The sequence below is a fragment of the Cyprinodon tularosa genome, unplaced genomic scaffold (assembly GCF_016077235.1).
Source record: "Cyprinodon tularosa strain WSP-4 unplaced genomic scaffold, ASM1607723v1 ctg291, whole genome shotgun sequence".
Classification (NCBI taxonomy): domain Eukaryota; kingdom Metazoa; phylum Chordata; class Actinopteri; order Cyprinodontiformes; family Cyprinodontidae; genus Cyprinodon; species Cyprinodon tularosa.
The window spans coordinates 1-132,500 of NW_024038998.1; the positions used below are offsets into that span (position 1 = coordinate 1).

Sequence of the window (132,500 nt, forward strand, 5' to 3'; positions counted from 1 at the left end):
AGAAAGGCCAAGCTTAGCTCCGGTGAAGCATCCAAATATCTTTCAGATCTGACCCTCCTGATGGCAGTTGTGATCACTTCCTGTTCTGTCTAGGAATGGCTAAGGTCATGTCTTTAAATAAGCATGCCCATGTGTTAAAATGCGGTACTATAGGAAGCACACAGCATTTGCAGTAATGTAGATGAGACATTAGGGACATATGTCTGCTTATACATTCTAGTGGTGCAGGTAAGTCTTTACACAATGTTATCAGTGTACAGTTTTGTTGCTTACAAAGATCATTGGTATCAGTTTAAAGCAAATCTAATCATGCATTCTTGATTTGGAGCAAACTGTGTGCAAAAAGCATGACAATGAAATATGTTGCTATGGAACTACTATGGACTTTGACTGAGCAAAAATATTTTACATTTCTTGGTGTTCCATCACTACATAAAAGCAGTCATTTTGAAGTTTGCAAGTCAAAAGCTCTAAGTAGAATTTTCTCAGACAAAAGACAAAATGGGGATGCACAATAGAGCAGTGGGTAGCGGCCTGGGGTATTGCTGTATGGGGTTTGTATGTTCTCCCTATGCATGCATGGGTTCTCTCTGGGTACTTTGGCTTAGTTTTACAGTCCAAAAAGAGGACTATTAGGTTAACTGGCTTCTTTAAATTCTCCTTAGGTGTGTGTGTGCATGGTTGTATGTCTTTGTGTATCTTTGTGTTTCCCTGCGACCTGTCCAGGGTATACCCAGCCCCTCGCCCACAGACTGCCGCAGATAGGCACTGGCATCACTGCGACCCTGATAAGTAGGATGGATGGATCCAAAATGGCTTCCTGTTGGGTTTGGACCCTTGTTCAAAGAGACTTTTTTGTACAACCTTCGAAATTACTTATATGCCCTGCTTGGGACAGATTGTTTTAATGTGAATCCATCATGTTAATTTTGATCAGATCTGATCAGATATGTAGAAATGCAAGCCAAACACATGTCCAAAAGCATTAGTATTGGTATTAAAATGACAGCAACTTCTGTGAGGTCAGTGATTGATTCTCTCTCTCTTCTCTGCAGGGTGTGACAGGCAGGTACGGTTAATCTTGATTAATTAGGAGCCTACTTAAGGAGCTGGGACCAGGGGGAGGGCGTCAGTTCTTTCTCGCTACCAGCGTGGTATATGACCAACCAACTTTGCTCCTAGATATTTCTGAGCCAGCTCTAATTCCGTGTCTCTGTCTTTTCCCTCCTAGTTCACCATCCAAGCCAACAGAACATTCAAGCCTGGACCTTCCTCATCATTTGGATCTCTCAGGTCACAATCAGCCTCAGCCCTCCTCCAGCAGCCCGCCTGTTCACCCTCCTACACACCATCACCAGAGAGAGAGAGACTCAATTTGCCCCTGGACCCAGGACACCATCCTTCCAAGCCTAAGACAAACCGTCACATTCTCCTCCTTCCCTCCTCCTCTTACCAGTTATTCACCATTACCCTAATCTTTTCCCCAAGCAGAACCCAAGAAGATCCTGCCAGACACTATTTCCTGCTCTCTACTAAATAAATCTCTTCTTCAATCTCACTGACTGTCTCCGTAGTTTCCCTGATTCAGAGTCGTTCTTCTCTAAATATTACAGATTGACCATGGTGTACTGTATTGTCTGGGACCGGCTGGGAGAAATCACTGAAGGGTTTTTGTTGTATCTGCAACTTTCTGTGTAGAAGCCATATCAATTTGAATTTGAAGTCCGACTCCCCCTCCCTTTGTTCTTGGTTAGGGTGCAAGAGACTTTAAGTTTAGGAAATTCTTTAAATTTATTAACATTCATACACCTACAACAAAGTAAGTGAAATGAGGATGTTCTTTTATTTTTTTTTAAGGGGATGCTGTAGAACCATTTCTCATGCGTCTTTTTTGAAACACTTAAATTATGTAATTTTCCACCAGGCCAGATGTAGGGGCTAAATTTGTTGAGTTTTTATATATTTTAGGTATAGTGGGTGAGGGGTGCACAAGCTGTGCACATACATGAATTCATAGCAAATTTTAAAAAGTACTGAAAACACAAAAAATGAGTAAAATGGCCAACCAGAGTGATATTTTTGTAACACTCAGATTTAGTTTGACACGTTATTAATATGGGTCTGTCCCCACAAAATATTCTTCGAAAGAAGGAACTTTCAGTTCAGTTTTATCCAATTACAGGAGTGAGTGAAATGACAAAAGGCATGAGAAACCACGGCAACCTATGTTCTTTCAAAGTCAAGAATTCTGACAAAACATGTAATAGCAGTGAATATGCATGTCTTCCTGCGCATCCATGTATATTTTGGTTTGGCTGTGGGTCCAGCTTGTTTTTGTTAATTCAGCCTACAGGAAAAGAAAAAAAAAAATGACTAGCAAATTCAAAAATTAGAGTAATGCACAAACAGACAAAACAAATCCAAAGAGGGCATGCTACAAAGGAGAAATGTTGTCAGCACAGAAAATGAAGATGCAAAGTGGAAACATGCAACAAACCCAAAAACTATAATGCCACCACAATGCGACAAATGCGAGGCTTATTTGTAAAATTCACAATTCAGTATATGCAAATTTCAAGGTGCTTGTACATGAATTAGACAATAAAACTGATAAAAATTAAAAGCACAGAAAAAGCTAATCAAGATAAGTACATGATAAAAACAGGAAGTAAAACAAAAAAACACTTGGACCACATCCCTAAACTAATATTACATCAGTTAGCAGTTTAACATCCACAGTCAAAGGCAGTTCTAAACAAACATGTTGTTTTAACTTTGACTTAAATTAACTCAGGCTTTCAGCAGTTGCACAGTCTTTTGGAAGTTTGCTCCCTATCAGTGGATCATAGGAACTGGATGCTGCTGCTCTGTGTTTGGCTCTAGTTCTGGGTTTACAGAGTAGGTTGAATATTGCTAACACTCTGATGGGTTCATAGTCACCTGGTGACATTGTGATGTAAAGCTGTGTTATGTTTGCATAGTTATGGTAACGGATTTTGTTGTTTGCTATAACCTGAGCTAGGGGGAGCGTGTAGAGATTGAATAGCAGGGGCCCCAGAATGGAGCCTTGAGGAACCCCACATGTGATTTTTCTGGTCTCTGATTTTAAAGTTCTGGTCCCTGATTTAAAATCCCTGTCCTTCAGGTAAGATTTAAACGAGTCATGTGCTGTACCAAAATGGCCGACCCAGTTTTACAGATGCTCTAATAAGATCATGTGATCAACATTATCAAACACTGCCCTCAGGTCCAATAATAACAGCACCATGGTTCTTCCAGAGTCTGAATTTATACAGATGTCATTGAAAACCTTAATCAAGGCAGTCTCTGTATTGTGGTTGGCCCAGAAATCTGACTGGGAGACATCAAAGCAGCTGATTACTGTTAAGAAGGCATTTAACTGTTGAAATACAACTTTTTAAAATAATCTTACTGATGAAGGGGAGGTTTGAAATGGGCCTGTGGTTCTGTGGGACCAATTTGTCCAAGTTTTTCTTTTTTAACAATGGTTTGATAATTGTTGTTTTTAAGGCCTGGAGGAAAACACCAGACATTATGTTTCAAATCAAATCAAACTCTACAACAGGTAAAACCCTATTAATAAAAAATGTCAAAAATGTAACATTTTTGACATTTTAAACTGAAAAAGGTTCCTGGATGGGAAGCGAAAACGTCTTCAAACTTGGAAACAAATTCCAGTGGATTGTTTTTTTAATTTTTCTGGAATATTTTATGTGGTGTGTGTTAAAAACTATCAATACCATTTGTATGAATTTATTACAAATTGGTTTGATTATATCAGTAATTAGTTAACTTCAAAGTTACAGGGTTTACTTATGCTAAAATCTGTGTGTCAAGCTAAATACTCAACGATCTAAAGAGCTACTCAAAATCCAGGAGAGTGTGGCTACAGAGCTGGATGCGAATAGTGGTCATTACCACTATTTAGGTGTTTATTTAAAATATATATATAATTCTAGTTGAATGAATATTTAAGATCTCTGTGCTTTTGAAAATCAACAATAGTTTTTTTTTTTTGTTTCAAAACTGGATTCATAGATTTCATGAATTTCTCCTTGAGCTGCTTTTGCCATGTTAGCCATGTTATGTTGAGATTTTCTAAAATTGTGTTTTAAAACATTTCATCATCTTATCATGTCATCATTTTTAAGGCCTGCGTACGTGTACTTTTCAGAGAGTCAAGGCTTGCTTTTTAATTCAATTTAAAAACACTTCATTATTCCAAAAGGGAAATTAAATAAATTTCAGAGAAGTTTTATAAATCATTAAAAAATCTCAGGATAATATAGACATGAACCTTAATAGAGCAAACTTTGATTTGTTAAACTGAATTGATTTATGGAATGTTGCAACCTTTGGCCCCATTGGCTTCAAAGAGCCTTGCCTCATCCCATCATGGTCGCTAGACAACATACGTAAGTTACGCTGCGGTTGGAGGAGGTTGCAGCTAGAGAAAGCCCAGATTGTATGAATTCACGTAATAAACACAATGCTTGCTGTTTTACCTGTTTTGGTTTAATTGCATAATGAATTGCTTCCCAATTGATGCAGCATTAATCTGAGTCAGCTTGTGCAGACTTTTTTTCTTCCACCGATACAAATTTCTCACTCTCCATATATATTTAAATGCACAAATACTCTCTGTGCCTTGTCCTTCATGGCACCAATGTCTCCTTTGACCTTTGGGGAAATATAGCCCACAGAATTTATTTGATTTGCACCAGACTTTCACAGATAGTCTGATTAACAAAGACACAAAACCTGGGGCCACAGCTGCATATTCTACACCCATAGATCTGTGCAGTTTGGACATTATGTTTGCATACTACTAGCTGACCTCCACACCCTACCTGCTTTGCACCTTCTTTAAAGATCTTCAGTGAGGTTTATCCTTTTTTTTTATTGCTAATTGCAAATTATTGCCATCCTCAATGATGAAATTGGAGACATCTAATTCCTGACTATATGTTAAAGTTAATCTAAATATCAGATAACTTTAATTAGAAATCTATGGCTTTCTATGGTTTCCCTGGAGAATAAACATGAGATTAGGACTAAAATATCTCCACATTCTGTTCTTTAAAATGGGAGAAATAGGAGAACATACCATTAAATGCTACCATCAGATGTTGCATTAGGATACGCTGGGGGAGTGAACGCTGGCACGACTTGCTGCCGCTGCTCGCCGGTATTTTTGTATTCGTTGCTCACTGCCTTCGCTCACCGGTAACTTTTAAACTTTTTTACTTTCTAACGGACAGTCTAATTGTTTTTACTGGGATTGTTTTTACTGGGAATACGACCACGATTCGTCAGCACTACAGGACTGTGTGAGTCCCAACTAGGCTACTACCAGTAGCTCACCTGTCCTGCCTCGTTTTCAGCCTCACCTGGCGTTTTTAATAATGTGGACCGGCAGGACATACACCCTGCTTGTCTGTATCTGGATATTCCTACTGCCCGCTCACCTGCAAGTGGCGGGTTTGCTGCAGTATTCACCCGCTGACCTGCTCCGGCTCCGCTGTCACTCCCTTGGACCTGCGCCCGAGGCTCTCCACCTTCACCCGGACATCACCTTCCAGCCACGTCGGAGATACATCCACCGAGGTTCCCGTCGGATTGTCCACCGCAACGGTTCAACAGCAATAAAATCCATCTGGTCCAGCTCCCGACGGTGGATTCGTCGCCCTCCATGCTCCACCAGCCGGGCTGTCGACCACAGCGTGTTAGCCCGCCTAGCTCGGTCGGCTAGCACCACCACCAGCTGCGACAACAACGCACTCAACTTTGCTCTGCTCAACATCCGTTCACTGACAAGCAAGGGACATCTCATTCAGGATCTCATCACTGACCGTAAACTGGACTTTCTCTGCTTAACCGAGACCTGGCAACAGCCCCAAGATTACTCTCAGCTCAACGATTCCACTCCTAGTGGGTTTGTTTACATCTCTCAACCCCGTGGTTCCGGTCGCGGAGGAGGTCTCGCGATAATTCATCGCGAGAATTGGAAAGTCTCGCCGGTATCAGCTCCAGTTTCAAGCACGTTTGAATCCACAGTCTGCAAGCTATCTGGTCCAACTCCAACCATCATTGCTGCTGTCTACCGCCCCCCAAAACCGAATAGTGCCTTTTTAACTGAGTTTGCTGATTTTCTCACCCACCTATCCTCTCTCTCACCAAACTTAATTCTGCTGGGTGATTTCAATATCCACATGGACAACACCAATTCGCCTCTTACCAAAGACTTTACTTCCTGCCTAGAGAGTTTTGGATGTCAGCAATACACCACTACCCCCACACACACCAAAGGACATATTCTGGATTTAATCTGTTGCTCTGGTGTCATCCCCCACAACATAACATCTGATGAACTCCCCATAAGTGACCATTTTCTCCTCTCATTTGCAGTTAATCTTACTCTCTCAGTCTCTAAAACATCCCGCCTCATATCCTTCCGGAACATAAAGAAAATTGATCCCTCCACCCTTATTTCAAGTATCCACTCATCCTGCCTCCTTGACTTCAATAATCTACTAACCCCTGATGATCTGGTTTTTCATTACAACACTGGTCTCCATAATATTCTTGACTCACTTGCTCCTCTAAAAAATAGATTTGTTTCTTTCTCTGTCTCCTCCCCCTGGTACACCCCAAATCTCAGAAACATGAAAACCAAAGGACGGCAACTTGAAAGACTTTACAGAAAAACTGGTCTTACTATACACAAAGAAATGTACAATAATCACATTATGCACTATAAGGACTCCATTGCCAGCACCAAATCACAGTACTACTCCAACTTAATCACTGCCAATCAACAGAGCTCTAAGTCACTTTTCTCTATACTTAACAATACCATCAAACCCCAGGACCCTTTCCCCCTGCACCTTTACACAACCTCCTTCTGCAATGACATCATGTCATACTTCACAGAAAAAATCAAGAACATTCACCAGAACCTTGGATCAACGGCTCATCTCAACAACTCAGCAGATCTCCCCCCGCCTACACATTTATTCTCCTCCTTCCATCCTCCCACTGTCTCGGAAATCACAGAGCTCATCCGGAAATCCAAATCATCCACCTGTCAATTGGACCCCCTCCCAACACAACTTGTCAAAACCTGCCTTCCCTCTCTGGCTCCCCTCATCTCCGCTATCATCCACTCCTCCCTCACCACTGGAACTGTCCCTACACCTCTCAAAACTGCTGCCATCACCCCGATTGTAAAAAAAACCTGGTGCCGACCCCACCAACTTCAACAACCTCCGTCCTATCTCCAATTTACCCTTCATCTCCAAAATTCTTGAAAAAACAGTTGCCTCCCAACTCCATTCTCACCTATGTGCCAACAGCCTGTATGAAGAATTTCAGTCTGGTTTCCGGCCACTCCATAGCACTGAAACAGCACTCATCAAAATCACCAATGACCTCCTCATGGCATCTGATTCTGGACTACTCACCATCCTCATCCTCCTCGACCTGAGTGCAGCCTTCGACACCATCTGTCACACCACCCTCCTCAGTAGGCTTTCTTCCATTGGCATCACGAGCACTCCGTTGGACTGGTTTATTTCTTATTTTTCTGATCGCACTCAGTTCATTCAACTGAAGACCCTCAAATCCACCCCCTCCCCCGTCACCTCAGGTGTGCCCCAGGGCTCTGTTCTGGGGCCTCTGCTCTTCATCATCTACCTCCTTCCCCTTGGCAATATCTTCCGTAAATTCAACATCCACTTCCATTGCTATGCTGATGACACCCAGCTCTACCTCACCACGCAGCCATCGTCCTCTCTTCCGCCCACCTCCCTCAGAAATTGCATCTGTGAATTAAAGGCCTGGTTCACCAACAACTTCCTTCAATTAAACAGTAGTAAAACCGAGGTTCTCCTCATTGGTACCAAATCAACTCTTTCCAAAACCGACAGTTTCCAGGTCACTATTGATAGCTCCTCCATCTCCCCCTCCCCCCAGGTTAAGAGTCTGGGTGTCATCCTCGATAGCACACTATCTTTCCAATCCCATATAAATAACATTACCCGGTCTGCCTACTTCCACTTAAGAAACATCAACCGCCTCCGTCCCTCCCTTACCCCACACACTACTGCCATACTTGTGCACAGCCTTGTCACCTCCCGACTAGATTACTGCAACTCCCTCCTCTTTGGACTTCCTCAGAAATCACTCCACAAACTACAACTGGTCCAGAACTCAGCTGCTCGCATCATAACAAGAACTCCCTCTATCCACCACATCACTCCGGTCCTCCGACAGCTCCACTGGCTCCCCATACAGTTCCGCATTCAATATAAAATTATCATGATGACTTTCAAGGCACTTCACCATCTTGCCCCCCCATATCTGTCAGACCTCCTGCATGTTCCCACCCCCTCCCGTGCTCTTAGATCCTCATCTGCTTTGCACCTGTCTGTCCCCTCCGCCCGTCTCACCACCATGGGGAGCAGAGCATTCAGCCGCTCTGCCCCCCGCCTCTGGAACTCTCTACCACCCCAACTTCGAAATACGGACTCAATTCTCCATTTTAAAATACAACTCAAAACCCATCTGTTCAAGATTGCTTATTCTCTTTAAAAATATCAATTTCACTGTCACAGCCTCTGTATTTTTAAATGTTTTTAAATGTTTTTATAATTATAATTTTTATTTTTTCTGACACTTTTTATGTTTTGTACGGTGACCTTGAGTGTCCAGAAAGGCGCCTTTTTAAATAAAATGTATTATTATTATTATTATTAAAGGAAGGCAGATGTGTGTTGATCTTTTTGTAATATGGATAAAAAGAAAATATGTATTTATGAAACAGGGAACATGTGATTAAAATAATTTTAATTATTGTGACACCCATATTTTCCATCATTGCCATAGTGTTCATAAACCCTTTTCTGCAAGCCCCTTTATTTCAATCTTTGAAATGTAATAGGTTTTCTGCATGACGGTTGGTTCCCATCAGGATGGTTATAGATCATCCAATGGTCTAAACGAGAAGTGTTTAACGTGGGGGTCTGGAACCCCATAGTGGTCTGAACGGATTCTGCAGGAGTGTCAGTGATGTTTTTTTCTTTTAGAAAAACGTATTTTTCTTACCTTTGCAAAGCTATGAAAAGTTTGCATTAATCTCTCTTAATGGTTCTGGTTTTGCTTTTTTGTTGTGAAGTATTTTCAAGCAGAAATTAGATGTAAAACGCTGCCTGAAGTTACATTTTTCATCATCAGCACCTCAGCCTCCTGTCTGATGTTAATGCCTTTGTCATCAGTCTCTTCATCATGGTTAGGGTGAGGGTTATGGTCCTGCACAGGGGTAATTCATCCATGCAGCTCATTGCAGTGGTCACTGTTTGGTAGGTTGGAGTTTGTCCTGTACCCGATGGGTTACTAGTTCAAACCCCAGCTCTGTCCAGTCTCAGTTGTAACCTTTGGCAAGATGCCTTATCTATCTTGCCTGCTGCTGGTGGTCAGAGGTGGTGCTGATTGTTTATGATATTATATTGTCTGTCAGCCTGCCCCATTGAAGCCGTGGTTTACAATGTAGCTTGCCACCATCAGTATGTGTATGAGGATAAAAAATTAATACAAAAGCAGCCCCTTTTGTATGCTAAATTCTGGCCAGTCCTAGTACTTAGGATTAAAATTTCCATTCATTTCAAAAATGCCTTATCTCAAAGGGAAATTAAATTTATTGAATTAAAATATAGAAACATGAAATTTATTAAGCGACCATATATGTTGTCTGAGCAATACTTGTTAGTTAGTAACCAGACTGGATGAGAAGTTGCTCTTTTGTTGCTACCACTGAGTTATTGTAGGATATAAAAAAAAAAATAAATAAAACTCCCAAAACTGTTAAACCATTGCAGTAAAAAGTGACATCCCAAGTTTACAAAGTGTCCATAAAGACCATGTGTTACTCTCTCACCATAAAAAAGCATTTCTGCTCTACCACTGAACATGTAAACATATCATTTAGGAAACTGACTGAAGCACAAAGTTCTACACTCAGAGGGATAATGTGTTTTGGCCAAGCGAGATAAGGCTGAGTTTTTTTTTTTTAGAAAAGATTGTTTTAACTTGACACAAATACTGAATATGTAGAAAAGCACCAAACGGCTGCTGGTGCAGCAGACTAAGTAGAGACTCCCAGACTTCCCTCTCCGCAGACACCTCCTCCAGCTCCGTTGGGGGAAGCCCTAGGCGCTCCCAGACCAGCCGAGACCATTCTTACCACGGCTGCTGGTAAGCATGGTAAAGGATCTGTGAAGCTGTGGGCCGGTTTCTCTTCCAAAGGTGACCAAGACCTCATTTGACTGCAAGAGCCTTAAGCTCTGAAATACAACTCTCATTGCCTCTATTAGATGATTGAAACAGGACTACGAACCCTAACCACTGGCCTAGTCAATACAGAAGAGACACCAATCAACCTTCCTCCATGTCTATCCCAGTCTTGCCTTACATCCTGTAAAAGAACAAGGGTGAGCTGATGAGATGAGAGCAGAAATGACCCAGGATGAACCACTTTGGTACCAGAGTCAACACATAACCGAAATGTTAATTGGTTAAAACCATTTCTACAAAATTAAATAACCATTATCAAAAGCATCAACAACTAAAGTTGGCTTTGCCCATTTTAAACTGATGCATTTATATCTATAACCAGTTTAACATAAAAGTGTTATCGTTTGGTTTATTTTCTGGAGTGATCTAAATACTCCATAATGGTTGATCAAGGACCTTAAGATGGGTCATGAACTCAACTTTAAGTTCTTTAGACGTTCTTTTTTAAGGTCTAAAAAAGTAAAGATCTTCTTGCAACTATCTTGTAAAATATAAACTATAGGTTTAGACGTTTGGAGGGCATAGGGACCCCCATTTCATCATTCTGCTTCATTCTCTCTCTATTCTCCTATTCTGTAGAATCTGTTAGTTCAATCTCTAACGTTATGCTCTCTCTGCTTTTCCTCAGAGTAGCTTTGCCTCGTCTGTTCCTGTTTAGCTGTGACGCCATCCTGGAGAGAAACATCAGCTGTGCTGCTTCCATCAACACCCTTGTTTATAGATGCTGGAGATCGGCCTGTTTTCCAGTGTGGTCCTGTGTCTCTGACCGTGACTGGCTGGATGTGCTCTCTTCGTCCTGTAACATGGGAGCTGGCTCGGAGCTCGTCTGCCTGGCTGTGTGTTTCCTGGACGGGGCCGCATTTTACAGCTGCTTTTTGTATCTCTGCTTCTGTCTCCTTAAACCCCAGTCGGCCTCGGCAGATGGCCGCTCACACTGAGCCTGGTTCTGCTGGAGGAATCTTCCTGTTAAAAGGGAGTTTTTCCTCTTCACTGTCGCTACAAGCATGCTTAGTGTGAGGGATTGTATTTGAGTCAAGGAGTCGATGCAATCAACTGGTTTTCCTTAGAACACTTTGAATCAATTTGACTGTATGATCTGGTTGAACTGTAAAGTGCCTTGAGATGACATGTGTTGTGAATTTGGCGCTATATAAATAAACTGAATTGAAAATGTTATAGGTGGCTATGAGTTGGTTAGACACATGATTAAGACAATTATAAGTTCCTATGTGGCTTGTTTTTTTAGCCAGCATATAAATAAATAAATATGTTGAGACTAAAAAAAGAAGAACAAAAACAGATAATCCTGCTTCACTAAAAGGTTGGGCTTCTTAATCACTAGGTGTTGCTTCAGATTTACCCAAACACACACACACACACAAAAATAGAAATACTGGATGATTTTTAGACTTCTGCTGGACTCAAAGGATCTGTCAAATGCAATTTGACAGAGCATTAAGAACCAGTGGGTTGGTGTGCCACAGATGGCAAATAGACCTGGAGCAACGCTTCGAATGATCTGTGGGTTTATGGCTTGGCTGGGGTGGAATAAGGACAGCAAAAAGTGTGCATTTCATTTATTGTCTCCCGTTCACACGTTCCATTAGAGGAGGCAGAGCAGCGTACCGTTGTTCTATAATTTACAAAACATAAATAAAAGCTGTTTGCATATCAACAGTAACTGATGTAAACATCCAACTCGCTGTGGTAAACGCATATTTACAAACACTCCAACAAAGGCTCTCCCCTTATCATTAAAATATTTTGTTTTTAATCAGTTCACTGCTTTCATGTCTTCTTTGCCCAAACACTCAGATTATTAGTCTTTGCATAATGAAGCAGGACTAAACCAAGGCAGGGAGAGAGATAGGTTTCTTATTTTAGTTGTATTTACATTTAAAGTTAGAGCTTATTTGAACAACAGAATAAGATGGATACCAAAACAACTTGGAGTTGTTTAACATTCATATTCATGTGTTGCTACAAGAACAAACCAAAAGCAGCTGGTTCAGCATCCGTTTCATCTCTAGAGGCAGGAGGGTTCCTTGATTTAGCGAGTCCACCCTTGCTGTTCGCTCCAAAAACAATCCGTCGACCAGAAACACATCCTACACAGGATGGTCGGAAACTGCGTCTCCATTCCTCAAACATACTTAATCATATCTACAGACAAACAAAGACTTGGTTTTAAGGATCTCCTGCTCTGGATTAACCAAACACTTTGCTCTTTGAGCCTACCAAGCAGTCATCCCTTTCCAATTTATTGGAGAAAAACTTAGGTGCCTCTCTGCCACAAGGTTTCACATTTTAAAATCTCCCCCATATTTTTATGATTGTATTTTGCAGCTTTAAAAAAAACACAAAAAAAACTCACAAACAAACCAGCAAAAACAAACAAAACAAACTAGTTTTGCCGGCCAGAACATCCTTTCTTCACAAACAAGTAATCCAACAACTGGGACAATAAATCCAATCTGTAAACTGTACAATATTAAGAAGCCTTAAAGGCTCCTGCTTTTTTTTAAGATTCTGTAAACAAACACAAATCAGGTTAGTAAATCCTTATGGTGTCTTAAAATACTCTCTAAAGCTGGCTGTTGTAGAGAAAAAGAGGGGAGAGAATGGAAACCTTCCAGTCAAAGGCTTTCTCTTTCTCCTTTCCTCTCTGGTAGTTCCACCATTGCACAACAAAGCGAACTGGCCTTGTTCTGGTTGAATTCTCTTTTGTTAATCGAAGGTCCGATGTTGAGCCACGGCTGAGTGGATCGACTGGAGGACCAGGATGGGGGAAGAGATCCACCCCCTTAGGTCAGGTCTCACTCTTCGTCTGCATTCTTCAGCATGAGGATGGAGTTGTAGATCTTTAAAGCGGGTCCGAGCTTGATGGACAGAATCTTAACGATGTCTGCTTGGGTGAGAAGCAGGAAGGCCTCGCCATCAATTTGCTAAATAGACACAGAGAAAAAGAATTATTTTCTTAATTTTTTTATATTAAAGCAGTTAAATAAATTCAGATGTACAAATGTATAAACCTACAAACTAAATGCATGAGTTTTGAAGGAAAACGTTTCTTTAGACCTGGTATACAGTCTTTTGGAAAAGTGTTCCTACCAAAGGTCAGATGAAAAACTTTAGATTAATGATTAGATTAACTGAGCAGAATACTCAGGGAGGGGGATTCGAAGAGGTTTGAAGCAAAAATGGATTTTAAACTATCACAGCTGATGTAGAGGATAAAGCCAAACGTTTGGAGGAAGCAACTCTTATCAGATTAGACCGAAACTGATATTTATGGCCAACATCCAATTGGCCAAAGTAATTATCGTTAGCTGAAACTAAAGAAATGACGAAAACTAGAATAAAAAACTGAAGTAAAGATAAAAACCAGACCTTGCAAAAAAAAAAAAAAAAAAAAAAAAACATTCAAGAATGTGCTTAGTTTTATTTGCATCTTTATCACAATGCACTAATATAAGGCCTAGTTTCCAGTTGCAGGTTATTTGTGTTTCTGCAGATGTATATAGCCTTATCTTGGATTTTATTTTTATTTTTTTTGTCTAGCCCTCATTATACAAGTTGGATTATATAAAATACTAAACCTATAAGTGAAACCCCCCAAAAAACAAACAAAACTAACAAATACTAAAAATGAATTAAAACTAAAATAGAATTGAAAATCAGAAGTTAATAGTAAAAACCAATGAAAATTTCAAAACTATTTCAACCTTGCAAATTGCTATAGGGAAAGGGAAACACGGCGGGGGCTGCATCAGGCTTGGGGGAGGTTGTTCTTTGATGAAGATAGAATTTTGGTAGAAAGGTGGTATGAAGCTTCAGAGAGAACAGAATGGCAGATCTACTATAGACTTCCACCAAGATGGAAGCATGTTAACAATGGACCAGTGGAAGGTCAGAGCTAACTTCTATCAGAGAATGCTCACAGACACTCTCTGATCAGCTGCTTTTAGGTAAAAACAGAAAATCTGAGTGTCTGTACGAGCTGCAAAGCTGGTAAAGACGTAGATTTGAGATTTGATATTGATTAATTACTGACCCAGGGTAGCTGGCGATAAACACCAGCCACAACTTTGTAAAAAGTTTCACTTTACAACTATTGAAAACTTAAAACAAACCAAACAACACCAAAAGGTCTGCGGCTTTAATGTGACAATTTATTTTCAAATTTCTTCGATTAAATTAATCAAGTATTTTATAAGCAAGAAACATTTCATTAGAAATCTTGCATGTTTTCCCTGAAAAGGCTCAAACCTGCATAAATTAGGAAACGCGTGCAAACTAAGGCCCCCAAAACACCAGACAACACACCACTGCCAGCGATAATTAAATATTAAACACACCCGGTCACAACAATAAATTATTGCTGCAGAGTCTCTTTATTAGAGCTCCTGTCCCAAACTGCTTCATGAAAACTAAAGTGGAAACCACTCAGGTTGGAGGAGAACCTCCTCTATAGGAGCAGAAAAACATTTGGAACAATCAAGGCACTTTAAAATGCCAGACCTCTAACTTATGGAACTGTGTTGTTCCTCTAGAGAAAAAGGAAGCGCTCACCTCTGTTTTAAAAGTAGCAGCGTGTTCTTTACATCCTGGAAGTCCTTTAACAAAACCGGCCACCTACATGACAATAAAACCAAGAGAAAAGTGAGCTTGTTCAGGACAACATGTCATTCCTTTACTGTTCATCTGTGAAGATGCATGTATCATAGTGTTGTCCCTAATTTCCAAACTCAACATTCCTATACTTATTTAATCTGATTCATGCTGCGATAAGACCTATAATAGAAAAAGACAGGCACACAGCATTGAAAATATTTCCTGTAGTGTGGCGATGAACTGTCAGGACTTATTTAGTCCAGGAGAAAAGGCAGCATCACGCAGCCTGAGTGAGAGAGAGCCGCTGCTGTGAATCAGGGTTTTAGTAAAAAAGATAAAAAAATAGATTTTAACTTTATTTTCTTAGTGTTTAGCCTAGTTGGTTAGACTAGGGTCTGAAAACAAGCATCTAGTCCCTAAAAGCAGGGGGGTGTTAGATATCAGAGCCTTTTCTGCATGCAAAGGGAAGGAGTCATTCTAATGACGTTATCTTTTCATTTTCCTTCACTGAATCACAGACATCTACAAGTTGCAGGATGCCCTCTAGGATCGGCTTTTGAGACTTTTCCCCTGAAGGATTTAGAACCTAATCTTAACTTCAAACGTCCAAAAAGCTTTCAACAGTTTTCTAAAGCAAAAAAAGTGGAAAGGTAAATAAAAAAAAAGGGTCAAATAAAGAAACATGGCAGCATTCCAGCCATCCTGATGTCTGGCTCTATCTTGGCCTGTATAAGGGCAGACAGATCTCAGGATGCCTTCAAATGCAGTTTCTTTTCCAAATGCTTCTACAGTTCTGCACTTTTCTTGACTTTTCCCAATGATCACAAAAGTAGTTAGCTTTGTCTTTTTTGGCTTGGCAACAGCATCCTCACAGAAGAGCGTTGTCAGAGTTGGCTAACTGAAATAAAAATGTCAATCCAAGTAAGTCAATTCTTCTCAAAGTGCTTTTTTTCTTGACTTAAACAGGTGAGACTCCTTGACAATGTAACAAGACAATTTATATTTCTAATAAGAAAAAACAATTACATTGTCTTATTTCAAGTTCATATTGTCTAATTATCTTATTTTAAGAGAAAAAATACTCATTCCATTGGCAGATCATCTTATTTATGTACTCCCATTAGGTGCAAATACACTTATTTTAAGAAATTTGTACCTATTTTTAGTTTTTGTAAAGCCAACGCTACAACTATGCTAAGAGAGAAAAGATATGTCTGAGTATCAAATTTGACTGTCAGCAGCCAGTTCAATTCAAACTGAAAATCTTCAAACTTAGGTTAATATTCAATCTTTTTGTATATTTCTAGTTATTTTCTGATGTTAACCTTTTGGTGCGTTTGTTAAACCTAAATTATGATCATTGAATCCAAGAGACCAGAAAAGCTCTTGTGGAAGATTCATCAGCAGCTGGCGTTCTTCTGAACCTCTAGTTGTCTTCCTGTTGGATTAGTGAATGAGAAGCATGTCTGATCTTAGTTTGTAAACATGTCTGACCTCCTCTGCGCTCCAAGCAGCCACTCTCTTGGCGGTCAGACCCAGGACCTCAGGCAGTAGCTGGCAGTGTTTGTCCCAGCACAGAGCCACTCTGTGCGGGGGAGAGGCGGCGATGCCGGGGGAGAACACAGACTCGTGGAGCGCTTGCTGCAGGGATATGGTTTCTGGAGAAGCTGCAGACAGAGAACAGAACAGCAGTCAGTGGGATGCAGCATTGATGTGCTGGCTTCCGTTTGCCACTTTCTAAGCCCCCCCACTTACATTTTCCATCACTAATCTCATCCTTGACATAGTGCATTGTTAGGTACTTGGGAAGTGGAGCCATCCTGAAGCCAAACAAGAAAACACAAGACAAAAGTTCAGAAGATACTTCTGGCTCAGCGGAGAGGAATTAATGCCAGGCAGCTACCGTTTAGGCCGTGTTCCATTGGTGCTTTGCTCGTTGGCTCCACTCAGTGGCTCGGATTTGTTGTTGCACTCTGGAAGCTCAGCTTCTCCAGTCATTGGTTTCCTAGCAACAGAGATACTAGTTTCAGATACAAATCCTTTCAAATATCTGTATAAACATATGGTAGTTTATGAAAGCACTATATTAGTGCCAATCTAAATCAGTTGCAGAACCAAGGTGAGGTTAAATCTATTGAAGCCTCCAGCCTTTTACCACCACTGTCATGTTGGTGAGCTTTTTAACTGGGCTGCTTGTTTTTTGTTAAAAACTTCCCACATTTGTTTAGAAACAAACCTGCTTGGAGATTCCACAGGTGGATCAGTCTGTACTGGTGCTGATGGATTTTGAGGCGGATTGTTTGGATGAGGTTCGGGGCGCCGCCCCCGTGGTGGAGGTACATTGAGGACAGGAGGCCGCTCTCCGCCGAGACGATCGGGCAACAAACCCTCCTTGTTCAGGTTTATCTCAGAGTAAGGGCAGCTCACCTGGCTGCACACAAGAAGAAGATCCACATTTCTCTACCCGTTATACAAAAAACAGCACTTTACATTTATTTAGCATTTTAGCATCGAACATACTGCAACAAATAGGAGGTGGAGGCTGCCATTATCACTTTGATTCTCACAAACACAGAGAGCAGCAACACATTTAGACTGCTACCCACCCACACAAATATTATTGACATCTGAGAACACAGAGGCTCCTGTCCTCTTTTTCTGCCATTGCTAAATAAAAATAGGAAAGGATTTTACTTTATGGACATGGACAAAACTGTACCCCTTATTTAATGAAATTAAAACCCACAATGGTTACACAAATAAAACTTGAATATGACAAATGAAACAGTGGGTAATTCTATGAAAATTACAAAAATGAAAGTAAGGCATTGCTTTTAATCATGGTAGTCCGAGGAAAAACTGAAAATAATAAAACCAAAGAAACATATTAAATCAAGTTGTGTGCACCAATTACAATCAAAGGTGTCTACAGCCTTGTAATCAGTCAGCAGGTTTATATGTAGGGCAGATAGCCACTGTGCTGTGACCACATTCAACATGGACCAGAGGAAGTAAAGAAAACAGTTGAGATTAGAGAGAAAATTACAGACTATCATGTCAAAGGTAAAGGCTATAATACCATCTCCATGCAGCTTGATGTTCCTGTGACTATAGCTGCACATATTATCAAGAAATTTAAGATTTATGGGACTGTAGCCAACAGCTCCGGCAGCAGTAAGAAAACTAAAGACAGATCATTTTAATTATAATAAAAGGTATCAGGAAAAACTTCTAAAGAGATTAAAGGTGAACTTCAAGCTCAAGGAACATCATTGTCACATTGCGCCATCCAATATTGTTTGACTTAAAGACGTCCAAGGAGGAAACCATTGTTGAAAACCCTATAAAAATCCAGACTGGAATTTATCAAAGTTCGTAAGATACCACAAAACCTCTGAGAGAATTTCCCATGGACAGATGAGACAAGAAGTGAACTTTTTGTCAAGAAATATCAGTACTATGTTCACTGATTGAGAGATTATGCATATCTAGAGAAGAACAGTGTCCCTACTGAGAAACATAGAGGAGGATCTGTTATGCTCTGGGGCTGCTTTGCTTCATCTGGCACAGGATGTCTAGAATCTCTGCTTGGTGCAATGAAATCCCGAAACTATCAAGGGATTCTAGAGAGAAAAGTGCTGCTCAGTGTCAGAGTGTTTTTAACAGGATAATGACCCAAAATAAACAGCTAAAAACACCCAAGAACGGCCAAGAGGAAAACATAACTATTCTGAAGTGGCCTCCTATGAGCCCTGATCTAAATCCTATTGAGCATCTTTGGAAGAAGCTGAAACGTCCCGTCTGGGAAAGGCTCCGTCAAACCAGAGACAACTGGAGCAGTTTGTTCATGAGGAGTGGAAACAAAATGCCTGCTGAGAGGAGCAGCAGTCTCATTAACAGTAACAGGAGTTGTTTGATTTCAGCAATTGCCTCAGAAGGTTGTGCAAAAAAAAATATAAATTAAAGGATTTTGTCAAGCCTGTTTGTTGAGTTCAATTTTTTAAAATTCTGTTGAAGCAAGGTTGAAAAGAAGTGTCTGATTTTCCTTTTTTTTCATTTTCATTGATTTTTTATTTATTATTACTTTAATCATATTCAACTTATTTATGTGACCAACGTGGGATTTTCTTTTATAAAATGAGGGGCAATAACAATTTTTTCCGTATATATATATATATATATATATATATATATATATATACACACACCACAAACATGCAAGTGTGAGATGCTATGATAATAAAAGAAATCTTTGAATATACAAGGGAGGAACGCTTACTAGGGTTTAAAGACCATTAACAGGTCTTTTTAGTAAGGAAAGATTTTAAAAGAGTAAATTAAAGAGCAATTGAAATAAAGAAGTTTCCTTCAGTTAGACAGACGAGTATTACCAACACATTAAAGACAAAAACATCTAAATGACTATAAACAGTGTCCCTAAATGTCCTTCCATTGAAATTGTGCCACATTGACAGAATAAAGTAGTTAAATTTGATAGGAGGAAGGAAGGAAGGATGCGCCAATACTTGTCCATCTGTTATTTTCTTTTTCCATACTATCCAAACTTCATTAACCCAAATATATCCCAAACTTTTGCAGATGGTATATTATCCCTTAATACAACACAGCACTGACTAAGGAAAAGGCAACTTACGTGTAGTGTGTCCCATAGCGAGGTCCCCTTATGTGTCCCACGCCGTTGCATCCTGGGGTGGGACAACCTTGTCCTGGGGCAGGCAATACATCACTTGTGCCTGAAACATGAAAACACAAGGCGGCAATAGTTCAATGCTTTCTGCGAAACCCGTGCATCGAAAGCTAAGATGGAAATCAGAAAGCGAGGTCAAGTGAGCAAATAGCATGGCTCACTGTTGGGGTGCTGTAACGGGTGTCCAGTTTTCTGACACCATCCTACAGGGTGCAGATTGGGGCAGTCTGTCTCAATCCAGTAGTCATAATCACTATTCCATCCATCAAAGTGAATCTAGGAGAGAGTGGCGAGAAAAATAAAAAAATTAATCACACAAGCAAAGCATGGAGGGACTTTGTAATGTAAAACATCTCTGGAGACTTATTGCACCTTCAGTCTGTGGTCTTCTGTGTCTACAATAGTAGCTACACGAATTAGCATAGGGTTCCTTTTATCTACTGCTTCCACCTTCATCCCCACCTGGAAGCCATGAGGAGGCCGCTGCAAAGAGGCAATAGTTTGAAAACATATGAGAATTATAAATAAATAGGTTCCCAGTCAAGCAGACAGCTCAGCTTTTCATCAAAAGTAAATTAATACCAAAGAATGGCTGAAACAATAAGACTGCAGTGCTGCTGAGTGTTAAAAAATGCAACACTGATAATTAGTTATATAATTATTGGTGTATTTTTAAGTTCATAAAAACAATGTAGGTTTTATTTTTTTAAATGTTAAGGATAATATTAACCTCTAATAGTAAGTTAGCAGGGTAACAATGCCTCTTTGGTCTATGAGACAAAACTAAATAGAATAAAAATATTTGTTTGTTTGTTAGAACCGTACCGGTTTGAAAGCTCTTGCAGGAGCAGCCTGTGTTCCCGTTTCCTCCATGTATTTTTCCCATGAGAAATTTGTGGAATCTTTATATTCTAAGAAGAAACAAGAAAGTATTAGTGGAACCTTTGAAAACACTCCTAAAGGATGCCGAAAGTTAAGACACCTCTAATTATTAATACAGTGACAACATGCACAATTGAATTCCCGATCTGCTCATAGTCAGTATCTTTTGGTGCTTTTATTTAAGCAATTCTGTCACAGACCTTTATAGTTTTATTGCCATTCATCTGTGAAAACAGTAAGCTATTAGTAATGATTATATGATTCAGTAACTGTTCAAAAACACACTTATTGTCTTACCGGGTGGAGTTGTTAGAGTCAGCTGAGCTTCTGCACAGAAACCAACCGGATGGATGTATGGACTGCTGGCATCACACCTTCCATAACAACATATAAACAAGTTAAATCTATGGAATAAATTCATCTATTACTAAACGTAAAACAATTGAAAACATCAGAGAGATGCATTTTTCCAAACAGGATTCACAATTCAACTTTTGGCATGCAGATGGAAAAAAAACACCTGGGTAACAAACCTACCAGTAATCATGTGTGTCATCCAGGCTGTCAAAATGAATAAGAAGGCGGTTGTCAACAACAGCAGCTATTGTTGCTACACAGATCTGCGAAGGGTTCTTCCTGTCGGCTGCTTCCAGTTTCATCCCCGCTCTGAATCCAGAAGGAGTCACAGACTACAACAACAAGAGTGACATGGGTTAGATAAATGACAACACAGTCAGATATAAATGAATCAGATCATGTAGTCATTTATTGTTTGGTTAAAACTCACAGTGTTGAGGCTCTTGAAAAGGTGCTTTGGAGCCAGTTGGCCTCTGCAGTTTTTCACATACATGCTCCAGTTAAACTCCCCTTCTTTACAGCCTACAGGTCAGTTTAAACATCAGATCCAGTTATTTTATTTTCAGAACAAAATATGTTACAATTTAAGCTGAGTAAACAAACAATTTGGTGACCACCTTTAGGAAGTAACAATTTGTGTCCGTTCTTCTCACACCAGCCAGCTGGTTTCAGGTCCCACGAGTCAGCATTAGCCCAGAAGTCGTAGCATTCAGGATAACCGTCGAAGTGGAGTCTAACTCTGTAACCCTGGATCTGCAAGACAAGATGAAAACCCATCTATCTGGATGAGAAAATATAATAATGACAGAAAAAAAAACAGACATAAGCATCATTCCCACCTCTGCAACACTGAGCACACAGAAGAGAGACGGGTGAGATGGGTCAAGTCCTTCAAGCTTCATTCCAACCTTAAAACTGTTCCTGCTTTGAGGAAATGACTGATGCTGCAACGTAAATGCACAACAAAGTTATACCAGACAAAATAAACACGAGAATAAACTAAGTAGATTCAAAATAATGGATTGTACTTCTTTGAAAAGTTTCACAGGTGCAGCAATAGTTCGCCCCTCGTCCAGGTAGGCAGGCCAGCTCCATGCCCGCTTCTTATTGGCCATGGTAGTCACTGACAAACAAAATATTCATTTCCATTACAGATTTACACAAAACTATGCAGATTTTCTGCTAATTTAGAAAAAGGAAGAATTTTCGCAATTCCGGTATTTCCATGAAAAACGAACAAGAATACATTTGTTCAGGTGATAACTCAACAAAACAACATCGCAAAATGTAAACACATGAGATATACCCATATTACCTTATAAATCTAAATATGCCGTGCCATCATCCTTTGTCTTTTTAAAAGGAAGTAAGATTCAGTTTCAGATCACAATGCTTCCATTGAAGGTTTGTGAAATATAATTTTGATGCATCCTGAAAATGACCCTAGAAACCTGAGTTTTTTCAAAATAGCAGTGCTTCCATTTAGCACATTTATTTTTGGAATGACAATTTTAGTAATTTGAATTTTCGCCACGTATAACTTCACTTGGATTTATCACTTTACTTGGATTTAGTTTTACATATGCATACATATACATACATATATATAGATATACAGAAGAGCTATATGTGTATATGTTTTTATCTTCATTATCTTGTGTAGTTGTGTATATATATATATATATATATATATATATATAAAAAACTGTAACTGGAGCGTGTAACAAAAGTAATTTCCCTCTGGGATTATTAAAGTATTTCTGATTCTGATTAATGGAAACGCAGTTATAGACAGACAGATTACCTGATGTATTACATCCTACAAATCCGCCAAAACAAGATTTCTCTCTTTTCCAAACTAAACATTTCCAGAGTTATGGGTGGTTGGATGGAGAATATAGAATGAAGTCTGTAAAAAAATGTATTTTTTCAGACCTACTTTGATTTAATTTTTTTTAATTGTAGAACACAGGAAATGTCCATCTCCCTTTCTATCCATGAACAGGCTTCATTGGTCCTTTAAATCTAGAGCAACTAAGATGACGCATTATGTTACATCCCTGCCCTAAACCAAACCTCCATTGGCTTATAGTTCTATTTAAAGTTTCATTTATTTGTTTTTAATATTTTCTGTTTTATTTACAAGCAACAACCAAACCTACCAAGTTTGGCCATTTTGGTTCCCCTCCTGCTTTTGGTAGCCTTGGCCTTTTCCTATAAGAACAAAAAAGTAAAACAACATATTTAACTATTTCTTTCAAAACATAACTAAAATTAACTAAATAAAACATTAATACACATAAAGAAACATGAAGCAACCATTGCAGACAGCTGTGTCTGTGCTGTTGTGTTGTGTTCACCTCTGGTTCTTCTTGATTGTCCTCCTCTTCATCACCAGATTCCATGTAGATCTTCCTCTTTTTGCGGACGCGTTTCCCCAGCCGCTCGCCTTCCACTGCTTGACTGTCGCGCACTTCTGCTGGAGAGGATCTGTGACAATGGAAATAGCAAATAAAACAATTTCAGATGGCAGCGGTGACAGGAGATCAGAGTGGTTTTTATTCTTTTTTGTTGTTGTTTTACCTGCCACTGCAGTGATGAACACAAGAACCACAGTATTTTCCTTCGATAAGAGCGTGCCTGGAAACATGGCCATCACAGCCCCGACACCTTAACAGCTCCCCATTTGGACCTGTGTCTGTCCCAGAACTAGCTTTGACCCTGGGGCCAACCTCCATACCGCGGTCCTCCTCTGAAAACACCAGCAAAGCACCAGCAGCTCAAACATACAATATAAGAGGATTGACTGAATTGGTAATTCTATAAAATTTGAACTTTTGTTCCTCACAGTAACAGTGGTTAACAGAGACCATCATACCTTTAGCTTGGGATGAGCCTGGCTTGCCCAGAGGGACCAGTGCTGCGGCCATGCTGGCCTGTTTTTGGACTTCTGGTGGAGGGGTGGGAGTGTGAGACCGCACTGGGTTCAAGGTCTCACGATGAGGCTCAGCCTCCTGCCCTTTGACCTCAACATCTGTGACAATTTCTAGGGTCCCAAACTCTGTCATGCGGAACTGAAACAATGAGAGAAACCAGCATATATACTCATGAGAACTTCAGATTCTTTGGTTCCAGGTCAGCTTAGTTAAAGCCTTACAAGACAAAGTCTTTATGAAGTAATTAATGAAGTTAATTATCTGTCTTTGAACAAACTTTTAAAAATGACAGTATTCACATGCCCTTAGCTTTTTCCCCTACCTTTTGAAATAACCTTCCAGGTATTTAATCTGGATATTATGTAATTAACAAACGATTTAAAAAAAACATTCAAAAGGAGCATAAGAGCAGAAATATACTTTATGCATCAACTCCTCATTTCTCTAAAACTCAAACATGATTCAAAGCAACCAACGCCCTTCAGAATTATTGGTCAATAATGTCATCCTGTTCGTATTTAATCCCAGTATTAATCCAGCTGTGTTGTAGAGCCCTTCAGAAATTTGCTTAAAAAAACATTGAGCTCTTGAACAAAGAACACCATAAAGACCAAGGCCGGCTGCAGAAAGGTTAGAGAAAAAGATGTCGAGAGGTTTAAAGCATGGCTAGGTTATAAAGCAATATCTAAAGCTTTGAACATTCCAGAAAGAGATAGGCCAAGGCATCAGACAGTGTATTGGTCGATACATGCGTGCATTTGGCAATTCATTACATTCAGCAGCCAAGACATGAGGCCATGTAAAGGACATGCATTGCTGCTCCCTGCATTTGCTATCCATCATTACGGTTTCGTTCTATTTGTTCAAAAGATTTCTTCTTTTTTAAACTGAGACTTCATTATCATTATCATTATCATTGTCATTGTGCCATTTTTATTATATAAGTGGAGGAAGGTAAAGCAATATGTGCTCTAAAAATTAGCCAAAAAAATAATGGCTGAAGATATGTGGGATTGTTTAGACCGGGACTTTGCAACCTTTAAAATTCAAAGCGCCAATTTACCCTGAGACCAGCTCAATAAAGTTGTTTATAGCCACAAATAATACATGACCTTTTGATAAAAACAACCTCTTCTTGTAAAATATCTGCTATAGGAAATCTGTTGCCTTTTTGATTTTTATACTTATAGGTAAGGGAAAAACAAAAAGGTTTCATAAAGAGAAAGTATTATTCTGCATTATTCTAATTTTCAGAATATTTGTGGGAAAACGCTGGGGGGAAAAAAGCAAAAGGAAAAACTTTAAGAGTAAATTATAAGAAAAAAGATGGAAAATGTATTTGTTTCTTTTATAATTCTGTTGTGAACATTTTAAATATTTAGAATAAAACCTGAAATCTCTAGTAGTAGTATTTATCAAACTGTGTTCAAAACCAATTAGCCACTATTAAGAGTCATTGTAGAGGGTCTTTAAAGCCACAGGATGCAGACCATTGACGTCAAAATAATCTGGACTGGCCAACCGCATTACTGGTGATCCCTCCTTTTGCTATCCATTATTGTTTGGTTTTATTTGTTCATAAACATTTCTTTTTGTTTAAAACAAAACTTGTTCAATATTTTTTCATCATTGTGTCACATTTATTAGGCAAACGAAGGAAGAAAAAGCAACATCGGCTGAAGGAATCTGCCGCACATATCAGGGAACTGTTAGTTCCAACATAATCGGTATCAGCCTTAAAAAGAACTATCAGTCGTTCTCTAATTAAAATTTAAATCTGTCATTTAAAAAAAAAAGGGAATCAGTTTGTTAAACAGCAAATCTACCTAGAGAACAGATTTTACCTGACAGTTTGGTAAAGAAAGGTGTTATTTAAAAGAAGCAACATTTCTATGGTAACTCAGGAGCAGCAGCAGAGATCCATTACTCATCTGTTGATGAGCTCAACAAATGTGGCATTTATAGAAGGGTGGCAAAAAGGACATTTCCCTCACAGGGAATCCACAGACTATATAGACTATATGAATTAAGATTTCCGGCCTTCATGCAAAACCCTGTCTGGAGGAAAACTAATACTGTAAGTTAAACCAATCATCCCAGCAGTATACGCTGGTGACAGCATCATGTTGTAGGGGGGATTAATCAGTCGACCAGAACTGATTAAAGATGGAGCTAAAAATACAAAAAACAGCATATAACAAAAATGCTGTTATAGACTGCAAAAGACTCACTGTCAGAGTGGCCAAAACCATAAAACCTGAGCTACACTGTACTAGTTTAGATGAAAGCATATACACGTTAGAATGACCTAGTCAAAGTCCAGACCTAAATGCATTAGAACGATTTGCAAAGGTATATTCACTGCTGCTCTCCATCCAGTGAATTAATCAATATAGCTTTACATATTTTTCTAGGAAAAATAAGCAAAGATTCCAGTCTTCAGATGTACAAAGCTAGTAGGAAAAATCCCAAAGTACTTGTTACTGCAGCAAAGAACCCAACACATTGTGTATTAATACAAAAGTAAGCCACTTCATTTTTAAAATAACATCATATCATTACTCCTTCTCTCTCATTAATTTTTCAGTATTGGTCTTCAGAATTACATGACAACAAAATGAATATCCATTTGTGGTGGTAAGGTAAAAAAAGAGGTTTTATTAGGTTTCTAAAACACTATAAATATATGTTAGTAAAAATGTGTACCCTGATATCACTGCCTGGCAGTGTGGCAATACCATCCTTCCAGTCCAGAGCACCCATCATGTCAAATTCAGCTCCCTGGGAGGGTCCATCACTGGGCGGAGTGTCAGTCATTCCCACTCCTCTGATATCACCTACCTGAAAAATGATGGTTTCCACATAAATGAATTACTTCAATAATCTGACTATTAGAAGACTTCATGTTTAATTGGAATATCGATGTGTTTTTGGTTGTGGGGCAGACAGTGTCAGCTTTTGGTCTCTCCAAAGAACAAAACGCAGATTTAACCTGCATTTGTAAACAGCGATACTCAACATCACCGCTAGATGGCGAGCGTGCGCAGGTTTGCAATGGTACACCATGCACTTCTGTTTCAGACAAAACACTCAATAATAACATTGTTTTGCTGGTCAACTAAGGGGCAAATACGCAAACAAATGACCTCGTCGGGACAAACACTTGTCAAGATTGCTGATAAATATGAGAAAATGCATATCAAGTTTGAGTTAATCACAAAAGTTCGTCTTTTCCACGTTTTAACGGTATTTCTTAAAGACGGCAGTTTGTCTGATGGCGAGCTGGTAACATGGCAAAATGTCCATTGATTTCACACAGAACACTTTTTTATGCACTGACTGTCCAAACTTAAAAGCGTTTAAAAACGTATCTTATTACGATTAAACCTTTTTGACTTGACGCACGTTCAACACTGAATTAAGGTCATATTTTCTGTTTGCAACGCTGACATAACCATTTGCAAAGTAAACAACAGTGAGGGAATGTGTGTCCTGGTTGGGTTTCCCATTGCAGCTGAAGCCTCAATTTTATTCTAGCTATAAATAAAGTGTATGTAAGAGCGCCCATGATTAGCATTCGCCCTATACAAAATGGCGGAGCATAGGAAGAGGCCACCAACATGTTTAAACTATGTTAATTACTTAAGTTGGCCATTTAAACTAATCGTTCAAGGTTTCTACGCGTCAAACAAAAGGAAAGGCTTCCTCTGTAATTTCCTGACTGAGTGTTTTCATTGACTCTGTCCGTTTTTCTTCACTTTCTCCTTGTCACGGAATGTCAGCCCAGGTTGCTACGGTAGCTAGCCAAAGCTAACAGTCGGCTAGCGCCGGTGTTGTGTCGTAAAATGCACCCCAACCGTCAAAACAAATCCCGGTTTCAAAGCACTGATTCGGGCCGATGAATTGGGTGGAACTGACTGAGAAATGTTTTTTAACTTTGTCATCACCGAGTTTTACGGAATGCATGTATGAAAACAAATGCGCAACAAAGCGGTTCTAAATCGGGAGTGCGTCAAACGGCTGGGGTACTTTTCTGAGCACAACACCGCTCCGTAGAAATGAACGGACGACAGCTAAACAGCTAGCCGTAGCATTGTGACTGGATGCAGCCAGCTAAGGACAATCTGTAATAAATAAGTTTACCTGTTAATAACTATATAAAAAAGCCAATATTTCAAAGACTATCACAAAAGCACAATCGATAAAACTACGTCGCTGTTATTAGATTAAACAATTTTGCATGCTTAATTTCTTCAATAGAAACTTAAAAAACGATTTATTCATGCCGTTTTAAATCAAAGTGGAAATCACGTAAAAAAACACACCAACTAGTCAATCTAAAATCGGGTTTTTATATTTTTGCCTACGTTAGTCAGAATGAAGAAGAACTAACGGCCGTTTTGATAAGGAAAAATTGTGGAACTCACCTCGTTTCTGTTTTAACTCTTATTTAGAGCTGGATAAGAACAGTGCGCATGCGCGCAAGATGCGGCTGCCTGACAAGTTTGGGTCTCGGGAAAAGTTCAGATCGCTTTGGGAGAGCCTAAGTTCGCTCGCAACACGCCCAGAGTTCTAATCGGGGCTGACTTGATGAATACTGCCAGCTTCACGGAGGTTCGATCTCCCCCGTTTCCCTGAAAAGGGCGTTTAAAGTATGCTCCCCTCTCCTCCTGCTACACCAAGCAGGAGTGTGTGTATCAATGGAGCGCAGACAGGAATCGCAGCGGCTCCCATTGAGGAGCGTTTGGTTCCTCTATGCTTAAAGCGACCTTGTATCCTTGTTTTTACCACCAATTCCCCGTTCAACAGCTCATTTTGATGCCCCCGGCAGAAGGAAAAACGGATCTCAGCAGTTTAAGTAATACTTCTTACCAAAACCGAGCGAATATTTGGTATCATCCTTTTTTAATACATTTACCATGCGCATGACATAACTGCGCTTAATGGATACACTAAATCAAAGATGAAAAAAAAAAAAAAACATCGAGTTCCTAATAAGAAATCGCAATGGCTTCGATTCATGTCTAATTCATAATGTCACACTGACGCTTACGTCCTTTCCTGCTTCCATTTCGTGCCAAAGAACAACCAACGTCTGGAATCAATCTCTCCAACTTGTTTTTAGGTTTCTCCCTCAGCGGCGGACCATGCAATTCGTAACTGCTGATAAAACCGAGTAGTAAAATGAAAATGTTCTATTAAACTCCAATAAAAAATGAAAATAAAATAAAAATAAAAGCGTCTAACAACATTAGGTAGCTTTTCAGAAGGGGGTGTTCCCAGGCAACAGCCCCTACCAACAGCAAAATAAGTTGCAGAGTAAAAAGCAATTAAGTTATTCTCTTAAACATTTTTCTCGACCGCTCATCTGTTTGCATTTATTAAGGGGGAAAAACACGCTACTTTTTTTTGTTTTTATGTATAGGCTAGTTGGGTGCCGAACTCAATCCTACGGAGCCCCCTAGGGGACATGGGGAATTTTTTTTCTTTTGCGTTCCCTCGCAATACTTTTGCGTTCCCTCGCAATACTTTTGCGTTCCCTCGCAATACTTTTGCGTTACCTCGCAATACTTTTGCGTTCCCTCGCAAAAACTTTTGCGTTCCCTCGCAAAACCTTTTGCGTTACCTCGCAATAGGGCTTGGTCGTCGTGACCATGTTGACGGCGCACTTTACGGCTTCCTTAGACTATTGCCTGTGTTCTCCCTCTCAGCCGTGTTTTATTTCGTTTAATTTCACCGTAACTTGATTTCAACCATGGTAAACCGTTGCTGTATTGTGGGCTGTAACAGCGCATCACATGATCGCCGAGGGAAAAACCTACAAAATGGGATAACTTTCCACCGCTGTCCTGCCTGGAGGCGCAAACACGGAGACCAAGTTTCACAGATAACAAAGAGTCGTCGGCTAGCTTGGATCGCGGCTGTAAGACGACAGAACAGAACTTTCCACAGTATCCTGATGTCAATGCGAGTGTGTTCCCTGCATTTTCATTCTGGTAAGTTAAAGATGCACGGTTTTATTTTATAGCCTACAGTGTTTCCTTCCTTCATCCGTGGCACCACATACAAGCATGAACGCGCGCCCAGAGACTGTTGATATAGCATTTTCATCCTCGTTGGTTGATATAGCATTTTATCCTCTTTGGTAGAACACACTGCCAGTTCCTACAAGGACAGGGACATCCCTCTCCATTTTAAAAAAAAACCCTGAGGTTGACAGCTGTCATAGCACCACTTATAAATTTTGCTGATCCTAGCGCTTACCAGCCGTCTTGTAATGTAATGTAATCATATAATACAATTTAATAATGTGTATATTGAGGATCATTGATAACATTATGGTTCTATATGTGTTCAACACTGCTGCTGTGGATAATAATTTTAAATTGTGTCACCAGGAAAACCAGCAAATGAAATGTACACCTCGCATCCGGATTGGGCACCATCACTACACTTGGGCCACACTGAGATAAAGGCCACACAGACTGCACGCTATGAGAGACAGGAAAAGAGAAAACGGCAAAGGACTGACAGTACACCTGCGAGGATGAGACAGCTATTGATGACCTTGTTCCACCCGGTAAGCCTTACAGAGCCAGCAGATTCAACACCGTATGTTGCTTTTGTGGCTTTTTCAGCTGCATGATGCACATTTAGCTAAAAGATGTCCTTATTTTATCCATAGTGGAGACACCAGCACCAGCTGAGGATGGAGCTGAGCAGACACCGCTGACAGAATGTGACTTCTGTCAGCGCCGGCGTGCTGAAATCAACCGGCTGCTGGAGGAGAACAGGACCCTGAAACGTGAGCTTGGCCAGAGACTTCAAGCTTAACACTAGCTTTGTGACCATTCATTCAGTGAAAGGAATCTCAAATCTTCATCAAAACATTATTCAAAATATTAAAAAAAAATTAAGAATAATTTGCTGAAATAGAAATCAGCATTTGTTTGATACTTAGTGTTAGAAAAAAAATGTGTCCTAACAGGTTTTCTGAACCATCTTCTAATCTAGTCTCCCCCAGCTGCTGGTAGAAACAAGATTTTTTTACCATCATTCAGAAACTGGATAGGTGTTACATCTGTATTTTGTTGAAAATCATTTATTGAACACTGTTATTAATAAAATTTTAAGGAATAGATTAAATAGTCAAAGATCCGCAAAATATAAAAAAATAAACAATAGTGCAGTGTTGTGGCCATTCAAGTTAACTCCTAGTTTGAATCAGAGTCTTTCAAAGTGAACTATTTAGAAAAATGAGTGCAGTATTGACTGCGGGTTATTAAATCTGACCTCATAAAACACTGTAACGGGTAACTTTGAGCTTAAATCATTCAGTCAGAGGTATTATGCAGGTTTAAATGTCCTGTGCTCATTTCATTTCTTTTTCTTTTAAGTGATATAACAATATAACAGCGTGGTTGTTATACTTTACTGTTGTATAACTGTGATTTATATGATATGTATACACATGCATGAGGGGTTGAGGTTAACGTTTGCTTTCCAGCATAGAATGAAATATAACGGTGTCCTTACCTGCATAATTTATGTCTATTTTTTTTCTCCTCAGGTCTTGCACTCTCAGCGCATTAATGAGACTCCCCTGAAGCCATGGGTCATCATTGCTGACGATGGGCAGGTTTGCTGTGCACACTGTACATGCATGGCTGGAATTGCAGAGGCATGTACACATGTTGGGGCTCTGCTGTTTAAGATTGAGGCAGCAGTCCGCATCCGTGGGAAAAAGACTGTGACAGATGTGCCAGCTTATTGGAAAATACCAGCAGGTATCAACAAAGTCAGCGGTGAAGTCGCCCACAAGATGGACTTCACTTCATCCAAAGTGCAGAGGATTGCTCTGGACAGAGTCATCGATGACAACATTCCCATGCCTGGCCTACGGACACGGGCCAGCAGACGCACTGCCCAAGCCACATTGGACGACTTATCGTCAATGTTCCCTGTTCTTCAGAACCATAGGTCAGTTTGTATGTCCACAGTGAAGCCCTACTTTCACAACTATGCTGCTCCTGTCCAGCCAGCTGTGATCCCAAAACCCCTGCAAGACCGTCTGCGCGACCCAAAGTTTGAAAATGCTCCACCAGCTGTCCTTCTCCAGCACTGTGAGACAGTGAAAGACATTGCAGCTGCATATTATTGCACGTCGTTATATTACAATACAATTATAGATTATATTATTGTATATCATGACATATTGCATCGCAGCCTTTATTTATACAATTTAAGAAATGCATATTGTTAAAAGTAATTATATAAGACATTGCACTAACATTGTTTTTTAATGTGTACTATAGTACCGGTAATAATTTGCACTACTTCAAATGTTATTGATATCTGTTATTACTTAATTTGATCTACCTCCAATTTTTATGTTTGTAATTGATGTTTCATAAATACGTATTTTTTATTACTTTGGAATTTTTTTTATACATAGACATTTTTTATAAAAAGCATAGTATTTTGTATTATTACATTGTATTGTTATATTTGCATATTATTGCACGTTGTTATATTATACAATTATAGATTATATTATTGTATATCATGACATATTGCATCGCAGCCTTTATTTATACAATTTAAGTAATGCATATTATTATAAATACTTATATAAGAATTTGCACTAACAGTGTTTAACTGTTAATGTTTACTATAACTACAATTTGTATAATAATAATTTGCAATATCTCCACTTTCCATTTCTCCATTGATGTTTCATTAAGACCGACTTATTAATAGGATTGAACATTTTGTATAAATACACACTATGTTATTGTAAGTAATTGCACTGCATTTTCATCGCGTCCATTTTTTATTTGTAACCATTTACCTACAAGCATTCAAACTGCACTGCTCTGTTCTGCGCTGCACTGTGTTCTCAAGTTTCACTACTTGCAAATAAACACTGAAAAGGATCTGATCGTTTGAGACCTCTTGCTTTTGGGTATGGATGCAAAACACACCTATGGCTAAAAAACAACCCACTTGTTAAATGTTTGCTTAGAGTGTATTGTTGATACAAAGAAATTGTCAATTCCATATTGAGCATCAATCTTTTCTTTAATACAGTAATTCATAAACACCAGAATAAAGTGGTTGACTTTAAGGTGTGGAAGTCCAGTGTAGTATTTCACTTTGACGGTGTCTTCCTTCAGGAAATCTTCATCCATTTTTCTCTGGCCAAGCTCACGTTTCAGGGTCCTGTTCTCCTCCAGCAGCCGGTTGATTTCAGCACGCCGGCGGTGTCTGCTCAGCTCCATCCTCAGCTGGTGCTGGTGTCTCCACTATGGATAAAATAAGGACATCTTTTAGCTAAATGTGCATCATGCAGCTGAAAAAGCCACAAAAGCAACATACGGTGTTGAATCTTCTGGCTCTGTAAGGCTTACCGGGTGGAACAAGGTCATCAATAGCTGTCTCATCCTCGCAGGTGTACTGTCAGTCCTTTGCCGTTTTCTCTTTTCCTGTCTCTCATAGCGTGCAGTCTGTGTGGCCTTTATCTCAGTGTGGCCCAAGTGTAGTGATGGTGCCCAATCCGGATGCGAGGTGTACATTTCATTTGCTGGTTTTCCTGGTGACACAATTTAAAATTATTATCCACAGCAGCAGTGTTGAACACATATAGAACCATAATGTTATCAATGATCCTCAATATACACATTATTAAATTGTATTATATGATTACATTACATTACAAGACGGCTGGTAAGCGCTAGGATCAGCAAAATTTATAAGTGGTGCTATGACAGCTGTCAACCTCAGGGTTTTTTTTTGAAAATGGAGAGGGATGTCCCTGTCCTTGTAGGAACTGGCAGTGTGTTCTACCAAAGAGGATAAAATGCTATATCAACCAACGAGGATGAAAATGCTATATCAACAGTCTCTGGGCGCGCGTTCATGCATGTATGTGGTGCCACGGATGAAGGAAGGAAACACTGTAGGCTATAAAATAAAACCGTGCATCTTTAACTTACCAGAATGAAAATGCAGGGAACACACTCGCATTGACATCAGGATACTGTGGAAAGTTCTGTTCTGTCGTCTTACAGCCGCGATCCAAGCTAGCCGACGACTCTTTGTTATCTGTGAAACTTGGTCTCCGTGTTTGCGCCTCCAGGCAGAACAGCGGTGGAAAGTTATCCCATTTTGTAGGTTTTTCCCTCGGCGATCATGTGATGCGCTGTTACAGCCCACAATACAGCAACGGTTTACCATGGTTGAAATCAAGTTACGGTGAAATTAAACGAAATAAAACACGGCTGAGAGGGAGAATACAGGCAATAGTCTAAGGAAGCCGTAAAGTGCGCCGTCAACATGGTCACGACGACCAAGCCCTATTGCGAGGTAACGCAAAAGGTTTTGCGAGGGAACGCAAAAGTTTTTGCGAGGGAACGCAAAAGTATTGCGAGGTAACGCAAAAGTATTGCGAGGTAACGCAAAAGAAAAAAAAATTCCCCATGTCCCCTAGGGGGCTCCGTACAATCCAACCTCTACTTCAGAAACGACCGACTTTCCAATGGTTTTTCATCGGTCACGCATACACTATGAATTACGGTACCAACCCTGACTTGGAATTTTCAAAACAAAACCGACAATTTTAACGTTTATCAACTGGAATAAGTTATGATTCACACTTCTCTAGTCTAAATTTGAATATGGATATATGAATATGGTTTTAATATACTTTTTTTCAGTAAGTGTTTTACATGGTAATTTGTGCACTTTATTTTTGAGTGCCCTTTTATTTTATCTAAGTTTCAATTCAGGGAGTACAGTAGGCACCCCTGCATCCTTCTTACCAGAGGTAATCAAGGTCTGATGAAGAATTTAAAAATGAAAGCCCCTCAAAATCTGTACAATTGGAGATTTTGTATCTATTTTCCATGACTATTGCTAAGAAATCTCCTGTTTCCAGTTATTAATTCCACTTCAGGATGAAAGTAGGACACCCCTAGATACTTTTCACCAAAGCTAATCAAGGTCTAAATGGTAAAATAGGTCACTTTTATCTAGTGATGATAGAACACCCCTACATGCTATATGATTAAGATCTGTTGTCAAATTTCAAAATTAAAGCCTCTCAAAAATAAAATTAGCATTTTTTACAATGTTTCTGTGACCATTGCCCCCCCAGTTAATGATTTCACTTAAGAGTGAGATTATCTCATCCAATATCATGGTCTCCTGTGGTATTTCAAACTTTAGTTTCTCAGAGCTTGTAAAGGTGTTCACTTTTATCTATGTTTCTGTAAGTACTGCTAAGAAACTCCCTATTTCCAGTTACAGAATTCATTTCAGGGAGAGAGTATGGCACCCCTACATGCTTCTCACCAAGGTTAAGGTCATAGTTTAGTTTCAAAATTAAAGCCCCTCAAAATATGTGATATTAGTCACTTTTCTCTGTGTTGCTGTCAATATTTCTAAGAAACTCTCTTTTATTTAGTTATTGATTTCATTTTAGAGTGGCAGTAACAAACTCCTAGATGCTTCTCACCAAATATCATGAAGGTATAATGTGGGATTTCAAAATTAAACCCCTTTAAAATCTCTAAAATTTGGATATTTTTTGTGTTTGTGACTATTGTGAAGAAACTCCCTGTTTACTGATTTCCATTCATAGTGACAGTAGGGCACCCCTAGATACTTTTCATCAAAGTTCATCAAGGTCTGTGGGATCTTGTGGGATTTCAGAATTAAAACCTCTTAAAATCTGTATTGTGTTTCCATGAGCATGGTAAAGTAAAACTTCCACTTCCAAAAGGGGTAGCTGAAAGTTGGTGGTTAAAGTTCTGGGTTCACTAATTTAGTTTCATTTTGTTTAGCTGTATTGATGTCCAGGTCCTTTTTTAGCTTCTGGTTATTGGTCCAGTTAGTCCTTTTGCAGGAGGACCGTAGCTTTAATACTTCTGGGCTAAATCTAAAACAGAATTTCAGGATTAATCATCAGTGGTGTCCATTGTGTCAACAGGCATTCTAGCCATTTATCCTTCATACATTTTCAAATTAAACATAATATCTCAAAGCTTTAGATGTATTCTGTAAAATAAATAAATGAAAAATTAACTTCGCAAATCACTTCTGAATAAAATAATAACTGTAGGGGATCAGAAAGCCTTTTTTTTTTCTTTTTCAGTAACTGGACCCGTGTCAAAACTACCCTCTCCAGGACATTAGAAAATATCAAACCTTTTCTTGCTCTGTTTTTAATCACTTAACCTGGGCCATTCATGATATACAAATTAACAACTTAGATAAAAGTGACCATATTTAGAGTTGTTTTTTTTAGATGCTATTGTGAAATTTCACATTAGATCTTAATGACATTTGTAGATATCATAAGCAGCTAGGAGGACATAACTGCTTACCAGTTACTAGGGCTGTCCTACTGTCATCCTGAGCTAAAATCAGTGATTGTGAACAAAGGATTGCTCACAAATATTTATAGAAACAGATAAAACTGATCTATTTTACAAAATCTGAGAGGCTTTAATTTTGAAACTCAGCATCAGATATGGATGACCATTGATGATAAGCATCCAGAGGTGCCCTATTTTCACCCTGAAGTCAAATGGGTGACTTGAAACATTGGGCTTATCAGCAATATTCACACTAACAGGGGGCTTCTCAGCAACATTGACAGCAATTTAAATAAAATAGACATGTTTTACAGAGTTCGAAAGGCTTTAGTTTTGAAATTCCACATTAAACTTTCATAACCTCTGGTCAGAAGTGTCTAGGGGTGCCCCACTGCCACCCTGAAGTGAATTCAGTAATTTGAAACATGGAGATTCTTGGTGATATTCACAGAAACTTTTTTTTTTTTTTTTTAAATCCCCAATTTTACAGATTTTGAAATGCTTTAATTTTCCCACATCAACCCTTTATCACCTTTGGAAAAAGCTGCTAAAGGTGTCCTACTGTCACCCTTAATTGAAATCAGTAACTGGAAACAAAGTTTTGGTTTAATAACAACTGAAACTTAGGTAAAATGCATCAGCATTCTAAAAGAAAGTGCACAAATTAACCATGTAGAACACTAACTAAAATCTTTATCACATATCCATATTCACAGAAACACATAACAAATAATTTTTAGACCAGAATATGTGTGTATGTACTAGTTCTAGTTAATAAACGTTAAAATGATCGGTTTTACTTTGAAAGGTCCATGCCAGGGTTGGTACCGTATTTCATAGCGTATGCGTGACCAATAAAAGGCTGGCTTGACTTTCGTTTCCGATGCGGAGGCTGGCTTGACTTCAGTATTTCACCGAGGAAAGGACACAGTGTCAACAAGTAGGAGCAGCATGTGCAACGTGTGATGTGGACGGAGGTTCAGTCAATGGCTTCTGCAGTTTTATTTATGGAGTAAGCGCGAACGTTACGAAATGGAGCCCTCAAAGATGAAGCCAGATGAATTAAGGGATAGATAGGTAGATAGATAGATTATTTATTTAGGGCATTCAGAACTAGGTATCTATAAAACCTCATATTTCATACCCTATTGGGTAGATACTCATGACGCGGTGATTATGAGCACATCTTGGGAGTAAAAGCGGCGGAGCGGCGGTCCTTATAATATTTGCTCGCTAGATGGCGCAAGTGATCCAGTTTCCATAGGATTAACGGCACATTGCAGATTGCATCGTCCTGTATTACAGTAAGCAACAACAAATCAACAAGATGTGAAATGGCATTCAAAGGCACAGCGGTCGATTCAAAGGTAGGAAGCAATAGATTGTGATGTGCTGCTGTTTGCGTACAATCCTTGTGCTGAAGTGTAGGGCTGGTTGTATGGACAGAGGGAATAATACGCAGTAATAGCAACCCGTCCTGGTTTAGGATCATGCGACATATTTGAATGTTTTGATTCGTTCATCGGTTCAGCAGCTGGCCAGCTGCTGCCAATGGGTTAGGATCCCTCTCTGCACAGCAACCTTCTAAAATGTGCATGCTCAGCTTCAGGTCAGATTGGCAGGAGGCATTGCTGACTGGGATTGGGATTGGGATCTTGTTAATAAATAAGCCTTGTTTTTTCTGTCTTTCTCCACCACAGACCGTGCTGATCAATCTGCTGCTGTGTCTGCTCATATTTTATTCCCTTTTCTACATGATCGGGAGTGTTTGCTTCGGAGCTTTCAGGTAGTAGAAGCGTCACACGCATGCGTAAAACCACAAGCCCAACCTACTTAATATAGGCAGCTAAGCAGCAGTGAGGCTCCTGCATGCTCCCCTTTTTGCAAAAAAGACACATTTAATTAATCAGTTATTAAACAGGAAAAAAAGGAAATTAATCAATGTTAAAACAGGTTAGTAAAAAAACAACAACAACAGCAACAACAGCGTTTTAGTTAATTTAATATATAAGGTCTTTTTATGGATCTTTGCCTCACTTAACTCACGTTTTGCACAGCAGCATCTAAATGCCCTATTAGATTATTAATTTGTTGTTACATATATATTACCAGTAGAAACCCCAATAAAGGTATGCCATTAACTAAAATAATCTAGTTACCTAATATCACCCCTAAAATAAGAAATAAAAATAATAATAAAACATAAAACTTTTCATTTGAATAATATTATTTTCAGTAGGAAAAAAACAGTTTAGGGCCTTTGTTTTAATATTGTACCATATACTTCCGATAAAGACTTAGACAGATTTTATTTGTCATTTTGTTTACACCAGTTTAAAACAAAAAGAAATTTCGTTTGGAACAGCTCTCTGGAAATTTTCATCTTTTTTTTAAAGTGCAGCCTTGAAAAAAATATATTGGAAAAGACATCACATTACCTTTTTGTGTGATATCTCACAAGGCTCAGGCATAAAGACAGTGGCGTTAACTAGCTATACATTTTAAGTTCAAATTAATTGTTCACTCGTCAATTCCACCTATTTTTATTCAGAATCCTCTACAGTTTCAAAATATTGACAAATCCATATTTTATCAAGTTTCGGAGGGTTTTTAGAGAAACAGACCCTCATCATCATAGATCCTCCACCTTACAGTAAGTGTGAGGTGATTTTTATTTTATTTTTTTCATTTTGAACCTTTTTTTCAGATCGGACCCATGTTGACTGTTGCTGAAAAGTTAAGCATAAGCTGAAATAGATAAGATAAAAAAAAAAAAGTAAATACACAGCATTAACATTTAACGTAAAGGGAAAGTTAGATGTATTTTCGCCCCAGATATGTGTTTCTTTTAACAATTATTTCTTAAGATATCTCTTAACAAAAAGAAAACAATTTTCCCCACCTGATAAATTTTCTATAATATGATTTCATTTCGTATTTTTTCCACCTTAGATTATGACAAAGTAATAAAAGCTTAATAATATAGGGTAGGACTAAATGCGGCTTTCCTTTTATCTCATTAAAGATGGATTTTTATGTTAAGGTAGTCATAATACTATGGGATATTATGTTTAATTTAATTTCATTCCAGTTTCTAAATATTGTAATTTATTTTATTAAGTTCTCCACAAAATTAAAGAAAAATTGACTTTGTCAACACGGACAAGAAAGAAAGAAAAAAAATCTGTTTGAACAGAAAATTCTTTTTTTTTTTTTTTAAGATATAGTTTCCTTTTAAATTTGAATTATTTTTTGTGGCAAACATAAGCATCATATTTTTAAAATTATTTTTCCTATTTTTGTTATTGGTCTACCCTTATTACATATTGCAATTTAACAAAAGTCAGTATGGATTAAAAACAATAATCTCAAAAATAGTAAACAAATAACAGGGTATAATAAATAAAAATAATGTGAAATTGAAAACAAGCAAATAAGATCCTTCTGGAATCACTCATACATTGTCCATATTTCCCAGTCTTTTGCAAGTTTTTATTCTTTTGTGTTAATCGTGTGAGTCTTTCCATTATTTATAAATATATATATTTAAGAGTTATCAAAAGCCATTTATAAAGTAGAGTGTTTATTGTAAAATACTCTACATACTGAGATCTATTTTGAGTTTACTGTAGATGATAAAAACAGAAGACTTTCACTCTTAATGTTTCCTCATAGATTGGATCAATTTGACGGGCTGATTCCTTTTGATTTCAAAACTGAACCTGCTGAGTCCAACTCCAAATACCTGGGTGGGCACATGACATGAGGCCAGTATGATCATCTACGGCCCTGAGGGTCCGATTTGTATACATGATGGATTTCATCACTTTTCTTCTCTCCTCCAGTCAACCTTCTCTCCTTGGAGCTCACATACTTCTGTAGTGGTATTCTGTTTGCTGCGGTGGTGAGGAGGAGGGTTTGGGACTATGCCCTCACCGTCACATTTCTCCATGTAATAATCACCAGCCTGGGTGAGCAAGAACCCTAAACTACATCTACCTGTTTGCACACCTGAATCCCAAAACCTGTAGTGTGATGGCATGTTTTGCTTCTACTTTGCAGTGATGTTAGAGTTTCCTACAGTATGGCAGTGGTGGCTGGCTTTAGGTGAGAGCAACAAATTAATCAAATGATAAAAACCTCCCGCCTCAGTGTTCTTTATTCATTTTCTGTCTTACTTTCTCCACAGGAAGCGGCTTGTTTCTGATGATTTGTAACGGTCAACTGATAGCTTACTTTACATGCCAAAGCGAGCAGAGCTATGCCACCTTCAGCTACTACTGACAGGCCAGAAAAGCAGCTAATTAGTTTACAATCAAAAAAGTTAATCTATCATTTGTATTTATCCTGTTGACTTTGGGACACCAGTTGATTTAACTGAAATAGAAAACCTAAGGATTTTTTTTTTTTTTTTTTTTTTTTTTTTTACAAATTACTACTTTTATAAACTTTCTGTTTCCACACGACGACATTCCAGACATTTACGCAACCATAAGTGTTTGTAATCAACCCGTTTTTCTTGTTAGAGACAAAAATACTTTTTTTTTTCCCTAAGCAACTCACTAAAGGTCTGCAGCAATATGTGGGGAGAAAGGCAGCTCTGTATTGTGTTCTTATAATTCAGTCATTGTATCTTTTTCTCAAGTATCTAAATATACATTTCAACAATTTACAATATTGCATAAGAGTGCAATATTTTCTGCCTCTCATAAAAAAAAAATGATACACAGATTCAAAAATGGCAAACCATTATTTCTTGCAATTTAGATTATTGTAGCTACAGGTAAACAAATCCCCAAATTGCTTATTTTCAATAACAACCCACAGGTGATCTACAGGGCTCACATCAAGGTAGTTCACTGACCAGAGAGGAACAACATGGTCATCAAACCAGCTTTTGGTTCTCTAGGTAGTGAGAGCAGACGTTTATCAGAAAAGAAAATCAGCATCTCCACAGCAGAGAGAAGCATGAATTGTGCATACATTTTCTGATAAATGGCTGCATGATTCCCTGGTAATTTCCTCTTTACCTGTAAGTAATACGCATCACAGTTATAAGAAACAAAAAGGAAACAGCCGGCAACCGTGTTGCACTTTAACACATATTTTTTATTGCACCTGTAATTAAAAGGACCTCAACCCTGAAAAAAAGTTTGCCATAACCCAATACCAGTAAAGTACCAGTTTAGTCCTTGCCTAGAAAAGCCAAAGGAAGCCGCTGACACTAACTCTGATTTAGGAGTGACTTTACAACAGGATATGATAAAGAGTTGTAGCTCTTGTCCTTCATACCGTCTATCTGTGGTGGTCCTTTAGAGGCTGATTCCAGTTGCAGCTCAGTCTTTAAATATTCCCCAAATTCTTAAATGAGCTTTTCTGCACAACCACCATTCAAGTGCACATAATCTATCTTGCACTAAATATTGTATTGATACACTTGGACGCAGCAGTATGGAAGCAGCTCACCTCTTTAACAATCCTTATCGGGTTACACCTGTGGAGGTCAGTTGTCTTCCCCATGACTGTGTAGACCATGCAGGTCCGTCCTTTTATCAAAGTTAGTTGTGTGGAGGCAGGAAAACATCTTCATCATGCTGGACAATAGTTGAAGACCCCTGGTATAAACTATGGCATTTCTGTGCTGAAAATGATTTTTATTGGTCTTTTATTTTTGTATTTTATCTAACTGCAAGTCATAGTCATCAGAAAGAGTATCCCCTTGTGTGATAAATCTGTTTCAATTTCTGAAACAGCTGAACTCTTTTGTCACAACCCAAAGTAGATCCTGTTTGTATTTGTTCTAAGAATAGCATTGAATTGTTTTTCCATAAATCCTGGAGCTGTCTCTATTTTGCTTATCATGTATTCTGCTTCCGTCTCAAAGTATTCAGTGTTAAGAAAGCCAGTAAGATATGCTGTATTAAGTGAATGTATTTGTAAAATGGGATCTGTGCAATCAAAACTATAAACATATTTTAAAAATAAACCTGTTTAGACCTGCGTTCTTGTCATCCCTGTATACGAACCCTCTCTGGTTCAAGTTACATAAAAGATATTTGAAATATTAACCTGACTTTAACCAATAAGCAACTCAAACTGAGAAATCAGTGAAAATTTACAAATGTCACAATTTATTTAATTGCAATTAATAAAACATGCCATTTTAGGGCATATGTATTCTGTACAGGTACAAAAAAGGACAATCCAATAAATAAAATATAACTTAGTTAATATTTAAACCATCATGCTCCCAGAGGATGTGATGGCATTATGAAACTGCCTCTGCTGCCATGTACTCTGCCGGGTTCATGAAGGAGAATCCAGGAAATGTTGCGCCGGCTGCAGCTGCTTCTACCCTCTCGTTCACGGGAACAGGGACAGGCTGCTGCGTAAACTCAGGAGCGATGTAGCACACGTCACAAGGACCCGACTAGAAAAGAGAAAAAGAATCAAACCTGCACCTTACAGATAGAAGTTCTGTTCATTCTCTGAATTCTTCATACCACTCTAGGGATGAACGGAGGCCTCAGTTTTCTGGCTACCAGGTCGTCCCAGTTGATGGAAGCAAAGAAGTAATGCCCCTTCAGCTCCTCCTGAAAACACGACATGAGCTCCTGTTGAGCTGCGCCTTTTTACACACTGTTATTTCTCTATGTTCTGTTCGCACACTTACAACGTCGAGCCTCTGGCCTAACCGCTTGGAAATGTTTCTTTCTAACAACCCCTTTAATAGGGAATGGGCACCTTTAGACAGGCCGCTGGGCAGCCGCAGTGGAGCGTAGAGGATATTTTCCAACATCTCCAGTCTGCTGCGGCTGTAAAATGGAGGCTGGGAAGAGAAAACAGGATGATAGGGTAAGATCAAAAGGCAGAGGAGGGAAGTGAACCCCACGCCCACCCTGAGGCACTTTAACCCAATGAGACTGACCAGTCCAGACAGCATCTCAAACAGCACAGCTCCAAGTCCCCACCAGTCCACTGCTGGGCTGTATGGCTGGCCCAGCAGAACCTCTGGAGCCAGATACTCTGGGGTCCCACAGAAGGTGTGAGTCATCCCACCAACAGCAACTCCTTCTTTACAAAGACCAAAGTCTGTCAGCATCACGTGACCCTCGCTGTCCAGTAGGATGTTTTCGGGTTTGAGGTCTCTGTACAGAAATACATACAGATGAGATGTGCGTCCAGTCTACAACTAGGAGAAGAATTTAAAACTCTGAAGGTAATTGTCCTAAAAATTATTAAGTAACCCAACATTTATCAGGCAATAAGTTATTATCATTAGGCTCAATTATTCAGTAATTTATGTTTTTTTCATTCAAAAATTATATTGATATATAATTTTGGAAAAATACTTAAGCTGTTTTTATTTTTTCATGTTCTGTTCTGTTCTAATCAAAACATTCCAGCAATATTTCACTTTTACTAAAATACAAAGTCCTCGATAGAAGGCATCCATTTCCCTGAACAAGTTCTTCAGACTAAACTATAGTTTATATAAAGGACACAATAACCATTTAGGTAACTTATTTGGCAAATTAATTGGTTTAAAATAAAATAAAAAACTGTTTTCAGGGATTTATGTGGATCTATATTCCTACCAAGTATATCTGGTACATTAGCTACCATTTGGTTGATTTGGTCACAGGTGGGTAGAATACCCAAAATTTGAACTAACTAAAAAAAATAAATAGATAAAATTAAAAAAAAGTCACAGGTAAAAGTAAAAAACTATTTGTAAAAATGCTGCTCAAGTACTGAGTAACTGATTACGTCTGATTCACTATTGCGTGCAAAATTTGTAAAGTTAGGTCCAGATTCTGGAATTTGAAAGATCCCAATTCCCTATAACTTTGCATTTAGCATCAAATAATACTATAATAATATGATTATAAAACAAATAAATACCATGATTGATAATAAATCTAGGCAAAAGAAACACTTTATTTTCTACTTTAAAATGAAGAAAGCTAGTCCTCCCAGTAGGTAATGTATACATGTTATTACAGTTTCAAATACCTCCAGTAATATTTATCCTTTAATATTCAGGTCGATCAGATATTGAGTTAACTTTTTGCAGCGAAAAAGGAACACTGATTTAACACAAACCATAACTGTATATCATTGTATGGAGTGCTTTTATTTAAAACAGACGACAAGTTACTCACAATGGATGGAGACCAAACACTCAAAAAGATATTATTCATAGTAAAAACTATGATGCATTAAAACTACTCCTAAATATATATTATTGTCAAAAAATTTGTAAAGTTAATGTAACTAGTTACTACCCAACTGTCATTTTACTTATTTTTATAATTCATAAAATTCTAATATTTATTTCATATCTGTTTTTAACCGTTTTCTCACCTGTAAACGATGCTCAAAGAGTGAAGGTAGCCGAGTGCAGCTGCTATCTCTGCCGCATAGAAAGCAGCTCGGGGCTCTGAAAATGAACCCTCTCTCTGCAGGTGGTAGAACAGCTGAAAGAAAGGGTTTAACAAACAGACATGAAGGCTCCCTGCACATTTTCAGACAGTTTGTACATTGGATTACTTGAATCCACATACCTCCCCTCCATTTACAAAGTCCAGGACAAAGTAAAGAGTCTTTGGTGTCTGGAAGGAGAAATGGAGCCCAACTAGGAACGGATGTTTTAGTCCCTTCAGGAGTACATTTCTTTCAACCATCACATGCCTTTGCTGCAGACAGATAACCAATTAGATAAACAAGCAGACATCAAGATGGAAAAATATACACCATAAAACAAAAAGACAAACCTCTTCCCTCTGGATGATCATCTGCTTGTCCAGAACTTTAACTGCGTAGTAACCTCCTTGTTTCCTGTGTCTTGCCAGCAACACCTGTTATATACGTCATTTCAGTTATTATTGCCAAACTTTTATAATAAAAAAAATAGGTAAATGGATAAAAATACCTTTCCAAAGCTTCCTGTGCCAATAACTTTGAGGTAGTCAAAGTCTGATGGGTTCACCCTGATTAAGACATTGGCAGAAGATAGTTGAAAGAAACAAGAAATAAATTAATTATTTAAAGAGGTGTATACAGATAATATTATAATAAAACTAAATTAAGCCAAAAGATAAAATAACAGTTTTTGTTATTCTAAAAAAAAACATTATAATACTAATCCCATAACCTGTGATGTGGGCTCACAAGGTTAGGAGACAGTTAGGGGACCTTCACTGCACCTCTAAATTGACTAAAAGAAAGGGTTTCTCTACAACAGTTCTTTTATTAAGAATACTACTTTCAGAGGGGCTTGACTCACTTTGACGTTTCTGTGTTCACTGGCCTCTGAAACAAAATAAGACACAGAAGAGGGTGGGGGTTAGAAGGCGGGGTTGGGTTTCATTCCCTGTCTACACCACAGCAGTGTCTTCTAAAATGATCTGAACTCACTGAATCAGCCTTTTCCTCCTTGCGTCTCCTACATTTGTTTTGTCTCTTCAGTAGTTTCTGGGTATCCAAGCTTTAATAAGGAAGTCAAGCAGACATTGGCTTACATTCTGATTTAAATAGCAGGACAAAAACAAAACAACAACAAAATTATATATATATATATATATATATATATATATATATATATATATATATATATATATATATATATATATATATATATATATATATATATATATGTATTTTTTTAACTTGCTTTTTGCAGGGTTTCTGTGTGGAAACAATTTTGTGTAAGAAATCGCTGAAGCCCACTTTTTTCTCTTTCAGCACATCTGTAGGACAGAGGGAGGAGAAAGTAAATGACGTCAGATCAAACGAGCTGGATGAAATCTGTTGCTGTCACTGAGGTCACATAAGCATAAATCCAAATTTAATAGTTTTTTGGAAATGCAAAATAATATAAGAACACAATTTTGTACTAAACTATTGTGTTAGTAATATAAGAAGTAACAAGCATTGTACTTAAGTTATACAATAATATTTTGCATTTTCTTTTCCCACGCAACCGGTCAAATTTAAGCACATTTTTCTTTTAATTAGCTTTTAAATAAAAACTGTCCTACCTGATATAAATGAGACAAGCCCCTTCATTTTGGCATAAGTCATCGGTCGTTCTTCAGTCAGAGTCATCAGGAGGAAATTTTATTTGAAAATAAAATTCCACAGAGAACAGCAGCTGGTCTGATTAGACCATGCGGAGTAAACTGGACCCTCTGAAACTTCACTGACTCTGCTGCTCAATTTAACACCGTTGACGCACTATGCGGTGCGTTCAAGCTCCCTCGGATATTTGATAAAAACAGCATGTGTGGCTTGTCACGAGCGTCGCTCAGCTATTATCTGAAGAATGTATTTCTACAAATGGTTCATGGGTTTCATAAACGTTGTTTAAACTTTTTAGGACTGGTGAACTTTGATTTTCTTATTAGTTATTGAGGTTTGAGGAGGACAGCTTCTATAGTAGTGCTTACTACAGATCCTATGCAGTTACTGTAAAGTATCCAGGCACATGGAGGGGGTGCAAGGTCCATGACTGGAAGAGAGCCAGAGCACATCCAGATTTGCATGTCTAGGACTAGGGGTTAGCTGTCTACTGACAAAACTACCATATCGCCTTTTGGTTAACAAAGAGTCCTTTACATTCCTTTGGATGAACTTTGGTAGTTTTTTTTTTTTTTTTTTTTTTTTTTGCTTTATTGCTTTGGAGTTTGACAGATTTTTAAAGCATGAAAGGCCTGATATAGTTTAGGATACAAAACTTTCTCTTCTTTTGAGCCAGAGTTGAAGTTATCAGTGTGCTTCAGAGCATTGCCCTGTTGCTTATTTCATGTTTTCTTAACCCTTTATAGGACACTCAGCGAAATACTTTGAAAATCAAAAATTTCAGCCAATAGTGTTATTGGAATCCAGGACTAGACCTTATTACCTTTGTTACATTATAAAAATATGGATATTTTGATGGCAAAAATTAATATCAATTTAATAACAGGAAACGCCAACTTGCCCCTATATGTTAAGAAAAATAACAAAAGTTATTCTATAAGAAATTCATTTAAAAAAACACTCAGGATGAAAGGAACACATTTTTTTTTGGTCCAACATAACCTTAGAGGCATTAATGCTTATACTGGCACTGACATTTGGTACTTTATACCTAAATACAATTGATAACTAGGCTTATTAAGTTCTTTACTTTACTTTTTAACTTTTCAGTTAGCTTGTTACCTTTTTTTCTTGAATTGTTAACTTTTATTTTTAAACTTAATTTCCAGTAGGTAATCTAAATGGTCAAATGCCAAAATAAGATGTACAGCCATGTAGGCGGATCTTTGCTGAATGGCTGGATATAGATCTAGTGCTTCTAGACCTCACTGCAGGACAGGGGGACTCCATTAGTAAGGCAAGTGATCAAAAATGGTAACTTGCCATATAAAGGGTTAAGCTCAGGGTCACAAACTGATGGCCAGACATTCCCCCCAGCATTAACTGAAAGAGTACAAAATGGAAGGTTACTGAGCAGCAGAAAAGGTAACCTGACACACTTCCACCTCTTGGTATAACCTCAAGGGTGATTCTAAGTTGTGCTTTTATGACGTTACTTTTCATCTAGAAATAACTGGATGAAAACTTTCCACAGTTTCACTTTAGTCCGGTCAGAAATTTTCAAAAATAATCAGGATGGTTTGGTAAAAGTGAAATAGGCCTTTGTGTTGTTTTTCGTCAACAGTGGTTTTGGCCTTTTAGCTCTTCAGTATATCCTTTTTTTTACCCATTCTCTTTTTTTTTTTTTTTTTGGCCTACAATGCTTTAGATTGAGAGATACACAAATTTCCCATACATTATCCAGTTGATGTTTATTGGCTGTAAATAAATTCCTGAAACCTCAAGATGGCTGAAAAAGAATAGCCTTAAATGTTGCTTTTTCCCTTTTGCATGGAAAATGTCAAAATTATCAATTACATCAATCTCTTGGATTAATCAGGCATGAGTGTGATAAGTGAAATTTAATCACAAGACATTAAATCCAAAGGAATCATTGTTTTTATTTTTCATACTACATTTAATTTGATGATCTGACCTGAAAACTCTAAAGAAATGCATTTTCTAAAGATCTCCACAAAAGACAAGTGGCTATAAATATGCCACTCAATTCAAAGTGTGGAAGCACACTGCATACCTCCAGGAAGTCAAGCGGGTAGCAGTACTGATAGGAGCACGTGCTGCGACCATGTGTTGCCCTGATTTTACAGTTAGGTTCAGCTTTTTTTGATCTGCTCCTCAGTTTACCAATGTACCTACGTTTAGGGCTATTTTTGCTTCCTGGAAACCGTACTGTGTGTAAATTCCTGACAGAGCTCTAGACATTTGTCATCGAGGGTCGTGTCATTGCTGACCCAGTTTTAAGACCCTGATACAGTCTGGAGACTGTAACCAGTAACAGCAGTTACTCCGACTGGAAAAATCTTTTCTCACTACTCAGAGAGTGAATGTACTCTATAGCACGTAAATACAGCAGGATTTAATTCATTTGAAAAATGTTGATGATTTGAAAGATTTAAGGTAAAAAATCACCATTTTAAGCAAACAAATTTGTATGTAAATAATAATACATTTCATATAGTGGCTTCCAGGACACCCAATGACACTGTAAAACAGTTAGCTATACAAACTATCATACAATATACACTATATTAAAAGCAGTGGAGGCAGGCAGTGGAGGTTTGCAGTCTGGAACAGATGAGATTTTAGCCTTGATTTCTACAGAGGTAAAGTTTCAACATAACAAATATCAGATGGGAGTGAATTCCAGAGTTTGGGAGCAGAGCAGGAAAAAAGACCTGCTCCCCATGGTGAGGAGGGGGGCTGGAGGCTCAACAAGGCGGATGAAAGATGAAGATCTAATGAAGGGGTAGTAATCTGAAGGGGAACTGAGAGGTATGGGGGAGCATATGGATAACCTTGAAAGCAAACGGGAGGATTGTGAACTCGATTCTGAAGCTGATAGGAAACCCGTGAAGGTATTTCAGGACTGGGGTGATATGATGGAATGAGGGGGTTTATAACTAATTGAGCTGCTGATTGCTAGACCAACTGAAGCTTATGGAGGGATTTCTAAGGAAGACTAAAAAGAAGAAAGTTGCAGCAATCATTGCATGACCAGGCTATGGACGACAACGGTAGCAGACGGTAGGGAATGAGAGGGACGAAGACAACGACTGTTTCAGAGGTGAAAACAGGCAGAGCGGCTGATGTTATTAATGTGATACTGTAGTTGAATGACAGAGTGTTATCCAGGATGACATCAAGAGGAGAGGGAGAGGCTGTAGAAGTGATCAGCTTCTGTGGTTCAGTCGTCTTGTAGAGTTTACCATCTGTATTTAAACTCACTGGTTTTTATTTAGATTTACATAGATTCTTTTTTAAAACCACATTTTTTTTGTCCTCTCTTTCTGTTGCACCATTACACTGCCTTTTCTTCACCCGGGCTTCTTGACCAGTTTCAATTATAAATCCTATAGAATTTGTTTCTTTAAAAAAATAAAAATAAAAACTCCTTTCTTTGCCAAAGGTACTCTCTGTATTTGCTTGATCTTCAGCGCAGGAGACTGATCATTAGGAATTTAGAGATATTTGCACCTAAGATTCTTCAAATGCCACAAATTGTGAGGACATCTCTTGTCTGCAGATGACCGCCGAAATGTTCTGAACAATGGCTAGGACAATCTAAAACATTTTTTTCCTGTCAAAACGTTGTATTGTTGTTTTGGATGCATGGGTGGACTTAATGTCTGGTGCTGGATATAAAGATATAATTTTCTTTCAGTCACAAAAAACACAACTGTTGTAGGTAAATGTTGAAAACATTTAATATATACGACCAAACAAAAAAGCAGAATGCCTACATGCCAAATCCTAAACTAGCAGCTGTTTAAAAGTTATCTTTCATGGCTCCAGGTACTTAGATATTCACTTCCAAACAGAAACCCCACATTCATATCTTCAGGTAACACAGAGTACATGTCAGACTTAATAATATTACTTTAGCGTTAGTTCAAGATGTTGCTTTATTGTATGTCTTGTACCATGTCTTTCGGTTGTGCTGTTCTTTTTTTTTTAAATCTCGTTACAGGTGATGAAGCAGACTGAAAATGTTTTGTCATTATCTCCTTTCTATCTCTTCTTTCTTTCATCTTTTCTCTTTTTTTCTTTTTTCCTTTTCTTCTTCTGTTTTTCTGCTCTATTTACATTGCAGTGTCCATATAAACTGTAAAACTCCCTGCATAATTACAATAAAGCAATTTATATGCATGAAACAATTGCCATACTGCTCCACTTGTGAAAGTAAAATCTGTTGGGCTCTTTTTGGCATCAAGACAATTATTCTTATTGCCACATTGCCAGACAGGACACTGTAAAAAAATAATAAAATAAATAAAAATTAAAAAATTAAAAAAAAAAGTTATCTTTCATATAAGGAAAAATATAAAAGCGGAAAAAACTTATTTGACGTATGTCCAAACTACATGCTCATTCAGTCAAAAGGTATTGTAGAATATGTTATGACAGTTTCTTTTTAAACAGAAATAATAAATTACATATTTTCATCAGCTTACTAAAAAAACTAAGCTCCAAGAACAAACAAAGATCTCTGATTCTCTTCCTCCTTCAGCCTTTGGTACAATAAATTTACTGTTAAACTCTTCGGTCGTGTTATGTTTTCTTGTTATCAACACATTCTTGAGAGGTTTTTTTGATTTTTATTTTGCATGACACATGAATTTACTTTACAACAAACATCTTTAAATTTCAGAAGATTAGATTTTAAAAAGAGTTATACGATCAAAGTAGATATGCCTAAATTAATAGACTATAACATTGACAGCAGTTTGAAAGTGATCCCCCACAGTTTATCACTGTATGTATCCGGTTACAGTAAATGGTTAAAAGAGCATTATAACAAAGCATGTCTTTAGATATATATACAATACTGAGTGTACCAGTACTCAGTACTCCATCCACCTACTGCAACAGCTGCAACACTCAGTTAATCCAAACAGGAAGTGAACCTGGAAAGAAACATCAGCTGTGCTGCTTCCATCCACACCCTTGTTTATAGATGCTGGAGATCGGCCTGTTTTCCAGTGTTGTGCTGTTTCTCTGACCGTGACTGAGTGGATCTGCTCTCTTCGTCCTCTGGCAAGGGAGCTGGCTCGGAGCTCGTCTGCCTGGCTGTGTGTTTCATGGACGGGGCCGCCTTTTACAGCTGCTTTATGTTTCTCTGCTTCTGTCTCCTTGAACCCCAGTAGGTCTCAGCAGATGACCGCTCACACTGAGCCTGGTTCTGCTGAAGGTATCTTCCTGTTAAAAGGGAGTTTTTCCTCTCCACTGTCGCTACAAGCATGCTTAATGTGAGGGATTGTATTTGAGTCAATGAGTCAATGCAATCAACTGGTTTTCCTTAGATAGAAAACTTTGTATCAATTTGACTGTATGATCTGGTTGAACTGTAAAGTGCCTTGAGATGACATGTGTTGTGAATTTGGCGCTATATAAATAAACTGAATTGAATTGAATTACTAAGTGTTTTTGAAATTTGTATCTTTCACCTAAAAAAATACATGAAAGCTTTGAATCAAAACTAACTGGCGTTTTGAAGCTTCTAAGGAATTTCCTCACCTTGACCAAAAAACACAACAAAAAACACAAAAAACAAAACCATATATGTATTTAGGCCTTTATATTGAGTGGATTTTTTTCTGTCTTATCAGTTTATATCAGATATGCAATTTAATTGAGGATAACATCACATAAGAAATTTAGCAGCAGGAGTTCAAAAAGGAGTTTGTTCTCTTCACAACAAGCACCAATCTGTTATTGTAGTTCTGCTTTGAACCATACACTGTCTTCAAAGAAAAAAGTTTTCAAAAACTGCTTCTATCGGAACAAAACAACCAAACAGCAGGATGCTGTCACTCCACATTTCACTATGAGATATAGTGTTTTTTCCCCATTCTTCAAAGATGTGTTATTTTACAGATCCTAATGAAATTTCTGCCCCAAAAGTTAAAGTCTGGTTTCATCAGACCATAAAAAATGTCCTGTAATATTGTAGGAGATTTTCTCAGGTCTGTGTCTTTTCCTTGAAAGGGAAGGCATCTGTTTTGTAACTCTGCTCTGTAGTCCAGACACACAGGGAATACCGGAGACACAGTCGATTCTTACCTTAAATCCCTACAGCTTGTTTATTTTACTGTTGGATTCATGTTAACCTCACTTATCAGTTTCCATCTTGCCTTTTTTAATAAATTCTGGAAAACAAGATCAGACTCCAGGATTTAGCAGCTTACTCAGACGTGCTCTTCTTATAACAATGAGACAAACAATCCATAAAACGGGCCATTTGTTGTTGTGTATGCTTCTGTGTATGCATTTTCTGTCTGAATTAGCCTGTCAACTATTTAGTTCATCACAGGAAATAATTTCTTATGTCCCAAGTTGGAAATTTAGTTTGAGCTGTATGGCTCTGTGCAAACTCAGTCAAAGGAAATCCAATTTCCTCCTAAGTAATGCTGCAAAAACCGCAGTTGGGAGATATATGCATGGCATATTTTTATGTTCTTCTTTAGTTTGTTCACAATAATTGATGTAAAAAGCTGCATCTGCCTCTTGATCCCCTTATAGTGAGTCAGTATGTGCGTAGGGAATATTAGAAAACAAAATACTAGTTAGAAAGATTCCAAAACAGCCAATTAAAAGTAATTATATAGTTTTTATCTTGTTGCTTTCAATTCCATAAACACCCATTAAAGGTAGATATTATGATCATCCATCCATCCATTATCCGTCATGCTTATCCCAAGCGGGGTCGTGAGGGGTGCTGGTGCCTAACTGCAGCTGTCTATGGGCGAGAGGCGTGGTACACCCTGAACAGGTTGCCCGTCCATATTATAACTAATCCCTAAAATAACTTAAGTTGAGAATCACTAGCTTAAAGCTGCAAATGAGAAAAAGGTGAAAACTTTTCTATGAAATTTTTTAGATCAATTTTAATGAAAGACAGATGTAAACTTAAGGAGACTGTTTGGTGTAAATTGAAAAGAATTTCAAGAAAATTCAAAAGTTTGCACATAAATATAAAGACGTGTGCAGATTTGCTGGATTTCAAGTTATCCGTTACATGTGAATCACAGTTTAGTTGTCCTTTAGAGTTATAATATTGTGCTTGCTAATGGCGTTCAGACATTTTTCAGTAAAGAGCCAAGCTGCTCCCAGGAGCAGTGTAGAGTATGATTTACAGATGGGTTGTAAACATGAATAAGTAGTATTAAAAGAAGTAAAAACAGTAATGCAATGGATGTGCTTTTAAAGCCCATCAACATACAGTACATATTTAAATACTCTAATGTGGGATCTTTCAGTGTCATATTTATAAATCTGGGTGAAAACTTGCATACTTGAACCCTAAGCTGGACTAGAAGTATCATATTTCACTTGAACATCTGCAATGAGTGGGCAATAGTTTTTAAAGCCAGTTTGGAAGAAAACCAAGAGGTAGACGTTTTTTCTCATTCACACACATTAAAATAAGGAAAACATGTTTAACCATAGAACATAAAAAGATCATGCCTGCAACTAAAATCCAGCAAGATTTGAACATCCTTTTGATTATAAAACAAACACAGGGGTTCAACACAGAATTTAGAAACAAAGCACACTGTGACATTAGAAATACTGAGAACTGAGTTATATAATCAAACTTTGACACTAATGTCTTCTTATGTAACAAGGGGGGAAGAGAGAGGCTGGGTCCGTCACCGCTGCTGGTGGTAAACAAATTCTTGAGTGAAAGAGAGAAGAAATGAGATATCTTAGGAATTTAGAGCTGAGCAGTAAAATCATACATAGAGCAGGACAATGACCGCGGCTCTTACCATGAGCATGGATTTAGTGGTTTTCTCAGAAAGCTGTGAATGGAGATGCCGTTCATGAATTCCATTCAGATGTGTTAATCAGATAAGGGACATAAAGTTCTGGTACTGAAATAACATCGGTTTGTTCCCGAGTCTCTGGGGTCTAAATTTGGAGACACTGCAGAGGTCAGAGGGGAGAGAGCCCTACGGGTCTTGCTTTGCAGAAAGCTGATCCTCTGACAGAAACGGGAAGGTTTACCTTCTGCTGCCGAGCATGTGAGGAGAGGAGTAAACTCCCCCACATCCGACTGTCGCACTCCTCCATGAACCAGTCTTTGCTGGTCTTTATCTGGTCAAGCTCGTGGCAAACATCTCGTTCGCTTCAGCTGGTCAGAGCTGGTTTGACCTCTAGGGGAATGCAGCAAGTGACGCAGAGTATATGAGCACTCAACAGCATTGCTATATGTGAGAACATATGGAAGCTGAGGAAACTTCAGCTCTATGGTGTTTCCAATATTCCAGTAGAGGCATTTGTTTTTACATGCGTTAAATAAATACACAAATACAATAATTATAAATGACATAGTGACCCATCCCAGATTTAATATTAAGTGCAAACTTGAAATGATAAATATTTTATACTATTGCTTTCCATACTTCCAGATACTTGCATATACTGCATAAGGTCAACATTTGTTTCACTCTCTGACATTAAATCTGAATAAAGTAAGTTGTTTTCATCTCAGTTAGGATTACCAAAATGATTAGACTAATGAGAAAGATAATGTTTCTGCCTTCATATGTATAAATGTATGCAGACCAAACTGAAGCTTACTAACAAGGTTCAACAACTAAATAAATAAACTGTAATAACTGTAACAGCTGTAATACATAAAGAAGTTAAGATGCTTGGCCTTTAAAACATTTACAATACAAAAGAAAGATTATTTTAACTTAGCACAATGATTATTAAGGAATTTTACACCATCTGTATTTTCAACGAGTATTACATAAATTCTTGATCCACAAACTGCACAAAATAAATTTCCCCTGTTTACAAACAATAAATATGCTTAAGCTTAAATTCAAAGCCTCAGTAAAGCGCGGGGCCTATCTATCTGTCCTTACATAAAGGCTCCGAAAGGTTATACACATCACCGGTTTTCAGGGAGTTTGCTCCACAGCAGGAGCATCAACACGAAATGCTGCCTCATCTTATAGTGAGACAACAGTTCTCTGTTGATCTCTGGAATTCATTCCTGCAGGGAATTTTTCAAGTACTTTCTGAACCAACAGAAAAGGTCTATTTTTTTTTTTCTTTTTCTTTTTTTTTTTTTTTTTTACAAACAAGGAACTGGAGCAGTGACTTAAGAACAGTGAGATGATTAACATTATCTATAGTCTCTGTTAGTAGCTCTTTAGCTGTCAGTAGCTGATAAGCTGTTTCTGATTGTTTGATTTTATTTTCAATTTGATGTCCAAAACTTCCAAGTGCAGGTGTTTGTTATTGGTCCCTGTTCTCAAAACACACACACACACACACACACACACCCACGCACGCACACCCAAGCAGCGCCATTTTCATTCCAATAAACTGTTTAAATGTCTCTTGCTCCGGTTGAATCTTGATCTTCCATTATCTGGTCATTATAATTCTGGATTTAACAGGAAGCCATTAAAAGGAAGCTAAAAATGGAGGAATATGTATTCATTTTAAAGTTTTTATCAGAACTATAGCTGCAAAAGAACATAAAAATCTTTGAATGCAAGTGAATTTTATTAAAGACGTTAAGCTTTGGTCTCAGATAAGGAGAAGCATGAGAACCAAACAGAAAGTTCTTCTCTTGTGTCAATTTGCAGATGATGTTGCACAGATTTCAATGGTCTGAAGCTTTTTCCACACCCCCTGCACATGTAGGGACTCTGGTGTGGATATGTAGATGGGTTCTGAGAGAAGATCTCAGACCAAAGCTTTTCCCGCACTGATGGCAGACAAAAGGCTTTTCGCCAGTGTGGATGTATAAATGGCGATTCAAACTTGCTCTCTGGCGGAATTGCTTTCCACACTGATGGCAAAGGAAAGGCTTTTTGCCAGTGTGGATGTATAGATGTTGATTCAAACTTCCTTTCTGGCGGAATTGCTTCCCACAGTGAAGGCAGAGGAATGGCTTTTCGCCAGTGTGAATGGACAAATGGCGATTCAAATTTCCACTGTGCCTGAATTGCTTCCCACACAGATTGCAGAGGAAAGGCTTTTCGCCGGTGTGGATGTATAGATGTTGATTCAAACTTCCTTTCTGGCGGAATTGCTTCCCACAGTGAAGGCAGAGGAATGGCTTTTCACCGGTGTGAATGGACAAATGGCGATTCAAATGTCCACTGTGCCTGAATTGCTTCCCACACAGATCGCAGAGGAAAGGCTTTTCGCCGGTGTGGATAAGGAGGTGTCTTTTCAGACAGTAAGATCTCTTAAAACCCTTTCCACAGTGGTCACAGCGATGTACTGATTTCTCAGAGATATTCAGCTGATCCAGGTCTCTGTTTTCCACATGCTGCTGACCTTCACAAAATTGTTCATCCACATTGCTGATATCCATCTGTAAGAGAAAAAAAACGAAAAATCCATCAATTATTTGGCACCACTGAATATAGTGTAAACCCCTTATGATGCCTAATGTGGACCAAAATTATGGTTCTTCATAAGAAAAGCTTCAACTCAGAATGACTTACTGGAGCTTGAGACATTGCTTGGCTGGTATGTCAGTGTTTTCTCTTTCTTTTTTGACTATCCTGCTTAAAGAAGAACAGTTTAGTTATTGATTACCTTTTACATGATAAAGTCAACACATTATCTTCAAATTATAACTGCACCACTACACAAAAAGCAGTCAAAAATTTATTAGACAAATACAAATATCATGAAAACCAAGTTAGTTGCTATTTATAATAAATGTTTTTAATTAGTTTAATTTCCTCTACCTTGTGGTTACCTAATTAAATCTTTATAGCATTCGTCTCAGAAGAGATTTTTCTTACCTTTAAGGCTGTGAAGTTGACTGCTTGCCTGCTATCTGTCTTTCAACAGAATCAGAGAGCTACACTTTTAAAGAATGCTTTTTTTTATTTTTCACTGTAACCAAGGGTTAAAAACATTCTGAAAAGTCCAGTATTTATTCAAAAGAAAATTAAAACAGATAGCATTGCATGTCCTCATACATTCTGGATATCCCACCTCATGACAGCGCGCTGCCTTTACAGAAGAAATAAACAACTGCATAGTAATGAGTCGTTATGACAAACGGTTTGTCATATCCAATTCCCAAAAGCCCACTCTGTCAAGTAAATTCACCAAAGGCTGCCTTCTTCGCCTGAAGATTATGGGCGCCACCATGTTGGTTTGCTTGTTTACCTCTAGAGAGCAGTAGTGCTGTAGATTGTGACCAGGAGGCGAGGGACCATGCTAGCGTGGTGTGTAAATGATCGTAAGGAATCGAGCTCGGCATGGATCGGTTTTCAGAGGGTAGTTTAAATGGGGCTTTAGAGAGGAGAGCAGCATCCGAACTGCACCATCTACTACAGTGAGCATGGTTAAGATCAAACATGTTTACATCAAACGTTCATTCGAATTTCCTTTAATGACATTCTCTTTATCCGAAAATAACTTTTTGACATAAATCTTCCATTCCAATTCCTTTGATGGCCTCAACTGTTTCGCCAGTAATAACTTTTTTAAAATAAATCTTTCATTTTAATTTCTTTTAAGGACCCCGTATTTTGAATCTAACATTGCTTTCATTCCAATTTCCCTTAGTGAACTATTTATTAATTGTGGATCCAGCTATTAACACATTAGCTTTTTGATATTTCAACTCAGATTGGCCTTTCTGAACTAGGTTGTCCATGCTGCTTTGACTTTATGACATCAAACCTTCATTTAACGGACCCTTTATGACCTTATTGGTTTGACTTAATGTGATAATAAAATGATGATTATATGAAATAAATCTGTCATTCCAATTTATCTTAATGACAGCATTTGTTTATCATAAAACTATTTTATAATATAAAACCTTCCTTAAAATTTCTAAAATGACCTTCTATGTTTGACATAAGATGATGTTATGAAATAAATATCTAACTCCAATTTCTTTTAGACCCCATATTTTGAATTAACTAGTATGCCGTTTATTTACAGTAAGTTTATTTTGGTTTATATGTTTTAGTTACAACTCCGACAACAAGGTGCAAAAATAATCTGTAGTGCAAGAGCAGCAAAAAACAAGAAAAAAACAGTTTTTGGTATTTTATTTTGGAATTTTATGTTTGTGCTACCAAAGGAGGAGAGATCCAGAGTTAGCACACAGCTTCAGTTACTACAGCTAGAAACCACTGATTAAGGCCGAAATCTTGTCATGATGGACTCAGACCTGAACCTTCTCAGGCACATAAAGGCAATTATTGAGTCAGCCTTTTATCATCTGAAGAACATTTCCAGGAATAAAGGACTAATGTCCAAGCAGGATCTAGATAAACTAATTCTTGCATTAATCTTTATTAGAATTGATCACTACAACAGTGTCTTCATAGGTTTGCCTAAAAAGTCCATCAGACAGCTGCAGCTGATCCAAAAATCTGCTGCCCATGTTCTCACTAGAACTAAGAATGTAGAACACATCAGACTGTTTCTGAAGTCCTTCCACTGACTCCCTGTATCTCAGAGAATAGACTTTAAAATCCTCCTGTTAGTCTATAAATCACTGAATGGATCAGCACCTCAATACATAACATAATTTGTTTTCAGTGCATCAACCTGCCAGACCCTTCATGTCTTTTAGTTCAAGTCTACTCTGAAAACCAACTAGAACCAAACATGGAGAAGCAGCATTTAGTTCATATGCTCAACTTATCTATAACACACTCCGAGAAGACTGTAAATGTGATAAAAGCCTGAATTCTGTTAAGTCAAAGTTAAAAAACCAATTTGTTTAGAACTGCATTTTACTGTTAAACTGTTAACTGAGGTATCAATAGTTTAAGAATGTGGTCTGAAGTGGATTTTTCCTGTTACAATGTTACCATCTGGTGTTACAATACAAAGGTCACCTGTACTAAGACAGGTCATGAATTTAGGCGACTTAGAGTTAAGAACTGGTTTTAGCTGAGACTCCTAGTGACTGAAAGGCTTCCTGTAAGTCATTAATTTAAGACGGATGTTGCTGTATAAGACTGCAAGTAGAAAATAAATTAGGGACTATGATAGATCATTGGGTAACTCCTGAAGTTATTGTAAATTGGTCCAGTGTTTTATTTTCTAAGGTAACACTGCGTTATCTCTTCTATTCTTTTTTTAAAAATGATTTCAGACAAAGTCAGTGAGTGACCGTACACTTGGCAAAAAGCCTGGAAAATCTCCAAGATTTTTAGGATTTAAGGCTCTTACCCGTGTCTGTAGATACTTTTCTCCCCCCAGATCCAAAGTCACAAAAGGTGATATTATTCAAGCACTGTAAAACTAATAGAAACGTACATCTTGTGGTTGTGGTCTCACCAGTGTCTGTCGAAGAGCCGAGGCCTGGCTCACTGTGCGACCTGACAAGACGTAAAAAGCCTTCTCTCTGTCTTCTAACAGTCCCGCCATTTTTTTCACTCCTCTCAGCCTTTCGTCGAAGGTAAAGGAGTCCATGGGGAGGGTGTAGTCTGTTTTCATCCTTTGCCGAGGATGTTGAAGGAGGCAAAACAGAGGTGGCTGGGACATTATCTTGGTCTGAGGGGTCGGTGAGGTTCACTTGAATCTCTGAATTTCCTATTGCTTCAAGCTGGGAACAGCTACTGGCAAACATAGCCTGGCGCTGAAGCACTGGAGACCTGGCCAAAAGATGGAGAGTGTTAAATTTCTACCTACAGGTTACCAAGGCAGAGTCATAGCATTTTCTTTTTCATTCTAGCATAATTGTTGTGCTCACCTATATGTGTTGGTGGCTGTGCTAGGTGAGGAGCAGGAATTAGACCTTTCCCCTCTCAGGAACCGCCTGGCCCTCGGTCCTCCTGCTAGCGGACTCTCTGGCGTATGATACTGTGGACCACGGAACATTGCATCCCCCCGGTCAGCACCTGTCCTGTTGCCCCCATGTGTCCTGATCCCAACCTCCATTAAACAGGAGTCCTCAGAAGGGGAGGAATCATCGGACATCAACAGAGATCAACAGAGATCCACTATCCATAGATACTAACAAGAAAAAAATGTTTTTAGTACTGTTAAACAAGACACAGTGAATGTTCATTCATGTTTGTACTGTGCAAGATCCTGTTTTTTAAATATCCTTAAATATCTGTCAGATGTTCTGGACCTTTCCACATTTTCACAGTTTAGCTTAAGCAGCTAAAGCATAGTTTGGGTTAAAAAGGTTAGAAAGGACTAAAATATATCATATTATATTATAACTGTGACATAACGAACACTCAACAATAGCTGGTGAAAATGTGGGACCCTTGACCAACGTTATTTGCCTCACCTGCAATTCAGATGATTGTAAAACTTCACCCAATACTTTGTGGGGTCATCTTGTATAGTTTAAACTGCATGCAAATTCACTGGGTTCCCAGAACAATTTCAGAAAATATGTGTTGTACTATAGATAGAACAACTTTGCAAAAGATTTATAAGTCAATGTTTCCCCATAATCATGTACTGTAATAGTAATGTGCAAACATTTAAAAGTTATTGCATATATATAAGAATGATATGAGTTTGTAGCTTAGTTTGTTTCAGTTTTCAGATGTGTTTTTAATTCCAACTGTTGCTGTATGCTCTTTATACCTGTACTTTTATTCTAGCAAAAGAGACATTTCTAGTTGATCATGTTCTTTTACATTTTTGATTTGTTAGAATCCATGAGAGTTCCTAAACTGGGTGGTTTACATGGTAAAACATGACACAACGTGATGGACAGATATGGATTTCTTTTGGCACCTTCTCCACTGAAGGCTGTAGAAGTTCCTCTCTCTCCAGAAAGCTCCGTACCATGGCCATCAAATACGGTTGCCTTGACAATCAAAGGAGACAAGAATCAGTACAGTCAAAGGAGGCAATGCATAAATTGGATAAAAAAAAATTTTTCCATTAAAAGTTATTGCTTTCATTTTTTTATTACTTCTAGATTAATATTTAGAGCCTGCAAAATCTCTGCAAATCACAGCTCACAACTTAACTGATTCTATCTTTCTTTTTGTTTTTAGGTTTTAATGTTTGTTAGTTTTTTTTAGATAATTTCTAGAATCTACTGGCTATTTCCAAGAAATTATCTTTCTTATGAAGTGAATTATAAGTCGTCTTTAACAATTTACAAGTTACTTTCCCACATCTCAGGAAAGTGCATTATGGAAAATCCAGGAAAATACATAATACACTTCAGAAAAGTAGCAGATAAAATCCTAAAGGCATGTGTGATGTTCCTGAAAAGTCCAATAAGTTCTTGCAAAGTTTGTTAAGAGCTCTGGGTTCTTGCTGTTTTTCTGGAGTTAGTCAGCTTAATGTCGCAGAGAATACCTTTGCTGGTGGCAGGGCCGACCCTTTGTTGCTGCACAGCTGAGAACATTAGTCAGTCAAGCTAACTAGCGTGTATATAAGGAGGCAAAGGGTCATCTTTCTTCTTTTACCCCTGATAACTACCAGTGAACCTCAGTTCATCCCAAATCTTCGTGGAAAAGGTCTCACATGTGTGCAGCAGTTCTCAACCTTCATCACTTGCTTGCCCAATCTCCAAAACGACGTCTCTTGCAAATGCCAACACTCTAGGAGCTCACTCACACTCACCTGGACAATTTGCACAGCCCACTGAATCAAATACTTACTGATCCAAGCAACCTCTCCTTCATCTTTCACCTAAGCCAAATCAATCAATCATCAGTTATCATCAACCAACTCCTTCCTGATCAGTCTTCTTTCTCCAGTCAGACCAACCAAAAAGTTCCAACTAACTTCCTGTAGTCCCCGCTTCCAGATTCTTGTTTGCTTTTTATGAATAAAATGTTGATATTAACTGGTTTTCCATGTGATTCTGCATGTGGGTCAAAATACTACATCTGGAAAAGATGTAGGAGCCACCTCAGCTTGCTCTTCTCGATGTTGAGGAGAAGCCACTTAACTCTGAGACTCTTTTGAATGACTGAGCTTCTCTCCTTATCTCTAAGGGTGTGACCGGCTACCCTGCAGAGAAAGCAAATTTTAGCTGCCACTATCTGGGATCTTGTTCTTTCAGTCATGATCCAGATTTGATGACCATAAGTAAAGCTAGGAAAACTGAGCGACCAATAAATTGAGAGTTTTACCTTTTAGCTCAGCTCTCTCCTCATCACAAGACTGGTGCAGCTTCCGCATAATAGCAGCAGCCACACTGATCCGTCTATCAATCTCTCACTTCATTCTCCTCTCACTCGTGAACATGACTTGAAGAACCATGAACTCCTCCAGCCACCTTTTCCTGGTAAGGAGCCATGGCCTCAGACTTAGTAGAGCTGATTCTCATCCCAGCCACTTCAACCTCGGCTGCAAACCACCCCATTATGTGCTATAGGTCTTGGTAGGTCGGAACCAGCAGAACCACACAGCTTGCAGAACCACACAGCTTGCAAAAAGACTCAAGAAGCCTCTTGGATGAGAGGTGAAAGCAGCTTAAACATAGGCCATGAAGATAACTATAGTAATCACACAAACACAATAGCAAGCAATCTGTTTTCATCTGTTGTACAATATCTTTAGTTTATATATCACTAGATAAATAAAAATAAAATGTTCATAAGTGCAGGCAAACCTTTGCCAATAACAGAGTTTGAAAGCTTCATTATATACAGTATAACTTGATTGCATTAACAACGAGATGTGGGGATAAATCAAATCAAAACAATATATTTTTGTTGCATAAAATTTAGTTCCTCCATATTCTCCTGCTTAATCCATCAGGCTCACGGTGGTGCGCGTGCCTATCTCCAGCCTTCTATGGGCTGTGGGTTAAAGCCTTGGTACACCCTGGACAGGTCGGCAGTTCATCACAGGCAACACAGAGACACACAACCATAACCCCCCCCCCCCCCCACACACACACACACACACACACACACACTCAGCTTTGTTTTCATGATATATGGGGACATTTCATTGACTTGCATTCATTTTATATGGCCTAACCCAGATCCTTATCCTAACCCTAAATATTACCAAGATGTACCTAATCCAATGTTAGAGGCAATGTTAGAGGTAAAAGTCAGTTGAATAGTTACAGAACGTAAATTAAGAACATCGACAGCAGCTCGTGAAAAAGGTTAGCATTTCTTGTTTTTGTAATGCCATTTCTACATCTAAGGTGTTTTTGTAATGTTGTAGATTGTATAGAAGTAGAAAAGATCTTAAATTGCCCCTTTGCAAATATAATTTAAATAGGCCATGTGCTAAATTCCTGAAAGTTTTATCATATATTCTGCACCATGAGATTTATATAACAGGTTAATTTGGAGAAAACAAATCTTCATGTTTGTCTTTTCACTTTTTTTTATTATTCATTAACAAAAGTTTAGATGCTTAGGCTAATTGAAAGTAGAATGATATACCAGAACACTGTATGGAAAGATGACCCCCAGCCAAACTGAGAAGATGGAATATCACATAACAATGCACATAAATGCTAAAACATTCTAACAATGAGCTGACAACATGGAAAAGAAAATAACTGCAAAGTCAGCAGCTTTGCTGTAATGATCTCCACCTCTTTTTTTTTCCTCACTAAAATTGTTTTTTATTATAGAAAAAATTCCAAAAAGCTGCTCTTTTCACATATTTCTTCTGCTCCTTGCTTACAACCAAATTCGGCTTAAATGTATAAAACCACGATGAGGGTTATGTTCTTCATGTAGTAAAATCTTGTGTTTTTTTAACATATTAGTTAACATCCAACATCCAAGTTATTACTGTACCTACCTTGAATGTGGTCTGAGAGAAAATTAACAAATCACAGATTAAGCAGCTGCGTCACTCTTCTGCTCCTAGTTACCTGGAGACTCCTGCATGAAATAAAAAGAATCTGCTATGGTCTTTAGGATACAAGGCTTCAATTTATGTTGTTAAAGTGATGGTAGAGATTTGATTTCATAATCCGTCCCCAGAGAGACTGCTTGCATGTTTAACAGCTTAAACAGACCTATGTGTGCATGTACACACACACACACAGCAGTCACCTTGCTCTCTCCTTGGAGGGGAAATGTTGCACTGTTTTCTGCATTAAGAATACAAGTTTTTCTCCCTAAAAACAGAGATTACATCTTTCATCCATTGCCTTAATATTATATTGTTAAATAATTCCAGAATAAACTGTTCTCACTTCAGAATATTCTTATAGAAATAAGCGGCAAGTGATTCAGGAACATATTCATGCTCAACTCTGTCAAGAACAACACTGTGACTTTAAACTCTCCTTGAAAGCTTTTACTGAGTGCATTATAAATGTATATAACTACTATTTTTATGGCTTCAAAGGATACGAGTTAAATCTAGCTTTGTAATACAATTTTAAAAAGAAAATAGTTGAAAAAAAATGTTTTAAGAAAAGAGAGATTATCCAAATTCTGTTTTACACAACCCACATTATCTGGCTCCTGATTTTCATATAATTAAACTGGCTTCATCTGAGTGAGGTCATTTTCACTGAGTGACCTTGCTAGAAAATGTATTAAGTCCTGACTCTTGGTTTTTGAGTTGCATAGAGCTTTGAAGTGCAGCGGTTTCTGTTCGCTAATGCAGTCTTGAGTCATTTGACATTTAAGACTGCAGGAAAGTGTTTTCGCTTCTGCTCCAAACTGTATTTATAATGTGCAGCACTGGTTGAAGACTTACAGTCATGATGGAAAAAAGAGCTTTTCCATCACTTTACAGTTTTGCATTTTCCAGAGGATTAAACAGGGACAGTTAAATGAGACGTTGATTAAATAAGCTTTATTAATCTATTTTCATCATCTTAATTTTTCCAGTTTTATGGCTTTGACCTTAAAGGTGACTATTATCACAATGTCACAATGAAAAGACAGTTTATCAATCATGCTGCCCGTCTATGTAGGAACAAATAAAAGGCCATTTTACTGCTATCAGAATACAATAATCCTAAAACTAAAATGATGACATACTATGTAGAACATTTGGGTCAGCGGTTCCCTTCAAGTCTGTGTTCTTTCCCCTCTGCTCTTCTAACTGTACACCAACAGCTGTACATCCCGTCAAGTTCCTGAAGTTTGCGAATACCACCCTGAATGGGCTCAGGAAGATGGATTGACCTAGAGATGTGAGACAGGTCATCTGGTGCAACCAGACCAATCTGAAGCTCAACACTGCCCCATATTTCTGTATGACTATCCAGTCGCCATCATGGACTCCTTCCAATTTCTGGGCCCCATTCTTGTCCAGAACCTCAAGTAGAAGCTGTGCATCAACTCCCTGACTAAGAAGGCACAGCTCCTCTGCTGTCAGGCTGTCAAAGACAGTGATGGTACACATCTACTCTGCCATCACTGAGCTCATCTTCACCTCTTCCACCACAATTTGTTACGCTGCTGCCACCACCAGGGACAAGAACATGCTGCAGCATATCATTTACTCTGCAGAGATGGTGAGTGGCTGCAGGCTTCCTTCTCTTTAGAAACTGTACACCTCCAGGACCCAGAGGCAAGTAGGTAATTTGCAGCTAATGCCTCCCACAATGGACACAAACTCTCCAATCTGAGAGGAGACTGAGGAACATCATTCTAAAAAACTATTCCCATATGCTGCCAGCCATATTGATGTGGACAGGGTCCCCCAGGAACACATTCCTATTAGAAATAAAAACAAAATAAACAGCAACAAAAAAATACATTCTTAGCATAAGGGTGTACTATTCAATCTATTTTTATATTAACGTTGTTGTTTATTTTTAATACATGCCATGGTATTCGCCCTCTAAAAAAGTGCACCATTCTTCTCTATTTTCATAGCACTCCTCTAAAATATATCAAATGTATTTTTACGTCTCTGTGTGTGGCATCTTAGGACCAAAACAAATTCCTTTTATATCTACAACGCTACTTGATCATAAAGATTATTTCTGATATACAGATTATGTAAGATTCAAAGAAAAGTCTTAAAAACTCCTAATGAAATATCTTACAGCTTAAACATGAACCACTCTGCACCATCTATGGACCAATGATCCTGAGTGCAACAGCAAGTTTAAAGGAATAGTACACCCAAAACATGATTAGCCTTCATTTTCTACTCACCCCCATGCAAAACAACACTCTGGAGTACTTTTTTGATATCTCAAATGCATCTGGAGATCTGGGAGGCTTCTTGCTGTCTGCTGACATTCAAATAATGGAGGTCTATGGTGCCCGAGGCAGAAAGGTCCATAAAAGTCCACAAAAAACGTGTCAATATCCCTCCATACTGCTCGTCCAATGTATTCCAAGTGTCCTGAGTTGGTAGTGTCCATAATTTACTCAAAACGAAGTCATTTAGAATGTTTTTAGAGCATAAACAGTAGTGTATAGGATTTCCTAAAAGCGCGTTCACGAGTCTACGGAAACCGCGGCAGACCAAACCAGATGAAAGTGCGCATTCAGCTCGGCAAAGAACTCATGCTCTTCCTCAACACTGAAGTCCTCAGACATTTTTCTTTCGTTGTTTCTTTCTTTGCACAGGTAAACAGCACATTTCTTCTTCTACGCTTGCATTATCAAGAGCAGACGCTGAATGCGCACTTTCATCTGGTTTGGTCTGCCGCGGTTTCCGTAGACTCGTGAACGCGCTTTTAGGAAATCCTATACGCTATTGTTTATGCTCTAAAAACATTCTAAATGACTTCGTTTCGAGTAAATTCTGGATGCTACCCACTCAGGACACTTGGAATACATTGGACGAGCAGTATGGAGGAATATTGAAACATTTTTTGTGGACTTTTATGGACCTTTCTGTCTCGGGCGCCATGGACCTCCATTATTTGAATGTCAGCAGACAGCAAGAAGCCTCCCAGATCTCCAGATGCATTTGAGATATCAAAAAAGTACTCCAGAGTGTTGTTCAGCATGGGGGTGAGTAGAAAATGAACGCTAATCATGTTTTGGGTGTACTATTCCTTTAAAACAGGCTGACTGAAGAGGAAAAGAATTAAAGGTATTTTGGAGGATTTTCTCAAATTTTTTGAAAGACCCGCCCTCTCCACTTACAGAAAGTGTGCGAGAGCATGCACAAGCCAATTTTCCTCGTGCATGCTCTCTTTATAATTTGCTATTCTCATAGCTGATACAAGCTTACAGTGTCCGAACGATTACTTCCCTGTATGTCCACTACGCGGTTGCCTATGCCATCTTTGTTATTAGTTGCCACTGTCAGGTAGCGACAATGGGTCGCTGTGACAGCAAATCCTATAAAGCTTTGCGAAGATATATCTTTCTCTTCTGAGGCCTTTCTTTTCTTCTCATACACTTCGTAGACACTGTTTCTCTTATGACCCTCGGCCATTTTTAAAGTACCGCGGTGAGAAAGGTGAGCTTCAATGACTGTCTAAAACCATATCTCATAGAAAAAGACAGTTAACGGTAGAGATGTCCCGATCCAGGTTTTTGCACTTCCGATCCGATCCCGATATTGTTTTTGGACTTCCGATCCGATACCGATACTGGGCGATACCAGCCTATCCGAGCATGTATTTAAGTTTAAGTTAAAGTATTTAGCCTTAGTTGTAAGACTCATGTTGAAAAGGGTTTTAGTACTCTTGATAAAATCTAGCCAGCTGAATTAGGTGAGATTGAATAAAACACAATGCTTGGTAACAACAAACTTACCTGTTTATTAAGAGATAAACACAAACTGGACAAAATTACGAATAGCAATCTAATATTGCACAGTGAACAGTAAAACCGTAAACAATTAAAGGTGCAAGTATTACTGTAAGTTTTAATAAAAATGCAAAACAGGGAAACACTGGCGCAAAATAGTGGAATGGATCGTTTCAATCGGCGAAACTGGAAAATACGGACCGGATTTTTTTTTTAAAAACTGGATCGGCAGTCTGGATCGGCATTTTACATGCTTTGCCGATACGCATTTTTTTGCCAATATCGGCGTCCCGATCCGATACGTGGATCGGATCGGGACAAGCCTAGTTAACGGGAATAGCATGTAGCACAGCCTTATGTAAAGCTGTTACCAGAATGATTGACAATTAGGAGGACCACTTATTTAGATGATCCATCCGGAAATATAAGATTGTCCTCTATACATTTAAGGTATTGTAAAATCCCATTCAAATCAAGACCTCAGTATGACAGGAAGTGTGGCTAGACCTTAATGAGCAGTTTCTCTTTCTGCATTTAGATTAGTTGTGAGTCATTTCTGCTAATGGATGTCACTTGAAGGCATACACCTTTCAATTCATGAGTGCTTTTTTGTTGTGGCCATCTTCTTTTGTTTTGAATAGGTAAATTTTTTAAATTTGGATATATTTTTGTATTTTGTCCATTTTAATCTAATACATAATCTGTGTTCCGTTTATAGCAATTATAATTAAATTATAATTCAAAATAATCTTTTTGGCACATGTTGCATTTTACTGTAATAACTATCTGGGTGCTGACAGCGCGAAAGCCAGCTGCATAGAAGCAGATTGATAGGGCAGAGAATCCCGAAAGTATCTTACCTATTCTATCTCCCACGATAGAAGGGGAAAATTCTTAGGGACTGGCTAATATACAGCAGGTCAAAAAAAGCCATATTTTGCCTGCCGTGCTTGCTGTTCTCTTATAAAGTAAAGAAAAGATCAACTAGTGCACTAAATTCAATAGATTGGATGAAAATACCCAACATAAAATACAGAAAGCTTTATGAAAGATTTTCAGGGCATGAAACAAACCATGCAGAAAAAGACCGGGCCAAAAAGACTGTGGTGTCCTGGGCCCTAGCAAAGCTGACTATTTCAATCCACTATTCATTCCCAGGAAAAGGCTTAGCAATATAGTTGTTTTGGGTTTTCTTTATTGCTGCCCCACATCTTTGGAACGCCCTTAAGGGCTTTAATTATTGAGGGATTTACAAAGGAGTTTTAGAAATATTCTCAGCAGAATACATTTTTTTTAAATAATTGAAGCATTTTACCAGCCTTTAATTCCTTTAGTACTGCTTAATATTTTTGCACATTCGCATTTTGAGATCCTTTTGAATGAAAAGTGCATTATTAATGTATTATTATTATTATTATTATTATTATTATTTTTATTATTAATAATAATAATAATAATACCTAGTATGTTAAGATGTCACACACTAGTCAATACAACTATTATTGTTTTTTATTGTTTCATTTAATCTATTAGAATCTCAGACATTAAATAAAAATGTATTATTAAACTTTTTCTGCCTGACACTTCATGAGTAATACTTTGCGTATCCTGTAGAGGGCGACAATAAGTAGTCCACAGTTTTTATTACACTGGTCTACTGTTATTATAACATTCTGCTTTTACATAAACCTATAGGTCTGCAGTTGTAAAAGAGTAAATAATAGCTAGATAGGCTGACTTAAATTAAGTTTTGAGCAAGAAATATTCTATATATTTAGGTACTTCTAAAATCTTGAAAATCTGCTAAATGCCTTAGAATTTAACATTTTGGGTGAGAATTATTTAGCAGATGTCAACTATAATTAACTGTATTTTATTGACCAGGTATAGTTCAATGGATGTGTTTGATATCTTGGTTTATCTAATAAAAAATCTACATTAGTCTCATCTTGGTTATTTATTGCATTTGATCAGATTTATTATGCAACTGACTGCAACATTTTCCCCACAAAGACATCTTCTATTTAGTGAATTAACCTCAGCAAATTTAAAAATAATGCTCCTGTCATAATTTGTCCTTCATGGTTTGATGTGGTGTTTATTTTTCAAAGACTATGAAAATAGTCCAGCACAAATGCAGAAGTAAGTGTAATTTATGATAGTATGTGAGCGCAGAAGTTTTGAGCAAGAAATATTCTATATATTTAGGTACTTCTAAAATCTTGAAAATCTGCTAAATGCCTTAAAGTTTAACATTTTGGGTGAGAATTATTAAGCAGATGATGTCAACCATATTTAACTACCAGGTATAGTTCATTGGATGTGTTTAATATCTTGGTTTACTGTATCTAAAAAATTTTTACATTAGTTTCATCTTGCTTATCTATTGCATTTGATAAGATTTAGTATGCAACTGACAGCAAAATTTTCCCCACAAAGACATTTATTTATACTTGATTTATCTATTTACTGTATAAACTTGAGTAAATAAAAAAATAATGGTCTTGCCATAATTTGTCCTTCATGGTTTGATGTGGTGTTTATGTTTCAGACTATGGAAATAGTCTACCAGAAGTGAAATGCAGAAGTAGGTGTAATTTATGATGGTATGTGAATGCTGAAAGCAACACGTCTTTTCTGACAGTAATTGTATGAACTTGTCCTTGTCAAAATGTGTGCATTCTTATGGCCTTGCATTGGTTCACCGTTTGAGAAACAGATTTTTTTTCTTTTACTTTAAATTCAACTTTAACAATTACTTTAATATCTAAAAATCATGTATAAAACATTAAAAAAATAAAGTTTACAATAAGGAATGAGTCAGGGTGTTGAATTAAACTTGAGCCGAGGTGGTAATATGTCTTCTAACGAGCGCGCTCTGGAGGCCTCTAGCTTCGGGAGCGCGCCCGCGCGCAGGGGCGGGGCCGCGCGCAGTCACCGCAGCCAGGGATGTGAAACTTGTCCCGGATATTTACCTAACTCTACCTGGCCTCTCCGACGCGCCCCGTCCTGCGCTCCTGACGGCGGACACTCGGACGGATATACCCTCGGTCTCTGACGCGACACCGCCGAGGTAGTACAGCTTCTTTTTGTTCTGTTTTGTAACATTTTTCTCTCTCTCTTCCCAGAAAAAACTTGAACTTGTACGGGAGCCGTTGTAGCGAGCCGCCCCCCCGAAACACGACCGCCCAGTGGTTGGAGGAAAGTTTGTCCGCGGTGTGTTCCCGCCTGCCTGGGTGTAGCTGTACGGCAACCCGGGCTGTTAACAGGTTCCTTGTTCAAAGTACAGCGAGGTCACAGCAGGGTTCAATGCTCGGAAGCCTGGAAACTAAAACCTGGGCCTGATTTCGGCCCTGTTTACTGGAGGATATTTAAAATAAAACAGATTGTTCTCTAGTTCAGAGGAACTTAGGGAAATAAAAGCTAAAATGTTTGTTTGTTGAACTTTGACAAACTTCACCTCCATCACGATAAGATGCAAAGCAGCCAGTGAGTTTACAATCTCCCCATAATAACCAACTTCCTTTATAATCTACTTGTAAATTCATTAGATGGCCGCTTGTGAGGGGATTATTGTGGAAAAAAAGGCCACTCAACTGGGAACAGCTCAGTTTTAATATATTCAGAGTGTGTCACCTTGTTCAAACATTAACCCAGACCCTTGTGTGTCCTTTTTTTTCAGAGGGAGCCAGATCAACCCACCTGGAAATTCAAGACAGGACCCATGTAGGGACACACACAGACACACATGGGTTGGATGCACTCAAGACAGTCAGGGCATGCGTCTGTAGTGAATGTGATTATTTTGTATGTGCTTTGCTCCCAGGAGAAGTGCTGGTGATGGGGCGTGTTCAAATCTGAAAATGTTTAACATTCTTATCATTCAGCTGCTTTCGAAAGGCGGAGAGATGCACACAGGAAGAGAGAGAGAGGGAGGGAGGGAAGAGACATGTTCAGACCCAGGCCAAATAATAAGAGATTACACACAGTCAGTCACTCCTTTGCATTCACAGTGCATTACTCACTTCAAGCTGAATCTGCATCCAGCAGCATGTATTAATCACAGTGCAGTGTCATCCCAAATGAGGCGCCTTCATTGGAAGGACAACAGCTTGGAAACATCTGACACTCTTGTGGTAATATATATCTGTGTGTGTGTGTCCAGGTCCCCTCTCAGCAGTGAGGCGAGGGCGGCGTGTTTGTCTTGAAGAGGGAGGCAGGGGTTACCGTGGTAACAGACATGCCAAAGCCGGACCTACTCTGCCTTGTTCAGCTGCTGGACGGCACCATCGAGACCTTCAGAGTCAGCGTACGTAACACTTGGAAACGTGCTGCTTTCGCTATGAATCTCAGGGATATATGGCGCTCTGATTCATCTCTCCCCCTCCCTGAAATCCTCTTGAAAGACATACTCTCCTTCAGCTTGTGGGATGCTTTAAATGCCATTTTCCGCACATACTAAAGTTTATAACAATACCTCTTTAAGACAAGATCTTTGAGCATTCTGAAGATGTGTCCACCGTGATCATAAAGGGATTAATATGGTTAGCAAGAATACTCAGCCGACATGATTTATGGGGGAATAATGGCTCGAAAGAGTGCCTGGGAAATCTCCCAACAACACTATACCTCCACCGCCAGCTTAAATCCCGAATAAAAGGCGAGATGGAATCATGCTTTCATTTTACTTTCTCCAAATCCTTACCTACTGTTGCAGCAGAACGTTTTTCCTGTTCTTATTAAATTCTAGTGATCTTGTGATAATTTGTAAATCTCATCTCATTACAAATTTAAGCCTCAGTTTTTAGTGAATAGGTAATGCAAGTGGTACCTGGTTTGGTCCTCCGCTGCTCTAGCATCTCTGTTTCCAGGTTTGAGGTCAGTAGAGATCAGCCAATACATTTTTATTTTAATTAATTAATTTTTTTTGAAGGCCGGTCCAGATGCGGATTATTTTGACATGAATCTGAAGGATCCCAGATATTTTCTGATATATTTTGGACAATTCTTGGAGCCGACATTGACCTTTTTGTTTCCCTACATGATTAAAACTGACACCATGATAACAAATGTTAAATAGTCTCAATTTAACAAAAAGGATACATTTATTAACAGCCAGACAAAAAAGTTAAGAATTAAAAACTTAACTTCAAATGCAAAACAACTTATCTGCTAATACAATTAAAAAAGATGCTACTATCGGGCCAAAAAAAGCATCCACCGATGTTTCAGGGTCTTTCTATTCAGGAAATGTTTATTCTTAGTTCATTGGTTAGATCAAGTGACTGATTAAATATCTGTTGTCTTTAAATCTGACCTCAAGAAGTCTTTTTTTTTCTCCACACAGAGGAATTACATGTACATGACACATTGCTGCCCTGTACAGATCTTTGCGATTAGGATGTGGCCTACTTTATAATCTGGTTATAATAGATGAGGAAATATCTAAGTCTCAACATTTTATAGCTTTTGATAAAGAAGACAGGTTTCATTGGAGTCTGTTTGTTTGCTGCACTTTAAATTGAACAAGTTCATCCTGAGTCTTCTTCCTGTAACAGAGATTCTTAGGAAAGACAAGAAGAAGGATGTAGATGAGCTGTAGGTTGCCTCTCAGACCAATGAGAGAAAAAAAAAATCCCTGCTATTACAGTAAAGCAATTTGCTCCTAATGGCCATTAGGAAATTACATTTCAGCCTGAATGTGTATCATCTGTTTATGTGCTTTTATTCACTGAAATTGACAATCAGGTCAATTTGTATTTGTTCATTCTTAATTTGACTCGATCTGTTCGCGTTAATTCCTAGTTAATCCTACTCCGTGGTTCTGTGCAAGTAAGGAGTGAACAAGTTGCAAAATCTAAATAAATTCATTATGAATGAATTCCAGGACCACATCAGTTCATCAGGATTAAGTTGAAGTGCCAAATGATTGAAAAGAAAAAAGTCTCTTTCTGACAGCTAGGAGACCTGATTTGATTTCCACCTTGATTCAGAGTTGCTGTGAACATGATGGTGACAGTTGGGGAGAAACTTTTAGGGGGAAGACATAACCTGCAGAACCAGATAGAGGATCTGTTTGGTTTAATTCGTTGGGGTTTGAGAGGAAAATGTTGAGGGCGCCAAGTCCAAGTGTTGCTCTTTAGACTGTCCATTAAGCTCCAATAACTAGTATTGATTGAAAATATATGGGTAATAAAAAAAATTTTTCTGTGTTTTGTGTTTCTACAACAGCATAAAGCATTCAATTTATCCAGATTAAACACATTTAGTTTGAAATTTTGTGGCCAAAGACGTGCAAAAAAAAAAAAATTTTGGTCTCTGAGGTGTTTGCAATGCAACACAATGTGAAAACCAAGGTGGAAGGTACACTGTATGACCTCAGTCTAAATGAATGTAGTGTTCTCCCCAATTTACTAATATGCACAAATAAGCATCCAGGAAATTTGGCTGGCTGTGATGCCGGTTTCCTCTTGCCATCTTTCAGAAGCAGGATGAAGGCGTGGTTCTGTTGGACCTGGTATTCAACCACCTGGGCCTGCAGGAGAAGCAGCTCTTCAGTCTGCAGATCAGAGAGTCCAGCACCGCCATCACCTCCATCACAGCCAACACGCTCTCTCCAGTGAGCTTACTCTTCATCTGCTTCATATTTGAGCTCAGATTGTAATATCTTTCTCTTACTGATTGTGTTTATAACGTAGGGGGTACTTACATGAATGTTTGTTTTTCTTTGCATTGCTATAATGGTTCATAAATATTTTTTTGTTTTTGTAGAGATGGTTAGAGCCAGAGAAGCCCTTAAAGAAGCAGATAAAAGGTATCTCACTTATTAAAATTTCAACACAATATACATTTAAATGCAAAAACTAAGGATTGTAGAAAAGAGGGTTACATTTTTGGTTGAATAGATAATAGGCCCATTTTTAACAATGTGATCATCTCTGCAGGTCTTGCTTCCCCCTTTTATCTGAACTTCAGAGTCCGATTCTTCATGTCCGATCCTAACTCTCTCCAGCATGAGCAGACCAGGTTGGTACTGTATGCCTCCCTGTCATTATATAGCAGCAATATGTTTCTGTAAATGGATTCACATATTACAGCTGTTAAGATAACTGTTAAAATACTCAGTTCGCACATTAATGTCACATTATCAGGCTGTTGATAAATCTAATAAGTGATTGATGTCATGAAAAGGCTCACTGGGATGTTGCTAATACTTTAGAATTTAACAAGAAATCTGCATTTTTAAGAAGCCCAAAAAATAAAAATGTTTCTCTTTTTTTTTTTGCTTTTTTTTTTAAGGATAAACTTTATTTAATTGTTAAAGTGAAAAAGTAAAATAAGAATTCACATTGGTATGGCTGCTGGGTAAAAACCTCTTTTTGGTTTATTTCCTAATAATCTTAAAAAAACAACAACCTTGAGCTCTGTCAAGTCAGAAATTTAGGCTCATCAATTCTTCCATGAATTGTGTGACATTTTCCTCTTGAATTTGTAGTTTTTTTCTTTCTTTTTAATTCATCTTTCTGGTACCCAGTTAACAAAATCCGATTACTAGAGAATTGTTTTCTTATGTTCAGCCATAGTTTTTTAATTGTCTTCACACATTATTTCTAGTTGATGTTGTGCTAAAGCTGTTTGAGGAGTTTATTGGGAAAAGCCTGTAACAGAATATGTGATCTGATGCTCACTTGTGTAAGCATGTGTAATTCTTTCTTGTTGATATTTGCTTCAGATACACAATTAAGCTGAATTATATAGTCTGTTGTATGGAGGATGGCAGGAACCACAATACAATGACTTAATAAGTTATACAATAGTTATTTAAATCTGTCATGATTTTATTAAAACTAAAAACAGAATTGATTTAATAAATATTTAATTATTTATATGGACCCAGTTAATTATGTGAGCCTCAGGGGAATACATAGATTTTATTTGAAGAAGTAAATATATGTATTTCATGATAAAATAAATTATTTAATTTTCCCGTTCTGAAGCACACCATGAATTAATTTTAAATGAAATATCTATCAAAGTTAAGGAGGTGAATAGAAAGGCTGATGTCTGATTGGCTGCTTCTCACTGACCAAGATTAGACCACTTCTTCCTGGTTTTCTTTTACTCTATAGTTAAACGTTTGCTATAAAAGTTGTAAATTAATTTTCTAAGACGTGTTGTCATTTATTTACAGCAATAAATGGTAGCGCTCCCCACAATAGACTCTCTTATAGTCTTATTAGATATAGGTATTCCTGACTAAACAATTTTTTTTTATTGTAAAAATCTTTTTAAGTTATTTCCCCCCTTTTCAGCGATATATTGACTTTAGAGTCAATAGATATATGAGAGCAGGAACACAAAATAATTAATTGAATCATGAAATAAATATATTTTCTTAAAATAAAATAGAAATATGTTATTATAATTAGTTATATATTTATTGAATAAATTCTGTATTTATTGCTGGTTTTAAGAAGTGAACGAATCATTTAAGTAATTATTTCTTAAGTTATTTAATTATTGCGTCGTGACACTCATCACCCTCCATGTTGTTTGTGTTAAAAATTTTTCTGCATCCAGCTCTTCCCGTTTATTGCTTCCCAGTTTTTCTATTGACAAATTTCTTTAATAAAATTGTAACCTCTGTTTTCTGTTGCTTTTTTAAAAATTTTTTTGTCAACATAATTTTCTGTCTACTGTTAGCTGGACAGCTGCTCAGAGAAACTGATGGCTTAGGTTGTGATACGATTCATGAAATTGCAAATTTGGCCAAATCCAGTATTTTGACAATCTGTTGCAAAGTACAACACATAAAAAAGGGATCAAGATAATTAATGAATGTAAATAAAATGTTCACAAATTTTACACGTGAGGAATATAGTCTGTTACTGGTTTTATTCCCTTTCTGTCTGTAGCAGAAATCTTCTTGGAGAAAATAGGAGGAGTGACCCTCTATGTAGCATAAACAGCTACCCTGCAATGGGAAAACATGCAGCAAGCAGGAGATTAAGGATTTAGGTTATAGAAGTTCCAGGTGATGAAGGTTTTGTGGTTGTAGAGTTGAAACATACCTGATGGATAGTTGATCTGGACCATGCATTTTTCCGGTCTGTTTTCATTTTGTTGGAAAACGATTATTTTCTTATTACTTTAAGACTAACCTGAATGTTTCAGACGTATTAGTGGTCCACAATTCCCATGGAAATTCTTTTTTTTAAGTCTGTAGAAAACACCTCATACTTTCTGTTTTCTCTAAATATTTCATTTGGACATACTTAGAAATACTTTAATAACCCCTCTGGGATTATTAAAGTATTTCTGATTCTGATTCATTGCAGTTGTATCCTCTGATGGCTGAGCTGCCGGTGTGCCTAACAGCACCACCGTGTCAAAGAGAGGCCTTTTCAGGGTATGCAAAACAGGTGTGGGCTGATAAACTTCCTCTTTTGTTGTCCCCTGCAGGCATCTGTACTTCCTCCAGATCAGGAGCGACATCAGGGAAGGACGGTCAGTTGTCTGGCTGCACAAAGAGGGTCTCATCCTCCTGTAGTGCTCACTATTTGTTTAGCTGTGGAGCGTTCAGTGTGTAATCACGACGTCTGATTGCAGGTTGCAGTGTCCGCTGAGTGCAGCTGTAGTGTTGGCTTCTTACGCGGTGCAGTGTGAGTCCCATCTCTCCTTTAAATTAGAAAATAAGATGATTAGCGACTCAGTGACAGCTGCCTGAGTGAATACCTCTGGGAGGCCTTCATCAGTGGTTTTATCCAGCAGTTGGTGGGGTTTCATGTCTCCCTTTATATGATCAGTGTATCTTTCCATCACCTGCAGCGGAGATGGGGGATCATTCTCCATCCAGACAACCTGGGTACCTTTCAAAATGCCACTTCATCCCCGAGCAGGATGAAGACTTCCTTTCTAAAGTGGAGGATCTGCATCCACAGCACAAGTAGGTTCGGTACCTCTAATGGAAAGAACAGCAGGTTCGTTGCACAATCCGGTTCTGGTATGTAGCTGTGTGTGTGTTTGTTCCTAGGGGGCTTAAGCAGAGTGAGGCGGAGCTGTGTTTTCTCAATACTGCACGGACGCTGGAGCTGTATGGAGTGGAGCTACATGCTGCCATGGTAATGTTATTGCTTTGGTTATGCTTTAACTTAGGAAAATTTTGTGGTTTTATTCTAAATATTCTTTTTTTTCCTCAGTGGTTTTGTAACTTTTTTTGATCAAAACTTCAATTCTGTGCAAAAGTGTTTAGCTTTTCATTAAGAAACATTTGCAATGCAGATAAAATATCCTTAACTGGGTTAACATGAATGCAACCTCAGGTTGTAAAAGGCACCATTGGTGTAAAATGTACACTATTTAATCAGGAGTTTTCCCATCTTTCTGTCTCTCAGGACACCAGCGATACACCTCTAATGGTGGGCTTGGCCTCGAGTGGCGTTGCTGTGTTTTGTAACATGATTTGCTCCAGTTTCTTCCCCTGGTTAGTAACGCCACAGCTCATCCGTTTCGTTTTTGGTTTTGCATTTCTTTAAAAATAAATGTGACGCCTCCAAACAGGGGGAACATCATCAAGATATCCTATAAAAGGAGGCGCTTCGTTGTACACCTGAAACGTAAACACGTGAGTCTTTGACTTTATAAGTTCCCACTGGGCACAGTTACAGTAAATGTGATTCTCCTCGCTCTGCATGGTTGGCTGGTAAAACCACTGTTGATCAATGCGATATTTACTATTGCTTTTTCCTTTGGCATTGTTTCTGTGGGTAAAATGAAATACTTTTTGTGCATTTATAATGGAAATGCATAAATAAACGTTTGTTTAGAATGCAGAAACTGGTTTGTAATGGTTGATAGCTTGAGCCAGCAGAATTTAATATAAAAAATATGTAGATAGAAAAGTGAACAGTTTTTATTTAAAGCTAAAAATGCAACAAACTTAGTTTTGGTTCCGGTACAGCTTCAATGCACTAAAGACCTTTAACTCTGAGTCGCAGGGGGAGACCCAAGACTGTGAGGTGTCCCTGATGCTGCCCTGCCCCAAAACGTGTAAGAACCTATGGCGGTCCTGTGTGGATCATCACTCCTTCTTCTCCTCCAGCCGGACTTCCAGAACTCCCAAATACAACAGCAGCACAGTGAAGGGATACAAACAGCTGATAACGCAGCACCTGGGCCTGAGCAACAGTAAAACTGAAGAGTGAGCTTTTAATTTATCTCAGATATTTCCTTTTTTCTCCCTCACATTAAAGCTGCTGCTCTCTAAACATTTGACTCTTGAATGGCAGTGGTCCGGTGTGCCAGAGGGTAGTTGGAGGAATGGTGTGGAACCCAGTTCTCAGAAGGTCTGTTTCAGCAGAGCATCTGGAGACCAAGAGTCTGCCCTCCAGATCACCGCCATCAACCCCCAACTGGTAAAACCGCTGCTGCTTAATGTAGGAAATATGTTCTCGTAAAATGAAACGGTTGAAACCAAACGATTATGTTGCAGGAGAAGTCCCAGAGTCCGCCATGAGATGAGGAAGCCCCGCCCATCGTCGGTGGAGCTCAGCACGGACCTGAAAGACATGTCGGAGGGAGAGGATGTCTTCTACACGTACAGGGCCTCTGTGGGCAGCAGTAAGGACAGCGAAGGAGACGCATCGCCTCATCAGTGCGTATAACAGAAAACAGTCCTGCTCATGCAGTGCCGTAGCAACTGTTAATGTATTTTTATAGCAACATTATGTCATAGTACACATAATGTTTTTTCTCTTTCATGTTTCCTAAGAGTCCATCTATTCAAATAAATGTAAATATTTACCTGTATTCTCATAAAGGAAAATGTTTTCTCTATTTTGGTTTAATATTTTTATGATGTTTTATGTTTTTCAATATAGTTAAGATTTTTTTTCATGGCATCATTAGGCAGTCTTTAAATTTATATTATCAGTCAGAATGAGGTGATACAAACATTTGTGGGTGCTATATGTGAAAATGTAACTATAAGAGTCATTATTAGTCAAAATAGCTGCTAATCTCTTGCTCATATTTCTTTCAACAAGCAAAGAGAACTGTAGGTTTTGCAACTGCATGAGGTACAATTTAACTAAAAAAATAAGAAATAAGATAAATTCCCTGGCAAGTTTAATCAACATAATGCCTGTTAGTGGTGTGAATAAGCAGTGAAGGGGCAGTCATCTTAAAATAAAAAAATAGATTTGCGGAAATTGTGATAAATATTATTGAGATAAACCTTGTATGTGCCTTTTTTTATATGTTTTTATAGCCAAAAATTAAATCTTTTAAAATGCATGAAGGCAGTTAAAAAATAAAAGCTAATTACCTTTTTTTATAGCACCAACAAGAACTTAAAGGTACAGGTGCTGGTCATAAAATTAGAATATCATGAAAAAGTAGATTGATTTCAGTAATTCCATTTAAAAAGTGAAACTTGTATATTATATTCATACATTACATACAAACTCATATATTTCAGATGTTTATTTTGTTTAATTTTGATGATTACAAATGACAACAAATGAAAATCTCAAATTCATCATATCAGAAAATTAGAATATTACTGAAGACCAATAAAAACAAAGGATTTATAGAAATTTTGGCCAACTGAAAAGTATGAACATGAAAAGTATGAGCATGTACAGCACTCAGTATTTAGTTGGGCCTCCTTTGGCCTGTATTACTGCAGCAATGAGGCGTGGCATGGAGTCGATCAGTTTGTGGCACTGCTCAGGTGTTATGATAGCCCAGGTTGCTCTAATAGTGGCTTTTAGCTCTTCTGAATTGTTGGGTCTGGTGTATTGCATCTTCTTCTTCACAATACCCCATAGATTTTCTATGGGGTTAAGGTCAGGAGAGTTTGCTGGCCAATTAAGAACAGGGATACCATGGTCCTTCAACCAGGTACTGGTAGCTTTGGCACTGTGTGCAGGTGCCAAGTCCTGTTGGAAAATGAAATCTGCATCTCCAAAAAGTTGGTCAGCTGCAGGAAGCATGAAGTGCTCTAAAACTTCCTGGTATGTGGCTGCGTTGACCCTGGACCTCAGAAAACACAATGGACCAACACCAGCAGATGACATGGCACCCCAAACCATCACTGACTGTGGAAACTTTACACTGGACTTCAAGCAACGTGGATGAAGTGCCTCTCTTCTTTTCCTCCAGACTCTGGGACCTTGATTTCCAAAGGAAATGCAAAATTTACTTTCATCAGAGAACATGACTTTGGACCACTCACCAGCAGTCCAGTCCTGTTTCTCTTTAGCCCAGGCAAGACGCTTCTGACGCTGTCTGTGGTTCAAGAGTGGCTTGACACAAGGAATGCGACAGCAGAAACCCATGTCTTTCATACGTCTGTGTGTGGTGGTTCTTGAAGCACTCACTCCAGCTGCAGTCCACTCTTTGTGAATCTCCCCCACATTTTTGAATGGGTTTTGTTTCACAATCCTCTCCAGAGTGCGGTTATCTCTCTTGCTTGTACACTTTTTTCGACCACATCTTTTCCTTCCCTTCGCCTCTCTATTAATGTGCTTGGACACTGAGCTCTGTGAACAGCCAGCCTCTTTAGCGATGACCTTTTGTGTCTTGCCCTCCTTGTGCAAGGTGTCGATGGTCGTCTTTTGGACAACTGTCAAGTCAGCAGTCTTCCCCATGATTGTGTAGCCTATAGAATTAGACTGAAAGACCATTTAAAGGCTTTTGCAGGTGGTTTGAGTTAATTAGCTGATTAGAGTGTGGCACCAGGGGCCATCAATTTTGAACCTTTTCACAATATTCTAATTTTCTGATATGATGAATTTGAGATTTTCATTTGTTGTCATTTGTAATCATCAAAATTAAACAAAATAAACATCTGAAATATATGAGTTTGTATGTAATGTATGAATATAATATACAAGTTTCACTTTTTAAATGGAATTACTGAAATCAATCTACTTTTTCATGATATTCTAATTTTATGACCAGCACCTGTATATTGGTGGATTTTCTCTTTTCGGGTGGATCATCAAAATAAGTGATCCTCCTAATTGTCAATCAATTTGGTGATATGTTCATGTAAAGCCATCCTACGTGCTTGTCCCCATTTTCCCTTACCGGTAACAGGTGTTATGCCAAGAAATACCTACCTGCCGTGAGTTACCTCCCCTCTCGCATATTGATGAGAAAATGGATTTGAAATCTGAATGAATATAACTATTGTTAATGTTTTCCTATTTCTTATACATGGATTCCCTAAAATTTAGAGTTTTGGTGGACAGTTAAATTCTAATAAATATGATTTTAACTTTTATGAAGGCACCTTTAGTCCAATCAATAGATTCTCTGCTCAGTGGATAAAAATTCCCGCATTTGTTATAACACCATTCTGTATAATTTCTGACAAAACATTAAGAATATGTTTTAAAGTTCCCTTTTTCATTCATATTTCAATCCGTTTTTTCATCAATGTGCGAGAGTTTAGGTCGATGCACGCTGCCGCGACAGGGGAGGTAAGGCTCGGCAGGCAGGAATATCTTAGCATTTATCTGTCAACCAAAGCGTACTTTTACGGCATTCACGCATAAGAAATATGAAAATATTAAGAATATGTTTAAAAGTTCCCTTTTCGTTCATATTTCAATCAGTATTCTCATGAATGTGCGAGAGGGGAGGTAATTCTCGGCAAGCAGGTATCACTCTGCATAACACTGGTGGTGAGTCTGACATAATGGAAAATTTGCAAATCTTCTTTTGGAAAGTAAGCTTGTATGAGCGATGCAAACACCAACTTTCTAACTGAGCGTGCATGAGGAGAAATGGGCTTGTGCACGCTCTCACATGTGTTTAATAGGCGTTCCCTCTCGGGAGCGAGTACAGTGTTGAGCATGTGCTTTTTTTTTTTTTTTAATGGAGTGGGCGGTCTTTTCACAAAGTAGCGAAAAACCTCCACTATACCTTTAAAACTCTGTACATCCGCATGAATCCACCTTCCTTACTATGAAACATGTTGCTGGCGGCATCATGCTGTGGGAAAGCGTTTCTGCTCTTCAAAAGACTTTAAGCTTCACTACCAATCACAAATCCGGTCCAACTGATTGATCTTGGATCATTTTGTAAAGACTGGAGGGGAAAAAATTACATTTCTAGATCTTTAAAGCTTGTAGAAGCATACTGGAACATTAGCAGCTGTAATGGCTAGTGGAATATTTAGAAACCATGTATTTCCTTTCACTTTTCAATTATACTCTACTTAATAACAAGAGCTATCACAAAGAGCAGAAGAGCTCTGTAAATGAAATCAGCTGCGCTTTAATGAACCCTGCAGCCTCAGAGTAATCTCTAATATTGTGCATCTTTCAGCTTTTCTGGTTCCAACAGTCGGGGAACTGGTGAGGGTTTGTTGCAAGCTGAAGACAGCATAGGAGAAGATGACAGCCCACCCTTCTACAATAAAGTAGTATTTTTTTCTTAACAACTTTTCATTACTTTGTGCCTGTTCAATGTGCACATTCACATACAAGTTCTTGATGCAGGATGCTCTTGGTGACGGTGACCTCATGCTGATATGCATCACTCCAGACCACGAGGGCAAATTTGGCTTCAATGTTAAAGTACGTCTCTGTCTATCTTTTAGTCACTTATTTGAATGTAAGGGTTAATTGTTCCCCATATTGAGTAAGTTGTTGTACTCTCACCAGGGTGGAGTGGATCAGAAGATGCCTCTGGCAATATCACACGTTAAACCTGATTCCCCGGTAAGATCATTTACACAGATTGAAAGTCCAATTGAAGGAAATGTAAAGCCAGGGTTGTTCCCTGCTGTCCAGGAAAAATCGCTGCTCTCTGAGTTGCTGCAAGGTCAAAGAATAATCCAGGATTACATCATAGAAACTAAAGGGCTCTTTCACATTCTGTTATGCTGATGTTTAAGTCCACATTCAGGGGAACACTCAATAACAATGGAGTGTGTGAAAGCGATGGAAGACTAAATCAACAGCTTTCTGGGGGAAATAATGTGTCTGTCTCTGAAGCTTGACAAAAATATGCCCATAACACAGAAATGAAAAGATTGAATAATCTCATTTAGTTTTTGGCAGCATGCTGAGTATTTTCCCTGCCTGTGGGTCAGGTATCCCATTATCACCCTGAAATTTAAATTTTTTCTAATGTATAAGGCTGTTTTTAAATGTATAACTCCAAAGAATCTGCCTACATATATATATACCGGTACCTACATATATATATATTTTTAAGAAAACCCATACAGTATGCAGAAAGTCAAAAATGATTAAGAGCTGGTTTTCACCTGTTGTAAGTAGATGGTTTAAGTCCAACTTTAGTCCAGGTTACTATCTGTTGATATTTTTGATAGTTGGACAAGAATGTTTTTTATTGTTTGTTTAGTTTTTCTTGTATCTCAAAAAGCTGGTGGTCATATAGATCACTGGTTCCCAAATTTGGGCCTGGGTCCTCTTCAGTGGTCTTGGATCAACAAGGAATCCTGTAACTTCTAGATATGTCCCTGGTCTGACACACCTGAATCAAAAGGCTGATTTTCTTACTATGGCTGCAGTCAAATTCTCCAGAGTGCTGCTACTGACATATTTATTTCAGATGTGTTCAAGCAGGGATGAATCTAAAACTTGCAGGACACAGGCTCTCAAGGACGGGAAATTTGAATCTTGCACTGTACAGAAGTTAATCTAAAGAATTAAAAAGATAATGTCCAGGCATATTTATTAGGGCTGGGTAAAAAAATAGTTTTTGAATCCATTGCTTTACATTTTTGCAAAATCGATGTCTAGGGAATGAGATCGATTAAATTTATAGTGACCCGCGTGACGTTTACATTTAAATAAGCAGGAAAGATGCACTCAAGATTAGTTCAAGCCAGACAGCTGCAAATATAACCAATATTTTGACTGAAGACATTAACAAATGGGGGCTGACCAAAAAACACCCTGTAGTTGTCACACAACTCTGCAAATATGGTTTGTGCAATGAAGATAATGCAGCTCATTAATGTCTGCTGTGTCATGTCTGCTTGCTCGAGTGAGGCTTCACTTTTTCACTTTTCAAAAACAAGTTTGCACTTAGCAGACAGTTTTGTTCACATCTCATGTTTAAACTGGTCTGATTTACAAGTTACTACTTTGTGTTTAATGTGACAGGAAAAAACAAAATACATGAGTATTTTGAAACACAGTTGAACCACTTTCATTATTGTAATAACAGATCGAATCAAAATTAATCGATTTAGAACATTATGAATCAAAATCTAATCGATTCAGGACTTTGGCGAAAATACCCAGCCGTAATATTTATGTAAAAGTAGGTAAGAATATGACCCTTTGTAAAATTATAATACATTTATTTTGAACATATTTTTAATGTTTGTATACACACCCAGTGGTTAGAATCAATAGCCTATTCTGATGCTATTTTATAGGTCATAATCTGAGAGGTTAAGGAAGATGATCTAATGTTTTTTTATCTGTTGACCCCAGGAGGTCACTTTACTTTACTTTACTTTAATTAATTTTTAATCTGTAGTGCTCATTTTGAAAAAGAGCTAAGATAATGTCCCCCTGTCAGTTTATAATTATAGCCAAGATTACTCACTAGATTATTATCCACTTATTAAAAAAACAATTATAGATACTTCAGTTTTATTTACTTAATTGGAAGTAAAGAATAATCTTTCCTAACCTGATATATATTAGATTTTTGTCTGTTCTTTAAAAAAAAAACTGACTCTGAAATAGTTGATTGTATTGATGGGATAAAAGCTACATTTTGTATTTTTGTTGTTATTAGTATTATATTTTTTTTTTAGGCAGGTCGATCTGAACCAAGACTGCAAGAGGGAGACCTGGTGGTCCTCATCAATGGTCGGGACATTTCTGAGCACACGCACGACCAGGTGGTCATGTTCATACGAGCCAGCCGAGAGTCTCACTCCAGGCAGCTGGCTCTGCTCATCAGACGAAAAGGTGCGCAACTTTGGGAGAAAAGTGCTGAGATTGGAGAAGAGATGCAAATCAGTGCTCGTCACATCTTTGAATTTGTCCCGGTGATCCAGGTCCAGGCCGGGTCATGCCTCAGCTGCAGCTGTCTTTTGCCGCCCTGTCGCTCACCATCCCAGCACAGGAAAACAAACCGCAGTCACCTGGTCAGCTGGACCGGGCCGCCACGTTGGAGGAATCGATGAAGCAGCTAGAGAGAGGGATACAGTCTGGAACGCTATCCTTCCATTTTGAGGTATTTCAATTAGTACTCAAAGGGAATGTGACCTGAAAGAGTTGGATACATGTTTGAACATAGTTACGTGTTTTAATTAGAGATGTAGTCTGAAGATTACGTTTTTTGTGAAGCCTTTCTCTTGGAAAGCAATTATTTAAAAAATCTATTCTGTGAGCTGATATTAACTGTTCATAATAAACAAGGATTTGACATTTCAAACTGGGTTTAACATCTTGTATAAGCATAATTAAATCAGTATATTCCGTAGAGAACATACAGTACCTTGTGAAAGTATTCGGCCCCCTTGAACTTTTCAAGCTTTTGCCACATTTCAGGCTTCAAACGTAAAGATTTAAAATTGTAATTTCTTTGTGAAGAATGAACAAATTATACAAAATCATGAAGTGAAGCAAAATATATTGGATATTTTAAACCTTTAACAAATAAAAAACTGAAAAATTGGGTGTGCAAAATGAATCAGTGACAGCTGCCTGTCACTTGGGGTATTTCTCTATCGGTTTTGCACATGGAGACTGAAAATTTTGTCCATTCTTTGCAAAACAGCTGGAGCTCAGTGAGTTTGGATGGAGAGCATTCGAACAGCAGTTTTAAGTTCTTTCCACAGATTGATTTCAGGTCTGGACTTTAACTTAACCATTCTAACACCTGGATATGTTTATTTGTGAACCACTCCAGTGTAGATGGTGCTTTATGTTTTGGATCACTGTCTTGTTGGAAGATAAATCCCAGGTCTTTCACAGAAACCAAACAGGTTTTCTTCCAGAATGTTCCCATAAATTTTAACGATCCTCCCTGTCCCTGCTGAAGAAAAGCAGGCCCAAAACATGATGCTGCCACCACCATTTTCGACAGTGGGGATGTTGTGTTCAGGGTGATGACCTGTGTTGCTTTTATGCCGAACACAACGATTTGCATTGTTGCTCAAGAATTTGATTTTGTTCTCATTTGACCAGAGCACCTTCTTCCACATGTTTGCTGTGTCTCCCAGGTGGCTTGTAGCAAACCTTAAGCAAGACTTTGTATGAACATCTTTAAGAAATGTCTTCCATAAAGGCTAGATTTGTGCATATGTGACTAATTGTTGTCCCATGGACAGAGTGTCCCACTCAGCTGTAGATCTCTGCAGTTCATCCAGAGTGATAATGGGGCTCTTGGCTGTATCTCAGATCAGTCTTCTCTTTGTCTGAGCTGAAAGTTTAGAGGGACGGCCGAGTCTTTGTAGATACACAGTGCTCTGATACTCCTTCCATTTCAATATTATCCCCAGCACAGTGCTCCTTGGGATGTTTAAAGCTTGGAAAATCTTCTTGTATCCAAACCCAGCTTTAAACTTCTAAACAGTATCTCAGACCCAGCTAGTGTGTTCCTTGTTCTTTATGATGTTCCCTGCCCTCTAAACACATCTTTGAGTCTATCACAGAGTAGGTCACTTATACTGAGACTTGATTCCACACAGGTAGATTCTATTTATCATTACCAGTCATTTGTGTCAACGTTGGATCATTCAGAGATCCTCACTGAACGTCTGGAAAGTTTGCTGCATTGAAAGCTAAAATATTTACAATATCCAATAAATTTCATTCCACTTCATGACTGTGTACCACTTGTTCCCAATTCACTGTATGTACTCACCTTCACAATGAGATTAACTAAAGGCTGTGAGCATTTCCAAATCCAGTATATGTCTACATGTCTTGTCCTGTAATACAAAAGCTTCCTGTTGAATAGTTTCTTCCATCTCAGCTCCTCATCGACCACATTTTAAAAAACTGCTTACATTTAGCCTTCCCCTCTCAGTCACAGCCTCCACATTGAAGAGTGCTGCTGTGAGCTGGATATTTGCAGGTCAGCTGTGATCAAACCAAAAATCATCCGATTCCTCTGTGCATCTCAAAGTGCTGCTTTTAGGACAGATGTTGTCCCTAATCTTTAGCTGGATGCTGCTCATAACAGCAGCAGTGACCTTGAACTCTTGTAATTCCCGTGCTTGTGTATGTTACAGTGCATTTTCACATGCATGTTTGTTTGCGTGTGCATGCTTGTGATTCCTAGAATCTGTACAAGAGGAAGCCTGGTTTGTCCCTATGCTGTGCACGGCAGCCTGAGAACCAGGAAAAGAATCGCTACAGAGACGTGTTGCCTTGTAAGTGCTCCACACCGTGTCTGCATGCCATGCTCGTACTCTTCTCTGCCCCTGGATCCAGCGTGAAATTTAACTCTCGACAGCCCTGCTCTGACCCTCACCTGCTGCTGTCCTGTTCTGTTTCAGACGATGAAACCCGAGTGGTGCTGCAGGGGAAGGACGACTTCATAAATGCCAGCCACATCACGGTGAACATCACTCACCTGAAAACCGTCTCCTCTCCCTGTTCCCCTCTCAGCCTAAACTCACCCTGTGTTCATCTTGTGTGTGTGTGTATGTGTGTCTCTCAGGTGGCACCCCCTGAGTCTGGTGTGTGTTTACGTTACATCGCAGCTCAAGGTCCACTACCACAGACCTGCACTCATTTTTGGCAAACTGTATGGGAGCAGCAGACACACACCATCATCATGCTTACAACTCTAACAGAGAGGGGACGGGTATACCATGCTTTCTCATTTGTTTTTACAAGCAGGGAAACAGCTTTTTTTTGCAGAAGCATCTTAAGATTATGCAACTCAATGTCAGTGATGCATTAATGTAGCAATTAGTGCATCACTACTGGCAAATTATTACATGCTGCGTCAGGTTTCATTTTGATTACAGTGATTAGAGGGGGTTCAGCGGTGATGTTTGCACACAACGATGATCAGATGGCTCAGTTGTGAGTAATTACTGGGATTCACTGTGTAAAGAAAGGCTGAACACGAGTGTGAGCCAGATGCCGATGAGATAAATAATCCGACGCAGGCGAAGAGCGTGAACGCGCCTCTGTCTCAGCTTGCTTGTTGCTTAGAAACCAGATGCTCTCATTAATCGATCATTGTGTCTGAATCTAGAAAAGTGTCCAGAGTTTCTCCTTACTGTCTGCGGACTTGCGTACATGAATTGGCTCTCAGCTCTCGTCCTGTTGCCACTGATGAATTGCTTTTGTCCCCCAGGCTGCCCTTCAGATCAGAGGTGGCTGTTTGAATATGAGTTTGATTACCTGAGAGCGGAGCTCAGCTCCTGCTTGAACAGCGACGCTATACTGAATTGTGTCAGAACTAACGGCATATGTTGGTGATGTCATACGTGTTACAGACCAAGTGCCACCAGTACTGGCCACATCCGCCGGAGGTGAAGGATTATGGCCACTTGTCGGTGAAGTGTCACTCAGAGGAGTGTAACCTGGCGTACGTGACGAGGCAGTTCACTCTGAGGCACAAAAAGGTAAAACTACTAAAGCATTATCAGTCCCTCGTAAACATTTTTAGTTCCCTTGAACTTCTTCAGTTGGTGAAATCACAAAACACAATAAGACTTTAAAGGTCAATGCAAAGTTGTGCTTTAAAAAACTAAAATCCACACAATTAAAAGGGGAAGAATTTTCACCCATTCTTTGGAAAATAGGCCAAGCCTTGTGAGATTAGATGGAGAGGTATTCTACCATGGGCTTTGACTAGGCCACTCTAAACCATGAATGTGCTTTGATCTAAACCATTTGATGGTAACCATGGTAGCATACTGGGAGTTTAACCTCCTCCCCAGTCTCTACAGCTTCTTACTGGTTTTCTTCCTGGTCTCCTTTGTATTCATGTTCAATGAGTAGAATACACTGATTTCTGCAGTTGTGATTTCACAAATTTAAAAAGAAAGTTCAAGGCTTATAATCATTTTTCTAGAAACTGAGTTTGCATGGTAAACTAACGAGTTTTTCAAACTACACACAACTCCTCTTTTTATTACCCTTTCAAGAGGCCTGACATTCATGTGATTAAATTAGTCTTGACTGATACATCTCTGCAGGCATTCGGAGAATTTAGCAAAGTTTTTAATTTGCAGCTGTCTTTTCATTTCTTTTTCTACTCAGTCCTTATCCCTAATAGTAGAATTAACGGTGTGTTCAGAAAAAGGTCAGAATGATGACTGAAAAAACATAAATAGTTTTAGGCACTGACAACAAATAAACACTGAGGTCTTTAAGTAATAAAAACCAGCAACAAAATATCTTAAAATGGATTCTTTTCTCCTCAGACACAACACTGGTTCTCCTGTTGGGTATTTAAATGCATTATTGGGTCAAGAAAACTGCTAAACGAACATCTAATCTAATACAGTCAGGTGTGGCAAAGGAAAACTATTTTAAGGTTTAAAAAATAGGTCTGTCTGTACAACTTTAAGAGAAATGACAGGCCTTCTTATAGAGCTATTAAAGGGAAAGTTTAGGATTTTTTAGGTTTTTGCCTAGTGTAAGTGCAGATTAGTTTGTCCCAGAAGCTGAAGCTTAACATCGACCAAGAGGGGTTAAGACCAAAGTGAATAAATATCGTTATAAAACGGTTCCAATCTCAAAAGCAGCTTATCTAAATACTATTTTAAGGTGTTTTACACCTTCATCCCCTTTACATTGAGAGCCTCCTGAGAGTTAGGAGCTGTAAATTGGTGGCGGTGGCGGATTATCAATACTTTCTCCATATGAGACCTGTACAAAAAAACTGACTGCTACTAAAGAAAAGTGCTTTAAAACAAAACAGACTAAAGATGCATAAACCTGCCATTGCCAATGAGTTGGCATAAACCCTTTCAATTGGAGAAACTTTTGAACAGATACTTAAAAAGTATATAAATTTGAAAAAAAAAACACTTTCATAACTGTGATATTTAGCAAATGGTATTAATTTACAAAATGATTAATTCACCTAAAACAGGAATAGTTTAGTCTGATTTAATATCAGAAAGCCAGAGAAAAAGAGATTGTCTATTATTGTGACAGTGTATGTTAACCTCTGGTTTATTCCAACTATATTAATTTAAAGTCTGTTTGCCTTTAGGGATTTACAGTTTGCCTTTTTTATGCCTTTTTTATGTACGTCAATGTTTTTGGAGTTAATAGGTCAAATTATTCCCTGGAATATTTCGGACAAATAATCAATGAAGTGTAATATTGACTAAAAGCTTTTAGTAGGTGTTTTTTTGTTTTGTTTTTTCCTTATTTTGAGACTTTCCTGAATGAATAATTAATAACACAGGTATCAGCTGCAGCCCTTGTTAAACACCTGCTTAAATCCCTTTCTATGATATCGGCCTGCAGAGTCTGTCATATTTATCTGGTTGTATGTTGCAGCAATGTGTAGCATGTTTATGCCATATGTCACATAGCAGAGCACGCTGCAGGTGGCGGCTTCTGCTGGCACACTGTCACTTCCGTGTGGGTGTTTTAGTCTGTGTGTGGGTGAGCCTGTGCATTAGTGTGTTTTCCTAATTTTCTCCCCCTCTGCCTGCTTGTGGGAGGCGCTGGGCAGGGCTATGGAGGCATTTTGTGGGAATGCTATGAGTTTACTCCTGATCAGGGTAGATGATCAGATTAAAGGTGCTACCTTCCACATCAGCCTCCATGGTGAACAGGTAAACAAACAGATTACACCCTAGGAGGCATGAAATATGAACGTGCACACACATGCATACAGAGATACCACTGTGTGGACCCATCTGCTCCTCTGGCAGAGCAAATTAATCCTTGCATGGAATCGTAGGCCACATGTCTGTTGGAAAAGCCATAGTCAGCCTTTTTTTCTTCCCAGCCTTTCCTTGTTTCTTTCCTCCAGTCTTTCCCTCTATCCTTTTTACGTCTCATTGCCTCCTAATTTCCCTTTCTTATCACGTGGATGTTTTCCCGCAGTGTTTCCATCTCTCAGTAGGGATATTTTCCAAAGGTTGCCTATATTTAAGTTCAGATTATTATTGGACAATATTCTTACTGACCTGCTTTTTCCAACCACTTCTTTAAAACTTGAAGCTAGGTGAGGAGCGAGCAGTAACACACTTGCAGTACGTCGCTTGGCCGGACCACGGCGTACCCGACGACCCCTCGGACTTCCTGCTCTTCATCAGCTCGGTGAGGGAGAGGAGAAGAGGCAAAGAGCCGCTGATGGTACACTGCAGGTAGAGTTCAGTTAAACACTCCTGGATTATTAATTTAGCCAGCTACCATGAATAGAACTCAGTTTTTATATTTTGCTCTACCTCAGTGCAGGGATTGGGCGGACAGGTGTTCTGATCACCATGGAGACGGCGCTGAGTCTGTTGGACGAGGGTCGTCCGGTGTTCCCGCTGGACATTGTTAAAACACTAAGAGACCAGCGAGCTATGATGGTTCAGACCACGGTACTGAGTTTGAAAACTAAAGTCTTTCTTTCTAAATGACGCTGCTGCTGTTCGGCTCATTAATTTCTTTATTATGCTGCATGATGATCACCCCAAGCAGTCTTATGCTTCCTGCTTCATTTGAACACAGCATTTAATTATAAGGACTCATCCACTCATAGTAAAAATGTCCTTGTAGTATTGCAGGGTTTGTTTCAACCCACTGCCTTTCTTTTACTAAGAACATGTAATGAAGTCAGAAGGACTGATTAGGCATGCAGGCCAGACAGGCCAGATTTTTAAAATCCCTGAATCATTTCCCTTCCTCTACTACTCCCTCTGAGCTTGTATCGTCTCTGTTGAGCCTGATTTTGATAGCATCTCTGAACAAAAGCTTTTAAAACTGTTAGATTTAACCTGGACTTATATTGCAATTCCAACACAAAAGTATTCCATCAAACATTTCCGTTTTCTTTGAATTAAATAAAATATAGTTTTAGTTTCATGTAACCTTCCACTTATAGATGTTTATGTCTCCTACAGAGGTTGTGGAAAACTGTATTCAGTGCTCCATGTGTCTTTTTCTTAACACAAGCAAAGCACATAGTCTTACCACCGTTTTTAGATAATATATGTAAAAAGAAGTATGATAAAGTAATGTATCCTTTTTTTTTTGGTTCACAATTAGGCTGTACTTTGAGTTGGTCTGCCACACATCCGACCTTTCCTGTTTTCAGTTGTTTGTTATAGTATTTTGATAAAATTTCTTTTCAATTACTTTATGATGAGTTCAAAACGATTAAAAATGATTGCAATAATTGTTACTTTATGAGTCAGTTAAACCTGCCATGGAATAAAGACAGTAAAACTGTTTTTATCCTCATATTTTCCTCTACTTCTGCTGAGATCTAGGTTTCTTTAAAACATTTCATCTTTTCGATTTAATAAAGGGCTCCTGCAAGAATGAAAATTGAGTTGCAGGCTCAAGATTTTTCCAAGAATCACCTTCAGCACTTTTCAAAGAAGAGGCGGGGGTGGGGGGAGTCCACCTCTCTGACTCTCATTAATTCACAGACTGCTTTGGTATTATAGTGATGATGAGAGGCTTCAGTCGAGCATTTGTGACAGAAAGCCGGGCTCTGTAGCTCCTCATTGAGGGACAGGAGAGAGCTACTCATGCTGGGAAAATTTTCTTTTTTGGCTTGGGAGCTACCACCATCACCCATATTTTGAAAGAAGACTGGGGCTTCGTCCTCTGATGTGCTGATGAAGACTTGCTCAGGTCCTCCCTCACGCCTTTCTGTCATAAAAACATGCACAGTCAGATGACCTTTATCTTTTGTTTATATTAAGAGCAAGAAACTGCATCCTATCCAATTATTGAAACCCCCATTAAAAAAAAATGCTATTTTTATCTTTCGGATTATATCTGAACTAATGCTGCTGCTGCTCTCTGATCGTTTCACAACCATCCCAGAAATGTCACATGTTCTTAGCAAATCCTCAGGGTATTTAAATGACAAACAGACCCGCATCATTACAGATCCTCCACCATACTTTATCGTCAGCATGACTCGGATGTCCTCACTCTTTCATCCTTTGTTTTACTCCAAACTCACCTGGTCTCATAATCTTGATGCCATCCTTTTTTGGGTTAGAAAGCAATGTTTTGGTTAGAAACCAATTCACATTTCTGATTTTGGAAAAAGGAAGGGTACTTTTCAGGAAACACTAGTTGAGTTCCCCCCCCCCTCACCTATGCGCATTTATACGCCCACTTTGCTTCAGACACTTCATGCCCATATGTAAAGCATTTCATAACCATTTAGGTAAAATAGGGAATATAATAGTGTGTTTTTTTATGCTTTTGATGAATTATGTAGAAATGTGTGAAAAATAATATGAAAATGTCTCTGACTGTTCTTTTCTGGAGTCCCAAAGCTTTAGAAATAGCTTTATTCCCCTTTTCAGATTTTTTGGACATGTTGCTTTAACATTTTGTAGCCTACTTCATGTTGCCAGAAAGGTTTGTTTGTTTTTTCTTTGATTTATTTCTTCTGCAGGTTAGGCATTAATTGGGGTGTGACTAATGAATCCAATCCATATAAATGTGACTGAATCACAGTTCATTGAATTAACATGGGTTTTTAGTGTTATCTCACTGGTATCTTCTAATATTGTGTATTTTGCACCATATCAGCAGAAAAAAGAGAGAATAAAAACTAAATGGTTTGACTTTCTCTTTTACAAGTTTCTTTTTTTTTCAGCACACAATACCTCCAGTGTATTTGTTGATCCCTTGACTTGGTGCCAAGTTGAATATCTGAAAAAGCTCAGCATGGGTGGATAGAAACATTTAGATATGAGTTTGTCTAAGAGGATATGTATCTTGATGACCTTGAGATCCATTTATTTTTGTTGAACTTTTGGACAAGCTAAATGTTTGGCAGACTTTTTTTTCTTTTCATTTAATGATTAATTCCCTCTGCACATCTGAGTATTATCCAACCCACCAACATAAAAAAAGTGTTTAGATGAGGTCTGTGAATACACCAAGCTTTTAGACCTATTTGAAGCACAAAATCAATGATCATAAGGCATTTCAAGAGATTTATTGACCATGTTAACATTATTCTTGTTTTGACTGCCTCTAACATCTTATGTTTTCATTCTGTTTAGTGTCAGTTCCAGTTTGTGTGTGAGGCGGCCCTTCGAGTCTACAAAGAAAAACAGGAGGAATCAAAAGCAACGTAATCTGAATCAACGGCAGGACAAGACCAGGCGCACTGCCCTGCCTCTGTTAACAGGAGGGGACTTCTGGAGAGCTCTAACAGATTAAACTCGGCCAGGCTTATGGCAGTGGAACACATTTGATAATGAGAGTGTAACAAGCTGCAGAGCACAGCTGTCTGCGCAAGGAAAGAGTACAAATATTCAACCTAGTTGGACTTTTAAATGCTAAAAGGTACATTAAGCTTATAGAGACTGTGGTCTCCATAGAGACTGATGTAGGACTGACGTGAGCTGCTAATTTCTGTTCAAGAGGCCTCTCGGGAATGATGCTTCTACTTGTTAAGCTACATGTGCCGTAGACTGAAGCCTTCCAGTCTGAATCCATCAAGGACAGCAGAGGCAGAGTCAAACTGTTGTAATTTTGAATTTATCTCTGACTCCTGAGATGAAGAGCAAAGCTGACTAGATGGCTGTGGCAGATATCAAGTCAAGGAGGGAGCAGAGCTGCTTCCTGACTGCCAGAGGTGCACCAGATTCACTGTTCATCACTTTTTAAATTATTCAAACTCTAAATAAACTCATTGATTTATACATATGTGTCTGCTTCATTTCCTACAGTAGCTCTATGAATAACTACATGGATACAAGTTTCCTGTTCTTTTAAACAAAATAAGGATGCTAACTTATTTTTAACAAAATAAGGATGCTAATTTAAGTGTGGTATCCTATTTAGCCTCCAATTCTATATTGTTGAAGGAATGCAAATTAGCTCAAGTTGTCTGGATCTTAGAAGATACTGGATTACAGGAAGCTATTAAAATTAAATACTGGTTTAGGAATTATAACATCTGTTGCTGAATAACATTAATGCAAAGTTTAGTTATCTATCCATGCTTACAAGTTTTTGTTTGAATACAATCTTTCTAAGTTAATATTTGCAGTCTTAAGTGTTAATTCATAACCTTCACCTACAGTAAATTAATTATTGCATTGGAAATAAAAGTCCCAACAAGGTGGCAAAGTGTTAAAAAGCAGCGTTGGGCTTTAGGGTATTTAGCAGGAGTTTTTAAGTCTGTTGTTTTTTCTTTTGTAAAACTTAGCTTCGTTTTTTTTACATTTCTGTTTTATTATTAATGAAAAATGTTGAGCATAAATTATAAAGTTGGCTTGTATCTTTAGATTATTACGACCTAAATTTAAATTACATACTTTATCATACAGCTTACACCTTAAGTTTCAGAAGTTATCTGTTTATGATGGCGTTATTTGAAATAAATTGAAATGTCCAAAACATCTCCAAAACAATAAATTCTAAATATGTATTTGACTGGGCTTAAAAGTACTTTCTCTAAAGCGAAATTAAACCTTTTTTCTCTCATGTTAAGGTAGCCTACTCATAACACAATGAGTGAAAGTAAACGTTTATCGCCATAAACAGGCTTATAAGCATGTATTTTTTAAACAAGAGATTTATTATGTATATTCCGTCCAATCTAAAATTAAAACTAACCATTTAGTTATGTTTGTACTTTTTTTTTTTTTGGTTGTAATTTATTGTAAAACCTTTGGACCCTAATGAACTTTCGCAAGGTTTCTAAAAGGTTCCTCACTCAGACATCTTGTTTGTATATTTGAAATAAAAAACCCAAAAATACATATAGCTATGTTTTTTATAAATATATTTCTCATTTTATTCTCCTTGAACCCCAGTCGTCCTCGGCAGATGGCTCTACTGGCGGTTTCTTCCTGTTAAAAGGGAGTTTTTCCTCTCCACTGTCGCTACAAGCATGCTTAGTACGAGAGATTGCAGAGGCATGGCCAGAAAATGTTTATTAGGGTGGCCAGGCAATAACCACACTGATGGGTGGCACCAGAACCTCAGGTTCAATCTACATTCTTCCAACAGGAAAATGAACAAGCAAAACATCCATATTTTCTAAATAAAGACAAACTATACTTTCCTACAGCCTTTGCTAACAAATAGCCGCATACATTTAAACATCCGTGCTTTCTAGATAAAAGGTATAGTGGATAAAATCTTTTCAGATTTGAGTTCTGGGGTGAACATCTTTTCCATTGTGTTTAGTTACCTACTTTTATCAACAATCACTCTGGATAAAATGTATATTTATAAGTAAATTGATTATTTCAATTTATGTAGATTATATAATTTTCTCTTTAACCCATAAAACACAACATATAGTTATGGAAAGAGCATACATTCTACACTTATCATCTTTAATTTTAGTATTTTAATGTGCATAATTATCCACAGTGTTTTTGTTGTCAAGTAATTGTTAATATATGAAAAATTTAAATGTTTTGAATATTCCACTTGAGATTATCACTACTGCCAGGGGTGACCATGGCCACCCCTGGCCCCCCATCTATCTCCGCCCCTGCTGTTAAGTGCCATGAGATGACATGTGTTATGAATTGGCCCTATATAAATACACTGAATTGAAAATTGATTTTTTTTTTTCTTTCTTTTGAAAGATTAATTCATTAAACGGATGCCTTATAAATAAACGGTCCCTCCATGAGGTTGGGGACCTAGAAGGGCCCCCTGCGGTGCTCCAGGTGGGGTCCCTGACAGACAGGTGGCGCTGTTTCTCTGGACCTCCTGGGTCGACCCGTCAGGAGGCAAATAAGTTTTTTTTTACGCACGCGCAGATCACGCTGTTTGTCCAGTTTCACTGGTTGACTTTTACCTGGGAGGTAAACTGCTGGTTTCGGTTCGTCGATGGGAACAAGACGCAGCAGCCAGCGGTTCTGTTCGGTCCAGAAGTGAGAGATCATCCCCCCTTCTTCCTCTTTCTCCGGTGTGACCCAGGGTCCCCGCCGCGGACGGGATTTCTCCGGGAATTTAGAGTCTGTGCGCAACAGCGAGGAGAGCAGGTGGACCGACAGGACAGGAGCAGGAGGAGAAGAGGAGGAGAAAGAGGAGGAAGGAGCCAGTGAGTGGAAATCAATTGGTTGGTTCGGTCCGGTGCAGTTTTATTAGTATGCGGCTGATCACCTCCCAGCCTGCTGAGTGACTCCTCGCCTCGGGAGGGGAAGTGGGGAAGGAGCCGGACTACGGCGGCGGTGCCGCGCAGATTCCACGGACACGCCGCGGATCAGAAAGATGATGAGCTTTCTGCGCCGGACGTTTAGCCGCCGCTCCCGCTTCCCGGTTAGAGAGAGGGATGAGCGGGACGATGCGGGAGGGGTGACGGGGAACCCTCTGCTCCTGCCCCACCAGCAGCAGGTAGTCCACGCACCTGCCGTGGTCAGCGGGGGAGCCACGGTCCACATCCCGGCGGCGGGGACCGCGAGGAGCACCATCAGCTGCCGCGTCCTGCTGCTGGACGGCACGGATGTCAGCGTGGATTTGCCCGTGAGTGTTTTTAGCAGCGCGGAGAGCCAAAGCTCAATAAGTGTTGGTCAATTTGGGACACTTTAGGGTCATTTAAGGTCTTCCTGGTGCTCTTCTCCTTCAGTTAAGTCAAATTTGTCTAAAAAAAAAACAAAAACAGTGTGCTGTTTTGGTTTCACTCCTCTCCAGACTCACTCCTCCTCAACTGGCTGCAATCTTTCTGCAGATGGTAAGAAGACACCGATCTATCAGTGGATAATAAAGGCTGCGACAGGGCGAGAGAGAGCAGGACTTCAGCTCATAGCACAGTGGAGAGAAAATATGTTTAGTTTTTGGAAAACTAACAAGCATAGAGTTTAGGTTTTCATAAATTAAACATCATAATTTCTTTTTAATTCTAGCATTTTAATTGAAAATATTTGTAAATCCCTGATCTGTTGGAAACTAAAATAAAACTTGGGATATTGCCAACTGCTTCAAATATAAATAAATAATCATTGTTCATGACAGGAAGACCAGGAAAATATTTTCAAAGTGGCTTTTATATCTTCTTAGGAATTAGAATGGATATAAAATAAAAACGGATATGAAAGGTTCTTGTTAAAAGGGAGTTTTTCCTCTCCACTGTTGCTACAAGCATGCTTAGTGTGAAGGATTGAGTCGATGCAATCAACTGGTTTTCCTTAGATAGAAAACTTTAAATCAATTTGACTGTTTGATCTGGTGAACTGTAAAGTGCCTTTAGATGACCTGTGTTGTGAATTGGTGCTATAGAAATAAATTGAATTGATGCTATAGAAATAAATTGAATTTAAATATAAATTGGCTAAAGTTTTACAAAAACTTCCTTTTATAAGTTTAGAGTAAAGATTAGATAGCAATTTCAGTTTTCGGATTTTTTTTTTTTTCCACCTCTTAAATCCATCTGATATTGCTTAAGGTTTTAATATCTGTACTGTACTCTTCACTTTATGGTGTCTCTTGTGGTACAGCCACAGGCGGTGCTTTGATGACACTCTTTAGTTCCTGTCTTTCTGTCTAAATGCAGGGAAAGTCTAACTAAAATGGGTTCTTGGACCTTTTTACATATTTTTCCTCCGCTTTTTTCCCCATCATTCATATTGTTGCATCTGATCTTCCTCAAGCAACCTCCGTGCCGGCTCATAATCTCCCTTTTACACTCCCTCTGTGCTCCATCTCCCTTCACTCATTATTCCTCCCTGCCTCCTCCCATCCTTTTTCTTTTTCGTGCCCCCCGCCCTCCCTCTCCTTCCCGTCTCCATCCTCAGTCTGTCTGTATTCCCTGACTCCCTGATCTGATTTACCACCATTTGGGACTCTGTGCCACAAATGGGCGATCCCCAGCGTGCGTGTGAGAGAGAGTGGAGGAGATGGTGGGTAGGTGGGATGAGGAGTGAGGTGTGTGGGCATGTGTGCGTAAGTGACTCCTCATAAGATGTTTTCATTTTCCAAAGGTTGTACGCGTGTGTCACTGAAGCTGTTGCGTGCGTCACCTGTGAAACACTTAGTCGGTTCCTCATGAGGACTTTTTTTTTCTTCATCATGTCCTGCTGCAGCAGAGAGGTTATGGTAACAAAATGAAGCCATGGAGGCTTCTCCTGAGCTATTGCCATTTGAAGTGACACATGGCTCATCGAGTCGGAGGCTTAGTCACAGGTGTTTTGGAACAGGTTTGTTCATGTGCTCTTGTTTTCCCAGAGGAACAGATAAAGGTGCGCCTTATTCGGCCTGCTAAACACCTTTTAAAGACTAACAGTGGGAACCCAAACAGGGAAAATGCTTAAGGAGGAATAAACATTTAAAAATGTATTTGATTGTATAGCTTTTATTTTATTCAGCTTCTCTATAGCCTAAATTTAATTGTTCTTCATTTGGATTTTATGTCCATCAACAACATAGAAAGTGGTGTTAAATAACGGAATAGGGGCTATAAAGTGTTTTCCTGGCAAAACTCAGGATGGAGAGCATATTTGAGAACTAAAAATCAGGTTTTGCCACTCATTCTTTGTTATATTTTAGTGTTGACCTTAGCTTTGTCATTCCAACAATATCCTCTGATCTTAACCATTATAAGTCCAGCTGTTTAGGGTTGTTGTCCCGCTGAAAGATGACCCTCTACCTACCTAGATCTTTTACATCTCTACCAGGTTTACTTTCAGGGTACCAGTGTTGTTTTTGACAGCCATCTTAGATTTAGTATTATTCTTCAGGATGAAAATTATTATTAGACTTAGTCGCATTTTAGTCATTACGATATTTGATAGTTTTAGTGAACTAAACCTCAAAAAGGTTTTATTCTAGTTTTAGTCAGTTTTATGTTGCAAAAAAAGTTAAGTTTTACGATTTCGAAAAACATCCAGATCCTTCATACTGACAGCCCTTGCCTGGATACTACAATTGCTAGATATAGAATGCTGTTGTGCAGTTCATCATTGCTCTAGGCCAGAAAACTGTGATTTATAGAATTCAAATAAACGTTTTCATGAATTAATGCCCTACTTTAAAAACAAAATGTCTCACAAAAGCTGTAAAAATAGCAGATCTAGTTCAAAACATCATATTGTTTTATATAACAGACAGACAAGCTGACAAAATTTACAATAAAGGAATAGTTTTAGACATTCAAGGTTTCCATCATAAAGCAAACACTTCCTGATCTACTATGAATTATGCATTACACTCAGATCAATAAAATCTTCATTGCTTCATAAAAGAAAAGAAAAAAAAAAAACATTCTTTCTTCTTTGGCATTTATGGCTTTATTTCTGAGAGTTTGCCCCTTAGTTACCGCTGCTCAGGTGTCAAAGTAGATTTAAATTCTCAGGGTTTTGATATAAAATATACAGAGAGAACCTTCATTATTGCCTTGCAATGCCATGGCAATCTAGACCTAAATTGAATGAATATGCTAACTGAAATGTTGACATGTTTAAAGGAAGCATAGAATGTTTGGATGACAATACAAGGAAACATTTACATCATATCTAAATAGATAGAAGCAAGAACAATGAGAGAGAAATATTCAAAGATCTATGGGGATTCTTTTTGTAAGAAACTAAAGAATGTGTAGTATCACCTCTTGTGAGCTTGAAGAAATAAAATCTTGACGGTTAGACAAAGGGATTTTTTTACACTAGGCAGAGGATGATCCGCCACATACATGTAGTTTATTAAGTAGCGAGAGCAGGAAGAGCCACACTGCTGAGAGCGAACCATCAGTGTGGAGCGTAAAGTGCAGACTCTAAGCTAAGTGGCGCAAAGACGTATTTCTGCAAAAACACAGCTGAAAGAACAGAGCAGGTTGTCAGAGTTGAGCAGGTACAGGACATTTCCAGGTTATTTTCTCAGACTCTGCTGCTGCTGCCATCTGTGCTCCTGCAGAATGTGCAACGTTGCCGGCAGATGGGCGGCAGGATCAAACAGGACGCAGCAGCGAAAATGGACCCGTTGAAATGGACCATGTATAAATATTAGTGCGCATGCCCAACATTTCGTCGCCTATTTTTGCTTTGGCACCGTAGCGCCACTTACAGGCCTGGCATACATTTTGCAGCGTTTTCATGCATTCGTGTAGACGATCACATTTATTTTACGTCTCCGTCTTTACAACAAACGTTCTGGAAAATATTAGCGTTTCGTGTTCGTTTTGACGTCGTGTGGACGTCTCCTAAAACGAATGCTTGTTCGTTTTTCAGCCAGCGCACTCATCCCTCCTCCTCGCGTGTGTACCTGTTTCTGCTCGCTCATGTCAACTTTTGTCACTTTGAAGGCTTTACACACCGAACAAAGCAACCTGTCTGTGATTGGCTACTTTACAGGAAATCCCAAATCCTGAGTTGTGACGTGTCATCAAGGTAAACAGTATGCACGGTCTTCTGCTTTCCTACTAACATTTGAGCCAGAAGAAACTATCGGGCTTTTTGACCAGAACGTTTTTGTAGATGTCCTATAATCCTTTTTAATGAACACCCTACAGCCAATCAGAATCGAGTATTCATTTAGACTATGTTATATCTGATGATGACTTTGCTTACCGACCTCCAACTCTAAAAGAGAAGCGGTTAGCCTGAAGTTGCTTTGCTAGTAGGAAGAATAGTACAGAAACGGGTCCACACACGAGGACGAGGGAGGCTGCGCATGCGAGGAAATCAAACCACACGCGCAGAGAGAAGAAACAAGGACTCGTGTGATATATTAGGGCTGTATTTGCACATGTAATATGCTAAACATGCACAAGAAAGAAAAAAAAAGTCAAAAGTTTAATTTACTTAATCAAGTTATGTAAGCCAAAATCAATTTTAGATTTACTTTTAACATAATGGGTAAAGACAAATTAATTAAGATCATTAAATCCAAAATTGCAGACTTAAGTTTGTGTTACTTAGTGGTGTGAGTTTGAATTGAACAGATGCTAATAAGAATTATTTTGTCTGTTTATTGAATATTTTTGTGCTGGATTTAATTAATGGACGTTGATATACTCACGTTGCAGTTATACAAGCTGGAAGCAGGTGACTTAAGTGGGTTAGCTAATTGCAACATTTCTTCTTATGTCTCTTTCGATCGAGCAAACAAATTTAACCAACTCAACCTTATTATCAAGTCAAATTTTAGACGTCAGTGTGTTGTAATGACTCCAGAATAGAAAATACAGCAGCAGATCTTACAAAAACTTTAATAGCACCTAAGAAGTAGCTCAATGTAACACACTTGCATCACCTCATGGGTAGATAACAGGAGGTCCACTCCCATTAACTTCTACACACAATATGAAATTGCATTTTTTAGAAAGTGAATTTAGATAAATCATTTTCTGCCACGCAGCTTTTACCTTGTAGATCACCTTCTCAAGTAAAGTTTGTAACATTAGTGAGGACTTTTTATTGGTTTCTTTAAATAACAGCTTTAAATAAAACTCTTCCATAAAGGCTAAATTACCAATAAATATCCTTCCAACAGATTCTATTTAAAAACTAGCTTATTAAGTTGTATGCATACAGTATTTTAATGCTAAATAGACCAGAATTTCATTTCTAAGTGGATTTATTTTACGAAAGAGAAAAATATAAAACTTTTACGAAGTTTGACTTAAAGAATTGAGATTCCATATTTATTGACAAAGTATGGGGAGGCATAAATATAATTAACAGCCTTCCATCCAGGGAATAGTTGAAAAAAGGACTTCTAAGGCTGTGAGTTTCATTGCGTGTTCTGATTATATATTATTAATAAATTAAAAGGCAGTAAAAAACAAAAGAAATTAATCTTTATATTTTAAAACGCTGCTAAATGCAGTTTTTAACAAACGTTATTAAGAGCAACCTTAAGAGAAGAGATGCAGGCCTCTGTGTGCCACAGTGAGTACATGGCACACACTTTTAGTTGTAATAATTGTTCTTTATTATGCTTTACTCGCTGTGCTCTATCAGAAATAAATCAAAATAAAATAGTGAAATGAGATTTTATTAAATATACAGTAACATGGAAGTGTTCTCGGAGTATGAATACTTATGTGCTGCACTGTACATGCTGCATTCAGTGTACGTACTTCCTCATTCATTAATACACCCGCTGCCAAAAAGTTTGGTGTTATCAAGATTCAAAGTACAATTCTTTCATCTTTTTACACACCCTGTGAGATTTATATGGGCCAGTTTCAGGTTATGTTTTAATACAGGGCGATGAGCCTTGTCTGCATGTAAACCGCTCCCCATAAAGATCAGGATTGTTTGTGCTTCAGCCCGGCTGGTCCATGTCCTTGTATTTTATGACATAAGCCTAAATAGGAGTTTCTCTCTCTCAGGGGCTTGCCTTTCCTAGTCAGAGCACTTCCTCACACCAGCTTTCCCTCTCAGAGGGATACAAGGAGAATTTATAGGTTATTGCTTCTGTTGACTAGAATTCTGAAAACCATCTAGTTTTTATACAAATGAAGGACAGACTTCATTCTTTAGGAAGGTGTTAAGGGACTTCTGCAAAAGTTTTAGGACAATCCTGTTTTGTTTTTTTTACTCTTCCACCATAAAGCACTTTGTGCATCATTTAGAGTTCATTAGTTGTTCCTCTGTAGCCTATTTTTTATCAATTTCTACACAATCTGTAAAGAATAAATTTACTTATTATCCATCCATGCACCCCTCTATCCATGCATCCCTCCATGCATCCATCCATGTATCTATCCATCCATCCCTCCTCCTGTGCATCCATCTATCTATCTATCTATCTATCTATCTATCTATCTATCTATCTATCTATCTATCTATCTATCTATCTATCTATCTATCTATCTATCTATCTATCTATCTATCTATCTATCTATCTATCTATCTATCTATCTATCTATCTATCTATCTATCTATCTATCTATCTCTCCATGCATCCATCAATACATGCATTCTTCCATCCATTTATCCATCCATCCATCCATCCATCCATCCATCCATCCATCCATCCATGCATCCATCCATCCATGCATTCCTCATCCATGTTTCCATTCATCCATGCATCTATCCATCCAACCATCCATCCATCCATGCATCCATCTATTAATGCATCCATCCCTCCATCCATCCATCCATGCTTTCATCCATCCATGTTTCCATTCATCCATGCATCTATCCATCCAACCATCCATCCATCCATGCATCCATGCATCCATCTATTAATGCATCCATCCATCCATCCATCCATCCATCCATCCATCCATCCATCCACATACATATATACATACTTACAGATACACAGAAGACTAAATGATATAAAAAGAAGAACAGCATTTCTAGTCTGCCATACATTTCTGTTACATATTTATGCCATAAACTGATCCAAAATGGATGAGGACCTTAAAGAGAGGAAGTCAGAACAGAATGCAATTTTGACATGGAAAATGTGTAGGAATAAGAAAAGAAGTCCAGCAAAGACCTGAGGGGTCAACTTCATGTCAGGTTTTACTGCCTGCTGGTATTGAAGTGCAACTATAGCCTGTTAAACATTATCTTAGGTACTTTTGATTTAATTTACAAGAAAAATGTCTGTTATATCCCACTGATGGCAATAAAGTCTGTTAAGGTTTAATTTAGATGGACCCTTAGCTAAAACACAAACACATAAAAAGATTTATTTTAAATCGAAACAGTCCGGTACTGAATGGATGTCTTTAGAAAAAAAAGAAAACTTTAAATCAAAGTGTCTTTTAAAATTACAATAAAACTGTCTTCTCCAAAGCATCACAAAAAGACATTCATTAAATTAATTGTTTTCCTGTGTTGCAGAGCAAATCCAAAGGCCAGGACCTTTTTGATCAGATTATGTATCACATCGATCTGGTGGAGACGGATTATTTCGGCCTGCAGTTCATGGACACAGATCAGGTTTCAGTGAGTAAAGAGCTGTTCTCTCTATTACTAAGCCACCATGCCGATGTAACTCACTCTCACCTCTTTTCTCTTTTATTTTTGTTTCTTTCCCCAGCACTGGCTGGATATGTCCAAGCTTCTGAAGAAACAGGTCCAGGGTGAGTCCTCGGCTGCTCCGACTGGCTAATTAGTGTTTGTGCAGGAAAATGTGCAGCGTGCTGTGTGGGGAGCAGGTGGAGCATTATCTAATGTTGACTCGGTGATTAGCGCGTGCATTTGGAAGCCAAAGCCTTGTTTGCTATTCGGCTCCTATTGGGGGAATAAACTGTGTCTCAGGAGGAGAATGGATCAGGTGGTATTACTGGACCCTGAAATAATCGGATGGATGTTAACATTAAAATGAGAAGAACAATAAAAGTAAAGGGATACAGAGATCTGGCCTTGGGACAGTGATGGATGAACTAGATGAGAAGCCTTCAGAGAAAGGATGAGATTAAATAAATGAGACAAAACAAGGTTTAGATTTGATTAGATAAACGCCCCGTGAATTACTGCCTCATTATTCTCCACCTTTTCCCATCTCTCTTTATTTCTCCTAGAAGGTCCGCCTTACCGGCTCTTCTTCAGAGTGAAATTTTACTCCTCAGAGCCAAATAACCTGCGCGAGGAATTCACACGGTAACAATCCACACATACACACAAGAGCTGATGGAGCTCTCTGGAGCCCGCTCTAGAGGTCCAAAGGGGATGTGGTGCTAATTAGTTTGCTGCTGAGGGCAGATACAAATCAGGGCCAAATGGACAGAGACTTGTTAAAGCAAATTATGTGTTGGTGAGGAGGAGGAAGAAAACCATGATTGATTAATCTTCTTGTGTTTTCATTCGACTGCCTTCCTCTGTTCTACCGACAGGTATCTTTTTGTGCTGCAGCTTCGGCAGGACATTTTGTCTGGCAAGTAAGTTTCTTTCTCCGACACAGACGATAATGTCTCCATGATATACAGATAGCGTTATTTAAACCTGTAGAGTTTACTTTTAAAGGTTACCCACTAGTCACATGAAATCCAACGGTAACCTTCCATTGTCAAAATGTTCTAATTAAAGTATCTATGTGTATTCAAACATTTCAATGGAAAGTTTAGTGGAATGAAAAAAAGAGGAGAAGGAACTCTAGCAACAGGGATCATGCCAGCCTTTAGTTTTTGGAGGATTCATTAGGCATGAACTGCAGATAAAATAGGATTTAGCAGCCAGCTAGACTTTTAACATTGAAAGATTATACTGTAATAGTCTTGCAATGTAAATGTCACCTAGGATACATACAACATTCACTTACTTCCTCATGTAAGCTTCCAACAGTCTCTGTGAACCTTTTGTATTTTGAATGGGATGGAATATAATAGAATAGAATAGAATAGAATAGAATAGAATAGAATAGAATAGAATAGAATAGAATAGAATAGAAAATCCCTTTATTGTCCCACGATGGGCAAATTATGGAGTAACAGCAGCAAAGCAACAGGCATTATAAACGGGCCACCCATTAAAAAGTGTATATTTAAAAAATAGCTGAATAAATTGAAAAAAAGGTTTAAAATACAAATAAATAAATACTGTATAGTAACAGTGAAAAGTTTTGAATATAGACATCTTGCATGGATAAATAACAATATGGATAAATAACAGAATAAATGGATAAATAACAGAATATGGATAAATAACAGAATAAATGGATAAATAACAGAATATGGATAAATAACAGAATAAATGGATAAATAACAGAATAAATGGATAAATAGCAGAATAAATGGATAAATAACAGAATATGGATAAATAACAGAATAAATGGATAAATAACAGAATAAATGGATAAATAGCAGAATAAATGGATAAATAACAGAATAAATGGATAAATAGCAGAATAAATGGATAAATAACAGAATATGGATAAATAACAGAATAAATGGATAAATAACAGAATAAATGGATAAATAACAGAATAAATGGATAAATAACAGAATAAATTGATAAATAGCAGAATAAATGGATAAATAACAGAATAAATGGATAAATAACAGAATATGGATAAATAACAGAATAAATGGATAAATAACAGAATAAATGGATAAATAGCAGAATAAATGGATAAATAACAGAATAAATGGATAAATAGCAGAATAAATGGATAAATAACAGAATATGGATAAATAACAGAATAAATGGATAAATAACAGAATATGGATAAATAACAGAATAAATGGATAAATAACAGAATAAATGGATAAATAACAGAATAAATGGATAAATAGCAGAATAAATGGATAAATAACAGAATAAACTAAGTAAGTCAGTAAGTGGAAATAGATGCAGCAGCAACAGTAAATATGTGCTAAATGACAGCAACGTGTTATTTAAAGTGTCTAAGACAGGAAATACTGTTGGGTTTTATCTTTGTTATTGTTCAGCCCTAATTGCAACAAAGGACAATATCAGGAGCAGGTTACTTGGGCTAATGCAGAAAAACAACTGGGCTATTGCTCAGTGGTCCAGTGTCCTCCTTTCTGATGAAAATGAATGTCAGAGTGGAAAGACCTCAGCTGATGAGCTTTGTCAATTTGGCCCCTGCCCAATTTGCTGAAACTACCAATTCCTGCTGTAATGACCATGGTACCACCATGCTTGATCAGCTCATTAAAGCAGCCTGGGCTTTCATTACACTTCAGAGAAGCCACACCCTGATCACCTCCACACCGCTTACAACTTACCACAACTGATAAGTGTGTATGATATACCCCTTAATCAATTCCATATTTCAGTATGCTTCAACCACAAGCCTTATTATATTTTATGCGAAAGATTCACACATATTAACTGTGTATTGGAAGAGAAATTATCCATAGAAATCTGAAGGTGTGTTCAGCTTTCCTGAACCAGCTCTCTGCAGAGCCATTCTTCATTTCAGTTAAGGTTGCAAGACTTTAGCAGCCTCTAACACGTTTTCTGACACTGTTCCCCCGTATTTAGCTCCATTAATCTTGCCATCAACTCGGAATAGCTTCCTTGTCCCTGACCAAGGAAAGTATTCCCACAGCATGATGCTGCCAACACCATGATTTACATGGGGATGTCGTGTTTAGGGGTGTGCCATGCTGTTGTCCTGCTACATTTTGTTTTTTTTAAGTATGCCAAATGATGTAAATTTGGTCTAATCTGATCAGAGTATTCCATCAGTTTTATCCAAGACCATTGATTGGTAGGTCTTTAGTTGGATCATACTTTGACTTTTTGATTGTGGATGTTGAAAGTTATATTGTTCTGTGACGTAACACTGCTTTAAATCTGCTTTTCTGCTTTTTCTAATGATCAGTCTGTTACAGAGAGAATAAAACCTTAAAGGCCCAGACAGATCAATTGTACCTTTTGTTGCAATGTAACTGGAATATAATTACATGCTACAGGTTTAAGATTATTATTCTAAAATAAATTTTATAATTATTTCGCACATCAGTTATGCACTACAGTACTGTAATATGTGATTGTAACAAAAAATACTGGGATAAGATCCCATTCTCAGGAGGAGAATGGATCAGGTGGTATTACTGGACCCTGAAATAATCGGATGGATGTTAACATTAAAATGAGAAGAACAATAAAAGTGAAGTGATACAGAGATCTGGCCTTGGGACAGTGATGGATGAACTAGATGAGAAGCCTTCAGAGAAAGGATGAGATTAAATAAATGAAACAAAACAAGGTTCAAGACCATTGATTGGTAGGTCTTTAGTTGGATCATACTTTGACTTTTTGATTGTGGAGGTTGAAAGTTATATTGTTCTGTGACGTAACACTGCTTTAAATCTGCTTTTCTGCTTTTTCTAATGATCAGTCTGTTACAGAGAGAATAAAACCTTAAAGGCCTAGACAGATCAATTGTACCTTTTGTTGCAATGTAACTGGAATATAATTACATGCTACAGGTTTAAGAAAAAATACTGGGATAAGATCCCATTTTCACTGTGTACAGTATTATGTTTTGCTGTGATTTTTTGCTTTTATGTAGTATTTTGATTATCAGTTTAAATTCATTTGATAAGTTGATACTTGAAAGCAGTTCTAGCCAACATCCTCATAAGTCACTTTGAGCTACTCCCCTCCCCACTGCGGGGATGTTCCAGACCTACTACCCCTGGCACACAGGTCACCTTTGCTACAGCTTTTTCTGGGGTGGGGGGAGTCAGAACACCAACATCTGTTTCTCACACACACACACACACACACACCCGTCCTGACAGTGCAAACACTCACTTCAGTGTGTCAGCGCTCTTATCTGGGCCACCCGTCCCGAGAGTCCAGCTCTATTATAAAAGCTCAAGATCAAGAACAGCAGAGGGCTGCTTATTTTAGAAAAAGGGTTGCTCCTCTCCTCCTTGACACACTCACACAGTGTAGGGCATCCAGCCACTCTATCAAAATATGAAATCGCTCCATGGCAGGGCTCGTTCTTGCTTGACTTTTGTCCTAGGCAAGCCTCTCCTTCTGGATCTCAAACACCCACTAATACATACATAAGAAACCCTCCTAACCCCTCTTTTGTTTTCACAAACAGTAAAGGTTTCTCATTTTATGATGATTTAACATACAAACAAACACAGTAAAGTTAAGGTTCTGAATTTAACGCTGTATATCTGATTAGCATGACTAAAGCTTAATTTCTGCTGGATCAATGTGTGAGGTCTGCATGGCCAAATTAAGTCATTTTTAAGTTCCATGCCCCTCAGCACAGTGTGTCCACAGACACAATTTCCACAGCAGGATTTAAATAAAAGGATAAAAAAAAGAATGATTGTTAGAATAATAAATATACAGTCATATGTTTATATTACTATTTTTCATGTATTTATTACTGTTTTCAAGTCTGCACTTTAAAATATGAAATTGTCTAGAGCTGTTCTAAACGATATTTCTTTTTGTTTACACTCGTGTGTACAAAATGAGAAAATAAATCTGTCTAAAAAATAAATCTGTCTAAATATTATCACATACCTAGGAACATTTTTAATTGCACAGACAGCTCTGCATGAAAAAACAAGGTGGACAAGCAACAGGTTGCCAGTCAATCGCAAGGCTGACATAACGTCAGTCAAAATAAAAAAAAAAAACATTTCCCTCTTCTCTTCAAATGCCATTTACAATCATACCCCTTTGTGCTAAGCTAAACCGTCCACTGACTGTGTTCATTCTTTGTCACTGCATGCTTGTTCTCAGCCAAACAATACCTGCCAGCTTGCGTAAAGTAGCATTAACTTTAACTGCTAAAAGAGGTGTAAAGTTTTAATTCTTTGACTTTTCTTGACAGTTTAGAATCTTAAGCAAAGCAAAAATAATTTACAAGACTTGCTAGAAAATAGCATAGCTACATAAAGGTTTTAAGGGAACACTAGGCATTGCTAAAGCTAATAATCTGATAGCTATGGGAGAAAACATCAATGCAAATGAATAAGTCATCAGCCCTGTCCCTGCAGAAGGATATCCTTATTGGATCGTTGCCCTGTGCATGTGGCGTGCCTTAATATGCATCGTACTCTTTTGCATTTCTGCCGCCTTCTAAGGCGATGCAACCCTATTCAGTAAGCCATGTTGTCCGTATTAAAAACTGTAACAGCACCAGGGGCAAAACTTTGGATTCAATTCATGGATCTTCCCTTTATTACAGATTAAAATGTCCGTATGATGTGTCGGTGGAGCTGGCGGCATATTGTTTACAAGGTAAGTAAGGGCACTCATTCAGAGACGTTTTTAAAAGGGAAAAATTACCTCCTCATCCAAAATGCCCACTTCTAATATTTGTTTACATCAGTTCAAAATTACTTTCAACACATTTTAAGTTTACATTTATGTTTATTTTTCTGTTTAAATATGTTTTTGTTGACACGGGAAAACTCTCCCCTGCTTTCAAAGCTTAGAAATCTGCTAATTGAAACTCCCAAATTAGAATTGTAAGCAATTTATAACATTATTGATGTTAAATTTTCAGTAGATTTCCACTAATTTTGTTTTACAAAGATGCACTGAAAAGGAGCATCAAAAGTGATAAATTCAAAGCACTTCAGCTGTCTCAAAAAGTAATTATTTTGTTTACATAGATAACCTAATTTAGGAAGTTGCTGGAATGCAACATTTTGAGGTTAATAAATAAAATAACAGAAGGTGGATGAAGGACAGCAGCCCTACTTCTCCCATTTATAAAAGGTGGAGAATTTATTTTGAAATGATCAGATCTTTGTTCATCCACCCATAGGTGAGCTGGGCGACTGCGACCCCTTGGAGCACTCCCCCGAGCTGGTGTCGGAGTTTCGTTTCACTCCCAAACAGAGCGAGGCCATGGAGGCGGACATCTTCAGCAGGTGGCTGGAGCTCAGGTGGGGATGAAGATGCAAAGCAGCTACACTGCCCTAAAAACCGGATGTGCATTCACAAACCCTCGTTTTAGCAGGCATCTACTGTACATTGGTAGCCAAGTACTTGTGTTGTGCCAAAGCAGCTTACTGTAGGGCGTCCACCCGCTTGGCAACTTGACCCAGGAATGCTTCTCTCCTGTGTGGGTCAAACAAGTGGGGCAGAATTTAGAGCACAGAGCAGAAAAGAAAGTCCTTCTGCTACCACCTGTGAACACTGGCTTTTTTTATTTTCACTGCAGAGGGTTTCCAATTTCACCATCCTTCTGTGCTTGCACTCTCTGCTTAGTCTTCCCTATCACTGGTCTGCGTAAAGGATTATGGGATTAATCTCTGAAGGGTTTTGATTGATTCTAGGCAGTGTTTAACGCAGCCCTGCTCTGATTGCTCCCTGCTCCCATTAGATTCCTTGTACATACTGTATGCTGAGGCTCAAAGGGTCAACAGAGCCACGAACGAGGGTCAGCCTGAATTTAGATTGAGCTGAGATCAAGCCTGATGGTTACATTTCTGCTTGGTTTCTTTAGAAAGGTGCTCTGCCCAACGAATTTAGAACTGTTTGTTGTGAAAAATAATCCTACATTTTTCCTTTAGGGGTCAGAGCCCGTCTCAAGCAGAGATTTCATTTCTCAACAAATGCAAGTGGCTGGAACTTTACGGCGTAGATATGCACTTTGTTAAGGTGTGTGAGTATACTGCACCCCTACACGTATAATTTAAAAGAAGTTTACATTCACGCTTTTCAAAGCAATTAGGGTCACATCAGTTTGGGCCTTTTGTTTATTTATTTCGCTTGAACTTTTTCAATGTGTTTCTATGTGTATTAGGCAGAAAAATAAGCAAAAAAATTGTTTTTTTAAAGATTTATTATTGGGGACGTTTTTAATCTGCGTATAGATCAACAAACCTCTGGGATAGTTTTCTTTGGACAGAATCTGCCATGTTTGCTCAAGTTATTTGGTTTCCTGGTTTAAAGCTTTAAAGCACAATCCACCAATTTCCAGTAGGGTCGAAGCTGCAGCTTTCAGAAAGTATCTCCACAAATTTGACATCAGCTTAATCTATTTCAAAACCAAATTGATGTGTGGTTGGGATCATTGACTTGTTGGAACACCCATATGTGCAGTTTGTCAAGTTTTAGACTTTTTGTTAAATTATGAAGAAAGTTCTAGTTTGATTTAGGATGAATTTCTATTTGTCCTATAAATGTCAGCAAGTGAATGCACCTCTCCTCATCATTCTGCGTTTATGCAGTAGTTTCTCCATTCCCCTCTCACTGATTCCTTTATTATTTTATGAGGAACTTACGTATGTCCAAACCTATGGAGGGCCAGCTTTACTATATTTAAAAATAAATACAGAAAAAAATAAATAAGCATACATTTAATTGCCCCCAAAAGTACAATAAATAAATATATGTAGGTAGAAATTCAATTATACAGTGAGACATAAATGTATATATCACTTAATTAGCTTCTTTATTTATTTAACCTTTGTAATAATTACCTTATCAATGTGCATGTTATAATATTTTTGTCTGTTTTATTCTTTGTATTTTTTTACCCTATTTGTTTCTTCAATGCTATTTATTTCTGCCTGTCGTTTTTACATTTCTGTATGCATTTCTGACTCATTATGCAAATGAGGAAGGGCTGTGTCTTAGAGGGTCAACTTCTAGCCATTAGCATTTTACTGCATTGGTCGATTCTACATGCCACCAGCCACAGTCACAACAAAGATGGCTACCTAAGTTGAAGTTGTCAGTGAACTGAAGCATTTAGTAACTGTTTTTGAAAATAATGCTAATAATAATGCTTATATGTATTGACTTTATTATTTTTCATGAGGATGCTCTGACAGAGTTAGCGGCACACATGGACACAGATGTCGACAATGTCGTTTTTCAGAATCTGGAGGAAGCGGCCCATTGTTTTAAACCACAGAGCTCAGAGTATTAAGTTTAAAGATCGCTTTTCTGTTTCTGTTGTTCAATAAAAGTAAGTTTTAAGATAATTTGAGGCTAGAACATTATACTTTTAAGCGTCACTATATGGCCAAAATTTAAGAAAACATTTCCGAAGTTGGTAGGACTGCTGCAACCAGCGGACCTCCGGGGCTAACGGCAGCCAGGGCTAACCGCAGCCCGTCTGCAGCAGCCTTCTCTCAGCATAGCCGTGTGTGAGGGACCACTGGCTATGATGGTGATTTTTTTTTGTTTTATTTGGCAGAATGTTCATTTTATTTGTGTTTATCTGACTGTGTTAATTATTATTCCCCCACTGAATGAAAAATATCAGAATTTATTATTATCTAGAGCAGGGTTTCCGCGGGTCATTAAAAATAATTAAAAGTCATTAAATTGTTATTTTTTTTAATTAAGTCCTTAACTGGCATTAAAATTCATTAAATGTGTTTATTGTGGCATTTAAAATGCTTTCTTGAAAAAAAAAAAGAATTTTATAAAAACAATTTCCTCAGACATATTATATCACGACATATTTGCATGGAACTGCTTCCGGTTGATCACAAAGACGTATGTTCGGAGAGAATGGGGAAGAACGCCAATTTCAACAAAAGGGGTTCACCGGGTACCTGTTGGAGGCATTAAAATTATTTCTAAGACCATTAAAAAACATTAAATTAGAGTTATTCATTCCTGTATAAACCCTGTAGAGGCTATTAATAACAGTAGGTGAGTAGCCGAGTATTTGGTGACGTAACACGTACGCTTCTGTTCCAATTGACCCGTGTTTATGCTGCGTGCTCCCATTCTTACCAAGTCCATACTTCTCTGTCTTCTTCTCAAGAACGTACTTGGCGAGGACACGAGTCCGTACTCGTGTTCTTATGAATTGAGAAACGGTCAGTGACTTCATACTAGACTTCAGACCATCCTCTCCTCCTGTAGATTCGACCGATGCAGTGAAATGCTAACCAACCAATGGGCAAAAATTGACCCTCTAAGACACAGACCTCCTCATTTGCATAATGAGGCAGAAATGCAAACAGAAATAAAAAACGACAGGCAGAAATAAATAAGGTAAAAAAAAAAATACAAAGAAAGAATAAAACGGACAAAAATATTATAACATGCACATAAATAAATGCTTAAAAACATAAGAAATTGATAAATAAAGCTGAAGATTATAATGGACAATAAATGAATAAGGTAATTATTACAGCTACCTCCACAGCTACCCACTGGTGATGAAAACAATGCGCTGCTCCTCTGTTTCTGTTACCATGACAGCCACTGCTGTTGTGTAACATGCTACCCCAGTTACCGTAATAACTGTCAACAAACATGATTTTCTCTGTCGTAAAACTCTAAAATTGCAGACGGCTTTAGTCGGGGACAGGTTGTCCAAACGGGGACATCTGGTAACCATATTGTTATTGCTTTCAGCCTAAAGCAACCAGAATACGTGTGATAATGAGGCACCTATAACCCACTGGGTAAACGGATCATAACATACTGATGGAAAATAGAAAATAAGTTAAAATTTGCTGAGCATTACACTTGATGTCCAGCCATAAAGCAGTGTATTTTCTACAGTAAACACAGAACTCATTTACTGATTTTAGAACAACCAACCCAGCTTTAGCCTGTAGTTAACAGGGGACCCTACTTCTGCAGGAACATCAGCAATCTGAATCTAAAATGGATTATATTTTTCTTTTGCATGGATCTTATTTAAAGTTCATCCGTAGGACTTTCTATGGTGTCCAACTACTCAAGTCCCTTAACGTGCAGAAGCCGCTCTCAGGTGGTGGAGGGTGTGGCACAGGAAGGGGAGTAGCACTCTTAATGCTTTAGCCTTTTGATTTACAGATTAGATGAACAACAGGTAGAAATGTCAACGATTTTGTTTGTCTGACAAGTCATTAACGTTTTTGACAAGTCCTCATCTAGACAACGAAAAACTCAAGCATGTCCGGTCATGTTTTAGTCCTATAAGAGCCATGTTTATTTCATGTGTTGTGTTTTAGAAAAAAAGTCCTAAATACATTTTAACTTATGAATTATTTTCTTGTTTTTAAACATTGATAAGCATTGTTGATGATGAACCACAACTGAACAATAAAATGATGGGTGTAGGTAAACTTCTGACTGGAATCTAAATGAGTCCCTTCACGTAATTGTGGAGTTGAGGAATGAATTAAATGTTTGGTTTTGTGTCTTTAGGGCAGAGATGGAGGTGAATATGCACTGGGTCTCACCCCGACCGGAATCCTGGTTTTTGAAGGCTCCAACAAAATTGGGCTTTTCTTTTGGTAAGAAGATCAAATGTGTAGAATATTATTCTGCAAATAAGAAACGGTAGGACATGTCAGCTTTAAGCCACAGCATCAAAAGCCTATTCAAATATGACTTCAGAGTCTTTCAAAGAGTATTAAGCATTTATATCCTAACAGGATATCAGCAATCTAGCTTTACCACATTCTTTATACCCTAACTGGCTGCACCACACGACTGCTGGATAAAACAGAGCTAAAACTATGCAGAGAAAAAAGTCATTTGAAGAATGATGACTGTTTTTTGTAATTGACTGTGTAATTTATGCAAAGATTAAAGTGTCGAAATGTCATGTCTCCAATGTGTTCTCTTTCTCTGAAACTTTGAGGGATTTCTTCTCCTTGTTGCTGAAGGGTGATTCCTTCCATAAACGATAAAGTCGGCTTTACTTGTTCTAAGAAGAAATTGGCTTTTTTTTTTCAGCCAAAGATAATAATTAAATTGTGTTGATGTAACAGTAAAAAACATAATTTATTGGTGTTAGTGAGTTAAGCTATCTAGTATTATTGATTCTAAGTGGATTAAGAGGATTGTTCACTTTAGCTTTTATCTCTGGTCACAGGCCCAAAATCACCAGGCTGGATTTTAAAAAGAGTCGCCTGACTCTAATGGTGGTGGAGGACGATGATCAGGTTTGTCTTCTTTTAAATTTCTTCAGATACACAAACCAGTATCAAGCTCTAAGTTTGGTTCTACTTTCCATAAAGGGTCGCGAGCAGGAGCACACATTCGTCTTCCAGCTGGCCAGCGCCAAGAGCTGCAAACACCTGTGGAAGAGCGCAGTGGAGAGCCACGCCTTCTTTCGCCTGCGGCAGCCGACTGCCGGCAAGGCGAGCCGCAGCGACTTCACGCGGCTGGGCTCCCGCTTCAGATTCAGGTAGACAGAGATGCTGAAACTCCTGATGTTTCCTCTCAGGGCAGGCGTCCTGCAGGCGCTGCGGCCGGAGATGGAATGATGCAGCCAGGCTAACCCAGGCTGTTGTGGCCGACACTTGTTACCGGGCATATGGGGGAAATTATGTGTCATGTTAAACAGATCCTTCGTATCTATGGTTACTGAGTAGCTATGGTTACTTGCATCTGTTACTATGGAGACTGAGACATTCCCCTCATATTGTTTGTTTTCTTGTGATTATTAGCAATTCTCACACTTGAAGGGCACTTCCTGTCATTTGTTGGAGCAGCCAGATCAAAGCTGTGTTATGGTGCTCTGTTACGGTCTGTGCACAGACACTTGTGTTACAGGTGGTGAAAGTGCAAACAAACACTTGAATGCTACGCAATGTAATTTAACACTATAGGTGCACCTGGGTCACCTTCTAACTCTGTGTTTCCTCCTAAACTGGTCTGATAGGAAATAAATTCTCCCTTTGTTTTTGTTTTTTTTCTCTTTCACATAGTAGTTATGTTTGCATTACTAATGATGCCTTCTAAACTTTGACTTGATTTATGTTCAACCCACTAGCCAAAGAAATACTCATATTTATGCAGGCATACAGGATAATCATCCTGGGATTACCTTTGGGCAGGCTCTGTATTATTATTATTATACCCCAGAAGTTCTGGCATAAAATATTATGTGCTTTCATAGCAAGCTGCTGTTCTGTTTTCTACTGGATCTTCATCACTGAACACATTTTTTATCATGGTAGATAATGATTATATGATGATATTAATGTTTAAACAGTGCTCTCAGAATAATAACTATAAAGAGATCTTTAAAGCATGCATCATCTGAAAATTATTAAGGTAAAAATAATTTATATTTATTTATAATTTATATTTAACCCCTAGAAACATAAAATAATGGTCAGAAATGTCTACTCTTTGAAATTACTGAACACTTACAAATGGAAGAAAGGACTAGTCAATTTGTAGATAGGAGCTTGTTTTATTTGTGATGCATTAGATATTTTTGTGCAATTTATTATGCATTGTCTGTTCACTACATGTGTCTGATTTTATACATCAGGTTTTTCATGAAAAAAATTACACTGATAATGTGAAGGTCTCAAAAACCTCTGTATCAAATATGATACACTTTATGTGGTTAAGAAAATGCCAGGACTTGTAAAACATTGAGAGCAAACTAAGTCCTTTTAGCGTTTAGCTGTGCTAGCTAGCTTGTAGACAATGCCAGATTAGTTTTCTCCTGTATTTCTATCCCCGTATTAGTATGTCAGCAAACAACATTGTGTAAGCATATTTATTATTTTAAAAAATTCTCTCATTTCTGTTGCTGATGCACACCCACCGGGTCGCCGGCGACCCGCTGGGTTTTAAGAGGTTAAGTTAATTTAAGAATTATTTAAATTATTTCAGGGGAGTGATCATAGCGATCTGCATCAGCAATGCTGTGCCTTTCTCCCTGCCAGCTACCAGATCTGCTTCTCTGATTGATTGATGTGGCGCATCGAGCAGCAAAAGTAAAAAATGTTCAACTCCAGCAGATGCTACTTCTGAAGCGTGTTGTGCGCGTATCAGATGCGCTGCTTCGGCTGCTAAGGTGCGCTGCGGGACCCTTTGCTGAACCTTGAAGCGCATCTACCATTGATTTTTCATGTAAACTTGCTGCTTCTGCTGTCTGTGCTACTTGCTGATTGAACGTAGCATAACCCATAAATTCCTTAATCACTGTTTAAAGCAGGGGCTATATAGTGGACTTCATAACAAACTCAGTTGACTTACCATTCGGACAGATAATCACTACTTTTTGCTCCCCGTTGGTCACGTAACTCCTCCTCCACCACGCAGTGGAGGATGTTATTAGTCTCCGCTGTTGAACCAATGTGACAGAAAATCCCATAAGGCTTTGCAAGGAGAGTTCTCCATGCATAGCATTCTGGGATATATCTGCCTCTTCTGAGGCCTTTCTTTTCTCATAAACTTCATAGACACTTTTTCTCTTAAGACCCTCGGCCATTTTCAAAGAACCTCGGTGAGAAAGGTGAGCTTCAATGACTGAAACCGTAGCTCATCACAGATATACGCCTTAAAGTACGCATGCATAGTAAAAAATGAGCTAAATGGGGACGAGCACATAGGACGGCTTTACGTAAACATATCACCAGAATGATTGAACAATTAGTAGCACCACTTATTTAGATGATCCACCTGGAAATAAAACATCTATACCTTTAATTAAGGCAGGGTACGATGATCCTTATGCTTACTTAGTTTCACTGTGGTTTAGCTGACCACTCTTTCCCTGTGTTGATCAGCTCCTGTCAGTTTGCCCCAAATAAATGAGTAAATGTAAAGCACTTTGGAGTGTCAAACTTAAATGACACTATATAGGTTCAGGCCCTGCCATTTACCATCATCATTTGTGATAGTAAACCGCAAGATGATTAAAACATTTTTGCCTAGAACGCTACAAAAATGAGTAAGCTGTATTTTGGTTGCACATGGTTACAACTAAATTTTTTGTTTTTAATTGGTAACGATCATTTCTGCTCTTCAAACTCCTTTTTGTGCTTGCCGTAGTGGGAAGACTGAGTATCAGGCCACTCATGGAGGCAGACTGAGGAGAGCCAGCACATTTGAGAGGAGGCCGAGCAAACGGTACCCCTCCCGCACCCAGTCGCTGGGCAAAGGTGAGTCTTATCAGCACATTGGAAACATGGATGACTAAGAGCAGCTGTTTTGTCCTCTGTGCGCCCTCGTGCATTATCATAAAGGTCACACACTGTTTTACCTGAATGTCTGAAATTTGCTGCATAGAGCCCTGAGAGAAAAGAAAAAAGCTTCAGCCTGTGAGGCAGCAGGGTTTCTTCAATGTGTTCTCTTCATAAATGACTAGTATTGCATTTTAGTACGACAAGCTCAACAGGTTTGTCAAGCTCATGGAGGCGGTCCATTTTTGTTTTCCTTTTTACATAAAGTGCTTTATAATTCAAGGCTATAGATTGTAATTGTCACCTTCCTTCTATGAACTCCTCCATCATTCCTCCACAATTCCCACCTTATTTGGTGGGTCGGAGTTCATCACTAAACTCATCAATGTGTGAATATCAAAAAGATTACTTATGATTATTAGAGAAAAAAATTTAAGCTGTAACCACAAACCTTAATGTATTTCGTAAGAATGAATCCATTAGAGCAGCATAAAGTAAGGCTTGGTTGTAAGGAAACAATTCATGATTTTAAGATAAAAATTAGAAAAGTATAGTGTGGATTTGTGTTCAGCCCCTGATACCACTAAATGTACTATACCAGTAGCTACCTAAATGGTACATAGTATGCATCTGTGTTGGATTGTTTTGTTAAAACAGTATTCCAAGCTTAGAACATCTCACAAAGCACATCATTTACTAGTTAAATAGAGACCCATGTTTACGTTGGGGTGATGCAGAGATTGACAGTTCAGGTGGAAAAACCTGTCGACATGATCGCTTTGAGTTATGGACTTCACAGATTGGGCCGAAATCTTCATGGAGAAATATTTTTTTGGGAAAAAAAAAAAAAAAAAATCCTCACTGCACCATCTGCATATTCAAACACAGTGGTGGATGCATCATGCTGTGGATATAATTTTCTTCAGCAGGGGTTTATCTGTGTTTTTAACAAAGTCAATTGTCTATTTGTATTTAATTTAATTTTCCTTTGGGTTTAATAAAGTATTTTTTAACAGTTGCATGACAAAACAGGCTCAAGGAGTATGAATATATTTGGAAAGCCTCATGTCTGAGCGGCAGGTTAAGGTTGTGTCTATAGAGGCTGCACTGACTCAAAAATATGGAATAAAATTTAAAGTAACAAACCTACATTTCTGCTTTTTCTCCTAAATATGTCTCATGTTTTCCTTTGCAGTTGCCATTTCCCCTGCAAAGCCTCTACATATCAGGTAAAATCTTCAGATTAGCAAACATGCGATGTACAGATTACACCGCCATCATATCGGCTACTTTTTGATCTTAATCCACATCACTGCCTGGACAGTTTCAAAGAAAACACAAAAATTTGCCATTTGTATAAGACTAACTTTTTTTAGCTCTTTTCTTCCCATTGTTAACTTTAAACAATTTTTTGGTGTTTGTTTCACATTTAATAAATCATGTTTTCAAATATTCTTGACATGCAGCTCTCATGCCAGCCCTGATCTCAGTCCTCACGCGGTGAGTGATAGCAGATAACCTTCATTCAGAAACACACTCACAGATGCAGTAACAACCAGTCTGGCTTATAGAGATGATTAATTTCAGGCTCTCCATGACCCTCTTCAGTACCAACACAACATTCCTATTGGTCATGAGGCTTGGCATCCGCACCACCCCGCTCTCACCCTCCCGGTTTACCTACAGCCCTCCGCTCATACTCCGTCACACAGGTGAGTCTGTGCATCAGACTGCGTGTGCCGCTGCTCCATTTTATGTTTCTCATATCACCTCCATGATTGTGGTCTCCATCATCTGTTGTGCTCAGGCCTTCCTTTGAGGCTGCAAGTCCATTGTACAGTCATCCTCCTGCCCCTGAGCCAACCGTCAGCACCCTCAAAGGATCCATCAGTTTGGTTCACAGGGACAAGGTCATGACTGCCCTTTGACCCTTCTTAAACCCAGGAAACAGTTTCAGACCTCAGAGCTGAGAAAGACTTGTCCCAAAGGAAGGAAGGAAGCTCTGCAGATGACCTAGTTTCCATCGCCATTCTTCTCATCTGTTCTGTCTTCATCCACCATCGGTGTCAACATTCCCAAACATCTTTATTACACTGAATAATGCCATCATTTATTTCACTCAAGGATGGCAGAACTGTGGCCAAAGTACTGTGTAGGGTGAAATGGACCAGGGAGTATTCCTGGAATTTTCTTAATATGGCCTGCAGATATTTCCAACTGCATTAACATTTTGTTTATGGATGCACCTGAGATACGCAGAACCTGTATCCAACTCATGATGATGACTTTGAATGAGTTGTAACCTTCATCTTTTAGTTATTTATTTGAAAGCTCTTTTTTTCAGGGTGGAACGCTTGTGCATACAGTAAAGTATTTATTCACACTTCTTTGGGATCAACAGTCAAAACATTAAACATAGACACAAATCATTAATATTTGGATACATTTCTCTTGGCATCTTACACCTCAGCAACATGCTTTTCCAGCTTTGCATAGTTAATTAATTTTAGTTATTTTAAAATGGGTAATTCTTTTAGACTTAGTCCTCATGGCTTTAAGCCAGCTAGAACTATTGATTAAAAGTGGTTTGTGAAACTGAAGGTCATCTCCCTGCTTTGTTTTTCACTACTCCAGTACCGCTGGCATTAAAAAAGTCACACAGCATGACGCAACTAAAGCTATGCTTAAGAGTTAGCATAGTATTCTAAGGTTTGAAAGCCTCTCCAAATATCTTACTTGTCACTTTAATTAATCAGCCTTTCTCTTGTTTTTAAGAAAAGAAAAGCTTCTCTCCAGAAGGCATTTGGCTTGTCCGTGTGGGCAGCTTCAGGTTTTCATTAGAGCTCAAAGTAGGAACTTCATTCATGATTGAAAGGCTTCTGGTTCATATCAATCTTTGGGCTTTGACGCTGGTTTTCCAGCACTTTTCCAGTTCGTTACAGGCCCGATCCTCTGTAGACTTTTAACATCGTACCCAAAATTCCTTCATCTGAAGAAGATCCTATCTCTGTTTTTCCAGACCTTGTCAGTATCAACACAGATTACTTTTACTGATGTAAAATAGATTAAACTGGAAATCTTGAAATCTGCAAGGTCTATTTTTGAATTTTTGTTTAGAAATGGCTCCAAAATACCTCAGCATGTCCAAATCTCCCTGCCAGATTTAGATCTGAGGGTTTGCCTGTTGAACAACCGCTGCCAAACTATTCATTTTATTCTGCTAAGAGAATTACTGCAGTTCAATTCACAACTATTCATACCGCTGGCAGATTTAGGTTACATGTAAACATGTAATTCTTCCAAAAGGTTTCTTTAGGCTGGAAGAAAGTCTGGAGAGAGCACTGAAATAAACAGAATAGATAATCTGTAAAGGAAGCCAAAGATTAGGGTGATTGCATTGAGGCAAAATGGCTGAAATTTCAGGGGGAAACATGAAAAATGCTGGTCAATAATTATAAGGTGGATTTTACTGTTGTAACGCTAATAACAAATATTTGCTGATGTTTTAAACGGGTTTTTACATAAGTAAGAAAGTAATTTTAATAAAGCATTTTTCTTTCATTCTCTTAATATTCTTTTGTTATTTTTCTGGATGTTACTGTTTTATTTGTAATCGAAATAAAAACCATTTTGTTAGACTAAAAGTACTTTTAAATCAAAATCTAAGGTATGAATAGCAAGGATTTTCAGTCATGATCATTTACCAGAAGTGTAGATAGGGCAACAATGCATTAAATAATAATAAATTAAAATGATTCATTCCACCCTGACTTAAGAACGTTAAAATTAATTAGTCTTAATTTATTTAAGCTCATGAGTTTGCATAAACTTCTGGATTTGTATACACCTACTCAGATTAAACATCTTTAAAATCTGCAGCGAAACAGAAAATAGGAATGGAGAAGAAAAGTTTCCAGAAGATTCTGTATTCATTTACTGGGAAGAGATTAGCTAATTAGAAGCATATTTTCAAAATATTTGGAAGAGAACCAAATAAGTGCTTCCAAAAATATATCAAGTGCTTTAAGAATCATGAATTTTGATGGTTTGATTCGGGATAGCTTTTCCACCTGTGTCTCTATCAATGCATTTTAATATACAGTAGAGAACAGGTTTTCTGCTTAAACAGTTTAGATAATAACATCTTGCATAGTGTCTTAATGCCTTATTATATCTAAGCAAGGTTTTAATCTCTAACTTGTTTAGCTTGGTCTTAAATATGCCTTTAATGTGGTCTTTTTTTCCTAATGGGAGAAAAATATTTATAATCACCTAAATTAAGCAGAAATCAAAGATGTAAGTGCTGAGTGGAAGTAATTGTGAGCTGGTGAAAGGGGACCATAGTGTTTGCTGCTTTAGAGATCCGGCTGCTGTATTCATAGTGTGAAGCTAGCAGTGAAATCGATGTAGGCTTCTGTATTGAAGGTGTTTTGCTTTTAGAGTGAGTTTTTTTTTTTTTTTTTTTTTGATGAACATTATATTAATGTTACTTCAGGTCATGAATTTGTTAAATCAACCAAATGTTTACAAAATGTGTTATGCTGTAATAGTGTGTTTGTTTCTCCTTTCATGTTTACTTGAATCACTTTGGCCTTTAGGAATGACGCCATATTGCCTCTAAAATAAATAAACAAGTTATGACAGCAAACACAGCAAAGACCTTGTTTGGTGCTTCTTAGGGGAACATGCCCACCTGCTTCAATTAATAAGGCACTACAAAGAAAAAAAAAAATATTTATTTTTGTATTTAATGAATGTTTAATTCACTTTTTTGGGTTTAAAAGATATTTTTAAACTGAACTGAATTCAAACAGATTTTGTTATTAAAAAAAACATCTATTCAATATGAATACATTAACAGAATCATATTAAAAGTTTACAAAAATGGTCTTTAAATTGATTTGATCCAATTTATTAAAACAATGTTTAATATGAGCTAATTATTTACATTTTTATGCAAACCTATATATAACGTAACAGTCTAGAACCCTTTTCTAGTTTCTTTAAAATTTAGCCTCAACATTTATCTTTTTGAATGCAATATAATATTTTCCCATGCAGGAAACCACACTGCATGTATGCAGGATTCAGTAGATGATGGTGACTGTGTAAAACTGAACAGTTCTCTGGTAGCTGGGTTTTAGGGCTTTTCCCCTCTGAGTAGAAAGGCCAAATCCTCCAAATATGACCAGAACTCTACTATATTTGTTTAAATAATTTGATTTTGTTGCCACAGGCTTACTTTAAACTAGGGGAAAATATGCAATAAAAACACACATTGTGGAGAGTAAAAAGGATTGTTCTGTGGTCAGGGGGGGTTACCAGAAAATGCTATAACTAAAGCTGCAGCGATTGTCTCCTAAAAGAACTTGTTTTATGGTATTTTAATACATAACTAAAAGTTGGACTGGAGAAAGAAACGTATTCTTACTGAAAATTACAACCAGGTCTTTTAAAATCTATCAATCAGCAAGAGAATTTCTTTGTGTGTGTGTGTGAAGAAATTAAACTGCAATCAAATTAAAAAATTAACCCGATTTAAATTATTTTATGTCAAATTAAAATTTATTCTAAACAAAATAAACTGTTAATCATGTTAAAAGTAGAGATATTCCTTTTCCGGGTTCAGTTCAAATAGAAAATAATGAAGTGATTCCAAAAAAATTATGATCAGAAATTTTTTATCTTCTCATTCTTGTCCTAAGTTTATAAACCATGACAAATTTACAGTAAGTTTCAACAAATATCAAAGGGCTAATATTTTAGAAACTTTCAGTAAAATCTTGATCCTCCAAGGAAAATAAATAAATCAGGGTTGATTTATAACTTTTGCTCAGCCTCAAAACTGTTTAATGAAGCCATACATCATTTGTGTGATATGTGTGTATCCATTCATTTTTTATTCCTACTGTGCAGGGTTATTAGAGCTAACATCTTGGGGCGATTCTGTGTCTCTAAATATCCCAACAAATGCCTATTTTTGGACTTTTGGAGGCAATGGTGCTAACTACTGTATCACTGCAACCATATATTATTGGAAATGTTTCTAATACTTGTGCTGTAAAACCACAGAGTAAAGATATGAAAGTAATTATGGCTAATCATGGTAAAGGTTTATTTACGCTTTTCCAGTTCAAACTGTTTAGGTGACATGTTTTTATTAGGGAGTTATTGTGACTGCATGTGTCATCCTCAGCTTCCCGCTGAGCAGTTCGGCTTCAGACCATCAGTACAGCTCATCCGAGAATGAAAATTCATACTCTGGCAAGACCCACCATCGTCACCGCCGCCACACACACAGCCAAGACATGCTCTGCCACACACACACAAAAAACAGTGAGTACCCTCCTCTCATACAGACATTTAACCACACTATCATTTAAAGTGAGGAAGTATCTGAACACCCTGCTATTTTGCAAGTTCTCCAACTAAGACATTGTGGAGGGGTCTGAAATTGCTATCATATGTGCATGTCCACTCTGAATGACATAATCTATTAAAAAAAATCACAATATATGATATTTTTTTCCTATTTGTGTGATACAGTTGCAAATAAGTATTTGAACACCTGAGAATATCAATGTTAATATTTTTTACAGTAGATTTTTTTGCAATTACAGGGGTCAAATGTTTCCTGTAGTTTTCCACCAGGTTTGCACACACTGCAGGAGGGATTTTGGCCCACTCCTCCACACAGATCTTCTCTAGATCAGTCAGGTTTTTTGGGGCTGTGACTGAGAAACACAGAGTTTGAGCTTCCTCCAAAGATTCTCTATTGGGTTTAGGTCTAGAAAACTGGCTAGGCCACACCAGAACCTTGATATGCTTCTTCCAGAGCCACTCCTTGGTTATACTGGCTGTGTGCTTCGGGTCATTGTCATGTTGGAAGACCCACGCTTTACCCATCTTCAATGCTCTAACTGAGGGAAGAAGGTTGTTCCCTAACCCTGGTCATCCTCTTCTTAACACAGTGCAGTCACCCTGTCCCACGTGCAGAAAACCATAGCATGATGCTACCACCCCCATGCTTCACAGTAGAAGGGATGGTGTTCTAGGGATGGTACTCATCATTCTTCTTCCTCCAAACACGATTAGTGGGATTATGACCAAGAAGTTCTATTTTGATCTCATCTGACCACATAACTTTCTCCCATGACTCCTCTGGATCATCCAAATGGTGATTGGCAGACTTAAGACAGGCCTTGACATGTGCTGGTTAAAGTAGAGATGTCTTAGTGTATTACCAACAGTAACCTTGGTCCCAGCTCTTTCTAGGACATTGACAAGCTCCTCCCGTGTAGTTCTGGGCTGATTTTTCATCCTTTCTTAGGATCATTGAGACCCCACGAGGCAGAGGTGGGGTAACTGGAGTCAACAAGTCATCTCTATGTCATGTTTTTTTTCTGCCCGGCAACTGAACCAGGTAAGTCCAATCTGGTTTATCCTGTGTAGATGGTAATAAACCAGATTGGACTCACCTGGTTCAGTGGCTGGGTAGAATAAAAACATGACATAGAAATAACTTGTTGACTCCAGATCCCCCATCTCTGCCACAAGGTGAAATCTTGCATTGAGCCCCAGTCCGAGGGAGACTGAGAGTCATGTTTAGCTTCTCCCATTCTCTAATGATTGCCCTAAAGTGGATCTTTTTCCACCACGCTTCTTGGAAATTTCCACGTTGCCCTTGTCAGCCTTGGGGAGGGGTAAAATTTTGTCTCTAGTGTCTTTTTCTTCTTCTTCTCGTTGAAATTTATTGGCAGTTGGCAAAAACGTTAGGTGAGCATTACAGCCAGCAACTGTTAAGGAAGGTGGACCACATGACAATAAAAAAAAAAAGAAAAAAAAAAAACAACTTTATCCTATTATACATCTTACTCTGTTTCAACAACTCAAATATAGCCTGATATCCTCTGCTTCCCGATTCCTTTTGCAGTAAATCAACCATGTCAAATTTCATTCTCATATTACTACCGTAAGTTTCCTAATTAACTTGTTTCTCTGGATCAAATATTTCCTACAACTCAAAATAACACGTTCCACTGTCTCATCTTCCCCACAGTCACATTTCCCTTTCTGATCTTTCCCTATCAAAAATAATGATCTATTCAATCCAGTGTGTCCGATTCTAAGTCGTTAAATAATTATCCCTTCTCTCCTGTTTCTCTCTGTTCTTCTCCTTTGTCCAATTCGCTTTTAGGTTTTATAATACCACCTTCCTTTCTTTTGTTCTATCCATGAACTTTTGCCACCTCTCCTTTGTTTTTCTGTTTAATTATACCCTTTATTTCTGTTATATCAACATTATTACCTATCCTTCCCTTATTGGTACTCTCCTTAGCCACCCTGTCTGCCATTTCATTCCCTTTAATCTCATTATGTGCTAGAACCCATACCAAATGTACTACTAGCCCCATCATATTTGTTCTGTAAAGTGTTTGTTGTATTTTAATCAATATATCTGGTCTACTGTCTGACTGATTATTTTGCAAACTGACGAATTAGAATCAGAGCAAATGATAGATTTTCATGGTCTTACCTCTTCCACCCATTGAACTGCTACAAGCAAAGCTAGCATTTCTCCTGTATGCACCTAGTCTCCATCACTAATCCTTTTCCCTATCTTAATTTAAAACTGTGGTACAATAAATGCTATCCCTTCCATATTAGCTGTATTTTTGATGCATCTGTGTATATTTTTATATAGTTATAATATTTATTTAAATATTGCTGTATATTTATTTATAATTTGAAATTTGTCTTTGTTCTTCTGTTCTAATAATGAAAAATCAACTTCAGCATGAGCTCTTTGTTCTTGACCATGTTAGTAGTGTGATTTACTGTTTGTATGAGGTGGACAGGTGTCTTTATGCAGCTAACGACCTCAAACAGGTGTCTCTTATTTAGAATGATAAATGTAGTCTAGGTGGACATTTTGAAGGCAGACTTACAGGTCTTTGAGGGTCAGAATTCGAGCTGATAGAAAGGTGTTCAAATATTTATTTGCAGCTGTATCATACAAATAGCTAAAAAAATCATAGATTATTCCTCGCCCAGTGGACATGCACCCATGATGAAAATTTTAGAATAGCAGGTTGTTCAGATACTTATTTTTGTAGCTGTTTATACCCTTTTTTTTTTTTTTTTTTACATTCCCGTATTTAAACATGACGTTATACACGTCAACCAGCTTAATGACTTTACTAGTTCATATAATGGAATGAAACGAAAGTGTTTTAATGCAAAGTTTGATATTTTGCCACATAAAAGTGACTCATTTAAATTGTTTTTAAATAACTACAGTCGAATGCTGAAGTTTTAACACCCCTTGAATTCTTTCACATTTTAGAAGCAACTTTTTAGATCTCTTATTGGGATTTTTTTTGTAATAAAATAACACAAAGCAGTAGATGCATCATAAGGTAAAGGAAAAGGAGGATAGCCCTCAGAAAGCACCTAACTATTAAATAATATGTGAGGGTTTGTCTTGACAAGGTTTCCTCATCTAAGATTTTGACCTAATCCTTCTTGCAAAATATGTAAAGCTCAGTGAGTGTTTCAAATGTTTGTCTGGATTGAGTCTGGACTTTGACGGTGTCATTCTATAGCAAAAATATTCCTTGATCAAAATTATTTTACTATACCTCTGGCCATATGCTTTAGATCTCTTTTGAATGTGATTGGCCAGTATTGATCTCCATCCATCAAAGGCCAGTGATGGATGGAGATCACTGAACAGGGATCAGTGATCACTGACCAGTCTCACCGGCCCTGCTGGTGAGAACCCACCCAACAGCACGATAGTACTGTTGCTATGTTTTATAGTGGGATGGTGTGTTCAGGGTTATGTATAGAGTTATCTTTCCCCTTACATAGTTTTGCATGTGAAAAAGAAATTTGAGTCCTAATCACTAAGAGTCACTTTTCTTCACTTCATTGATGTTTTTTGGTTGATAAATAACCTAAAATCTCAATGAACTGTATTGAAGTTTGAGGCCATAACAAGGTCAAATTTGAAAAAGTTAAATCTGCAGGACACTGTAACACATTCACTTACTTTGTTTTTCAGAAATATATAACTTTCCTGTTAATTGTACAAGGAACATTTATGGTATTAGTAACTATGTCTGATATATTGTTTTTTTTGTTTTTTGCTTTTGTTAAAATTATTTTAAAAAATGCTACTGAGCTATTCTTTCACATTGTTTTATTGGATATTTATTTGCATTCTTTACTGTCAACAGCTTTCACCATGCCTGAATTCATATGATTTTTTGTTATAGGTAATGTAGGCACATTGAATGGAATCTAAAATGTCAGTCTAGTCAAAAGTTAGAGGTGTATGATAAGACCAGCTCCTTGTTTTGCTTTTAGAACAATTGCTGAATTTATTTTGGTGTGTTTTACCAATTAAACTTTGTGTGTCAGAACGTCGCGCCCCTCCCAGCCCTTCTGATGGTATGGACGTCTCTCATTCCCTGCTAAAAGCTTTGGAAACAGACAGCGATTCTACGCCCTGGCCTACACTCCACATCAACATTGACAACAAGGTGGGACAGCTATATTTCCACATAATATACTCCACCCCCCTTGACTTCTCTAAGGTTTTCTCATGTTTGCTTTCTTCTGCTGGCAGGGGGAGGAGAAACAGCTGTCGGAAAAATCTCTGCATCCTCCTGCATCTCCAGGGACGCTCCCGGATCACCTCAAATGTAACATCCTTAAAGCCCAAATGGAAGCCGCTTTCAGGGTAACAGATCTAACATTTCTTTCAACATCTATCTTCAGTGTTGTTCAGTTAAACCCATAGTACCACATTTTCTCTCGTGCACGACACAGAAGGATGCTCCTCTGACACCCAGAGGGAAAAGCTCAAATGAGACCAGCAGTGACAGGTTGGTATCGCGTCCAATGTTTGTTCCTCATTCTGCAGGCTGCCATTTATTTTATTTTTCTTTCTCTGGTGTCCAGGTATCAGAGTTCATCCCAAGACTCAGCAGCGTCTAGTTTGACAGCTGAAAAGACACCTCGCAGGCAGGATCGTAGTTTAACACCGGAGAAGCTGCAGGCCAAAAGCAACCCAAGCTCCAACCGCAGAAAACGGCTGGTCCGACAATTCAGCTTGTGAGTAAATCTCATCGCTGATCACTTCCACAAACTAGAAATGCTGCTCCAAATGAAAAAGTGTTTTAATCAAATATCTCTCTGCCTCTGACAGTTTACCTTTAAAAGTCGTGTAAATCACTTGCTATCTCATTTTATTCCTTAAACAGCAACCACGAAGATGAAGATAATCTGCCAGAAGCACTGGCAGCCATCTCCTCTCAGAGTGCAGGAAAGTCAGGGTCAAGCAGTTCCCTGGACAAACAGATACAACCATCTATTTACCCACAGGTAACTCAGATAACAGTCATAGTTTCACCTCGTCCATTCTGCTAGTACTTGTTTGTACTTGTGCATACATTGATGTGTATTTCAGGTGGATAATATGCCAGCACTGGAGCTGGGTAGTCCGTGTTGTACCTCCCCTTCGCCTTCCCCTCACCTCTCCCCTTCTTACTACCGTAGCTCCATGCCTCACTTGGCCCCTTACCTCACTGCCCATAACAACAGGTAACACATCTGTTGCTCTGTATGTTTTTAAACAATGATGTATACAAGAATAATTTGTATACATTCTAATCTTATTTCAGATTAAATAAAAGCTTGAAAGCACCATTCTGTATGTAGTTAATGTGTATATATGTTTCATTCAGGATATTCAATTAAGGAAATAACAGGATTTTTAACTATATTCAAATTAAAACGCACACACACATACTGCCAAATGTATTTGCTCACCCTTCCAAGTTGTTGGAGTCAGGTGTTCCAATCATTTCCATGGCCATAGGTGTATAAAATCAAGCATCTATGCATGCAGACAGTTGGTACAAACAATTTTTTGCAGGACTAGGTCGCTCTCAGAAGCTCAGCATGAAGTCCAGCGTCGAGCTATTATAGGATGATCTAAGCAACTAATCCAGTTGAGAAATTTCCTCGCTCCCAAATAGTCGACCGCCAACTAACAGCTGTATCATCAGATAAAGGAACTTTGTGGGAGCTGTTTGGAGCTGGCCTCTCCCTCTTCCAACATGACTGTGCACTAAAGCTCAAAGCAAGGTCTATAAAG

The 132,500-nt window shown here is 38.2% G+C and overlaps 7 protein-coding genes and 2 long non-coding RNA genes across 22 annotated transcripts in view; 5 read left to right on the top strand and 4 right to left on the bottom strand.

Moving 5' to 3' along the window:
- The first annotated feature begins 5,174 nt into the window (after positions 1-5,174).
- Positions 5,175-10,365, top strand: LOC119787254. The gene is made up of 4 exons (XM_038291009.1): positions 5,175-5,247; positions 5,406-6,294; positions 7,340-7,995; positions 10,324-10,365. Exons 2-4 carry the CDS (start codon positions 5,427-5,429, stop codon positions 10,363-10,365), a joined length of 1,566 nt encoding a protein of 521 aa, XP_038146937.1. The 5' UTR covers positions 5,175-5,247; positions 5,406-5,426.
- Positions 10,366-11,932: 1,567 nt separating this feature from the next.
- l3mbtl1b (L3MBTL histone methyl-lysine binding protein 1b) lies at positions 11,933-28,954 on the bottom strand. Of its 2 annotated transcripts, none has more exons than XM_038291046.1 (22): positions 28,922-28,954; positions 26,575-26,709; positions 23,811-24,006; positions 23,516-23,684; positions 23,293-23,422; positions 23,095-23,146; positions 21,961-22,055; positions 21,772-21,876; positions 21,550-21,685; positions 21,363-21,454; positions 21,113-21,264; positions 20,873-20,949; positions 20,519-20,604; positions 20,066-20,176; positions 19,855-19,969; positions 19,640-19,739; positions 17,222-17,416; positions 16,889-16,990; positions 16,741-16,805; positions 16,480-16,652; positions 14,944-15,006; positions 11,933-13,316 (listed from the first exon to the last, which is right to left on the bottom strand). In XM_038291046.1, exons 1-22 carry the CDS (start codon positions 28,937-28,939, stop codon positions 13,188-13,190), a joined length of 2,496 nt encoding a protein of 831 aa, XP_038146974.1. In that variant the 5' UTR covers positions 28,940-28,954; the 3' UTR covers positions 11,933-13,187. The 2 variants fall into 2 exon arrangements, with proteins under 2 accessions (XP_038146974.1, XP_038146975.1); XM_038291047.1 differs by lacking the exon at positions 28,922-28,954 and adding an exon at positions 28,296-28,501.
- An 845-nt stretch (positions 28,955-29,799) lies between these two features.
- Positions 29,800-32,369, top strand: LOC119787275. The gene is made up of 4 exons (XR_005281308.1): positions 29,800-29,864; positions 30,267-30,448; positions 30,554-30,673; positions 31,439-32,369. It is a non-coding gene; the product is annotated as an uncharacterized LOC119787275 (long non-coding RNA).
- A 4,729-nt stretch (positions 32,370-37,098) lies between these two features.
- Positions 37,099-40,641, top strand: LOC119787277 (transmembrane protein 244-like). Of its 2 annotated transcripts, none has more exons than XM_038291051.1 (6): positions 37,099-37,257; positions 37,946-38,031; positions 39,921-39,994; positions 40,091-40,216; positions 40,308-40,352; positions 40,435-40,641. In XM_038291051.1, the coding sequence occupies exons 2-6, from the start codon at positions 38,000-38,002 to the stop codon at positions 40,527-40,529; spliced, it is 372 nt and encodes a 123-aa protein (XP_038146979.1). In that variant the 5' UTR covers positions 37,099-37,257; positions 37,946-37,999; the 3' UTR covers positions 40,530-40,641. The 2 variants fall into 2 exon arrangements, with proteins under 2 accessions (XP_038146979.1, XP_038146978.1); XM_038291050.1 differs by lacking the exon at positions 37,099-37,257 and adding an exon at positions 37,269-37,612.
- A 1,712-nt stretch (positions 40,642-42,353) lies between these two features.
- sgk2b (serum/glucocorticoid regulated kinase 2b) lies at positions 42,354-46,456 on the bottom strand. 2 transcript variants are annotated; one of them, XM_038291048.1, is made up of 12 exons: positions 46,289-46,455; positions 45,922-45,997; positions 45,666-45,735; positions 45,535-45,560; positions 45,181-45,238; positions 45,023-45,106; positions 44,813-44,944; positions 44,613-44,725; positions 43,174-43,393; positions 42,919-43,074; positions 42,749-42,838; positions 42,354-42,675 (listed from the first exon to the last, which is right to left on the bottom strand). In XM_038291048.1, the coding sequence occupies exons 1-12, from the start codon at positions 46,353-46,355 to the stop codon at positions 42,514-42,516; spliced, it is 1,254 nt and encodes a 417-aa protein (XP_038146976.1). In that variant the 5' UTR covers positions 46,356-46,455; the 3' UTR covers positions 42,354-42,513. The 2 variants fall into 2 exon arrangements, with proteins under 2 accessions (XP_038146976.1, XP_038146977.1); XM_038291049.1 differs by having other exon boundaries at positions 42,532-42,675; positions 42,990-43,074; positions 46,289-46,456.
- A 9,457-nt stretch (positions 46,457-55,913) lies between these two features.
- LOC119787259 (gastrula zinc finger protein XlCGF8.2DB-like) lies at positions 55,914-57,052 on the bottom strand. The gene is made up of 2 exons (XM_038291015.1): positions 56,867-57,052; positions 55,914-56,733 (listed from the first exon to the last, which is right to left on the bottom strand). Exons 1-2 carry the CDS (start codon positions 56,879-56,881, stop codon positions 56,014-56,016), a joined length of 735 nt encoding a protein of 244 aa, XP_038146943.1. The 5' UTR covers positions 56,882-57,052; the 3' UTR covers positions 55,914-56,013.
- A 2,880-nt stretch (positions 57,053-59,932) lies between these two features.
- Positions 59,933-61,121, bottom strand: LOC119787287. Its single transcript, XR_005281309.1, has 3 exons — positions 61,107-61,121; positions 60,100-60,362; positions 59,933-60,001 (listed from the first exon to the last, which is right to left on the bottom strand). It is a non-coding gene; the product is annotated as an uncharacterized LOC119787287 (long non-coding RNA).
- A 9,779-nt stretch (positions 61,122-70,900) lies between these two features.
- ptpn3 (protein tyrosine phosphatase non-receptor type 3) lies at positions 70,901-95,822 on the top strand. Of its 4 annotated transcripts, XM_038291023.1 has the most exons (28): positions 70,904-71,040; positions 71,119-71,206; positions 71,673-71,716; positions 72,156-72,299; positions 74,475-74,609; positions 74,762-74,804; positions 74,935-75,016; positions 77,453-77,497; positions 77,600-77,652; positions 77,819-77,936; positions 78,024-78,111; positions 78,385-78,473; positions 78,551-78,614; positions 78,988-79,190; positions 79,279-79,404; positions 79,482-79,643; positions 83,330-83,423; positions 83,503-83,580; positions 83,668-83,724; positions 85,806-85,962; positions 86,052-86,230; positions 88,286-88,376; positions 88,503-88,564; positions 88,667-88,813; positions 89,457-89,585; positions 92,152-92,297; positions 92,384-92,519; positions 95,178-95,822. In XM_038291023.1, exons 4-28 carry the CDS (start codon positions 72,231-72,233, stop codon positions 95,250-95,252), a joined length of 2,628 nt encoding a protein of 875 aa, XP_038146951.1. In that variant the 5' UTR covers positions 70,904-71,040; positions 71,119-71,206; positions 71,673-71,716; positions 72,156-72,230; the 3' UTR covers positions 95,253-95,822. The 4 variants fall into 4 exon arrangements, with proteins under 4 accessions (XP_038146952.1, XP_038146953.1, XP_038146950.1 ...); XM_038291022.1 differs by lacking the exon at positions 71,119-71,206 and having other exon boundaries at positions 70,902-71,063; XM_038291024.1 differs by lacking the exons at positions 71,119-71,206; positions 88,667-88,813 and having other exon boundaries at positions 70,901-71,063.
- A 2,064-nt stretch (positions 95,823-97,886) lies between these two features.
- The window catches only part of epb41l4b (erythrocyte membrane protein band 4.1 like 4B), a 37,760-nt gene continuing 3,146 nt past the window's right edge, over positions 97,887-132,500 (top strand). Inside the window, exons 1-22 of one of the 8 annotated variants that reach the window (XM_038291038.1) lie at positions 97,888-98,610; positions 105,882-105,986; positions 106,081-106,123; positions 106,565-106,643; positions 106,877-106,921; positions 111,679-111,731; positions 112,264-112,384; positions 113,015-113,102; positions 116,607-116,695; positions 117,280-117,349; positions 117,425-117,594; positions 120,204-120,313; positions 121,530-121,563; positions 121,801-121,834; positions 121,922-122,046; positions 126,531-126,670; positions 130,760-130,881; positions 130,968-131,081; positions 131,171-131,226; positions 131,303-131,455; positions 131,605-131,725; positions 131,811-131,944. In XM_038291038.1, coding sequence (XP_038146966.1) covers positions 98,359-98,610; positions 105,882-105,986; positions 106,081-106,123; positions 106,565-106,643; positions 106,877-106,921; positions 111,679-111,731; positions 112,264-112,384; positions 113,015-113,102; positions 116,607-116,695; positions 117,280-117,349; positions 117,425-117,594; positions 120,204-120,313; positions 121,530-121,563; positions 121,801-121,834; positions 121,922-122,046; positions 126,531-126,670; positions 130,760-130,881; positions 130,968-131,081; positions 131,171-131,226; positions 131,303-131,455; positions 131,605-131,725; positions 131,811-131,944 — 2,258 coding nt within the window. In that variant the 5' untranslated portion in view covers positions 97,888-98,358. Of the gene's footprint in view, positions 98,611-105,881; positions 105,987-106,080; positions 106,124-106,564; positions 106,644-106,876; positions 106,922-111,678; positions 111,732-112,263; positions 112,385-113,014; positions 113,103-116,606; positions 116,696-117,279; positions 117,595-120,203; positions 120,314-121,529; positions 121,564-121,800; positions 121,835-121,921; positions 122,047-126,530; positions 126,671-130,759; positions 130,882-130,967; positions 131,082-131,170; positions 131,227-131,302; positions 131,456-131,604; positions 131,726-131,810; positions 131,945-132,500 lie in introns of all 8 variants that reach the window. The other 7 variants (XM_038291042.1, XM_038291040.1, XM_038291039.1 and 4 more) reach the window with 7 other exon arrangements.

Coding starts and splice junctions, on each gene's coding strand:
- sgk2b (XM_038291048.1), bottom strand. CDS start 46,355: ATGACTCTGACTGAAGAACGACCGATGACTTATGCCAAAATGAAGGGG. Junction 43,075..43,173: donor TTGAGATGCTGTCTGGACTG/GTCAGTCTCATT, acceptor TTCTCTTCCCAG/CCTCCATTTTACAGCCGCAG. Junction 42,839..42,918: donor TAGGCCAGAGGCTCGACGTT/GTAAGTGTGCGA, acceptor TCGTGTTTTCAG/GAGGAGCTGAAGGGGCATTA.
- LOC119787277 (XM_038291050.1), top strand. CDS start 37,580: ATGGCATTCAAAGGCACAGCGGTCGATTCAAAG. Junction 38,032..39,920: donor GTTTGCTTCGGAGCTTTCAG/GTAGTAGAAGCG, acceptor GTTTCCTCATAG/ATTGGATCAATTTGACGGGC. Junction 39,995..40,090: donor GTCCAACTCCAAATACCTGG/GTGGGCACATGA, acceptor TCTCTCCTCCAG/TCAACCTTCTCTCCTTGGAG.
- LOC119787254 (XM_038291009.1), top strand. CDS start 5,427: ATGTGGACCGGCAGGACATACACCCTGCTTGTCTGTATCTGGATATTC. Junction 6,295..7,339: donor CTGCCTAGAGAGTTTTGGAT/GTCAGCAATACA, acceptor TTGAAAAAACAG/TTGCCTCCCAACTCCATTCT. Junction 7,996..10,323: donor CCATCTCCCCCTCCCCCCAG/GTTAAGAGTCTG, acceptor TCTCTTCCAAAG/GTGACCAAGACCTCATTTGA.
- ptpn3 (XM_038291022.1), top strand. CDS start 72,231: ATGCCAAAGCCGGACCTACTCTGCCTTGTTCAGCTGCTGGACGGCACC. Junction 74,610..74,761: donor CAGCCAACACGCTCTCTCCA/GTGAGCTTACTC, acceptor TTGTTTTTGTAG/AGATGGTTAGAGCCAGAGAA. Junction 78,615..78,987: donor TACACCTGAAACGTAAACAC/GTGAGTCTTTGA, acceptor TCTGAGTCGCAG/GGGGAGACCCAAGACTGTGA.
- l3mbtl1b (XM_038291046.1), bottom strand. Junction 21,455..21,549: donor CAAATTGTTACTTCCTAAAG/GTGGTCACCAAA, acceptor ACTGACCTGTAG/GCTGTAAAGAAGGGGAGTTT. Junction 21,265..21,362: donor TTTTCAAGAGCCTCAACACT/GTGAGTTTTAAC, acceptor TTGTTGTTGTAG/TCTGTGACTCCTTCTGGATT.